We start from the raw sequence: 144,179 nt of genomic DNA on the forward strand, positions 1-144,179 counted from the left end.
TTACAGAACCAATCACATTGAAATTATTTTTTATATTTAGAAAATATACTAAAATCATATACAAGAAACTGTGTTTATGACAAATAGGTTAAAGCAAGGGAAAAGATCAAGTCTTTTACATTATTTCAATATTCAGTGTTTATTGTTCATTGGAGGGTGGTATAGAAAAACTCAGCAAAATAATTATCAGTTTAAATTACCTACTATGACAATTAGTAAGACTAAAGTCTTTACTACCAAGGAGATGTAGAGGATTAAGGTAATTATACTATTTTAAAGGAAAAAATTCACTTTCCCCTCTATTAAATGAATATTCAAGCTAACACTGTTTTGGAATTTTTCCATTTCACTTTTCAGTTCATTGTATTTTCTTCATAGTACTTGTTAGCAATCATTTAATGGAAACTAATACCACTGCTGAGGAATCTGCTCATAATTTTTTTTAGCTCAGTATAAATGTCCAGTAAATTTACATGCAATAATACCTCCTAAAAATCTATTACTTTACAGTAGAGAAACCTGACAAACACTATCTCAGCCAGATGATCAAAGTCAACATCACCAACAGTAAGTCATGATGGTGGTATACACCTCTGACGTCATGTGATTAAATGCCACTTTACTTCTGGGGTCTTCCTTCCCCAAATGGTAACACCTGTCTAATCATGGGGAAAACATCAGACAAATTCCAAATGAGGAACATTTTGCAAAATACTAGGCCACAGTGCTCCTTAAGTCTGTCAAAGTCATCAAAAGCAAGAAAAGTTTGAGAAACTGTCACAGCTAAGAGGGGCCTAAGGACACACGATGACTAAATGTAATGTGGTATCTTGAATGGATCCTGGAACAGAAAAAGGTAAAAACTTAAGGGAATCTGAAGTGTAGACTTAATGCACTGATATTGGTTCATTAGGTGACAGCTATCTCATGGGTGTGCTGCACATGGGACCTCTCTGTACTATCTTTGCAGTTTTTCTGTAAACTTGAAATTATTCAAAAATAAAATGTTCATCCTAAATTTTATGAGCAAATACATTTATTATTTTATTTTCATAGTGAAATTAATTTTAAAATCATACTACTCTAATATTAAAAAATGCTTTCTATTCCATGTTGATATCAATGTTTTCTAATGGCCAATCTCATAACAATTTTAGTTCTACCCCCACCCCCAATATTTATTTGGCAAATTATTTGATATTTATATTCTCCCCATTCTTGTAAATTCCTTTTTTAAACTATGATTTAAACCTATATTATATACACACATACATATCTAACCATATATAGCTCCATGTGTGTGATTTTTTTTCTTAATTGTTGATTCAGAGTGATGTCAGTGAACTGAAAACAGTGATTTTGAATCACATTATTGAACAAAGCATGACATTCATATATTCCTCCATCTGAAAATAATCTTGGTTGTATTTTTTGGATGAATAAACTAAATAATATTTTTAAAGTATGGTTTGAAAAAAAATATGGGAGAAGTGCATTAAAATGGAATTTAATGTATACATTCTTGAAAAATGGGAATTATTGAGCTGGAGAACTTTGTTAAAATAACACTTTATCCATGTTTATTTCATTTCTTTCTTATGATCATCCAATAGAGAATATTCCTCTTATGAAAATGAGGAAACATGCTCAGGATACATGGTTTGCCCGATCACACAGGACAGAAATGTAGCTTGAAATCAAATTTGTAATTAAAGCTTCATATTTGTAAATAAAACTCAACAACTTGTTGTGTGTTGCAAGGATAATATTAAGAATGTTTCAGGGAAGATCTGAAACAAGTTTTTGGCATCAGTTTTATTGATAAATATTTTCAGTTGTAGCAAGTGAGGAATAACTAAAATTTTTACAGATTTAATATTATTTTCTCAGGAGAACTAACATTGTATATTGGTCAGAAATTTATAAAGAACTGAAAAGAGGACATAAATAGAAGCCTTTGCAAAAGTATACTTTGAAAATTAACCCTTATAACTATCAATATAAATACACAGGCCGGAAAATTTTCTGGAAATATCTTGACCACCTTTCACAATAATTTGCCAATGTATGCAGTGCAAAGTTTTCAAAATTCATGTTTCATAGGGTCCTAGTTAAAGGCATTTTTAGATCTAGGAAATTTAGGTGGCACTCAAAAGGTTCTTATTTTATTTTCTGATTGTACATTTTTTCCTCAATGCATCTGATATATTGTATTTTTTGCAAATATAATTTGTCACAATTACAATGACTTATTTTTACAGTATAAGTTAAAAGTGTATAGGAAAATAAATTAAAAACTAAAAATCAGATATTATTTTAAATCAGCTTAAAATGGTGAAAATGTATTTTTGCCCCTAATAAGTAAACATTAGCTACCTATTTCTATAGTCCGTTTGCAAAACTGAATTATTGGGTAAAAATATGATATACATTCCATTCTATAAGTAAGAATCTAGGCAACATTAAAGGATACTTACTATTAAACACCCCATGCACCATGACCAAATATCAGAACTGGTCATCCTATGTACAGATTTTAAGATTAAAAAAAAGATCACATTATGGTCTTGATTTTTGCACTGAATAACATTGACATCAAAATTGTGTTTTGCTATAGTTGTTCGTATGCCAGTGCACCTACTGCGCTTACAGCTGCCTTGTAACACTGTTGGGGTATCTTTATTACCTTTGGGTAACATAACAATTATCTATAGTAAGGAAGAAGTGTCATCCATCCATTATTAGTGTGATCTATGTACAAGATCCACCTCTGGCTTTCCAATTTATTTTTATATATTTATATATAATCTATATCCTCTACTTTTCTTTCCATCATAGGCACTGTAGAAAAAGCATTATTCTCTTTCTGTGTGCATTAGCAGATTCTAACAGTATACAAAGATCTTGGCAATCTGAAACACATGTGTACCTTCTAAAGTGCTAATTTTTCCTCAGGGAGGAATTCACTCACTAGGAAAGTCTAATTCTACCAAAACAAATATTGTGCTCTTGGAATGGTAGCATAGACACCATTTGAGGGCATTTTTTTTGTTTATTATAGCTCTGTAATTAAAGCAAATTTGTAGAGTTGCAAATATACAGACATACTCTTAGATAGAAACTTTAAACCATTTGAAATTAAATGAGAAACCCTCCCCTCCCCCCAAAATAGGAATTTAGCACAGAAATGCTACATAGCATGGTTAGCAACATCTGATGTGTAAAATCTACTCTAGAATCATTCGCAAAACAACTTCCTAATCAGGTTTCAAAAGGATATACTAACTTCAAAATCTGTATTCTACAAATGCCCAGGTTATAGATCAGGACTCTTTATAAAGATCCTTATCTTTTACATTTGGTAAAATATTAAAAGTATTGTCAAACAGACAATTCATCTAAGAACCCAAAGTATCTTATAAAGATAACTTACAACTAGCAGGTCACCATCATATATAGTAACAACAAGAATATAAAGTGTACATTTAAAACATTGATGCATGCAGTATATCATAATATAGTACATATTTTCTAGTCATGTGCACCAATTTATTGTGCTTCAAACACAGCAACAAGTATGATATTATAACATATATGTGTATACATCATAGTAGCATAATAAACTCAATTCTAACAAAAAATTAAATAATTCAGGAACAATAGAACTTCACAATAGAAGTGATGATTCTTTTAGGTTTTTCTTCACTCTTTAGGAAAAAAATATGACTTTTTGTAAACATCTTTATCATTTTTCAACATATTACTGAAAACCATTATTCAAATAGCAAATATCTAATTGACATGGATAAAGTATGTCTAAACACACTAACACTTTCAGACAAAAACAGGCATTTGTTAAAAGAAATTATCATTATAAATATTTTCTATCTTGTATTTTAAGTACATTTTAATAAATAATGTGTTTAAAAGTGCTGAATATGGTAGGATAGTCAGCAACGCCAGTGTAAACAGAACATTTTTGTTTTCTACTCTTCAAACATTTTTTAAAATCCCATTTTGTTAAACACTGCAACAGTTAAAATATTTGCATAGGGAATAGATAATAGCCCTTTTAAACGTATCTCCTGAATCCTATATAAATTAGAAAATTAAATTCACTTAAAAAAACAATTCTTAAAATGTTTTAAGTTTATGGAAAAAGAAACTTACAATGCCAACCTTTCAAGTAAAATAAAATTTAAAAAGAAAACCCAAAGTTGTTTTTTTTTTTAATGTTTAATAAATTAAAAAATGAGAGGTAGTTAAAAATGACAATGAAAACCTATAATTTTAATATCATCCTTAATATAAGGCCAGTATTTTCATTGGATATAAATATTTTTAAAACTTTCATTTTAGGTTACTCAATATTATATTTAATAAGTGTAAGATTAAAAAAATAGCCTCCAGGGTATATTAATATTCAAATGTAATGTCTTGATATAAATATGACTCTGACTTTTTTGTGTTGGTGCACAATAGGATACTGTTTTCTTGAATGTCAAAAGTGCATGCCAATGTCAGGCAAGTATTTTGTCTTAAAGATTTAGTGATACTTTAAAAAATAATATGGCAGCTAGGAGATTTGAGCACTGTACTGCCTTTCAATTATGGATGAGAATTAATAGTTTGGTTTCAACATTTTTAAAATAAGTAATTCTTAAGATACTATGTGAAACAGTTAAGGTCTGAAATAGAGAATTACTAGTATCTTCTTTATAACCCTTATAAAACTTGAGTTGGTTAAAAACTTAGATTTTCACTGGATTTCACTTTCATGGAAACTATGCCACAGGGACAGATGTTTTTCATCAACATTTTTTATGATGCTACATGTAGGCATTCCTTTATTAGAGCCTTTCCTTATATTTCAAAACTAAGTTATCAAGCTTATCATTTTTTTCTTGCTGAAGTACATACATTACACAACTGTTTTAGAACTGGAGAGCCAGCCTTTAATAAATTAATTACAGTATTGGACATGTGATATATACATAGATTCATTTTCTTCTGTTACAATTAAAAACAATATCACTCTTTGATTTGTCATTGAGATAAAAGATCTTCAAATTATTTTGTGCTTTTTTTCTCTTTTCATCTTATTATTTTTTACACAACAAATGCTTCTGTAATAAAAATGCCACAGTTTTGGCAGTGAACAACCAGAGGAATGCCCCATTGGGATTTCCCAACAAACAGAGATAAATAGCTCTTTTTTCATGTACAGATATATTGGCTTCAAAATGAGTGTACTGAGCACAGTATATAGCATGTTGAATACTATTGTTTACAATTTAAAAATTGGCTTTGTCTGTCTTAGATTATATTTAAAAATGCAAACTACAGCCCACTTTTTGGCAATTATTTCTGTGAGACCATATTGCACAAAAGTCCTTAAATACAGATATAAGTTATGTCATTGGATTAAATATTACAACAACTACATGGCAAATGAAGCAGTTTGACTTTGCACATGCAGTCTCTGGAAATACACTAGGAGACTGTTCATAGGACTACAAATACAGTTTGCTTGCAAGTAGTATGAGTGTTGAGTACAACAAACTTAATTTGGCAATTCATTGTTTTATGTGGTATTTTCTCCAAAGTTAACCATGGATAACCTTGATAAAAATGGAGACAAAGACCATATGGTTTTATTTTCACAGTAGCCTGAGGAATGCTAAACTGTAGTTCTCCAGGAACTCCGTGTCTGGTGTTATATGACAACTTTTATTTCCCATCCCAGCCCTCCAAAATGATTTCTTTAAATAAAAATTAAGATTCAGAAGTAGAACTGGCAGTACTTTCAACAAATGACTTATATATTTGAGAGTTCAAAAACCTTGGAAAAGAATCTCTGTGCATTAAGGTATATATCTGAAGTTGGGCATCTTCATACATGTGAGGATTGGGATCCAACAGATTTCTATTGATCACCTCTCTAACTCGAGAATCAAGACTGACCTAAAAAGAAATAAGAGCAATACATTAAATCATATTTTTTCAAATTTTCTCAATTAAATAACTAGAGGTTCATGACACTTCAGAGAAATTCCAGAGTAAATCCAGCTACCTAAATCTTAAGGTTATCTTTTTCAAGGCTACATAACCTTGCATACTGTTCTCCTTCAAAAATTGAACTAAAAAACAAAAAGCAAGCAAACAAACAAACAAAAAAACATCGTTTTTGACAATTTCTATTTATTGTTGGGGTAGCAGAGAATTCCTTCCTACTAGTATGTGACATTGGGGGAGACCCTCTTTATGGAACAAGGTAGATATCTTGCAGAGCATAGTTCTCTGGAAAACATTATTGACATCTGTACCCAATGCTGATAGTTTCATATCCCAAGTTCTACTTTGTCAAGAGTAGAAAACCAGGAATGTGGAAGTTCCTAATAGAGCAGAACCACAACAGATATTCTTTATGCCTTAGGTCTACTTGGCAAGGCCTAGGAAACTATAATACAGTCCTTCCATCAGAATACAAGCAAAGATCTCTGTACTAAACATTGAGCAGAGGCAGCTGCCAATTTCACAGCCACTCATGGTCTCCTTGACAAATCAAAATCCTGAAGTAACCTCAGGGTCTTTAAAATGTCAACTATAAAAATGGGCAGAATTTTCCTTGGTCATATTGGTGGTACCCATCCGGTTTTTTATTCAAACTGACGCTCAGAACTCATCTCCACTCGGTTCCCAGAGGCCACTGGGCGGAGCATTTCTTTTTAACGAGTTTGTTAGGGAATTAGCCTTCAGTACAGGAAAATTCAAGACCAGGTCATGCTCACTGGCTGCCACATGGTTCCAGATGTGAGCTGTAAAAACTGCTATAGCAAACCAGGCTGGATCTGTAAATTTGCCTCTGGAGACAGCCAGCTTATAAGGAAGGCCCTGTGATCCTACAGCGTGCTCTAGTTCGAGACAGTGAGGGTCTTCAGGAGCAGGTACCATCTGATAACTCTTGAAGAAAAAGAGATAACTTCCTCTCTATCCTGATCTCCTTCACTGAAAACAAAAATTTCATATATACACTGTCACCTTAGCATCAGAGTCGGATTCATGAACTACGGAACAAGAGGTTATGAGAATCTAAGATGGAACATTTCTTCCTTTCTTTTTAAAATTTTCTATTTTCCACCCAACAACAGTGTGTAGAGAGAATATTATGCAGATGCTATTAGCTTTCCCCCCCCGCTACTTTTCCATCTTGAGGCAGAATAGTCTATCTGCAGCTACATGGTGGGCTGTGTGAGAAAAAAAATAAAGTCTATTAGAGTGGGAAAGGAAAATGTGTCAAGAGCATGGTTTTTAAACTTATCTGGGCTTCATTTTAAAAGGTTTCTTAACCCAATTATTTCACTTGATTTACTAGCTTCCGAGAAGAGATCCGAACCTGTGATCGGTGTGAAAGGTTCCGTGTCAGCATGGCTTGTGCTGGCCACTGCGCTATACTCTTCTTGGAGATGAACCAGAGCACCAGAGCCCATTCTCCCTTGTCCTGGACCCAAAGCTGTCACCATCCCGTGTTATCTGCCACCATGTACTTGGTGTTGATGGACAACTTTTCCTGACATGGGGCAGAACTGCTTTGTTGTCCTTTCCATGTAACTTAAACGTGGTAATATGAGTAAAGTAATAGTTGAATGTTAAAAAAAAAAAAGATTAAGCAGGATAATTGCTTGAAGTGGAATCTTTGAAAGGAGAAACATAAGTAGGAATTCAGAACACTCATTAATCAATATGATGTTATTTGAAAAATATACAGAAATTTTGTAAGTGATTCTGTGATCGTTTTTCCTCACTAAATGCTAATCCTGTTGGAACTGGTAGAGCATGTTGGTAAGGTAAGTGGAGAAAAATTAATCTCAATAAGTGCATCTTTGGGGAACAGAACTAAGCTCTGCCCTGAAAGGACATGTTAGCAAAACCCTGTAAGAGGCAAACCATCACTGAGTCCTGACTGATTTCCTCAGTCCTTACTGTTTTACAAGTAGTAGGGCACCCTGATCCATAGGCATCTGTCTCATGATGTACTCAAGTTTATACAAATCTTTCATATTTATACCTAAACATTTCATCACAATTATTTTTCACAAGCTTTTTTTGTTCTGGCTTCTTGTCCCATCCACTGTTTCAATTATACCCAGAGTTGGAAACAGTCCAAATCTGGTGTCCCCAGATTTCTGAGCTCTATAGTCCACGTGGAACTGAGTTGATTGATATACCCTTGGGATGGCTATTATGGGAGGATTTATTAGGAAACGGTGATCCAGACTAAATATCTGTGGCCTAGCTAGACCAACTTATATAAAGAACAAAAATGAAACAACTCTTGGCATATACACTGAGTGGCCAGATTATTATGATCTCTGAACACATAATAAGCTGGCCACTCAGTATATATATATATATATATATATATATATATATATATATATATATATGTGTGTGTATGTGTGTGTGTGTGTGTGTGTGTGTGTGTGTGTGTATTTTAGAGGCCCGGTGCATGAATTTGTACATGGGTAGGGGGAGGGCACATGGGCGGTTGGCCGGTCTGCCTGCTGGTCGAACTCCTGGTTGAGGGGACAATTTGCATATTAGCCTTTTATTATATAGGATATACACTGAGTGGCCAGACTATTATGCGTTCAGAGATCACAATAATCTGGCCACTCAGTGTGTCATGAATTGTAAAAAGAAAAGTATTCTGTAATCATATCACTTAGGTTTTATTCTCTGTGTTATTGCCATATGAAGTGATCATCAAGTACAAAGTAATAAAAAGTACAGAAAATTTTCTCAGCTTTGTATTTAAAATATCATTTGTGTTTCTACTTAACAGGAAAATGTTGGCATGGGAATTTAAACTGGTTGATCTTATTCTGTAATGTGGTGTTATAATAAGGTGAAGTATTACCAAATGCACTCCACTGTTTTTATAAATGGTCCTTTTACTTTCAAACTTGAGAACTTTTTGTTGCAATGGAGAAAGAAACGTTAGATTAGTGATAAAGAAAGAAGGTCATTTATTTCTGAAACAATAACATAGTTGAATATAGTATAACAGTTTTTCAGTAGCTGGAATGATATTAGTTATCTTAAGATAGAGAAATAAAATAACTCAACTTGCTAAATAGAGAAAGTAGTACCATTCAATGTTTAGTAATCTACAACAAATGCACATTTGTTATTTCCATATGAAAAGCAAAATATTTAGGAAGATCCAAGATGGCTGTGGTGTAGGTGAAGCTACACTTACCTTCTCTCAGCCAAACTGGAATCACAACTAAAATATAGAGCAATCAACCTGAATAACCAACTGAAGACTAGCTGAAGAGAAGTCTTACGACCAAGGATTTACAGAAGAAGCCACATCAAGACTGGTAGGAAGGGCAGAGAATGAGAAGGGCCGGCTCTGCTCCCATGAGTGGTGGCTGAGCTTCCAGAGGGATATCTCAGCTGCAAAGCTTCCCTCTGAGAAGCATGGGGTCCCCAAACCAAGCTGGGCTCCCCAGTCCAAAGCACCTGAGCAATAAAGCGGTACAACATAATATCTAGTTGTGAAAATGGCAGAGATTTTTTTCTGCCAGGGGAGATGGGAGTCTGCTAGAGACACAGGTGCCCTTTTAAAGAACCAACACACAAAATCTCATTTGTAGCCACTCACACCGGAATTCTACGGAGGGAAGGCAGAGTGGACTGGAGTCGCAAGAGTACAGACTGGGTTTTGTGGCTCTGGGGAGAGAGCTGAAGGGACAGCCACCAGGTTACCTGTGCTGAGTCCCTCTCCCACACCACAGATGCCATCTTTCTTGGGTAGGGCACTCCCCTTCATATGGCATCAGCCTGGGAGAATATAATTGCCCCACTCTCTGAAATTCATGTTGCCCCACACTATGGAGCATGTGCCCTGCTGAGGAGTCAGCTGCCTGGGCCAGGATATACAGGTCTGGGCAAACTCAGGGGGTGTCAGTGATTGAATGATATAGCTTTGGGGTGAGGGTGGGGGTTATTCTTCTCACTTACCCATGAACTACACTAGTACTTCCCCCTCTTGTGAGATCCACTAGACCCACTCCCTGGCCTCCCATTGGACTGCCCTCCCAACTCATGGTGACTCCACCCTGGAGAGGTCTGGGCAAAATCTGGGAAAGGCTGAGTCGTGTGTTTCTGGGAAGGGGCCACAATCCCCATCTCCCTCCATGTCTGACCAGCACCTCTTTCTTATGACAGAAACACTAGCCCCATCCTCCCGATTCCCAGGGGCCCTGCCCTGCTGAGATAAGGTGCCTGGCAGACTCTGGGACAGACCGAGTTGTGTGTCTCTAGGACTGGGGCATTTTTCCCTTGGAAAGGAAGAAGTGAAAACGTCATTATTTGTAGATGACATGATACTGTATGTAGAGAACCCTAAAGATTCTACCCAAAAACTACTAGAACTGGTAAGTTAATTCAGTAAAATAGTAGGTTACAAGATAAATGTCCAGAAATCAGTTGCATTTTTATACATCAATAATAATATATGTCCTTGGGCCAGAGAGACAAGAGAAAAAATAAACAAATGGGACTACATAAACCTAAAACGTTTTGGCACAGCAAAGGAAACTATCAAACAAGATGAAAAGACAGCCTACTAAATGGGAGAACATATTTGTCAGTGATACATCTGATAACAAACAATCCTATTAAAAAATGGGCAAAGGACCTGAATAGACACTTCTCCAAAGTGGCCATACAGATAGCCAATAGACATATGAAGACACACTCAATGTCACTAATCATCAGAGAAATGCAAATTAGAACCACAATGAGATATCACCTCACAACTATCAGAATGGCTATCATTAATAAATCGACAAACAACGTGCATTGGCTAAGATGTGGGGAAAAGGGAACCCTTGTGTACTGTTGGTGGGAATGCATATTGGTGCAGCCTCAAAAAATAAAAAATGGAGCTACCTGACTCAGCAATTCTAATTCTGGGAATATATCCAAAGAAACCTGAAATACTAATCTGAAAGAATACACATACCCCTATGTTCACTGCAGCATTATTTACAACAGCCAAGATTTGGAAGCATCCCAAGTGCCTATCTTTAAAGAACTAGATTAAAAAACTCTACGTAGTACATTTACACAATGGAATACTACTCGGTCATAAAAAATAAAGAAATCTTACCTTTTGACACAGCATGTATGGACCTGAATACCATAATGCTAAGTGAAATAAGCCAGTCAGAGAAAGACAAGTAATATATGATTTCACTTATATGTGGAATGTAATGTACAAAATGAACTAACAAACAAAACAGAAACCTACACATAGATATAAAACAGATTGTCAGCCATCAGAGGGGAGTCAGGGTTTGTGGGGCTGGGTGAAAAAAGGTGAAGGGATTAAGCAAAATAAAAAAAAAATAAAAAAACAACAAACTAGTTGACACAGACAATAACAGTATGGTGATTACTAAAGGGGAAGTGGGGGGTGAGGGGAGGTATGAGATTGTATAGGGGGGATGGATGGTAATGGAAGGAGACTTGGCTTGGGGTGGTGAACACACAATACAATGTACAGATGATGTATGATAGAATTGTACATCTATATAATTTTATTAACTAATGTCACTCCAATAAATTCAATTAAAAAAGCTAAAAATACAAACTCACTGAGATCGGCACCAAGTCTTACACTAAATCCGTACTCACCCCCTCCCAGCTGCAGTATGTGTAAAAGGTGTTCAATAAATACATACAGGATGATGAAAAAATAAAATAAAATATTTACCTTCATATCTGGTTGTTTGTTTGAAAAGGTTGTCGGTCAGTCAAAAGAAGTGTAGAGAGGTCAAATAGCAAGGATAAAGCCCATGGGTCTAACAATCTACAGTTTCATCTTGTGGCATCTGTGCTTCAGACTGTGGAACTTCTCTAACACAAGTTAGTGGGCGTGGCCCCCAGCATGGGTGCTGAGCCATCGTCCCGCTAGGGCTCAGGAACGACTGGATGGCTTACGAGGCCATCGTATGTGGGGTCCAGTGCAGGAGGGACTGAGGAGTCTCCTGTAAAAAACTCATCCTACAGGAACAGAAAGTTAAGTAGCACAGACAGCGCTGCCCTTGGGCCGTGGAAATTCTTTTCTTAGTCCTCAGGGACTGGCATCTAAGTGGCAGAAAGGAGGGGTGCAGTGCAGCCATGACAGAGTTGAAGTGGGACAGGGCACAAGCCAGCACCGACAGGGTTGGCAGGATTTAACTGGCAGTGTTATTAGCAGTGCTGGAAACGTGGGCAGTGTCGAGAGGTGGCAACGGAAGCTCGGAAAAGGCATTGGTGACTTTGTGATGGGCCTCGGTGAACTTGGAAGCTCTCGTTCCCACGGGGAGTAGGGGACAGGCAAGAAGATACGCAAGGGACTTGCACATACAAAAATATCCATTGGCAACACCACCAACTAGCTGGGAGGAAAATGTAATGAAAGCTAAAGGTTCAACATGAAGGTGGAGGGAAGGTGAGGGAGGATGAAGATGAATCTCTCCAGTGTGGGTTGGGAGAATCTGGTTCACACACTGTTCTATACCATGCCCGTTCCTACCAGCTTTCCTACTCCATGGAGGAGAACATTGAGATAGATGAATACTGCCCTGCGGGTGTGGCGCATGGTTGAGCATTGACCTAGGAACCAGGAGGTCACAGTTTGATTCCCGGTCAGGGCACCTGCCCGGGTTGCAGGCTCAGTCCCCAGTGTGGGGCATGCAGGAGGCAGCCGATAAATGATTCTTTCTCATCACTGAGGTTTCTATCTCTCTCTCCCTCTCTCTTCCTCTCTGAAATAAATTTAAAAATATATTTTTTTAAAAAAGATAAATGATTACTGCCAAAAGGGAGCACACTACGTTTTGGTGCTGCCTTTTTGTGCTAGCCATTAAGATGCAATAGACATTTTGACTAATTTTTGGCAGAATTACACTAAAATGATAAATTTTTACTGAAGGTACTTTTTCTTCATAGACACCCCTCATTAAGCAAATTACGTTAATCCTTAGACAATTTTTTTGCATATCATGATTAAGATCCTCCCATTTTTTTGCATTTTATTTTTAATTTTACTGAAGTTGTTTAATTTAGAATTTTTTTTTAAGTAAAATACTGAAAGATTTTTTTCTTTTTTGGTTATATGTCCATATTAAATTTTACTGATTATAGCTTCTGTCCCTGGATATATTCATTTATAAATTTTATACATCTAAAGAATAGCTGGTTCTCCCATCTGTTTTAAGACATTTTTACCATGAGTTCTTTTAGCCATATTTTGTGTCAATTGTTTCTACTGAAAACAATCACAGATTGCAAATACTTGTTGGTATTTAGTTCTTGAAGCACAGATCATTGGTAGGATAAAAGGCAGGAGCCATTTTCTCGCTAGGGTTTAAATGATAGGAGAGTTCACCTTGCTTGTCCAAGTTCAGGCATGCAGTGAAGGTTGCTATTTCTCATTTGGCCTCAAGCTCTAACGTGGGGTTCATAGAAATCTATAGTCATGAAGAAAGTACTAGACAATGGAATAAGTAACCAGCATGTTGTAGTCAGAAGAGCACTGCATTTGGAATCAGAAGACCTTGGGCTTATGTTCTCCCTCCACAAGAATATAATTCTAATGTCCTTGAAGAGTCTGTTTTCCTTTCTTGGGAATAAATTTTCTTTGCTGTAAAATGATGCCATCGGTCCTAGTGGCTAACATATTACTTTGAGACTCATATTGTAATAAAATAGTAAGACCATTGACCGTTTCACCAACTATAAAGTTTAAGCCCAATGTAAGGTACCAATAATAATTGGTCATAAGTATGATGACACTTTTTTGATCAAAACCAATGTATTTAAACTTTGTAACAAGTTGAATTTTATCTAATCGGAGTGACCTTACCTGACTACCCCTATTCTAAAACTACATCATTCGACCTTTACCTCCACCATAATGTTTATCACAATCTTTAGTCACTTGTTTTGTCTGTCTTCCAAAAATGTGCACTCCATAAGGGCTAGGCCAATGGTTTTTGTGTTGTTGTTCGCTATCATATCCCAAACAACTAGCCTACGACCTGGCTCATAAGAAACACTTGATAATATGCATGCCCTTGCTAAGTATTTTTGAATGATAACATGCATGCACAAGGAAATGAATTTAAGAAAATACAGTCAAATGAATCCTGTTTATAAAAACTGATGCAAATTATTGAAAGTGTTAAATTCACATAGTTTTCTTTTAAAAGGAATATACATGTACACACTGAATCCACATGCCTATCACACATGCATTATTTTTAGATAATTCTAGTGTGTAGGTTTATTGCTTTTTTTCCTCCCAGATAGCAATTGGGAATTTAGGATGAAATCAGAAAAAGCAAACAATTCTCATTGCTATTAAAATTGTCATGCAGATAGATTCCGTAGATTTCAGAGCTTTTTCCATACCATCGCTTTATGAAACAAGTAAGCTGAGGCCGCAGAGCACTGAAGTGAGGTGCTTAGTGTCATTGGAGGGTAAGTGGCAGATGACAGCCCTGGTTGAAGACAATGCCATCACTAAGGGAATTTGTAGATATCTGCACACACATCGTTTTCATCAATTCAGATAAAAGTCTTACATTTGTTGCAAGGATTTATAATCATTTCTTCATTCTATAACTCATGCTGTTTATGGCTGGTAACACCTTTACTAGTAAACAGACTTTTTATTAAAGTTCTGTTCTTTGTTGGGTTTGTCTTTTCAATACTTAATAAACGGAAGCTGCCGGTAGCATCTGCTCTGTGCAGCACGGCTGTTATTAGCCCGAAATTCCTCTTTACTGCCCCCATATGTTTTGTTTTTTTCTTTGAGGACATTGCATAAAAAGGAAAATTGAATTTTGAAAGAAATGCTATTTTTAATTTGTTTTTTAAGTATATTTTTTAATTTAAAATGTGGCCCTTCTCCTCTTAAAATGTATGCTATAGCAAGAAATGGTAGTTACATTGCCTCCTGATTGCAAACATCTATTTTATAACATAATGTTTGAGTTATTAAAAATCCATAAACATGTGCTCTTAAAACAAACAATGCAATGCAATTTTCAGCGTACTGGCTCCATGTAGTAAATAAATCATATACATATAAGTAATTTTAAGAATGTAGACTTTCTCTACACTTAACAAAGTGAAACATTATAACTCAACCCAATTAAGATAAAATGAAAGTGTAGTGAAGAAAAATGAAGTTCTGGTTAAGAACGAAATCCTGTCAATTTTTAGTATTTACTCATGACCACTTTATAAAGGGTTCAGATGTTCATGTTCTTTAAAATATTTGGAATAAAGGGAAGCAGTTATAGAATTTCAGAGGTAGAAAGGCCAGATTATCTAGCCCCTCGATGGGAAAAGATCCCGACCCCACCTGGTTTGTAGTAGCTGCTCTGAGTACAGGGTTGCGAGATATTCTGAGGTTGAATCTGGGGACCACAGTAAGGAGGACCAGGATTTATTAACCGTGTCATTCGGGGGAAGAATGGAGTAGCAGTACAAGGGCCTTGCAGCTGCCATTCCGATTTGGTTTACTCCTCTCTCTGCCCCTTTTGAATGCAGTGAACTAATGTATCCGGGTCACACAGGCAGGTGGAAGCAGAGCCAGGACTAGAATCCCATGCACCGGAATACCAGTCCAGCGCTCCTACTACTGGTCAGTCAGGGCTGTCTCGATGCTACGTGTTCTCTCCAGTGTAGGTTAACAAAATGTAAAGGGTGATAACTCAGTATTGCCAGACAATGGGTAATGTGTTGAGGCTGACTAGAAGTTGATGAGTGTTTGCACAGAAAGGTCAGAGAGATGTAAGAGTTTGGAAAGGGCTCTGGGATAGCTACAAAGGGCATGCTATACTGTAAGTGTATCGGTGAGGTAAGCCACTGGACATGGTTCAAGCGTAAATATACTATACTATACCTACACTTTGGCTCAACACATGACTTGTTAACCATTGTCTTTTATAATTGCAAATATCTAATGGTTTTGGTTTATTTGTTTTTGCTGCAAAACAATAATCAAACACAAGAGTGGGCAAAAGTAGGTTTACAATAATTAATAAATTATTAATACAAGAATAAACCCTGTGTTTCCTGTACTCACAACGGTAAACACCCTTTGGACTATCCCTGTATGATTACTATGTTGATAGGAAAGCAATCAACTGGCTAAACAAAGGCCGTTCATACAGTCCAAAACTTAGATTCTATGTTATGTTCTCCACAAGTCAGCATATTTACAAGCAACAGTGATAAAAATTTGAATTTTACCTCTCTCTCTCTGTAGTATTTTCAGGATATTAGAGAGTGAGTATGGCCTAATTACAGGTGTTAAAAAAATAAAGAACATAGATATGACTATTACACTAAATATTAGTCTATTTAATTTAGCAAAGATTGTGTTTGTGATCAGAAAACGTTATTTTAATGACTGTTGTGGGAAACTCAAGTTCAAGTCTAAATTGGGCTAGAACCGTGGTCGGCAAACTGCGGCTCGCGAGCTACATGCGGCTCTTTGGCCTCTTGAATGTGGCTCTTCCACAAAATACCACGGCCTGGGTGAGTCTATTTTGAAGAAGTGGCATTAGAAGAAGTTTAAGTTTAAAAAATTCGGCTCTCAAAAGAAATTTCAATCGTTGTACTGTTGATATTTGGCTCTGTTGACTAATGAGTTTGCCAACCACTGGGTTAGAACAAAACTCCATTATTTTCACAAAGAAAATGAAATTCCTATAGTTTATCTTTCAATAATCAATAACTATGATTTCCCTAAACTATGGCCCAAAGAAGAAGTAATTTTGTGAAAATTAAGTATTTTGCGAAGCTCCATCAGTGATGCATGGAAATTGGGAGCTGAGAGGACAATGGGAAAGTATTTCCCATAAAAAACTAAAAATTAGAAAATGTTGACTAAAGTAAAGGAACTATATATACTTAATACAGAAACTATGTTTTCTTTCTACTAACATTATTTTAAAATGGAATAGTCATCATTTTAAGATGATATCTAGATAGTACAAAGGAATGGACTGATAATCTAGGCAATTATCCTTTTAAGATGACACATATTACATATTTTGGGAAGAGAAATGTACTGGGTAAGACTCTGTAATTATGTATAACTAGAGGCCCAATGCACAAAATTCATGTGTGTGTGTGTGTGTGTGTGTGTGGTGGTGGTGGTGGGGTGGGGGAGGGGGGGCGTGCGTTCCTCAGCCCGGCTTGTGCCCTCTTGTAATCTGAGAACCCTCACTCCTAACTGCCCACCTGCCCGCTCCTTAGCGCTGCCATGGAGGTGGGAGAGGCTCCCGCCACCACCACTGTGCTCACCAGCCGTGAGCTTGGCTTTTGGCTGAGTGGCGCTCCAGCTGTGGGAGTGCACTGATCACCAGGAGGCAGCTCCTGCATTGAGTGTCTGCCGCTGGTGGTCAGTGCATGTCATAGCGACCAGTTGTTCTGGTCGTTCCACCATAACGGTCACTAGGCTTTATTATATAGATTATGGGCAAGAGAAGCATGCCTCTGGGCTCATTTTAATTATTTGATATATTTGCCATGCAATGAAATATTAAATTAAAAATGAGAAAAATGTTAATGTGCTAATAAAATCCAAGCAGTATTGATTAAATGCTAAGGTTCTAGGTAGACCAGAAGCCTGAAGAATGTATTTTTAGGATGCAGAATTATAATGGTGTTAGAACTACAAAGGCACCTGGAATAAATGTATCAAGGCTACAGAAATAATTCTCCCCACCTTGTTGCTATGAATACCTTTCTAATGTAAATACAGGAAATAAAAAAACAAAACAATCTTTTTGTATGCAGTTCAAGGTTTCTCATCTTTAAAAGACAATATGATTGGAGTACTCTGGAATATCAATGACACTTATAATCTAATAAAAAAGTGAATTACGTAGGTATGCCTCATTAGAGGTGAAGTAGTTTATATAGACTTTCAAACATAGAGATTGCTAAAGTAGACACTAATCCATTCTATAGATTTCAAGGTAAGAGTGTAAGGCATCTGAGGCCCCATCAAGTGTTGAAGGATAATCTCTGGGAGCAGAAAAGTACGAGGTCAGGACATTTAAATGCACAGGTAAAAACCAAAGTGGCTTAAGAGGGTGGTGTGGAGAAGACAAGGCATTCTAGGAACCTCTGAGTTCAGATGCAGGAAAGTGCCTCTGGAGCTCAGCACTGGAGGCAGACCATTCACCCCTCCCTCCCCAACAGCTTTGAACTCTAACTGCAGGAACATTTCTCAGGAGCAAATTAATTTTTATAAAGTTAATGAAAAAGTATTCATTTGTTTGCTTGAAATGCTCCTAATTTATTAGGTATATTGTGGCAATGGGAAAAATAGCTTGTACTTTCAATAGCATCAAAACTAGGTAAGTAAAATAATTACCATACCCATCTCTGCTCAAGAATATTAATGGATCACTCTTCAGTTCTGTAAAAATTGTGTCATAAGCATCACCAAACGTGGCATGTTTGTGTGTGTTTTTGAGCCCCTCTACCAGAGGTTTCCAAACTCATCTTTACGTGGAAAACTTGTTAAAAGTGCAGATTCCTGGCTATTTCAAACGTGTCGGATTCAGAAGTCCTGGGTAGGCCTCAAGAATTTGCTTTTCAAACAAATGCTCCCGGTGATTGACAGTTGATGTGGGGATTGCACTTGGAGAAACACTGCCCCAAAGCAAACTCCTTTCCACTTTAGTTCAAGTCATAGCAAGTTGTATTTTCAACAGGCTTCCTAGTGTTAGTTCTGAGAAGCAATGAGACTACCACAGAGTCAGCCAGAGACAAATGATCAAAGCACAGCGAGGAAGTCTAGCTTTCAAATACATATGCAGGGAGATCCTCACAACGGATCCCCGTTTTCTCCCCGGAGAAGCCTCCTTGCCTGCCCACACACACCCCCATGCACTACCCGATTTGGACAGAAGTGCCTTTAGGTTCACCCTGGGTGTTAGGAAACTCAGGTCAATATTTGCCAGTTTTTTACCTCTTTTGGTGATAGTATCGAAATGTAATCGTCATATATCATTCTGGCCTTTTCTTCAATGACTTTTTTGTTCTGCTCTTTCTTTAAGTCTTCACAGGCAAGCCAGAACAGTAGGTTCTCTTCGCTGTATTCTGTTCGGAGGAACTCTCGGAAAAGATTTCTTCCTGCCGGGGCCTTCATCATCTTGTCAAAATTTTGAGACCAGGACAAGACTTCATCTGTAGTGGGGTTTTGGCTGCAGAGAAAGAATGGGCCCATAATCAAAGGTGACTTTGACCCAGATAGGGGGAGAGGAGCAAATAGAACTGCTATTCAATTGCTGCCATCTAGTGGTCATTGCCACTCAGTGTGGTCTTCTCTGGCAAATCAGCCACCAGGACCATGTTAGTTATTTCTGGGTCTTGACAAAAATGAGTGTGACGCACCAGCTGCATGTCAGGAAGCCTAGTGTTCAAATAGCAAGTGACTATACATACTATGCACATGGTCATAGCAGATTCCTAATGGAGATTGCAAATGTTCAAACCTTATTATAGGGTGTCTTCAAAAATGTATACACACTTTGAATGATTATAAAGTCAGTATTTATTAACATACAGTTCATTTTCAATATTTAAAAGAATCAACAGAAATGAATGATTTTTTTTTTTTTTTGGTCAATGCCTGTTTTCAAACTGATGACCACTCTGGTCCAGGCACTGCTGATAACTTGAAGCAATGGAATTGCGAACATCAAGAATCATTTTGTTCAGTATTTGTCAACCATTGCCGGTTTTGTACAGTAAATTATCGTTTATGTATCCCCATAAAAAGTCTAGTGGATACATTTTCTTTGTTTAAAGCTTAGTCTGGCTTAATGCATTATTTCAAATCAGTTAAACCTGAAAAGGAGTGAAAATTAAGTGAGCTATCAGCTATTAACATGTATATACACTTTGAATAATTATAAAGGTAGTGTCTGTACTTCAAGTGCATTTTTGAACTTCCAGTGGCATTTTAGGATAAATTTATTTTGTTAAAAGCTTAGTCTGGCTGAAAAGAAAGAAGTATCAATTGAGTTATCAGCTGTTAAAGTGTGTATACACATTTTTGGGGACACCCTGTATATTGCAAGTTGGTAGAAACAGTCCATACATTCATTGTTTGAAGGGCAAACTGAATTTTTCACTTGCATCTGATGTAGATTTTCATTTTGAAGCCATAAGACACAGTTTCTCTTTTCATTTCTAGTAGCTTTTTTTTTTTTTTCACTTATCACTGGATCTAAAACATACTTTGTGCACTTGTCACATATTTTCCTAAACTTAAATAATTATTCTATTAAATAGAGGCTGGGTCAAAAGTAGGTTTACAGTTGTTCCTATGGAAAATAATACAATCTATAATAATAAAAGCATAATATGCTAATTAGACCAAACAACTGAACGACCTTCCGGATATCATTCCGGACATCCTTCAGGATGAAGCTGTGGTGGCAGGGGCTGAGGCAGAGGCAGTTAGGGGCAATCAGGCAGGCAGCTGAGTCGTTAGGGATGATTAGAGAGGCAGGCAAGTGGTTAGGGGCAATCAGGTAGGCAGGCAGAATGGTTAGGGGTGATCAGGCAGACAGGCGAGTGGTTAGGGGCAATCATGCAGGCAGGCGAGCAGTTAGGGGCATCAGGCAGGCAGAGTGGTTAGGGGCAATCAGGCAGGCAAGCAGAGGCAGTTAGGGGTGATCAGGCAGGCAGGCGAGCAGTTAGGGATGATCAGGCAGGCAGGCAGGCAGGCGAGTGGTTAGGGGAGATCAGGTAGGCAGGCAGATTGGTTAGGGGTGATCAGACAGACAGGCAGGTGAGCGGTTAGGAGCCAGCAGTCCCAGATTGCGAGAGGGTGCAGGTTGGGCTGAGGGACCCTCCCTCCTCCCCTGTGCATGAATTTCATGCACCAGGCCTCTAGTAATCTACATAATAAAAGAGTAACATGCTAATTGACCATACCTTCGCAACGCCCACCAGCCAATCAGGAGCGAGTATGCAAATTAGCACACACAGGTGCCAAGCGGCTGGGGGCAGGGTGGATGCACCACCCCAGCCTCTCCGGGCCTCTGGGCAGTGGGGGAAGGCGGAAAGGCAGCTCTGGCCAGAGCGAAGGCGCTGCCGGCAGCCAGGGGAAGGAAGGCCCATTCTGGCACAAATCTTTGTGCAACGGGCCTCTAGTTAATAAATAATAATACAAGAATAAACTCCATGTTTTTCATACTCACAACTGTAAACCTACTTTTGCCCACCTTGTATTATAAATGCATTGTTACCCATAAATGGAGATATCACAGCAACAGAGCACAGGGCCCTTACAATGACAATGAGAACGTTTTAGAGATCTATATTCAGGTTTTCAGTGAATACTTCCCTGCAGAAACCACCAGTTATTACTCCCTTTGCTTATACATCTAAGAAGTGAAAGAAATGAACTGGAGATTCTTATGGTTAAACTAGAGGCCTGGTGCATGGAATTCATACACTTGGGGGTCCCTCATCCCGGCCTGAGCCCTCGGGGGATGTCTGGGAGCCCATGGGGAGTGGGCTTAAGCCAGCAGTTGGACATCCTTAGCGCTGCTGTGGAAGTAGGAAAGGCTCCTGCCACCACCACTACACTCGCCAGCTGTGAGCCCAGCTTCTGGCTGAGCAGCGCTCCCCCTGTGGGAGCGCATTGATCACCAGGGTGCAGCTCCTGCATTGAGCATCTGCCCCCTGGTGGTTAGTGCACATCATAGCGACTGGTCGTTCCTCCGTTCAGTCAATTTGCATATTAGCCTTTTAGTATATAGGATTGGTCTTGCTTTCTCATTCATTGTTCTATTTAATAAGTTTCCAAAGAAGGTATACATATCTTTTTGAGCAAGTATTTGAAACAGATTTTTGCTATTCAAAACTGTCTGAACTTTCTCATTCATTAAAAAAAATTCAAAAGAAGAAAAATTACTATGAAGCAGCAACATTAAAACCTTCTCATAAGTAGAAAAAGAAAGCACTATAATTTTATGAATATTCTACTTGTGTTTTGATTTAATTCTATAGATTCAGTTCTGCATTCAACTTCTCATTTTGGATAAAATACTTGGATAGAGTCTGTTCTGAAGGACATGGGACCAGATGCCAGCTGGGTGCCCTTCCTGACAGACTTAGGTAATTCCATATCTTGTGTGTGTGTGTGTGTGTGTGTGTGTGTGTGTGTGTGTGTGTGTATTTTACATTCTTCCCACATAAAGAGAACAAGTTAAAGATTCTCAGAAAAGGGACGTCAGAAAATAGGGCAATTTGGGGAGCTAACTCATACAACAATCATTATTTTTGAAAGAGAAAGTCAGGCAATATTTTAGCTGATAGTTTCACATAACTAATAGAAAAGTACATGAAAAGCAATTGCAATCACAAAGTAAGACCTCCCAGCTTGTATATTCATTTCACCAAACCATTTTGAGGAGTAACAGGAAGCGAGAGCTGATACTTAAGCACCGAGTCGAGGTAATCAGTATCTGAATACAAGACACAATTATAATGTGAGTCACTCACCCTTCCTCTAGGACCTGGATACTCTCCATTTTGGTGGTGAGCGTGGGTCTTTCCGCAGTTTCCGCTCTCTCTTCGTTCCTAACAGTGAGGCTGTAATGTAGCATAACACTTTATTTTGTCTAGGGAAAACCAAGTATTGAAAGAAAAGAAAAAAAATTGCAAGAAAATATTTCACGGAAGAATTTTACTTTCGACTATGTGAGACTATTTAGTGTACAAAAAGAGCAATGCCATTTTTAAATGATGGGTAAGCCCCTTTCCACTAAGGGAAAGAGAATCATTATTTAATCAAATTATAAAATAAACCAGAACTAAAAAACGGATACCATTATACATTCTGACTTCATCCTTACATAATTTAAATTACTTGAAATCCCTGACATACCTACATGATTATATGCTTTGATAGTATTTGATACACATTATTATGCCACTCTTCGTAATAACTCCATTTTGAATTTTTGTTAGTGCTATTCATAGTTTGTTTTCCCTTTATTTTCCCCCACTGATAACATCCTTCCTCCATCCACTCAAGTTGGAACTACTGGATTTATATTTGACTCTGTCTTTGCCCTTTCACCCCAGTTAATCAATTCCAATGTCTCCAGAGGTTCTGAATAGGAGATCATTGGATGAGAGGAATCTGTGTCTCTGGACATAAATTTAGGAATTCTATAGGATTACAGGAGCCAGGGCAATCCCATGCACAGTAGTAATTCAGAACAAGACTAAGAATTGTCTGATTCAGGCCCATGGCAACTGAGTAGTGTAGATGCAGACTAGACATAATGAGGGAGATTTGGGACAGAAATGAAGAAGCAGGTGGGGAGGATGACTTGGAAAAGTCAAGCTACTGGATTAGCAAATTAGCAAACTGATCCCTTTATGCAGAAGCTGAGGAGCTTCATGGGAGCCTGTCAGACGACAAAAGAAATTCAGGTAGCATCTCTTTCTTATTCATTCGTTCATTTTTCCAACAAGAAGGAATGGGAACCATGATTTTCTGGTGCCTATTATATGCCAGGCACTGACTTTTTACCCCTTTAATTTTATTATCCCCATTTTATAGATGAGCAGTGAATCAAAGAGCTATGTGTTACGTCGGCCCAAAGTCAGACACTAACTATGGGTATGGTTGGAATTTGAACCTGATTCTGGCAAATGACCTTGCTGATTTTATTGAGTAACTATTATGAACCATGCTTCCTGATAGGCACTGACACAACAAACTACTCACTATGTGAATGAAGAAAAGGGTCACTCAATATGGTTATGGTGGACAGAAGGAGTTTAGTGGGAGAAAGCTTCCAACAAGTAGTTCTTAATCTGCAAAGTTTGGCATTTGGGAAGGGAAGCAGAGACAATGTCCCATGGATTCCTCCTTTCATGATCAGGTGCAGGGGTGAGGGTGGAGAGAATGGAGCAAAGGGAAGAATTTAAGGAAGAGAGGTCCCTCTACAACGGAAGTGAGACCAGCCAAGGACATTTAGTTGAGAAAGTTGACTACTTGGAGAAAAGTGAACCCAATAAGAATTGGAAAGGATTCTTTAGTCAGAACCAGGGCACATCAATGAAAGAACAAAACAAAACAAAAAGTGAATAAACCTAAGTTCTCTTCTAACAATTTCTAGGGAGAGTGGCAGATTTATTGGTGCAGGACCATGGCGAGAAAAGAGTAAACCTTCCCAAACGTGGTGTGGCCCCAAGAATTCTGGGAAGCAGTCATGACAGCTGCTTGTTGCTCAGACACCCAGCAAACGGAGTTGTGCCCTGCGGGAAGGCAGCCATTCCAGAGCCCTCGGGGTAGGAAGCCATGGGGATACAGCAAAGCCGATTCAGAGAGAGCAGCGCATTTGTCTGTGTGCCCGCGTGTGGGGACTGCGAATGTGTTTGCAGATGGAGGTAGCCTAGGAGACCTCAGTCCTCCGTGGTCCTGACACTTAGGTCAGGGCTGTGTTTACAAGAGTCACTGACTTCTCAAAGTGTCTTTGACGACAATGCTTCTCTGGAAATTGATGTCTTTCCAATGCTTATGAAAAAATGGGTGGGAGGAGGTTGGCATTATTCTGTGAAACTTCCTGGGAGAAATTAATGATGCCAAATGTATAAAATATGAAAATGTTTGATACATTCTAGAAAGATCATATTTAAATAGGAAATGAATACTCATTCTGCCAAGCTTTACTGAGCTTATGTGTGTGTGCACACACATAGTAAGGTACTATAAAAAGTAGAGGGGAAAAAGCATGCTTTTGTTGATTAAATAATACATTTAAAAATTATTTTTGTTACATTTCCACACAAGTGCAGTGTGACACACAAATGCAAGAATGCTCCATTTTATGCAACATTTTAAAATCATTTTTTCTCTATGGTGTCTTTGCTGTGGAATATTAAATCTGGAATCCACACACATGATTAACAAGTTTCTGAACATGAATTCTGGCTCTCCTATCTGTTTCCGTGATATTTACAAACACCCCAAATGCCACCATATTAAAGTGATCATTATGAAATATTGGGTTGTGTTTCTATCTTTCATTTCTTACAGATGGTAAAATATGGACACACATGTGTACTAAAGTGACTTAAAATAGACATTTAATAAGTGCTTAACTGCCCACTGTTTGCTCCATTTCTTGATAGAATATTGGACACAAACTTGTCCTGTAGAGAGAAACTGACAAGTGTCCTGTTAATCAACTTGCCAATTCTTGAAAAACCAGTTTCAAAGTTTTATTTGTCAAGAACGACTGATAATGCCATTTTAAGATAAAAAGAAATGGAGAAACTGATAGGAGAGTTGCTACTAGACTGTCATTTATGTCTTGGGAATGACGAATATCTGCCCCCAATTTCACTTAGTCTTGCTCTAAGTAATATAGTGGGTCTTGTTAAGATAAATTTGCTTTAGATCAACATATACATGTTGTATATGCTCGAGAAAAGCTCTAAAAGGAAAACATCAAGTTTAACAGTAATGAGGAGTCCTGTGGAGACTTTTTACTTTTACAGTGTCTGTAACATCTTAAACGAACTTTCTGTTTTCAACAACTAAACCCCTAAATAGAGCAGAATGCATATACAGTGCTCACGGTGGGAGTCTTGATCGAGCTTAAATATTTATGGAAGACGATGACAATAACCTAGGCTACATATGCACAAATAAGCACTTACAATCCCATTAGACATTTTGGAGGATGGTGACTCTGAGAAGGGAGAAATACAGTTGGTATGTTTCTGAAAAATCAGGAGATAATGCCTGCTTTGTGCATGGATGGACTTTTGATTTGTTTTCAGGGAGTTTGGAGAGTGGGGTGAGGAAAACATTGCTGGCTGCCCATTATAGCATTTACCTACTGATTTGTCATCATGTTTACGTGCAGGGCCTATTTTGGAAGAGAAAACAACTGGTTCTTAGAGAGAACCCTTGAAATGGGCAAATAAATGAAGACAGTGCAGTAGCCATGGTAACTCTGGGATAGAGGCTGAGCACAAAACTACATGTTTATACAAAAACTCAACTGAGGAATCAATACGATGCCTAAATTTAATGCACTATGACATGAAGGTTCATGAAGGAACCCCTGTCATTGTTAAGGCATATATTCTAGTAGGCTCACATCATGATCTCAGTGTTTCCTTTTTGATTTAACAGCTTCTGCCTCAAATTTCCCAGTGCAAACACGAGATCAACACCCTTCAGCTTCTGAAAGAGAATCGGTAGGTTATCCTTGAAATGTTGCATTTTCCTCAATCAAAATATCATGGTGAAATAATACAACAGCTTTGTTTAGTGGTTGACAACAATTTATAAATACGTTTGAGACACCTGGTTTATGCAACATTGCCTGGGTTGGAAATTCAAGATCAATGAGGCCATGGCCAGGTAGGTCGGTTTATTAGAGCACCATCCTGATACGCCAAGGTTGAAGGTTCGATCTCTAGTTCGGGCACATAAAAGAAGCAAGCAATGAATGCATAAATAAGTGGAACAACATATTGATGCTTCTTTCTCACTCTCAACTCAATAAAGAAAGATCAATAAGACAGGCTGTGAAATCGAGGAGCTCTAGCAGGTGAGTAAGCATCACGTGGCATTGCACTGAGAGCTAAGATAGAGGTTTGCATGGGGTGTTTTGCAGACACAGGCGCAGTATCTACAATTTTGCATGAGAGAACTGAGAAAAGCTTTCCAGAGGAGGTAATGATTAAACTGGATTGAACAATGAACAGGCGTTTGCCGGATGGAGACTTGGACAAAGGGAGTTCCAAGTAGAGGGGGGGAATGTGTGGAGGCTGGGAGTTGCAAAAAAAAAAGAAAGAAAGAAAAAAAGAAATGTTATAAATGTAGGACAAAATGGAGAGATCAGATGTTTCAGGGTGGAAGCAATAAATTAGAATAGGCAGTGAGGTGTAGCTACGTAATGGGCCAAGAACACAAGGAGGAGACTCCAAATATATACTGAGTGGCCAGATTATTATGATCTCTGAATGCATAATAATCTGGCCACTCAGTGTATGTATATATATATGTTAGAGGCCCAGTGCATGAATTCGTGCATGGGTGGGGTCCGGCCAGCCTGGCCAGGGGGAGGGGACATGAGCGGTTGGCCGGCCTGCCTGCTGGCCGAACTCCATGTCGAGGGGACAATTTGCATATTAGCCTTTTATTATATAGGATATACACTGAGTGGCCAGATTATTATGTGTTCAGAGATCATAATAATCTGGCCACTCAGTGTAGATCATACTTCCCTTAAGATGATTTTGGCTTTCCTTATTTTATTTTCCTCGTTTATAATGGGGACAATAGTAGTGCCTACTACACAAGGCTACAAAGTAAAGACTAAAAACTGTGACAAAAAGGCAAATTATTACACACGCTTAACTGAATGGGAGGGCCAACTGTTTGCATATTAAAATGATAATTCCAATTTTACCAAAGAACTTTTTTTCCTCTAAAGAACTTTTTACCTCAACCTGAGGAAATACTGACACCTTGCCATTATTACACAACACTTCCTCATACATTGCCTTGCTACTTCTTTCTCATAACCGTCCTGTAAGGTAGGCAGGGATTTGTTATTAATCATTCCCATTTTATTTAATAGGAAACAGTCCCCAAGGTTGACGTAGATGCTAGTAATGCCCACACCAACATATGTCAGTGTTAGCATTGGCATACATGTCTTTTGACTTCTTTGTCTCATGCTTATTTTTGCTATGCATTGCTGCTTCCCTTTATAGAAAACATTAACTATGGAATTTCACCTTTTTGGTTATATACAAAAATTGGTTGCTCTGAAATGTTTGGGAAGGTTAAACCTAAGACAAACCAGTGTATTAAGGGCAAATGTCCCCTCTATCAGCATTTTCCCACAGCCATCAGTCTATAGGAGTTATTGCCCAGAGGACCCAATATACAATAGATATTGGAGATGTTTTGTTTGTGTGTTTTTAAAAAATATGTTTTTATTGATTTCAGAGAGGAAGGGAGAGGGAGAGAGAGATAGAAACATCAATGATGAGAGAGAATTATTAATTGGCTGCCTCCTGCACATCCAACACTGGGGATCAAGCCCACAACCAGGGCATATGCCCTTGATGGGAATCAAACCCAGGACCCTTTAGTCCACAGGCCAACGCTCTATCCACTGAGTCAAACCAGCTAGGGCTGTTAGAGAAGGTTTAGACAATTGTCATAAAACAAGTATTTCAATTGGCTTAAGCTTTTGTGTCATAAACTTGAACCTCTCTCAAAATTAAATAATCTGCTATTGAAAAATCTGTCCACTAGATGGCTGTGTTGCCCTTATAAATATAATGTTTTACTTAGAATAAAGTTAAAAAAACATTTCTGGGAGTAATTACCCTTATTTGGGTGTGGGGGGAGGAATCTATTCTTATGTGTGTGGAGTTTTGATAATTATATGTTTTAAAGCATCTGAAAAAAAGTCATTCAATTTTTCTGAGAGTGAAATTATCAAATGAGAAGGAGACAAATTTAATCTTGAGAGGTGTGTATAATAACACCCATTTCCCTTTTTGGTATTTAGAGAATGTTCTGGATACTCCCTGGCCCCAAATCATTTGATTTAGAAGTAATACTTCAGTTTGTTTTATAAAGGCAGGCATAATCCTATTAACATAGTAGTTATTTGTTACAATAATAAATTGTTTTGAATTCTAATGTCTCTTGCTGGGAAACATGGATCTTAGGTCATACATTCTTGGAGCAAATTAATTTGCAAAGGTTAACTACCAACAGGCAGAAAGTATTTGTTTTATTTAAAATGTTTTTGAAAAGCAATTTCAGTTCCAGTTTGGGTTGCATGTAAATGTTTGTGTGTGTTTTGTTTTACTTTTTTATTAACTGCATTGGGGTGACATCCTATCTAATAAAGAGGGAATATGCTAATGGCCCTCACACCATCACAAAGATGGTGGTGCCCACAGCCAATAAGAAGGGAATAAACTAATTGACTGCCCCACCCTCAAATATGGCAGTGTCCACAGCCAATAGGGGATATGCAAATTGACTGCCCCACCCTAAAAATGGTGGTGCCCATAGCCAATAAGGAGGGAATATGCTAATTGACTGCCACACCCTCAAAGATGGTCGTACCCACAGCCAATAAGTAGGGGATATGCTAATTGACTGACCCGCCCTCAAAGATAGTGGTGCCCACAGCCAATAAGGAGGGAATATGCTAATTGACTGCCCCACCCTCAAAGATGGCAGTGCCCACAACCACAAGATGGCAGCGCCAAGTCCCCTCAGCCCTGCCAGGGCGGCAGGTGCACAGCAAGGCCAGAGTCCCCCAGTCTCCTCAGCCCCCCAGCCACCCAGGGCTGGCCCGAGGCGCAGGTAACCAGGGCTGGCTGAGGCTTGTGCTGCCAGCAGCAGAGGTATGATAGGGTGTCACCTTCCCTTGATCACCAGGTCGCCTCCCACCCCTGAGGGCTCCTGGACTGTGAGAGGGGGCAGGCCAGGCTGAAAGACCCCCCATCCAGTGCATGAATTTTCATGCACCGGGCCTCTAGTTGGTTAATAAACTTATGTAGGTTTCAGGTGCATATATTATCTGTATATTGTATTGTGTGTTCACAACCCCAAGTCTAGTCTCCTTCCATCACCATTGATCCTCCTTTCCCTCTGGTAATCACTGTACTGTTGTCCCTTCACCCTTTTCACCCACCACTGCCCGGTCCCCTTTCTCAGCTCTCAGTCTGTTCTCTGTATCTATAAATCTGCTTCTATTTTGCTTATTTTCTTCATTAAATTCCACATATGAGTGAAATCATATGGTATTTGTCTTTCTCTGGCTGGCTGTCCAGGTTGTATATAAATGTTGTTTTTTAAAATTATATATTTTTATTGATTTCAGAGAGGAAGGGAGAATAAGAGATAGAAACATCAATGCTGAGAGAGAATCATCGATTGGCTGCCTCCTGCCCGCCCCCTCCCACTCAGATCCCCCACCTCCCACTGGGGATCAAGCCTGAAACCAAGCATGTGCCCTAAGCAGGAATCAAACCTTGACCTTTTGGTTCATAAGTTGACAGCCAACCACTGAACCACAGGGGCAAGGCTGTATGTAAATGTTAATTTTTGTTTTTTTATGCATAGAAATGGAGAAGAATTCTCTTCATTTTCTCATACTCTCTCTTTGCTACCAAGTTCCTTTTTCTACTTGCTTCTGTTTGAAAAGATGGGTTTCAAACATTCCCTTTTTCTACTGATATTAAATTTTTACTTTAAACCCCAAGCTGTGTATTTCAGGTTCATCGACACATTGATTTGATGCCAACTGCATTTAAGGCTTTTTTCCCCCTTAAAATTAAGAGAATTATAGGACTGATATTTTGATGCACTTCATATAACACACACCAATCATCAGAATCTATTTCAGTTTTCAGGTTGATTGAAATCCTATTTTGAGCTCTTCCTTCCACCCACTGTAATTTTCCCTGTAAGTCATAATTACGTTAGAGGATGCTTTTGTGGGAAAGCAAATATCTTGGATGTGAAAAGGCCAGAGGGACTTCTATTTAGTTAGTAGACACTGTTATTAAAATGGCATGTGCTCATCCAAGTCTTTAAAGGCATCTGTGAAGTTGGAGCTCAAGCTTCTGGTTTTAGTTAACATGTGTCCCTATGATAAGAACCAGAATGAAAACGTTAGGACTGTAGTAGCTGATACTCAGGAAAAAATCTGACAGATGCAAGGGTCACTTCTCCATCCAGCCATTCATTCCTCTCCTGGCATTTTCTAGTTACGGTGAGTGTGAATAAGCATGGGCTTGAGGGCAATGATCCTGGGAAAGGCCCCAGTATCTAATGACCTTACAATGCTCTGGGGATCCTGGGGCTATGTGGTGCCTGCTCTGAGGATGCTGAGTGATACCTGTGCTTGTTGACCTGAGAGTTGGGGACAAAGGGTCAGGGGTACAGAATGCAGAAACAGGTTCTGTTACATTCACTGGCAACATCCTATATAATAAAAGGCTAATATGCAAATCAACTGAACGGCAGAATGACCGGTTGCTATGATGTGCACTGACCACCAGGGATCAGATGCTCAATGCAGGAGCTATCCCCTGGTGGTCAGTGTGCTCCCATAGGGGGAGTACCCCTCAGTCAGAAGCCGGGCTCATGGCTGGTGAGCACAGTGGAGGTAGTGGGCCTAAGCTATCAGTCGGACGTCCTCCAAGGGCTCCTGGACTTCAAGAGGGTGCAGGCTGGGCTGAGGAACCCCTGCCCCTAAGTGCACAAATTTCATGCACTGGGCCTCTAGTATAAATAGAATATGCTAAGCATAGAGTAGTCAAATCCTACAAAGTCTGCTAATTTCCTTCTAGCCTGAGATTTTTGAGGAGGTCAGAAATAATACATATCAATTATGGCATTTTTGGAGCTCTGACAATGTACTGAACCCCAAATTAACTGATGTATATATGCTATTAATCCCATCTGACAGGTAAAGAAACTGAGGTTGAGAGAGGTTGAGGTTTCACAGTGTATATCATGAAACAAGGATACATCTCTGCAATGCCAGTGTCATCCTTATTTCCTACCCCATGCTGCCTCTGGAAATAGGCTTTATATGAGGAAGACATGTTATTAGAATTTGTTCGTCATCTTCAAATATGGCAAGACTACATCTATTTAGAATGGATCACATGGAGTTATTATTCCACTATTAGAAAGTGGGTTGATTAAAATGGTTCTGAACTTTTATATAATCTACTAGAGGCCTGGTGCACAAAATTAGTGTATGGGTAGGGTCCCTAGGCCTGGCCAGTGATCAGGGCCTATCTGTAGGGCAACTGGCAGGGTGATTGGGGAGCCCCTGCTGGCACCCACCTTGACTGGCCTGGTGCCACCCACTCACCAGTCCCACCCCCCGCTGATGTTGCCAGTTGCCTTCCTCTGTGGGATGACTGGCAGGGTGATTGGGGGGCCCCTGCTGACACCCGCCTTGGAGGCAACCAGTGGGGTGATCGGGGGCCCCCGCTGGCACCAGCCTTGGCTGGCTTGGGACCTATGGGCTGGGGGGCAGCTCCTGCATCGAGCGTCTGCCCCCTGGTGGTCAGTGCATGTCATAGTTACTGGTTGTTTTACCGGTTGTTCTGCCATTCAGTCGATTTGCATATTAGGCTTTTATTATATAGGATATTGCTTTATACAAAAAGCAGCAATGGCAGAAACTTGCTCTCTACTTAGGAACCCATGTTCCTGGACATGAGATGTACTTTAATATATAGTAGTATATGGATAGCTTAAACAAAAATATGGCTTTTATAGTACCAGATCTTATAATATTTATCAAACCCAACGAAGCAGAATTATTAAAAAATCAACTCCATATTCAAGAGAAGTGGATTTTATTGTCGTGCTGACAAGAAAACAAATAACTCTTGAGGGACGTCCTAAAATAGCAGGCTTTTTAATGGGTCTACCAGGCTTACACCGTGCAAGAGTGTAAGCTAGGCCTAAAACAAATAATGAAGAGTTTTAGGAGAGGGACACAAGTAAAATGCTAGTGCTCTCTTCAATCAGATATTACAACCATGACATTTTATAGATAGTGAAGGGGTAGCACCATATCATAACCTCATCTTTTGTGTCTTTATTGATTCAGAGAGGCTGTGGGGACATTCTTAAATGCCGTCCAGATAGCTAGTAATTTTGGCCTGGATTTGGAAGGGCTGAACTTCATATTGTTTTAAAAATGGAATAATTTGCTTCAATTAAGTCAAGAAAGGGAACCCCAGCTTCCCTGAAATTGAGCTTTCACCCTGAAAGGTCAGGACGTCCCCGGACCTTTGAGGAGGGGACACTCTTTCTCTGTCGGCAGCTTTTCTCTCTAGACTCTCCCTCCCTATACACATTAAGGAGAAGCTTGATTCTCTCTGAGTTCACTGCTAACCTCCTGTTTGGCCAGATGTTGTCAGTTCTCATCCCAGTGGGCCTCCCTGGTGTATGCACCACATTGGTCCTTCCGGTCTTTGTGAGACTGGACTCCGATGCTGTGCTTGTACCTCTCCAACTGCCTCTCCTCTGAGTTCCATGTTGACAGCGCATCCACTGTTCTCTCTTTAAATGCTGCTATTTCCTGAGGGGTCAGTCCAGATCCACACTGGGCCATCACTCTCATCCCCTGTATACTGCATACCGATGGCGCCAGATGGTTACATCTAATCGAAACTTGCCTGGTGAGCTTCAAATTCATTTCCACAACTAACTCTTGGGTACCTCAAACAGAGCAAGTCCAACACATCCCCTTATGCTAATCAACCTCCTATTCCAGCATTTTCCCATTTGATGTAATCACTGTCGACTGAGCAAGCAATGCGGAGTTATGCTTCCCTCCTCTTTCTCACCTATTGCAAATTCTTGATGGCACACCCTAAGCTTTTCTTGAATCTGTAATCTCTCCACTCCCACTTATATGAAAATATTATGCCATATGTATACTGTAATATTTATAAAACCCAAGTATAATATTTTAATCTATTCTTTTGTTTTCTTCTCATCTATTTTTCCATTGATGATCTAAACACTGTATTATGACACTCAAAAAAAAACAAGCATTTACAGCAAACACAGTCAAGAGTACCAGTTGCCTTAATGGAAAATGGTCAAGGAGTTCTTCTAGTTCTGGCAGTTTCCCAGTAAGTAGCACTCGGGTCATATGTAACACCGACTTGACAGAGGCAGTTTGAATACTATGCTTTTCTAGAGGATGACCTGGGGAGTAATACCCAATATTCATGTCAACATTTCATTACTTATTGAGAATCTGTTACCTATCTCTGTAGAGGCAGGGAGAATCTGGTGAAATCTAAGGAAATACAACAGTATTGTAATAAATTGTAATGAGTGAATTCACAAATTCATGACATACAGAAGGTCTATAGTCCTAATGTCCACTTTTTGGTTTTGTGTACATGGCCTGGGAAACCTGGGTTCATTTTGGTAGATGTCATTGTGTGAGTTATAGGAGCTATTAAGGAAACTTATCTATGCAATGGCGAAATGGCGTTTTGAAATAACTTTGATTGTGTAAGTTACAGAAGCTATTGAGGAGATCTGGCTGGATTAGCTCAGTTGGTTAGAGTGTCATCCTGATATGCCAAGGTTGCAGATTCAATCCCCAGTAGGGCATATACAAGAATCAAGCAATGAATGCATAAATGGAGAGAGGGACAACCTCCATTTACTGAGTCGGGCCTATCCATGATCTGGGAACTCTGGGAACCAATGTGGAACAAGAAATCTCTGTGTCTCTCTCTTTCTTACCCTTGCTCACTCTCTAACAATCAATAAATAAAAATTTATAAAGAAGCTATTAATTAAATTTATCTAGCCTGGCTGGCCTGGGTCAGTGGTTGAGTGTCAACCTCTGAACCAGTAGGTCACGGTTCAATTCCTGGTCAGGGCACATGCCCAGGTTGCAGCCTTGATCCCCAGTGTGGGGTGTGCAGGAGGCAGCCCATCAATGAGTCTCTCTCATCAATGATGTTTCTAACTCTCCCTCTCCATTCCTCTCTAAAATCAATAAAAAATATACTTAAGAAAAGAAAATTTATCTATGCCATGCAAGATAGTTTAAAAACTGTAGGATTTTTTGTAAATGGCATTTACGATGATCTGGTTACAAGTGCTGTGAAGTCCTATGCAGCTAAGTTATGTTCCTATGCGGGACGGATCGGGTCTCTGAGGAGGACAGGTATGGGAAGAGACTCTGTTCACTAGTGCTTTGGATGAAATGACTCATCTTGCCTGTGTGAGCAGATTTATTTCCAGAGGGTGGTTTCTTTACCATGGAGCAGACGTGGATTTGTTTTTCCTTTCAAAAAATATCCTTTGGCTTTTAAAGCATGCATCGTAGTGTTTCCATTGGCAGAGAGCTGAAATGTGACAGCGTCAGAGGATAAAATAGGACCTTATTTTTGCAGATTTGAATTATAGAGGCTGTGGTGATTGTTATAAATGGAGAGAGGGACAACCAAAAGCATGTTTATGAAGAGTTTAACATTTACTGAGTCGGGCCTATCCAAGGTCTGGGAACTCTGGGAACCAATGTGTTGAAAGGGGGATGACTTGAGCTTTCACAGGGATCATTTACTAAACTCAGCCAGTGACCAATTTCTCCTGAGAAGAATGAAGGAGATCTGATTTGGGCCAAATAGCATAGGAAAGGTACATTAGTGCATGCTATTGTGAATTCGATTAGAAAAGTTGTATCTGATTTCAGTCTTGAAGAGTTTGTAAAGGAAGAAGCTTTGGGCATGGTTCAGATCAAATCTGGAAATGAGAAGTTTGGAAGTGTCATCTTCAAGTGGACAAAACAAGGGATGGATATTCAGGGACTTGCATTTCAGTCCCACTTTTCTCACGGACCGGCGTGGGGACAGGAGGCAAGCCGTCCGTTTCCTTCTCTGTGAAGGCAGACACAGTATTTTCCAGCTTTTTAATGAGGGTATTTTTTCTTCCAAACAAAAGCTCATAGCTAAGTCTAATATGTAAAATAGCTACAGACAGAACAATTCCCTTGGAAACTGCATGGGGGGAGCCCGGGACTGTGGTCAGAAGAGGGGTGGGTCTCCCCACCCCCACTCCCCCAGAACTTTCTCCTCACCCCCAGGAAGCAGCATGAGAGTCAGTGGGGACATTTGGGAGAGAGAAATCTCTTGAATTTGAATTTTTTTATTGCTTGATAGGACATCACCAGGAGCCACAAGGAATTAAAACAGGGATGGATTAGCATCTAAAGCATTTATTTGAAAAAAAGAATAGTCTGGATTATTTTAATGTAAACTCTGATGTTAGGAGAGGACCTGGGGACAATTTGGAAATTAGATTTAAGCTCAAAATGCATTTTGAAAGCTCCATCTTTCATCTCCTTCTTGAGGCACTTTTTTTTTTTTTTTTTTTTTTTTTAGGTTTTACATTTTTTTATTTTTTTTCCAAATTTTTTTTATTAAGGTATTATATGTGTACATATTTTACCATTGTTGAGGCACTTTTTTGGTGAGCACACAGCAGTTTCTGATTTGTGAGGTGCTTTCACACGTGTCCTCCATGTGCGACTGTCTGAATGACCTCCCAATTCACACTGTCCCCGTGACGGCAGTTACATGAGGATCCCCACATCCTTCAAAGGTTCCTTTCTCATGAAGAAGGAGAAAAGCATTAACCACCTGAAGAGGGGGGTCACTTTGTTTGAATCCTGATGTAAGAGGAACATTAGGTTTCGACCATGGCGACCTTGAACCTGTAGACAAGTCCTGACTAAACTACCTCTTCTCCTGGTCAGGAAAAGCTTGGTCTACCGTATAGAATTTGCAAATGTAGAGACTTCATTTTATGACCAAGACTCAGGCTCCCATGACCCATGTATGTAACACAGGTGAAATGGTCTACACCTCACTCCCTTGTTTTGTTCTTCCCGAAACAAGGGCTGTGAGAAGAAGGAGACAGAGAGACCGATCTGGCGAAGGAAGTGGCCCCTGGACAGTGGCAGAGAGCAGATCAGCTTAATCAGTCACTGTGACCAAAATCCAAACTTTTTGTAGTTTTGAAGGAAACTGGAAATATTCAGCAGTTATGCACTTACTCTCTGTATATCCCCCGCCCCAAATAAAGTGTGGTGGTAATTTTATAAAGAAAGGGATAACTTTAAACATAGGAGAAGAGTTAACAATGAACTATGAATGAGAAATACAATTTGAGGGAAATGCTGTATTGTTTCAAACGTAACATGTGAGCCTAGGTTGAGGTATTTATATTTATTACTAGATATAGACATTTATTTTCCTAGCACTCTCTTTCCTTAAAAGGAGGAAAAGTCAGCTACATGACAACTGCTTCTATTTACAAATGACAGTTACTCATATTTTGATTTCTAACTTTTTTTTGGTCCCTAAATTACATTTTTTAGTGTTTCTTTTTGTTCTGCTCCTTTGACCTAGCCTGGAAAATTTGAAGAGCGTTTCTTTCTTTCTTGTTCCTTCTCACTCTAATAAGCCTTTACAAGTTTTTTTTTCCCTAAACTCAAAGTACAAAAAATAAAAAATTTTTGAAAATGCATGTGTAAAGGACATTTTCATTTGCAATGAGATAACAGCCATAGTTCAAGACAGTTCAACTTTCATTTTCTTCATCAAGTTGTTTACTGTAGAAATTAGCTCTACTTATCATACACTAGAGGCCTGGTGCATGAATTTGTGTACAGGTGGGGTCCCTTGGCCTGGCCAGCGATTGGGCCGATCAGGCGTTTTGCCCATTCCCGATCGGGGCCAGCTGGCAGGGGTAAGAGGAAAAGGGCCGGTGGGAGATTCTGATTGGGGCAATCGGGGCCAGCTGTGGTGATCGGGGCCAGCCAGGAGGTTGGCTGTGGGAGTGCAATGACCACCAGGGGACAGCTCCTGCATTGAGTGTCTGCCCCTGGAGGTCAGTGTACATCATAGCAATAGGTCAACCAGTCGTTCCGGTCATTGGGTCATAATGGTCGCTTAGACTTTTATATATATAGATAGAAGATTTATAAATGTATAGATTATGCATCTTATAGCCTATGTTCAGGTGCCTATGGTTCATGGCTAACCAACACAGTTCTTGAGAATGATACTCTAGAACTAATAGAACTCACCTAATTCACCATATAGTTTGGAGTCTCCATACATGTCACCATAGAGGTATACAGAGTTAATACAGTTTCCAAAAGCTGCTCTAGATCCATAGTCTTGTGCTCTGTGGCAATCTTATGCTCACAAATTCATGTTGAATATTTTGTTATTTAATGTGCATGTTAAGAATTAATAAAAGCAAGTCTTGCTAAAATATCTGTTTGACAGCAAATGAATATAGTGCAATGAATTTTCAGTACTTGATCTGTTTTGGTGTTGTTGTTTTTTGTTTGTATTTTTTTTTTGTGTGTGTGTGTTTATTGATTTCAGAGAGGAAGGGAGAGAGAGAGAAATAGAAGCATCAATGATAAGAGAGAATTATTGATTGGCTGCCTTATTTATGCCCCCTACTGGGGATCGAGCCCACAACCTGGGCACGTGCCCCTGATTGGAATAGAACCCAGGACCCTTCAGTCCAAAGGCCGACACTCTATCTACTGAGCCAAACCAGCTAGGGCTGTTTTGGTGTTTTAATCCTGAAGCAATTCAGAATTAAATTTGGCAGGTAGATAAAATCATATACTAATTATTGGAACATGGTCTGGTGCAAATGAGAAATAGAAGTAGCATAATTCTCAGCAATGTGTAGCAATGTATTTGAGATGTTTATATAGAATTTAAATAAAACAGCTTTCCTTTCCAATGTATTTTCTGTATTATAACCACAAGCAGATGTTTTTTGTTTTTAAAAATATATGTATTTTATTGATTTTTTACAGAGAGGAAGAGAGAGGAATAGAGAGGTAGAAACATCGATGACAGAGAAACATCGATCAGCAGCCTCCTGCACACCTCCTACTGGGATGTGCCCGCAACCAAGGTACATGCCCTTGACCGGAATCGAACCTAGGACCTTTCAGTCTGCTGGCCGATGCTCTATCCACTTGAGCCAAACCAGTTTGGGCCAAGCTGATGTTTTTAACATACGTTATTTCAAACCAGCTCCTCGTTAAAGAGATTTTATGTTTCCAATATGAAGTGTTCAATAGTCCAGTGAGCTAACTCTTATTAAATGCATGCTTAAATGTGTCAAGCACTGTTCTCAGCTCCTATGTGCTTTATTTCATTTAATGTTTACAGAAACCTTATGAGGTAGGGATTCTTATTACTGTCATTTGACAGATGAGGAATCTGAGGACATTAAGGAACTTGCTGAAGGTCAAGCAGATAGTGATGGATGAGGATGAGTTTTGGACACAGGCAGTTCAAGTTCAGAGCCACCATATTAAGTCTCATTTGCACCAGGCCATAATCTACTGCATTTCATGGGTTAAGACCAGAGGTTGGTGATCTCTTTAGGAGTGATACAGAAATAAAAATTATGTTTTTATTGAAATATTTCTCTCTTCTAGAACTCTATTTCCTCCATCTAAAATAGTCAAGGCTTAAAAATGAAATAAAAGGAATAATTTTTTACTTTCCCTAACAAAGAATCATCATCTGGGCAGCAACTTTGATATATATAAAACCTACTTTAAATCTTCTAAATCACAATATCTGATGGTTTTCTGCAAATGAAGTGTTCTCGATGGTCAGGGCTTGTTCTACACCAAATTTACCACTGCACCGGGACACATTTCATCTTTTACTTTAGCCACAATGCTAGAACATCACGCCATTACATCATAACAATAACCTGAATGGATGCTGGGAACTAGTGGAGATCATACAGGCATTTGGTACTTTCTCTAGGGTTTGAAATAGTTCAGTGCGGGGGGGAGGGGCAGGGGAGGATCCAGAAAACCACCGCTAACCCAGAAGATCCCCTTGTGAGTTGGGTCTTAGAGGAGCTCAAAACCGTTGGTTCTTTGGAAAGTTCCATTAGTCTAACATCTCCTTGAGAAAACGCATCTGCACATATCTTGGGACTCAGGGTCTTAACTGCCTTTTTTATTTGAAGGACCTTTGGGAATTTGGAACTGCAGCAGGTTTTCTGAAGTGCCCAAATCATGGACTAGACGGGACCTTGGGATTCAACTTGTGTAACTCTTCATCATTTTGCCAACAAGGAAGCCAAAGAGCAGAGATTACAACTTTAATGTCACAGAGCCAGTCAGTGATAAAATCGCAATGGAAAGCAGATTCTCTGGCTCTGAGTTCAGAGTTTCTAATTAACCGACTTGGCCTTCATACCCATCATAGCCCCTGGCCTTTAGAGCTGTCAGCACGAGTCTGCAACACGATTCCTTTTACTGCCTTTGTCAGGGCTCTGAGGCTGAGGTGGCCACCCTGACTCAGTTTTCTGACTCTGGGACTGAATGAGCAACACCCTATGAAACAGCGTAAAACTAAAACACATACATCCAATACTACTAGATAGTATCTCAATGTTCTTGCACCTTCTGTTACATTGGAGAACATTGTTTATTGTTAAATAAATATACAACCATAATCTTATTTTCACCCATATCTTTAAGAAACATGGGTGAAGCAAAACATGATATAAGATAATTTTTCATTCTTTACTATTAATTTAAGGATAGATTCTGAGGAAATGCATTCTGCATATAGAAAGGTTAGCATTAAAACAATGATGTTCTCCAGTAACTTTTACTTTTAAAGGAAGAAGACAGTTTGAGATGTTTGTATGACCCTAAGAACTGACATGATGTTCACTCTCACTATGACCGCACTGAGCTAGGGTACCTTACAGATAACGGGACATACCAGGAGCAGCTGCAACAACAGCACCAACAAAAGCAACATGTGTTGTTGGGCCTCTGGTTTCCAGGTGCTTGAGACACGGCAGGTGTTCCCTCATTTTGTGACTGCTGCCTCTTTCGCATTTCAGCTACCGTAGTCCCGGATTGGCTGAAAGAGAGAGAAAACATAAGGTAGGGAGAAAAAAAAATCACAATAAAGATAAGGAAGTAAGGAAGCATAATTTGATTAAAAGGTGGGGGAGGGAAGAAAAAGTGAAAACAAATAGGCCTGGGCTGTCAAGTTAAAATTTCCCCAGAGAAGTTTTTAGGAGGATATCCTAAAAGCTTTTGGGGACAAACTTCTATCATGACCTGCTGCATAAAATCATAGCAACAATATGGCCACATAATCAGAATCAGTTGGAAGGTAAATATAAGGCTTGAAAATGTATTTTTAACTTCCTTCTTTACTCAATGATTACATCTGCTTTCCAGTATGAACACCTTTAAATGATTGTAAGGGGTGTGTATTTCTCATGTCTCCATACCACTGATGTTTACAGTACGGTTAACTGAGCTCCATAAATCACCATTGCAGGTTTTTAACGACATAACATTGTGTGGAAGATCAAGTTTGTTTTAGGTGTTCTCTCACATTTTTTTTTAAACATTCAATCTCCTTTTTGGCACTTCCGGTGCACCTTCCCGGGCTAATCTCGATAATATTGGCAACGCGCCTTATGCTCTGTTACATAACCTTGTTGCAAAGGCATCACCTCCTTCCCCTCCACCACCCAGATCTATTTTCATTTTGTAGAGAATTGTGAAAAGATAAAAAGGGATCCAATCAAGGATAATTACTCTGGTGGAACTTATATTACATATCATGGCAAACAAGAAAACCATTGGGGTACAGAGTACCATACCTGTGACCTTAAATATTAGACCAAGTGAGTTGATTTCTATGTGTAAGCCCAACCCTGATCTGGAACTTAGTTGAGGATAAAAAACAAAATTTTGTTTTAGTACAATAATATCAAATTTACCATGACCTCTTTGGAAAAGAAATTAATTCTACTGAATGGTGTTTTTCAGATATATGCAATGTATGTAAATCACATACATATATGGTCATGTGTATAACTGAGAGCAACACATATGAAAAATGTAAAGCACTTCAGGTTATTTTGGCATTGTGACCTCATGCTTTACACATTATATCTTTTGTTCTAAATGCAATAATAGATACTTTTTAAAACTACTGTATTCTTGAAAACAAGATAGGATCTCTTTAGACCAGAAAACTACAAAATGGTCAGTAAATGGGGGCTAAAGCCACAGACATTTTGCAATTCAGGTGTGGGAACAGAAAGACGCAAAGGCCCCATACTCCAGGGGGTATAAAGTGCTCCACTGTGAGCTCTCCACTGGGAGACCAGATTCCAGGGCACCTGCATAAAGTCAGGGGCTGTGGGTCTGCTACTCATAAAAAGATGCTGAAAACACTATCTATCCCACTCAGTGGTGTCAGGCTGCAGGAGGGAGAGGATGCAGAGAAAGGCATCCAGCGCTGCCCTGGGCTGAGCAGCCCACAGGCTCAGTGACTTGGGTCAGAGACCTGTCCAGAACCACTGATGGATGTGGGGCAGGGATCCTGAGATGCTGATGAAAGAAGGTACCGAGGGACCAGAGGAGACAAGAGAAAAGCATCACATTATGAAGAATGAGTGAGAGTGAGAAATATACCTCTCACTTGATGTGTTTCTTGAAAACAAAAAATCTAAATAACACTGAAAAATAGAGAGGCAACTCAACAACCAGGAGATGGCTACATTCCTGATCAAATACAAAAACAGAATAATCTAAAACTAGTTCAATATGCGTACGTTTAACGTAAACAATGTGATAAAGGAAAGACTATGAGAACATTTGTGCTACTCATGCAAGAGAACAATGAATTATAAAAACAAGTATAGGCAAGCAGGAAAACAAGAAGAGAGAATGAAAAACAAATGTAAAAACAAAAACACATAGTCATCAAAAATATTCGAAGGGAATAATATCTTCCCACAGAGAATAAGAGACGGTGCTGTGCCCAGAATTCAGCGAAAGTTAAAAAGATGAAACTCAAAGGAGACAAGTACAGTGTAGCATTGAAAGGCTCCAATATATGCCCAATAAGATTTTTATCATAAGCAGAAAACTCACGGATTACCAGAGAAGTATTATTTTCAGGGAATTTGGCTGAGAACTTTCCAGAATTGAAAGAAAACACAACGAAACAAAGCCTCACATTAGAAGAGCACACGACACGCTGCCCAGAACCAATAAAATAAAAGTAGAGCCACACTTACATGCATTCTAATAGAACCACAGAACTGTGAGATAAAGGAGTAAGCTGAATTATTACCCCCAGGGCATAGCCTGTACAGACAGTAGCAATACTAGATGCTAGAAAGGTGAAGGAAGGGAGTAGTGCTTTCTATGTGCAGAGGGAAGAAAACCATCACCTACAGTTTTACAGTGAGCTAAACGCAAATTCAAGAGTGAAGATGATTTATGATATATAAACTGATTTATTTCTCAAATCCTTGCTGAAATCTACTTTGGCAACTATCGGTTTTTTCTTGGATCACTTCAAAAATTATATGTGTCTATATATCACTATGCTGTACACCTGAAACTAATCCTATCTAATAAAAGAGTAATATTCAAATTGACCGTATCTCCACTACACCCACAAGCCATGCCCACCAGCCAATCAGGAGCAAGTATGCAAATTAACCCAACCAAGATGGCTGTGGCCACAGAGAGAGCACGAGGCTTGGGTTGCCCCCAGCAATGGAGGAAGCCAAGCTTTCCGCCTGCCCTGGCGGGCTCAGGCCACCACTCAAGGCTACAAAGTTTCAATTATAGAAGATAAATAAATCCCAACAAAAATGGCTGCCGCCACGGAGCAAGCAGGAAGCCCAATATGAAGCAGCAGCAAAAGGTATTGCTCCCACGGAAGTAACAATGACAATTAAATACGATCATAATAGTGATTCAGGTAGATATAATTATCCCTGTGTAACCGAAGTTGCCGTCATATGCAGAAACGAAGATGGAGAACCTCTTTTTGAAAGGGACTTGCTCATTCACTGTAAACCAGATCCCAATCATCCGAATGCCACTAAAATGAAACAAATCAGTATCCAGTTTCCTATATTAGATGCAATGACATACCCTATTCTTTCCACATGGTGAAAAAGGCTGGGGAACAGATATTGCATGAAGACTCAGAGACGACAGTGTAATCTTACCTAATAATAGACAAACATGCAAATTGACCGTACCTCCATTACACCACCAGCCAATCAGGAGTGTTATGCAAATTAACCCAACAAAGATGACAGTTAATTTGCATAGTCAGCCGCCGAGTGATGGGGGAGGGATGCAGGTATTCCACCCCACCCCCGGTCTCTCAGGCCCCTGGCAGCATGGAAAGGAAGGGCCGGAGTGGAAGGAGGCAGCCCTCGGAGCGGAAAGAGGTGCCTCCGGGGCCTGAGCAGAAAGGGGCTGGGCCAGAGTGGAAAGACAGTGCCAGCAGCCAGGGAAAGGAAAGCCCATTCTAGCATGAATCTTCATGCATCGGGCTTTAAGTGCAGGAAAATTAACTCTACAGTATATTGTCGATTCATATTAAAAAATGGAAGCCAATTGGATACATTTCATTAAAGCAAACCAATCTAAGTTGAGAGTTGAAAAATATAGTGGTTTGATGTTTAATTCACATCTAGATCTGAATATCACAATGTACTGATTGGTAAAAGAATACTTCCATTGTCTTTTGAGGGTAGTCCCAGAAATATGCAGCAGCAATATCAGGGTGCTATGGCAATTGTAATGAAGTATGGCAAGTCCGATTTATTTATAACCATGATATGCAACCCAAAGTGGGCAGATATTACAAATAATTTACAACACTGTCAAAAAGTTGAAAACAGACCTGACTTGGTAGCCAGGGTTTTGAATATTAGGCTGAATGCTCTTTTAAATGATATATGTAAATTCAATTTACTTGGCAAAGTTACAGCTAAAATTCATGTCATTGAATTTCAGAAACACGGACTGCCTCACGCTCACATATTATTGATATTAGATAGCGAATCCAAATTACGAATGGAACACGACATTGACCGTATAATTAAGGCAGAATTCTGAATGAAGACCAGTGTCCTTGACTTTTTCAAATTGTAAAATCAAATATGGTACATGGACCATGTGGAATACAAAAATCCAATATTAAATATTAAAATATTTCTTCTCATTATTTTCCTTTCAATGTGCACGAATCCGTGCACCAGGCCACTAGTGTGTGTGTATGTGTGTGTGTGTGTGTGTATATATATATATATATACACATACATATATATACACATATATATATATACACACACATATATATGTGTGTGTGTGTGTGTATATATATATATATATACATATATACACATATATATGTGTGTGTGTGTATATATACATACATATATATGTGTATATACATATATATGTATGTATACATACATATATATGTGTATATATACACATATATGTATATATATACACATATATGTATGTATATGTGTATATATATATACATACATATATATATGTATATATATACTAGTTATATATATATATATATCAAGGTAATACTGGAGAGAGTCGTTCATAATGTTGCCAACAAGTTGGTGTGGTACAATGTTTTCAGGCTGGGATGTTGAAGATTCCCACCAGTGTCTTTTTGCCGAGACATAATTTACTTCTTATTGGGCAGGTTTTTATTTCCATTGGGTGGAATCTTCCTATCTCAGGGATCTACACAAAGGCTTGATGAGTGAAGAAAGAAGACTGATGGCTTGGTTTTTTCATTTCACCATGACATTGCAATTTTTATCACATGTAAAATGAACTGAGTCTCAAATGACTCATAGTACCCACAATCAACTCCCTATCCAACAAACTTCATGATAATTGCAGCCATCTTGTCATGTTTAGTGAAAGCATTCAGTTTTGCCATATATTTGTTGATTTGGAGTTTAGCCCACCGAAAGGTATTTGCTAAATAAGCCAAACCTATGAGGCTCTCATTAGCACTGGGATGGACAGGGAAGCCACTCACCATGTGCAGATATTTATGCCTCGTTGTGATGTATTTTCCCTTTGAACAGAAATAACTCACTGCTCAGTCTTAAATGTCTGATAATTACCCTGCTTTAGCCAAGCCAGCATATGTTTATGCAATGAAGCAAGCTTTCAATGTGACTTCTGGTCTCAAGCATAGTTAGCCAAAAAGAGTTGTGTCCAGACCAGTTTTTGCTTCTTTTTTGGGGGGAAGGGAGGTGGAGTCGGGACATATATTTTAGTGTGCTATTTTCAAAATTGTGATACAGTAGTTCCCGCTTATCTGAAGTTTCACTTTCTACAGTTTCAATTACCCATGGTCAATGGTGGTCTGAAAGTATTAAATGGAAAATTCCAGAAATATACAATTCATTCGTTTTAAATTGTGTATTGTTCTGAGTACCTCACTTCATCTCAGTCCGTAGGCATTGTATCATCTCACATCATCACAAGAAGGGTGAGTCCAGTACAATAAGATATTTTGAGAGAGAGGGAGACTACATCCACATCAATTTTATTTCAGTATATTGTTATAATTGTTCTATCTTATTAATTATTGTTGTTAATCTCTTAATGTTCCTCACTTATGAATTAAACTTCATCACAGGCATATATATAGGAACAAACATAGTATACACAGGGCTTGGTACTACCCACAGTTTCAGGCATCTGCGGGGGATCTTGGGATGTATCCCCTGGATAAGAGGGGACCATTGTACTACCCTTTCAATGCTCATCTTACTTATCATCCTGTCTCTTTCTTCTTTCTTCCCATTTGGGCATTCCTCTCAGTGCTACAGAGCACTGTGCACCCACCACTGTAATTTGCATACAAGCCTGTTTAAATTACTGATCTGGCTCTACAGCAGCGGTTCTCAACCTGTGGGTCGCGACGACCCACAGGTTGAGAACCGCTAGCAGGGTTGCCTAAGACCATCGGAAAACGCAGATATTTACATTACGATTCATTAACAATAGCAAAATTACAGTTATGAAGTAGCAGCAAAAATAATTTTATGGTTGGGGGTCACCACAACATGAGGAACTGTATTAAAGGGTCGTGGCATTAGAAAGGTTGAGAACCACTGCTCTAGAGTCTCGCCCCTTTTGGAGTCCCCAGCACCTGGTGGAGGCACTTCCTCCAGGCAGTCTGCAGGCCCTCCCAGCCTGTGTGGGAGGGTACCTGGCACTGCCCCAGCGTCTCTGACCTGAAATCCATATGGTTCTATAGCTGGGCCACATGTGCTTTTCCTACAAGCCCAGGAGCTCTCTGAGTGCAGAGGCTGAGCCGTCCATCTTAGTATTCTTGGTGCACATGGAGGGGTAATTATGTGTCTCTATTAAGCTCCCGCCAAGAAGTGGAATTTTGTGAGCTGGAGCCAGTCTTTTATGCCACAGAGAACCATTCCTCTATTTTACTCAGAGGAAAGAAGTTAATTTAATGGGGAGAAATGTCTCTCATAAAGTTTATCACTTTTTTCCTTCTGAAAATGTTGGAATCTGCTAATGTTTCTGCATTTTGGAACCTCGTATACACCAGCAGTTATGTAATTGTACACATACATACAAAATTAGTCACTTGGATGTCCATGTCATCAAAACGATATGTGGTAAAAAAAAAAAAAAAAAAAAAAAAAGCACATTACTTCCAGGAACTTCAACGCACGAATGAGCCTGAGAACCAGTGAGCTCAGTCAATATGTGTTAAATGAGTGAAACAAGAGAGATGGAAGGCTTCTTTCTAGCACAGGTTTCCTTACAGACTCCAGATTTGCCCTGAGATAAAGGGGAAGGTCATTCAATTACTTGGCAATTTTAGAAAGTCAAGAAGACTGATACTCATACAGTAGAGCTTGTAGAAATCCAATTTTTACCTGACTTATCCGGGCTTTGCTTTAGTTTAGAAAGGCAGCATTAGCTTAGGGTAAATGTTTCAGAAATTGGACCAAAAAGACCTTACAGTAAGAGCACTCTTTGGCATAAACACTGCATGGGGACAATGAGAGCCCTTAGCATAGCCCCGGGACTTTCCTTGTCCATTCTAAAAAATACCATGATGAACGTGGAGCCATACATGTTTACTTAGGAAAGTACTGACTGCACTTCATCTGTGTGACATATTCATTTTCAGGGTCATCAAACTGCTCTTTCAGAGAGTAGGGATGCTCATGATTTCAATTCACATAAAGATAAGCAAGTTACTATAAGGAAATAAAGAAAAAAAGACTTAAAATGGGAATAGAAAAAAAAAATTAGAAGAGAAAACAAAACCACAATATTTGAGAAAAGGTGTGCCAGAGACCATTTCTCCTAATAATAATTATTCATACATGGATTTAAGGAAGCTACCAAATCAGGGATAATTGCTGTGGAAGTTTCATACAGAAAAATGTTCATATAAATACCTTCAATGGGGATAAAGAGATTAATACTATGTGGAAGCATCCCCAGAAGGAGCTAAAACACAAAACATATCCCATTTATGTCTGTGTTTATTGCACTATCCTTGTATGCTATTCAATCCTTTTCTACAACTAAGCCATGTAGGTCGCCTCCGATTCGCACTTGCCCTTCATGTTACTTTCTGTACGAGGAAGAGCTTCACAGGCCACCTCCTCAGGTATATTCCGCGTCTGAATGAGTTCATTGCCTATTGTTTCCAAAGCTACATTCTGTATAGTTGGTCTTACACCAATAGACATCTAAAAGAGAACATTTAAAGATACAATCACATAACCAGGAACCTTCTTCCAAAGCCCGTGTTCTATTCAAGGTAAAAAATGGTCGAAGAGGATTTATGGGGATGTTTCCCTAGAGCACATTATTATGGCTGTTTCATCAAATTTATTACTTCCCTTCAATCTGCTTTTCAGATAAGTGTTTTCAGCCAACTGGCCCATGTTATAAAGTTAATAGCAGCTCAATCTTTTTCCTTTTTTCATAAATACACCAGACAGTACACAAGCGATGCAGTCCATTCAATCAGCTCTCTTCACTCACACAGTAAAACATATTTCCTCGTTCCAGGAAGAGTGGGAGCTGCTATTAGAAAGGCTGTGGGTGAAGATGAAGGGATAAAGGCTCTACCCAGAAGCCTCTGACACGCTATTCATTTCTCACTAAGTACTATCTGAAACGTAGAAAAGGCTAAGAAGTAAAATGACAGGTTATTGTGTTGTTGTTGTTGTTTTTTTTTTTGGGGGGGGAGTAGGTTAAGGAACCATAATTATTCTCCTCCCTTATGTATGCATGGAAATGCATCTCTATATATAAAAGGCTAATATGCAAAGTGTCCCCTCGAGCGTTTGACCGGGAGACTGGGCGTTCTATTGCTCGCTATGATGTGCGCTGACCACCAGGGGGTGACACAGAACAAAGGAAGGCCCCAGCCAGTAGCCAGCAGCCAGGGAAGGAAGGCCCTGATTAGCCCTCATGGCCGGCCAGGCCTAGGGACCCCATCCATGCACGAATTTTGTGCACTGGGCCTCTAGTTGGTAATATAAGGAATCCTATTGTTTTTGTTTTGTTTTCTTTCAAAGAGTAACTCTTGGGGGAGAAGTGGATATTGTCAGTAATATACAGAACATAATCAAATATAGCAGGCATGATAAATATGTACTCAGAATTCTAGAGTTGTTGTGAGATATTAAATAACTCTCTCCACACACAGATATATATGTACTAGTGGCCCAGTGCATGGATTCATGCACATTGAAAGGAAATTAATTAGAAGAAATATGTTAATATTGCTATTCGCCCTTTCTCTATAATAGAAGTGTCAGAGATGAAAGAAAATTAGTAAAATGTATATGAAAATAATATATAAATTGATTAATAAATAAATAATAACAACATGATATAACAATAAAGACATAATATAAAAACAACAAAAACATGATATAAAAAAACATTGATACAAACAAGCACTGATGAATTCATTAAACTTATTCTAATATCTCCCTGTATACCATATTAACCGTAAAAACAATTTCAGAGTGCTTGACTAATTTCCCTTGTGATGAAGTATTTACAACTTTAACTTTAATGTCACACGCTCTTCAAACTCGAGAGAAAGCGACATATAACTGACTATGTCCAAAAACAGGTTCAGGTAGGAATATTCCTACTTTGCCTAGAGTTTGTCCTTGTGATTTATTAATAGTCATCGCAAATGCTGGCATCACAGGAAACTATCTTTGAATTAATTTAAATAGGAGGCCAGTGTCATATGGGGACAAATATCACGCATATGCGAGTCAACATTTATTTTTAAATTGCCATTGCACATCATATGTACCAGCCGGTTGGTTGGACAGCTGGACAGACATATGGTTGCTCACTTAGCCTTTTATATATATATAGATATACATATATGTATATTTATGGTAATGAATATATAGTTTATATGCATATACATATGTGTTGTATATATGTATACATGTATATGTATACTAGTATATATGTATATATGTATACCCACACATATATACACACACACATACAGAGAGAGAGAGAGAGGAGAGAGAGAGAGAGAGACACTAAGCACAATGATGATCACATAGCAAGTACTCAATGATCATCAGCTATTCTCCTTGTCATCATAATTCCTACTTCATCTATGATACTTTCTGGCCTCACTAATGCTCTGGATGCACTGTTGGTGGTAAAGGACCAGGGTTTGTTTTGTCTTGTGTTTTTTTGTTTTTGTTTTGTTTTAATTTCCAATCAGCCATGGAGCTATACTTCGGTTAAATACAATAAAAATAAATAACAAAATGAAAAGATCCCATGGAATATACAAGACCCAATTAGTTTTTGCTATTAGATTTAATAGACATAAAATTACCGTCAAATTGCTTTAACATTTCTAACTGCTTAGCTTCAATGTCATTACTTACTTTGTCATGGACCAATAACAAAGGCTTTGCCCATCAGCACATGGATCACATGTGATCACACACTGAGTAGCAATGTTCTAATATTCAATGTCTGTACCAAAGGTCGGAAAATGCATTTTATAGTCTAATATAGTAGTTGAGAGTTCAAATTATAGCTCTACCTCTTACACTTTGGGCCAGTTACCAAACCATCTTGAGCCCTAGGTCATGGGATTATAAAATGAAGATAATAGCATTACCCAATTCACCAGGATGTGTGAAGATTAAAGGAAAAGATTCTTGTAATAAGCATAGTGCTGGGAACATGACAACCTCTCAATTTATGTTAATTATCCTTATTTTTATGTGCTTGTCTTTTCTGTACAAGTGTTTGGAAGACAAGGGGACTTACAGAATTATTTGCATCTGCAGCATCTAAGAGAGAGCCCTCTTGTCACTGGCCACCCAGTGAATGCGGATTACATTGATCTGTCATGTGCAGCCAGAAATATTAGTATGCACAGGAGGGTGAAAAAGTGTAAGCAATTCACATGCTGTTGGGAAAATGCCTTGCATCGCTCTGTTCCACGTAATTACCGGGTTTTGTCAATCTCTCCTGATGGTCTAGGCTTCTATACATTTCCAAAGTAACCTGGAATCATTACAGCTAAATTTCTCTATCAGTAGGGAGATTATAAGAGTCAGTACTTATTTAAATACCTGCTGGTGGTTCATTATACCCATAAATTTACAGTACTTTGTTTCCATTAGATATGAACTATGAGAGATTTGATCCAAAGTTAAAAACATATAGGTTGTGACTTATAATTGAAGATTTATGAATATAGAAAATCATCTGACATACATATATTAAGTTCCGACTATGTACAGTTCATAACAGGCCAAAGATAGTGTCTAGACCTAAGAAATAAGATGGAAATGAAACTCAAGAGGTGTGTTAGAATTCAGATGTATTTTAGGAATATTAAGCTGTGTCACATGTCACTCTTGAAATATAATGAGGAGTGTTTTTTTCCAGCATGTAAAAATGACTGTGGAGAAAGTGACCCCAAGAAAAGAGCTGTCCCCACTGGTGACATACATTTACACAGTTTCTTACGTTTCCAGAGCTGAGAGCTGATAGTGTTTTCAGTGGCTTGTTGTACAGTAATTTACTTCTGGCTGCTCACTTACATATAATCAGCACAGCGAAAGTCAGTGTTTCTGAGTTTTAACAGGCAGACAAAATCGATTCAACATGACTAGTATTTCTCCTAATAACACACCCCCTTCATTGTGTTTGGCCCTGCATCCCTTGTTTAAACTTGTCACATAAAACATGTTCTTAAGAGCGCTATTCATTTTCAACAGCTTCCTCACCACAAAACTCCCTGTTAAAAGCAGAATAGATGTCAGAAGGCCTTGCAGCTCTCTAGTTACCATATTGAAAACGACTGTGGAGTGGAGGGAAAAAGGAATGTTTCCTTAATGCTATAATTGGCCAGAAAAGACTGCCTTTCCAGTTACCAGGCATAAAGCTGTTATAAACAGGATACGACTTATTAAAAATTCCTCCTTAGCCTTAGCAAATTAGATGTTGTCAGCAACCCTTAATTTCATCATTAATTGGGTTGGTAACATTTTAGAAAGGATTTTTTGTACTGCCCGGCCGGTGTGGCTCAGTGGTTGAGCATCGAGCCATGAACCAGGAGGTCAGGGATCCATTCTAGGTCAGAGCACATGTCCAGGTTTCCATTCCCAGTAGGGGGCATGCATGAGGCAGCCAATCAATGATTCTCTCTCATCATTGATGTTTCTATCTCTCTCTCCCTCTCCCTTCCTCTAAAAGAAGTGGAAAAAAGAAAGAATTTCTGCACATACAGCAATCCAGTATCAAAGATAGTTTATTGATTGATTGATTGATTGTGGTCCTTTGATATAGCAACCTCAGTTTGGGAAAAGAACCCAAATTCATTCTCTGAGCTCTCCTTTTGAGACACTCTGCTAAGAGAGAAGAAGCTTGGGGAGGCAGAGACCATCCCCTGAACTTGGAATTCAGCATGAAGCCATGAGCTGCCCAGCCTGGATGCTGATCAGAATAGAGAGCAGAATTGGGCTGATTATTTCAACTACATGACTTTACAAAGTAATGAGTGAGCAACAATACAAATAAATGAGTTCATGCATTTTATCCTGTGCTCTCTTTAAAGATTATTTACATGGATCAAATTAAGTAATTTAGCGTTAAATAAATGGAAAATAATTTGATTTATTTTGTAAAATGTCATTCTTACTTGTCTTTCACAGGTAAACCTAGTTCAGTATTGATACTATATACAGAGAAAATGGAAATTTAGTATAGAATAACAAGGAAAGGATTCTTTTGAGTAGTGTTAGAAGAAATAATAGCTATTTAGAGAGAGATTAAAATTAATTAAATCCTCCAAATATATACCAAAATATACTCTAAATATATTCCAGACATAGATGCAAAAATTAAAAATATACAAGTAGTAAAGAAAACACGGGTTGAAGTCTTATAACCCAGGAGAAGGGAAAGTCTTGCAAATGATTATCAAATTCTAGAAAAAAATAAAGACTATTTGCATGGCAGAAAAACACGGAAAACAAACAAAAACACCACCATGCGCACAATCTATAGACTGATGATGACAAAGGGGAGGAATATTTTTAATTTATAGCTTAAAGGGTTAATTTCCACATAAATAAAGAGCTCTTTTAAAAAAGAAGCAAAAACCGAGTAAAATGGGCAAAAGATATACATATATGGTTCACTAAAAAGAAATACATAATTGCACTTTAACATAAGAGAACAAACTTTAACCTTACACTTAGTAAAATACAAATTGTATTACATTGCTATGCTGCTTTCCAAATATCAGATTTATGAATCAAAAGCTAGGCAACATCTGTCAGAAAAGCAATGGAGAAAGAGCTACTTTCTATCTACTATTAGAGGGAAAACAAAATCATTCAGCCCTTATGCAGGGTAATCTGGCCATATCCAACAAAAGTACATATACATTTATACTTTATGTAGCCAATCCCATCTCCAAAAATCTACGGTGAAGATTCCTCTCTATTAAAATGAAACAACGCGTGCATGTTATACATTGCAATGTAATTTAGAGTAAAAAAAGATGGGAAGCAACCAAAATGTCCATGAAGATGGGCCATGGCTGGCAGGATAAACTACGAAACATTCTGTGGATAAAGTGTTAGTCAAATCTTTTCCCTTCTGCACGAGGATTGGCTCACTGTCCAACTACTGTGCTCCTGGCAACCTGATAAAATAGGATTTCAGCCATATCCTGGCAATACTGCCTCTGATGAAAATGACCCGTGGCTGGTAAATTGCATCTAGATTGGTGGCGGGGGAGGGGGGTTGTAAATAAATTATAAATACCTTCACTGAGGATGGTGACTTTTGTAACTAGGCTTCTGCCTTATGGGGACCCTGAAAACTACGCCTATGGAGTTGTTATAAGAGATACTGGCTCCCTGAGAGCCATGGCGCCTCCCCACCCCCTCCCCGCTCCCTCCTCCCACGCCACCTGCTGTGGATCTCATCTCCTTGCCCTGAGGTGTGTCATGTGGGAAAAGGGCTGCTGGACTGCCCTTGAGCCTTCACCGGCTTGGACTGCTCTATGGATTTCTGCTGAGAGGAACACTGGGGCTGCCTTGGGGTTCCTGTCTTTGGGTCTGAATGGTTAGGAAAACTCACCAGAGGGCGCATTTAAAAAACGGAGAACAATGCACCTGTGAAAATAATAACTATCTCTGTGACTGACATAAGATAATTTCTAGCACATCTGTGTTAAATGAGGCGATAAACGGACAGAATCATGTTTTGTGTGGGTGTATAAAAGGAAATAGGATACGTGTGAATGTGATACACACACATACCTACATATACATATTTGCATAAATAGTTATGTACTTTTACCAAAGAGTGACGAGAGGAGGACAAGCCAGGTGTGATCTTGGTTTCCTTAGCGGGTGGGCAGGGATAAAGAAGAGGGAAAAGGGACAATTAGAAGTCAGGTTTTCAGATTATAACTTTTTACATGGTTATGACTTTTGAACCATACATTTTTTTAAATATATATATATATATATTTATTATATTTATATTATTTCAGAGAGGAAGGGAGAGGGAGAGAGAGGTAGAAACATCAATGATGAGAGAGAATCATTGATCAGCTGCCTCCTGCACACCCCCTACTGGGGATCGAGCCTGCAACCCCGGCATGTGCCCTTGACTGGAATTGAACCCAGGACCCTTCAGTCCCCAGGCCGACACTCTATCCACTGAGCCAAACCAGCTAGGGCGATTTCTGTAGTTCTTTACCTGAAAAATAGCCTCCTCTCTAGAAACCTCCCCTACAAATTCCAGTCTCCATCTTCCCCAAGGTAAGCTTGTATCACTAACAGTTTATTTGAATTCTGATGGTGAGAAAACATGTGTTTCATTTACAATGAATATGTCAGGAAGCTAAGAAAGTTAGTTTTCTCCATTAGTTTTTAGGGGATAGGTGATTGCAGTTTCCACCGCAGATTTTACAAAAGTTCTCTTTTGGTAAAACAAAAGCAGCTTAAGGTCTATGCCATAACCAGATTTATGGGAGATAAACATTGTCTTATTTCTTTTAAAATTTTAACAAATGGACCATTTTCTTCAGGCAAGCTTGCAGAAAGAAAAGCCGGCAGAATGGCAAGTCTGTTTTTATGGAAATAAGGCCATTAGTTCATCTTTGATGAACACAGTTCATTAATTCTTGGGCCATACTGGTGGGGAGGAGAGAAGGAGAAACAAACAAGAAACAGAACCAGTAAATATTATTCCAGCCTTAGATCCCGGAATTGAAACGTAAGAACTGCTACAACATGACCTAAATTTAAACTCAAAGAACCATACTGTAACAAAGAAAATCTGATATTGTAAGCTAAAATTACTTATCTTTGTTGATGCTGCAAACCATAAAATGGCATGCTTATCTTGAGGAGAAAATGTTAGTATTACCATGTTAAAATCTGCAACATAGTTTTCCAGATAAAGGGTTTATTTTTATTTTATTTTTACTTTTTAAATATATTTTTACTAATTTCAGAGAGAAAGGGAGAGAGAGAGAGAGAGAGAGAGAGAGAGAGAGAGAGAGAGAGAGAGAGAAAGAGATAGCAACATCAATGGTGAGAGAGAATCATTGATCGGCTACTTCTTGCACAATCTGGGGATCGAACCCACAACCTGGACACACACACACACACACACACACACACACACACACACACACACCAGCCTGGATAAAGCTCCAGAACAGAAGTAGCAGCATTGTTTTCCTACTGCACCCCTGTCGAGCCTTGCTTCTGGATGTTCAGATATAGGTACTGTGTCCATGATCCCCTTAAAAATCTGTGAGCTACCTATAGGCCCTTAACAAATGTATTTTCTGTTTTATACTAGAGTAGATTCTATATCTGACTGACACAGAAATCAAGACAATTACATGGGGGTCAGTGGCAACCAGAGGATGGGCTGTATTAACACAGTCAGAGATGTGGGACTAATGGGCGTAGGGTGAGGTACAAAGGAGAGGTACAGGACAGGAGCCAGCTGGCATAAACAACTCTCAGAAACGTCTGGTTGTGAAAGGGAGAGGAATGATGGAGAAAAGCTGGAAAAGGATGTAGAGTCATGGAGGGAAGTTTTACTTTTAAAGATGAAAGTGATTTAAGGTTCCTGAGAAGACTGGGATGTAAGACAAAGGACAGGTGGCGATCACTTTAGGAGAAGCTGTGCCTCTTTAATGTGATAGAAGGTGATGTAGGTACAGTCCAATGTACAGCTTCCGGAACTCCAGAGTGGCTGGGAATGTTTGTTCTGGAAGAGCTCTAACTGGTGCAAGAAGGAGGAGCTGAAAAAATGCCTAGGGAATTCCAAATGGTGAGTATATAGAAGTTACATGCAGTGAGCTATATAGAAAAAGACTCAAAATCATTGGTGTATTATTTAATTGAATGCATTTATGCGCTATTTTCATTTAGATATGTGAATAATATAACCATGTCATGAAAATTTAGATAACATAGCAAGAAAAAATTCAATGCACAGGCCTGATAATTTCTCAATGCTTTTAAAATTATCGTTTTAAAAAATGTCATGCTCAGTCATTTCTGTAAGGCATTTTTACTAGTGGTGATCCTATATAATAAAAGCCTAATATGCAAATCGACCAAACGGTGGAACAACTGGCAGAACGACCAGTTGCTATGATGCGCACTGACCACCGGGGGTCAGATGCTCAACACAGGAGCTGTCCCCAGCCTGCAGGCCCCAGGCCAGTGAAGGTGGTTGTGAGCAGGGGCCTCCCCCACATCGCCCTGCCTGTCGCCCTGCGGAGCGAGGCGACTGGCAGCGAGAGGTGGGGTGGGGGAGGGGGGCAGGCCAGCAAGCAGGCAGCACCAGGCCAGCCAAGGTGGGTGCCAGTGGGTGCCCCCTGATTGCCCTGCTGGTTGCCGCACAGATCAGCCTGATCACCAGCCAGGTCTAGAGGTCCTACCTATGCACGAATTTCATGCACCAGGCCTCTAATAGGATATACATGCAACTAGTGTAGAACCTACTGTTTGTTACACTTATGATAATTGTGTTTCTATCTTATACAATATTCACAGACATCATTGTAATAGTATAATACTTAATGCCTTAATTTACTTAGCTTTTTCTCTCTTGCTAGCCGTGGCTATACCTAATCTCAATCATTGCACAGATTTGAATTATAGCTCTGGAAAGGACCTCAGGGGTTATCAGGTGTCACATTCTCTTCATACAGAGAAGACCAAGATACAAAGAAGACCAATAATTCCATCAGGATCATACAGCAAATGAGCAGTAGAGGCAAGGCCAGACTCTTCACCCTAACATGGACAAAGGGTAGGTTTGCAGAACTGATTGAGCCTGCACTATTCTAGCTCAGTGCTTCTCAAAGTTCTAGTCTGTAAAAGGCTTCTTGCTGGTCCACACCGAGATGAGGGGTTTGCAGATGAAGCAGGGAAGCAGTGCACTGACTTCTACTCTGTGACTGGTCAGTCACTCTTAGCTCATAGACCAGCTTTAATCCATGGGATAGCCTTTGAGCAGTACAGGTCTAATTGAAGGCAAAATCACTCCCAAAATGTCTGGCTCTCCCTGTACCTACGAGTAAATATGATGTTGGAGTTTCATAGCCACATTTACTTCATTACCCTTACATTTTCTTCATTAACAAAATAATGTAAGTGCCCAAGATACGGACCTTCCAAAAAACAGAGCAAACATACCTGGGCTGCAAGTATAACATGACAAGCTTACTGTGCAGGTTTGCATGACTTTATTTAGAGGGAGTCCCATAGGAAAGTGGAGTGTTGAGGAAGTGGCTGTACTTTTAGCCTGGTCAACTTTTTTGCTTGATAATTTAGCAGAATTCTTAGGTTTGTCTGTGTTTGTCCGAGAGAAATAAACCTTTGAAGGATAATTACATCTCTAGTTATTCCCAGCCTTCAGCTATTCCTAACTAATACTAAACTAATTGGTTCTAGAATTCTTTTATGGATTTAGTCACCAAATGCACCATGGTAATTGTATCCTGTTTTTGTTTTTTGGTCCACAACCTGGAGAAAATGACAATACTAAAGAAAAAAAAGGATGCAGAACGCATGACACCATGATTCACCATACTCAATGTGAATTGATTTTTAGAACAAATGACAAATTTGGGTAGGGTGCTTTAAAAAATGTATTCTATAATTAATAGGCTATGTGAAATTTAATTCTAAGCTTGAGAAAAATTACCATCGAATCACTAGGGTAAAACGATCATTGACTTCATTTCCCACTTTATAAATCAGCCTGCACATCAATTATGCTGAAAAGAAATGACGAATCCTGTTTAGAGATCTCTAGAGGAAGAAGTGATGCCACAATCACTGTAATAGATAACATATTTACAGCTACCCTGAAGGAAACACTAACTCCTACTTGTCCCCTACTGATTGGCTATATTCTTTCAGTTCAGAATGCTTAAGCAGTACTGGCAATATTCAAAACACATGGACTATAGTATTAAATGTTCTAATTGTCGCAAACACACTAACAAGTAGGTACTAGTATTTAACTCCATCCTATAAAGGATTGGAAACTAAATTAAAGGTTAATGATATAACTCGCTCTAGACTAAACATAAAGATGCCAGATATAAGCCCAGAAATCTGTGCTCTTAACCACTAGCTTATGTTTCTCCCCTAGAAACAACGGTATTGGGGTATCAGTGTTCTAAAGTAACGCCCCATCAAGTTGGTTGTTTCGTCAGAGTGCTTCTTGTCTTTACCGACCTCCAACCCCATTTTTCTTCATTCTTCCTTTTAACAAAGAATGTACAATTATACATGGCTTGGGGCAGAACGGGCTTTGGATATCATAAAATTAAAGTGCCACAGTCCACTTAAAAAAAAATGCCTCCAGGCTACAATGTCAAGTGAGACTTGGCAATGCTAGGGGTCAGAACATTGCTCACAAATTATCCCGGTACAATTTAGCTTATGAGTTTTTTGGAATTACACAAAAATCATCTGATGACTCATATAACTTGTACCATAGATGTGTTTTGCTGTTGTACGATTCTTTTAGTCCAAGTACCCTGAGGAACAAAGTGTTAGAGAAGCTGTTATGGTTTTAATTTCCCTCTATGACTTGCTTTCATTTGAAAACCAGAAAAGGAGGGAAAATGGACTGACCAGCTCCTGAAATTATCAGAGCTTCAGAATACTAAATTTTCACTCCCTTTGTATCAGGAGAGAGAATGCTACCTTGATACAAAACAAAAACAAACAAACAAAAATAAGAAGCAAGACCTATTGCAGAGATGGAAAAACAAAAAAACAAAAAACAATGATAGGAAATTCAGAACACTGAATACATTAAGGAAGGCTGGTTCCATGTTACAAGGAACTAGAAGAGTTTCCCTTCATAATTCTTAATTCCTATAGTTCTTTAGGTGTTTTCAATATAGTGGTTACTTGAAAATTACATAAGCAATCCATGGGAGAAGGGTAGAGGTCTCAAAAATTTTCCCCAGCTCTTCCTCTCTCCCTCCCTCTTCCATCTTTCCTTCCTTCCTTCTTTCCTTCCTTCCTTCCTTCCTTCCTTCCTTCCTTCCTTCCTTCCTTCCTTCCTTCTTTCTTCCCCCCTCCTTATTTATACACAGACATATACAGGGGTGAGCAAAAGTAGGTTTACAGTTATGAGTACATGAAACCCAGTTTTTTTTCTTATATTATCTATTAATTATTATATTCTTTGTATTATTTCCATACAACAGCTGTAAGCCTACTTTTGTCAACCCCTATATTTTCATTGGAAGGTTTTTATACCTTCTCCCAAACAGACTACCCAATTTTGTTATAAATGACATCTCTAGCCTATATAATAAAAGGTTAATATGGAAATTGTCTCCTCGGGAGTTAGACCAACTGAGAGTTCGACCAGTTGTTATGATGTGTGCTGACCACCAGGGGGTGGCACAGAATGAAGGAAGGCCCTGGCTGGCAGCCAGCAGCTGGGGAAGGAAGGCCCCGATTGGCCCTGATTGCCGGCCAGGCCTAGGGACCCGATCCATGCACAAATTTCATGCACTGGGCCTCTAGTAAAATATATTTGAATTAGGATGTTCAATTAAAAATTTTTAAATCTTTTTTTTAATTACCTCATTCACAGATGAGTATTACTTTCTGGTTTATGTATGTATAACATAATATAATGATATGTTATTTATAACATAATCTTCATAAATAAAAGAAATAAGATGAGCATTTATCTCTAAAACATAACAATTTTATTAGCAATGAAACACCTCAGATATGTCCATTAAGAGCTTTATATTTGTTTGGTATGTGTTTGTGGAAATTTCAGAAAGAATCATTATAATGTTTTAGAATATTCATATCATTTTTATTCATACATCATGTATATGCTATTTATTTTTGTGTATGGATTCCTACGTTCTCATTAATGTGTCTGTCATGGGGTAGGTGATCAATGAGGTAAATAGCATGATTTATAGTAACTGTCATCTAAGACCTAAGCAGAAAGCCGCATGTATAGTGGGCATTAAGTAAGCATACTGAGTTAATGGTGACAGGGCTGATATTGGAGCACCATGCTCTTGAATTGCTTTCAGTGGAGATCTGCCAACAATTTGGTGAAATATCATTGGACAACTCTTATTTCATGTTGGCATTTTTCCAGGGTGAACAGACTTTGAGGTGACTATTACAATTATTTTTCCCCATTTTTTATTGTGGTAAAATACACTAATATAAAATTTATCATAGTAATTTTAAGTGTACAGTTCAGTGTTATTAAATACATTCATAATGTATTACTCGCATCATAATCCTTTTCCAGAACTTTTTTCATCTTATAAAGCCACAACTCTATGTCCATTAAACTTCACATTCTCTCTCCCCGCTGCCCCTAACAAGCACCATTCTACTTTCTGCTTCTATAATTTTAATTACTAATAATTATCACATTTTTTAGAAAAATAATTTAAATAATTTGGGAAAAAATAAAAATCTAAGGGACATTGGCTGGGGGTGGACAACAGTAATGAAATTCAATTTTGTTCAATCACTCGCAAATTTCTTAGAGATTTTGAGTAGCAGAGAGAGAAAATCATTTTGTTTCATAATGAAACATTCTTATATGAAAAAGTCTGTTGAAAGAAATACAAGGGGGGTGTATCTTGCCCACCATGTGACAGATACTTTTTTAAAAATAGAAGTATCAAAAAGAATGCAGCATGAATGAAACAGGAGATACATTTCTGAAGTAGTCCATTATGTTCACTATTTTAAATATTTCTACTTTGCATTCTAGAAAATGCTGCAATTTAAATAATTTTGAAATTGAATACCAGATGTATTTACTCTAGGAATATCTGTCCACTTAACAGCTGAATCTGTAGTACAGCAGACTTTTAACACTGTTGTACAGAGGTACAGAATTGAATTTCTAAAACTACTGCAAATGAGTCTCTGAAATAAATACTTTAAGAGGAAGAATCTCAAACTGGTTACCAGAATGCCATTCCTCCAACTTTATTAACAGATTATGAAAAAATGATTTAATTACATTTTACTCCTATTTGCCGATTTGTAAAAAGGATGCAGAACTCTCCACATAGGAAGGCACCTGATTATTTAGATTCTGTAAGAAATATGGATAGCTTGGTTTGCAAATAACTACAAACAATACTTAGGATGCAAACTGCTTTCAAAACTTGAATATATCAGCTTCACTTCTCCAAAACGTATAGTTTGTCTTATCGTCATCCTGCTATCAAGGTGTAGACATCGTCTATCTATAAATGTTAAGTCCAAGGAATCTAAGGGAAAAATAAGAGTCTTCATGGAGCTAACAGTCTTGAGAGAAGAAAGAAACATAAATTGATAATTCATCCTGTCACAAGAGTAAGGCTTTGGTGGAGGTATGAACAAAGTCTTCTTGGAATTCAGCCGAGAGGGCTGGATTGGCTTCCCAAAGTAGTGCCATTGCAATAGGGTATTAAAGGTGTGGGAAGGCAAACAGGTGGCCAGGTAGAAGACACAGCCTCTGTAGGGTTAGGAAAGGGCCTAACGCTCTGGGGAAAAGTGACTTCAAAGAGGCTGAAGTCAGGCGCTGCCCTCACTTGCTGTGTAATATAGAAAGGCTATTAGCCTCTCTTGGCTACGTCCTTATTTGGGAAAAGAGGGGAGGATAAGAGGACTACTGGACTGGGAGGATTTTGTGGTGCATGTGCAGTGCTGGCCACGTTTGCTCCCCACTTGAACACTCAATAAGCACGAGCTGCTGCAAACTGGACATCCTGGGTGTCCACGTGGGTTCGTGACCTCATCACATTTAAACGGCTATTTAATCTCATTGGGTTTCCTCGTCCTTGTCTATATCAGGAGGAGGATCAAACCAGGTGATCTTCTCAAGTCTCTTGCAGCTCATAGACTCTTATTGCTGAAAGGCTATTGCCACATACATCCCTACTTCATATTTTTCCCTAAAGCTTGGGAATATTTTTTCTATAAGGAAAATGTCCCATTAAAAAAATTTAGCGTGTTAAATTTGATGAATAAAAGAGTCATAGAACTGGCCTTCGTGTGTTCAGGTTAATTCACTGAACACTGAAAACCCTTGACTTTATCTCAGATAAATTAACTTTTTTTTTTGAAGGACGTCAGAAACATGATAGAAAGTATCTGAAAAACCTGGCCAGAGGTAGAGACTGCCCCTTCTTGATAACAGTGCTTCTTCCTCTAAATATAACATTGGCAAGAGGGGAACTGGCTAGAACCTATTTGTTTTATGGCTGCTTCAACTCAGTCTCTTGTTGGATTGTAACTTAAGAATAAAATGTAATAGCTTAACAGACACTATGACTTATCTGTTCCTTGACAAATTATGGAAAAAGCAGTGAACTACTCAGCTGGTATTTGCGGTTTTTGATAAAAATATGTATTATAATGGCATGAGAGAATGGTCAGATATTTAAGAGCAAAAGCAGGAAAAGAAGCCTTGCGGGTTTAAACGTTCTTTACATACGTTTCTTTTTTAATTCAACAAATGTTTATTGACCAACTATTATGTGCCTAGTAGGGTTTAGACAACAGCAATGCACAGGTGGATTTTAATAAAGATTTATCACCCAGGAGGAGTGAGAAGATACAACAGGGATGAAGGACAATGAATTACCGGAGTTTAGGTCCTTGTGTGGTCCAAAGATTGTAGCAGTGTGGGAAAAGGATGAGTTAATAATATGGGTAAGGTCAGATAATGGGATGCCCAATATGGAAGTTATGGAAGAGTTATAGAATTTCATCAGGTGTCAGTTTAAGGAGGCACGAGAGGGGAATGAATGTCTAGCATAAGATAAAGAACAAGATTAGTGGGAAGGAGGAGGTGAAGGGATGCTAGGATGTATCTCTAGCATCATTAAGAATAGGCATAAGAGTGACAGTGTGCTCAGAGCACAACCTGGCGAGAAATGAGGGAGAGTGACCAGGAGTTAGGTAGATGATAGCAACAATGAGTGGTGTAGGGTTTACATTAGGAGATTTTCAGGGAGGAGAGAGAGAGATTGGTCTGGAAGGGGCAATAGTGAGCAAGAAGGATTGCTAGCAATAATGCCCCAAGGAATAATTATAAGGAGATGAACTGAGGGAGTGAAAGAGGAAGATGGATCAAAAATACCAGAGGGAAGATTCTTGGGGCCACTGTTTGGAACTTCGTATGATTTTGCATGGAATTGTTCATATTCACATCTCTTTGCTTAAGGTGAACGTTGCCAGTGTCATATAATTTATCACTTGGGTGATAAATTATATGACCTTTCTAGACATTATGCAGTGCAGAATGAAAATGAACACACTAGTTGTAAACACGTATACACACACACACACACACACACACACACACACACATACACACACACACAGCAGTTAGTGGAAATAAAAGTGTAATCCCTACACTCCCTTGTACACTTTTTTAAAAAAAATTAATTTCAGAGAGGAAGGGAGAGGGAGAGATAGAAACTTCAATGATGAGAGAGAATCATTGATCAGCTGCCTCTTGCACACCCCCTACTGGGGATTGAGCCCACAACCCGGGCATGTACCCTTGACTGGAATCAAACTCTGGACCCTTCAGTCCGCAGGTTGATGCTCTATCTACTGAGCAAACCGGCTGGGGCCCTCACTCACTTTTTAAATGAAGCCAAGACTTTCATACCTTTCTTTTTCTCTTCTAGCAGAGTTTGTGAAAAGTGACTTTGTCTCCTTTTAAAACATATTTAATATTTATTGATTTAAATTTAGTTACTTTCAGAACTTTTAATCTTTAAAAAAAAGATTGAGTGGAGAAATTTGGACTAAATTTTAAATACCTCTGTGGGAAAAATGAAGTTCGAATAAGTATAATCCTGACTCAATTTGAATTATTTTTCCACCCTGCTATTATTAGAGAAGCATAACTATGAGAAAAACTCCTTTCTAAAATTTATTCATAAATAAAAAAGGATGGCCTGTCCATCCTAGTGGAAGTATGCCTTGTACTAAGTTCCTCTCTTCCTGGAATCCAAGTGACTTTGGATTTCACGAGTAGCTTTGTGAAGAACAAGAAGAAATTGTTGGAGAGGGAAAAAAAGAGGTTCGGCTTTTCAATCAGAAGTACTGCTTTAGAATTCTGTTGGAGCCACTCACTACCTCAGTAACTGTGAGTATATTACCCAAATTCACTACATATCAGTGTCCTTATCTTTATAATTACTACTCCACAAGAGGAATGATACTTCTTAGAGTGGTTGAGAGAATTAAATGAAAAAAATATGTCTGAAAGGACTTATGGTTGCCTCAAACGTAACTTGGCAACTTCACTTTCAGCTTCTTCTCTTTGAATCTATAGTCCTTCAAGTGAATACTAGTTTTAATAATATTTTCAAGCTCCTCCAAGTTTCCAAATCAAAGACTACATTCAGGACATTCTCTTGATGGGGCAGAAAAGTAAATCAACGCATTTTCAATTTGACAAGAATTTTCCCCAAGAAACTAAGACTTGTTGAACCTTAATTAACCTGGTGGATCATTTACCTCATAGCTCTATTCCCTGAGTGTTCTGATTAATCAAAATTTTATGTGAGGGTAATATGACACAACTTACGTATTTAAAGATGAAATGCTTTTATTTATGTACCATACATAGCCACATTCTTCTTGTAGACATTATATATTGTTTGTGTAAGAGGCAATACTAAGCTCCTATTTGTCACAGTTTATTTGTTCTTTCCTCCAAAAACTTATTTCTACTAGATAATTTTTTATATTTGGATGAATTGTTCATCTTGATCTTTCACTAGAATCGTGGGATTAGAATTCAGATAGCAAAAGGAATGGAAATAATAGTTCAAGTATTAATATATGCTGGACATTATTGATAGATGTTTTACTTCATTTATTCCTTATAATTCTATCAGGTAAAGTTGTTGTTTTTTTTTTTTTCATTTTAAAATGAAAACCTGAGCTCCAAAAATTTTAAGCAGCTTTCCCATATTCTAAGCACTGGAATTAAGATTTCAATCTGGTCTTATAGACTTCAACATTTATGCCCATTTTATTACATGCTATTATCCTATTCTATCCAATCCAATCCAATCCAATCCAATCCAATCCTGTCCTATCCTATCCTATCCTACCCTACCCAATCCGTGACTATATTGTATGCGATTGATTTAAAAGTACTGACAGATGTCATTTCCATAAACAGCAAAATTTCTTCATAAAATGGAAATGGAAACTGGTAGGATTTATGTTAGCGGTCAATAGTATGCCACCCTTGGTGAATATTGGTGGTGGGTGGTTATGAAGTGGTTACTACCAGCAAGATATCAAACTCATTCTCTGGCATTCAATTCATCAATACGGTGACTAGCCTTTGTGCTTTGAAGGCATTCTGCTCCTTGAGAGCCTTCTACTAAGACAAGTGATGAGCCTTATCACCCAACTCCTGTAATAAGTCCTAACAGTGGACGCCAGGTGATGTTGTTTGATGGGACACACTGGCCAATCTCACACATCTTCCAAGTGAAGTAAAACTGAAAAGATAATGTGTGTGTATGTACACAAACATATGTGAACACACAGAAAGACTAGTTCCGTAGCTGTTACATCCTAGAGATGTGATTTGGATGATAAAGGAGTACAATGATGAACTATACTGGAACTTTTTGTTTGATATAAATTTATACTTTCCTAGTCAAAGATAATAATGTTTTTTAGTCCCAAACTGAAGTCAGAGACACATCACTCTATAACCTATTTCCATTTTTTTTTTATTTTGGCTGGAAGCACACTCAAATGGAAGCCAGTGATCTCATTTTCTAATGTTCAGATCAAAGGGAAAAAAAGAATCAGAGAATCAGTTGGCATAGGCTCATGAGATAAAAGGGTTTCCTAAGTGTCAATCTGTTAATCAATTCTTCAGAGAAGGGGAAAATGAGGGTAGCTGAATTATACAGGCCTTTCAATTAGATGAACTGAATCATATGTTCCTTACTCTGAGAAATGTAGACATAGAACATAATAGATGTATACGTGCGTCGTAGACTTTGTCCAGAACCCATTAAGCACATAATGAAAAGAGTGGGGAACAGATGACTGAGTGTGCTTAAGACTATCCAGGGAGAGTTCATTGGTCTTCTTTCGCCTGTCTCTCTCCTGTGGCTGTAAACCAGACAAGGTCACAGACAGTGAGGGACCCTCAGTGTTCCTCCAGGCCCTCTGTGCACGTGGCAGAATCTAATCACAGGTGCCAGCAGAGGACTGGCCTACGTGAATGAATCAAAAAGTATTTATTTTCTAAGTATTACTTTCTTTCAAATGCTAATAAGAACTGAGCCCAAAACATTTTGGTGCCCTCTTCAAATAAAAGAAAAGTACAATGCAAACATTAGGCATTCTACTGTCATGGTGTACGTGTCTTGCTTTATGCATTCTATCCTAAAACATTTAATTTTAGCCATGGCCCTGATACTCAGTGGCTGGCACTTGGTTGAATCTCAACTACCAGTTTAATTACTGAGTGAGTAAAATGAATTGTGCAATGAGCTTTCTCTACTGAAAGTCATTATGGAAGCTAAGTACATCCATCTCAGAATTTTTATAGTTCAGTGAACAAAGGATATGGTTAATGAGTGTCGAATTTCTTGCAATAACCCACATAGCATTCTTCAGTTACTTTTTTTCCCCCAATTCTTTTAACCAAAAACCAGAAAACTGTAACAAACCATAAGATGTATAGGAGGCTGTCACATTAGAGTAATGACCTATTGCTAGTTCATAACACTGCATTAGTAGCCTCAGTCTAATAGAAGAGTGTTTAAGGAATAATGGGCTGAAATGTTGCATTTCTTTATGATGGCATCTTTAGTAGTAACTTTTTAATTCCATTTGTGTTCATATTTTATTTTAAAAGGGCCATAATGTATTACCACCCATTGGCGGCAGGCAAGATAGGATGGCTATATTCCCATGCCCTTCCACACAAGGCGGGCTGGAGAACGCTGCTCGGGGCTGTGGGTTTCTGCCACAGCCCACTGGCTCCTCTGGGATGGCAGAGCCACGTGACCTCTTGAGTGCAGCTACTACCCCTTGCTCCTAGCAACTGTGTTCTGCTAAAGTGTGGTTGCTGCGGTTGCCAGGATATTATTCTATTCTTGTCCTCCATGACCACACCAAAGAGAAGAGAAAGTATCAACTAAACTAGAGTGAAGACACAGGGAGGGGGACCCAGAAAAACAGAGTGCCCTCCTCTTTAACAAAGAAATAAACTGAAGAGTGATTTCATGGTTCATGCTTTAACAAAATGTATAACTTTTCTTTGAGGTAAAATCGGAAAAACACGTTTTAAAGACAACCTGCCAAAAAATATGGCTATTAAACTATTAAGGCACAATTCACCACCTTATTATTATTCATTGAAAGTCACTTTTTTTTCCCCCCAGTGGAAGAGAAGAAAATGTCTTAAAATTGTCAGAATGACCTGAGAGATTCTGAACTATAATTACCATCCTGTGTCACATACAAAAGTTGGAAGTAGATACCACATTTCGCTTAACAGAAGACATCATTGATTGTAAAGGGCATACTGATTTCTGAAACGTTAAAAGGTGAAAAATGTGTGTGTCGTGGATTTGTTAAAATAATACACTATATACCTCATTCAGAATTTCGATCAATTCTGAGATAAAATTTGTTCCTTATTTATAGAAAAGGAGGTAAATTAAGTTTCTCAGGGTCATATAGCTAATAAGTAAAGACAGAATGAACTCGAGTATATATTTGCTTGACTATTATGTTCAAACTCTTCATTATGCAATGTTGTTTCTTCAGTTCCTTGTACAGATAAGAAATAAAAATAGGTACCAACTAACATGTTTATAGAACTTTATAGCTGCAGTGTTTGTCATAGTCCTAGTAATCTGCTAGGTATCATCAGCCCTGCTTTTCAAATGAGAAAAACTGGACCCAGGAAGATAGAATGACTCACTCAAGGTCACATAATTAGAAAGTGTCAGAGCCAGGAGTGAAACCAAGATAAATGACTCTTCATGCAAACCATGTTTGACTAAGGTAAGACATTAACCAGCTACCAGGCTTGAAATTAGATCACAGACATAAAGATTATTCAAAGAGAAATATATTGGATATATAAGAAGAGATGTCGCACATGTCAGATGAATTCATTGAGTTATTCAATGAATTATTGAATGGCTACTTTGATGTAGGTTGTTTCAGTACCTGGGATAGAGTAGTGAATAAAAGACAAAAATCACATGGAACTTCTAATTTCTATAGAGAGAAATAAGGTAGGAGAGGGTAGGAAGGGGGAACTTGCAATTTCAAATAGTGGTCAAGGAAGGTGTCCCTGAAAAGGTGTGACATTTGAGCCAAGATAAAGGCAATAAAGAAGTGAGCCTCATGGATGGCTGTGACAAGAACATTCCAGGCAGAAGGAACAAAGGACCCAAATTGGTAATGTTCTGGCCGATTGTAGGAGCAGCTAAGTGGTCAGAGAACTACTGGGGGCAGAGGGTGAAGTGGGTGTGTGGACATATCACACAGGGCCTTATAGGCCAATGTAAAGACTGGGACAGAGAAAAATGTTGACCTTGGGCAGAGTAGCCTCATGGAATTTGGAATCTGGTCAACTTGAATGAACCTGTTCTAGGCATTCCAAGTTTGTCTACATCATCGGTCCAATTTAGTCTTGGGCTACCGGGCAAACAGATGTTACTCTGTGCCTACCTTGTTACTGTTTTATAAAGCATGACCTATCTAGAGAGTGTTGATAGGTTAGCTTCCAGATTAATAGACAGCTAATAAATAAACATGTATTAGAGACCTATAATCAGTGCTGGATATTTTAAGAAAGGCATCCGGACTCACATGCTTGGTCATCTGCCACCACCATTGTGGAGGACAGGTGGAGTGAGAATGAAGTCAAGGAGGCTGTTACAATAATCCATGCAAGATGACGATGGTGAACTGGGAGAGGAGAAATGGAAAAATGGGGTGGAGATAAGAAGTACCCAAGAGGTGGACCAAGCCTAGGTTAGGGAAAGATTAGATGAGCAGGGTGTTAATGAGAGGTGGGTCAAGGTTGACTGCTGGTGGTCCAGCATGGGTGACTGTGTAGATGCCATCCTTCCCTAAGAATGTGGGAAGGAAAGAGGTTTGCTCATGAAGGCAAGAAAACAAGTATCATTGTTCTGATGCCGGCAGTTTCAGTGGAAGGAGGGATCACTAGGAAGTGGCCAGATGAAGATTCTTGAAGGTCTTATGGCTTTAACTTAGACCTCCTAAAAGATGGTCAGGATTTAGAATAGAGAAGGGAAGGAAACACAGACAGCATTCCAGGCAGAAAACAATATGAACAAAAGCAGAGAAGTGGTAGAATAACTACATGGGTCTTTGTAAGCAGGAGAGCAGTGGAAGAAAGGATGAAGAGGATGGTCCTTGGATGCTAAGGAGTCTGCATCTGAAATCCTCCTTTCAAAAAGAGAATTCACTGTTTCAGAAGGCATCTAGGCCCACTGCTGATCAACAACCTTAGGTGACTAGTAGTAGTAGCCATAAATGTCCTTATAGTTTTGCTAGTAATCTTATAATACACTTGGTTGGTGCTGGGCAACTATACAGCTCTAGCCAGAACTCAGCTCTCCTGAATCCCATCTCAAGATTAAACAGACATGTTAGTAGTTTAGTATTCATGACTACTGTGCTATCTTTCTCCAAACACATATTATGGTTATATTTTAAGTGTCAAAAAACAAGTTTAACATTTTATCTAAATTGATTTCCTTTCACCATGAAGCATTTATTGTTCTTTTAATTTGAACTAAATAAATTCTGTAATGAATTTTTCACACTGTTGATATAAAGCAAAATAAACTTTTAGTCTATCCTGTATTTTCTAGCCAATCAGGCACAACAATAATCAAATTTTTAACTCCATCCAAATAATATATAACTTAAAAATTAATATTTAGAAGTCTCAGCTGTAAAAATATCAATTGCTTGGCTTAGTCTGAAATTATTGCCTGTGGTGGTGGGACACTTGTAATGTCTTTTCAAGTCCATCATGGAAAAAGAATACAAACCAGAGCATTAGCTACAGTTATGTATTTTCCTGAAATACATTCACATCTCTCCCCTTCATTTCCCCTTGGCAACAACTGAATCCCTAACAGCTCTGATAATTCATAATTTCTTGCTTCAGTGCCACTCTTAAAAACAAAGCCATCCTGTGCTCCGTATGTGTCATGAGGAACCGAGACAGATCACAGGTAAAGCAGGGGCTCGGCTCACTCCAGATGAGTTCTTCCAGGAAATACTGCTTCTCCTATAATATAATTGGAAACTCTGAGCTCACGTCAGTTACAGGGCAAACTGCTAAACGCCTGTCAAAAACAACAAAACGAGGACCGCGTCCTTCCTTCCTTCCTGGTAATTTTAAGCCGCCTCTGCCTCTTCCCTTTTACAGCTTTCTTCATTTTCATTCATTTCACTGCCGTTCTGGCTCCGCACAGAATACAGCTTCCATACCTAATTTTTTCCAAGGGCTTAGATGCAATAAAACCACTTTCCTATCCGACTGCATTTCAGGAACACACTCCCTTTGGTTTTCCACCTCTGTTAAATTCGATCTCAATTTTCTGTTAATTGTGCTCTAAATTCTCAGAAATGTACCTCAGAGCCTAGATCACGAGGAAGAGGAAGCAAGTTTGGCAGGCAAATGCAGAAAACAGCTAAGGGATGAAGATAAAACAGGCGCGCGTTCCTGGCAAATTACTCGAGGGAAGTCAGATTTCCAGCCTAAGACAAATGAACCCACTTCTCCCTTTTGTGCCCAGAAATTTGGATGCTACCTAGATACATCTTCAATAGCCTGCTTTACAAAGGACCCTAAATGCTGTACAAAGGGATTCCCCCTAGGAGCCAATTTTTTTTAAAAAATCACTGATCAAACATAGATGCTTCATGGAAGGAGGCATTTTTGTTTTGTCCATTAATAAGTCGGAATCTCCCAGAACAGTGCCCAGCACATAGTAGGTGCTTGATAAGTATTTGTTAAAAGAGCAATTTCACTGGATGCACCATACACAAAAAATTTTCTCTCTCAAACAGTGAGCATGAAGCCCTTTAACTTACAACTGTTTTCCAAATCACTTATTCTTCATTCCCAGATCATTGCTATAAAAGCCAAGTACAGTGGAACATTAGAAATAAACAATAAAACATCACATTATGAATTGAGTTTATGCTTTGTGATTTGAAAGATTTGCCATTAAACACTGATTTCTTTCTTTCATTTTTGTTATCTGCACTTCAATTTCCAATTTACCCCCTTATTTTGAATGACAGCTCACTATTCATCCTTCAAATAAGAGAATGAGCATATAAAAATCTACCTTATTTCACCGTGAATTCAAAGATTGCTTTTTCAAGGAGGAGTGAGGCGATTACTTTCCTTTTTAATGCTCACTTCCATTTTCAAACTTGCGTTCTTACCAGGTTGAAACTTTGGTAATTTACTTTTTTGTCCATTACACAAAGGAACACATTAGATAGGACATCCTCTTGTGGCACAATTTAACACAGTATAATCAGGAGAGTCTTTTTTTTTTCCTGGTTTGTTTTAACCACCAAACATAGGCCATTTGACAAGTAATTCAGTTAATATTATGACCAGATCTCCTCATTCAGCATAGAAGAAGAACTAAATTATTTTTAATTTTGTCTTCTTCTAAATGGAAAACAAGTTTTGTCATTTTGGATGGTTCCAGTAAAGTCATTAGAAAAGACCCAATTTGTATATTTCCCCCAAGACATCTCTCTTCTGGCAATGAGTTAAAATGTTAATAATGAGGAGGTGAGGGGGAAAAGGACCCATTATTTTGTGGACTCAGATGGTTTCAAGGTTCCATTAGAGCTTGTGATGCTGAATGGTTCTAAAACGCCTTACCTGTCCATAGCCTTGGGGAAATTCCACTATCTCTGAACTGCTAACTTGTATCCTGAAGTCTGCAGGCAAAGCCCACAATAGGGCCTAATTAATCAAAATTTCTCCCAAGCACCAGGTCCAACCTAAAATAAGTGAATGAATGAATTAATAAAAAATAAATAGCATAGGCTTTTTCCTAATATTTGTTTCAATTTTGATTAAGGAACATGTACAATTTCTCAAGAATGAATACAATTGGTGCTAATTCCACAGCATTTTTCCTGAATCTCTCCATTGATGAGTCTGTTTCCCATTGCCAACAAACTTAGTTTTCCCTAAACCTAAAATAAATGTTTAACAAAAGCTTTTCTTGGCTTTGCTCCCCACCTGAGGCTGCTGTCACCTCTCTTCTGTTGAGTCCTCACCTCCCCATAGTTTGTTCAACAACCAGTCTATACGTACTGGCTCACCTACTCCTGGCTCCAGTCTCAAACCGCTGGTTCGTTTCCTCTCCATCTTGCAGGGTATCCTCTCAGGCACCTCCGCTTTTCTATGGATGTGTTAGTGATTGGATTTAGATTGTAGGCCATTTGGATGCATTTCTTACCACCAACACACAGGCACACTCGCTTGTGCACACACACATTTTAACACAATAGGGGTTCTATTGTTAGCTGCCAGGAGGGATCATAAAAGGACTTGCACCTAGGAGCAAATTCTTCTTCGAATGAGTCCTGCAACATTATTTATGTTAAAATAGCTATTTCCCAACGTTTCATGGGTGATCTGAAACAAAATTTCCAAAAGGAGAGGAAAGGGACTTTGCCACAACGTAGGGCCCTTTCTACTCTTCCCACTTAGGCCCCACCCCTTAGAAACCTGCTCAATGAGTATTCATAAACTTACCATTCCTATTAGTATCCTTGTGAGAGAGAGGGAAAATGTACGGAGAATCTGTGCTCCTCTTCCAAACCCCAATGGTTTTAAATCCCCAGTATGAAATTGTTCATGATCAGAATCTTCAACCTCTGCTCAGTTAACATTTTAGGGAGAACTTAACCCCATCCCCAGCACAACCATGTGTTGAGTTATCACATGGACACTGAGCTGAGCTCTTCCCCATACATAAACTATTCATTCCTTAGACATACTGAGCACCTACTCTGCTCCTGGCATTGTTTGAAGTACTAGCTTACATTCTACTATGTGGGAGGAGGGGCGCTGATAATAAATAAAACAATTTAACAGAGCAGTAAATGCTATGAATGAAATAAAACATTATTGTTAGAGAGTGACACATTGAGGTGGATGGATGAAGAAGGGACAGCATTAGGCAGAGTCCAGAAAAGATCTCTTTGGAGAGGTAACATCTGAACTGAAGCTTGGAAGATGAGAACAATCCGGGGGAAAGTTTTTTAGGCAGAGAAAGCAGCAAGTGCAAAGGACCTGAGGTTGCAAGGTCCTTGGTGTCCTCTCTCCCCTGAGCTCCTGGCGCTACCCTGGAATCTTCTGTCTAGGATGTCCTCCTCTCTCAGGCTGTCTTATAGGCTGAGATTTCAGTCTCAGCAGTATTCAGATGCTCAACTAGTCTGAAATGATCACAGACTTCATTTCAATTCTACGTACTTCATCTTCAGGGGCTTCAGAAAGAAAAAGCAATTCAAAGCAAGAAGCAAGTCTGCGAATTCACAGGATCACTGCTGACCCCATTGTCTAATATGTCACCTTCCTTATCTAAGAATCCATGGGCTACACTCCATAGGATTTAGTGCCAAGAAACAAAAATTCTTCTGAAAACCTGTCTCCTTTCATGAACCAATGAATGGTAAGGAACCTGTCCTGTAACCCTTTTATTCTGGCTGCTGGAACCCCTGAGCTAATAAAATGTAGTGCTCCTGCTACAATAACAATCCCATCCACGGCTTGTGCTGTGTTCAAACCCCGCCCCCACCCCCGCCTCCTCCTTTTATTTCTGTCTGTGGCTTCTTATCTTTATTTTGTTTCATTTTCATTGCCCTGTGTGAAGAGTGCTTTTATTAAGCTGCCCCAACCCTTTGGGAATAGATGATGTGTAAATCATTAATCATGAGTGCTTTCTAGACAATCACAAGGAACTTCCTCATTGCAAAACCCAGCGTGTGGCCTTGGTCCTATTCTCACCCTCTCTGCCACATGGCCAAGCTTAGCTGCTCTCCTGCCTTCAGTCTGTCTCCCCTCTCCAACATCTTCTGGAAAATTGATGTACAGATGAATAAAATGGTTGAAAAACAACCCTTCCTTGGTTTCATGGCAGGCAACAGTATCTCCATGCATATAACGTAGTTTAGTTTCCTTCTTTCCCCACACGCCCAGGATTCTATTCTAGGCCCGCGGTGCTCTCCACACGTCTTCCTTTGGCAATCACCTTCCACTGTCACCTCTCAGGAAAAGATTTTCGGATTTTATTTCCAGCCCCAGCCTGTCTCTGGAGTTTGCATTCCAAAGTCCCTGGAACCGTTTGAAGCTCAGCGTTAGGATGGCGTCTTCAAGTTCTTTACCCTCCGAGTCCTTAAACTCCCCCCAACATCTCTGCCCGGTGCTCGTCCACCAAGCGTTGGACAGCAAATTCACCACTTTTCAAGGCAGACCACCTAGCTAGCCAGCATTGAGGATTAAAAACCTATTTCCAACAGAACGGCAAAATCTATCTCTCTGACATGTGCCCACTGGTTTTAATGCTCTTAAGAGAAAGGATGAGAGCTGAGACACACTAAATGCCAAATGTATGCCAGGGGCATTGCCCATAGGATCTCCTGACAAGCCTGCCATGTAGTTTCATTATTTCCACTAGTGGCCTGGTGCACGAAATTTGTGCATTGGGGGCGGGGAGGAATGTGTCCCTCAGCCCGGCCTGCACCCTCTCCAATCTGGGACCCCTCAGGGGATGTCTGACTGCAGGTTTAAGCCCGATCCCTGTGGCAGATGGACATCCCTCTCCCAATCCAGGACTTCTGGCTTCTAACCGCTCACCTCCTGCCTGCCGGATTGCCCCTAACCACTCTGCCTGCCTGCCTCCTTGCCCCCAACTGTCCTCTCCACCAGCCTGATCACCCCCAAATGCTCCCCCTGCTGGCCTGCTTGTCCCCACCTGCCCTCCCCGCCAGCCTGCTCACCCCCAACTGCCCCTCTGCTGGCCTGCTCACCCCCAACTGTCCCCCTGCCAGCCTGATTGCCCCCAACTGACCCTCACTGATGGCTTGCTTGCCCCCAACTGGCTCCCCCTGCTGGCCTGCTCACCCCCAACTTCCCCCCCCCCCCGCCGGCCTTATCACCCCCCGCCCCCCACCACCACCCTGATCACCCATAACTGCCCTCCCCTCTTGGCCTCTAACCACCTCTACCTTGGCCCCGCCACCATGGCTTTGTCCAGAAGGATGTCCGGAAGGTCTCCCAGTCTAATTAGCATATTACCCTTTTATTAGTATAGATTATATCATTGGGGCAACTTAATATTAGTCTAATTGTTTCACACGGCCCTTCTCCAGGTGGTGAAGCACTCATATTCTTCAGAGGAACTGACTTTATTCCAGGCTCAGAAAGTACACATTCCTCCAATCACTTCTGCTGTGAATTATTGTTTCTTTGTAAGTTTACCATCTGTATTGAAAACCTCTAACCATGGTGTCGAGAAAAAAATAACAAAACACAGTTCAAATTAACATTCCAGTTGTGGTTTGACTGCGCAGAATAGAACTGTCACCGACTTACACTAGATATGGTGTGCTTCTGTTAACAGAACCTAAAACCACACCTGCTGCTTTCTACGAAATCAACTAGGCTTTTGATGGACAGCCTGCTGACCATCTGCTAGAACTCTGATGGAAGGGCAAACTGTTTCCCAGACTGAACTCAGCCTATTTCTTCCCTAACCTCTTCATCAGTTTGGTTCCTCCGGATCTTCACAGCATCTGTAGTAACCAGACATGCAGGCTCAAATGCTCCATGTGAACTTTAGAGGTCCTTTTACATCTTCTAAGTCTCACTGGTGACCAAATCCCGAGGGCTCTGAGTCAAACCAAGTTCTCACAAGGTCATCTTCCCACTGCCTTAGCTTGGACCTTCCCAGTTCAGGCCTGGACAGCCGAAATTCTGTTCCTGTCCCCACCCTGGCCCCCCACTGCACAGAACTGAGAGAGCTCTGGTCTCAGGCTATGATCCCTACCTACATAGCATGCATGGCACTCCATGACTATCAAGGGCAATTCTAGCTATTCACCTTGATGTATATATTAGTGTTAATATTTTCTATCTTTTTATTCATCTGGGTTATTTTTATTATTATTTAAATTTTATCTTTATTGTTGAAAATATTACAGATGTTCCCTTTTTTCCCCATTGATCCCCTCCATCCCGTCCCTCTCCTTCCCCACACTATCATCTATATCATGGATTATGCATATATGCATATACATTCTTTGGTTAATCTCTCCCCACCCACCTCCACACTCCCTACCCCCACCTTCCCTCTGAGAGTCATCTGTCTGTTTCATGCTTCTATGCCTCTGGATCTATTTTGTTCACCTTGTTATTAACGCCCACCAGCACCTGTCTCCTTTCTGGCCTTATCATCCTAGGATTTCCTGGATTTGTTATATATTCCTGGAAAACTACGCCATCAAGTATTGTTTTGAATTTTCTTAGTTCTGTGCCTTTCTTTATTTACATTGTCCTTGAGCCTGGGAGACTTCTTTTTTTTTTTTTTTTTTTTGCCTGTCAAATTTCTCTCTCTCAATAATTTGAGAAAATATCACAAGCTCTATGAAATTTGTGCCAGGCCTGACCATCTAAAACCATTCTGAAGTTCCTGAATTCTCACAGCATTTTATTTTTCTCCTAGAGTAGAATAGTAATAGCAATTTCTATTCGTATTTTCTTTCTTCAATTAGCTTTTAGGTTCCTGAAGCCTTGGCTATCTATGTCTTATTTAATTTTACTCTTCCCAGTTACAGAGTAGGGCTCCAGCGAGTTGCATGAATGATGAAGGAGAAAGTAGGAAACAAAAGAGGTGATGGCGAAAACGTGGAAATCTAATGCAAACACTTGGGAAATCAGACCAACAGGCCATATTTACAGATGCACCAAAAAGGCCACTCCTCCTTCCATTACTTCTGCTTGCCCCTAACTTAATTTTTTAGATTGTACCCTCTGAGCTCTTTTCCCCTGGGTCTAACCAGACTAGAACTCTCCTGGGGCCAGTGGTGAGAGGCCAACATACCAAGAGCCAACCTTGGTTTTGGTTGGAATCAGCAGCTTCACCGAGTAACTAATTTCAGTGACCTTACTGAGCAATAAATCTACCTACCTTCCCTTAAAAAGAATCTCAGTGACAGTTAGCAGACAAGCTTCTTCACATATACATGTCACTCGTTTTTTGTTGTTGTTGATAATCCTCACCCAAGGATGTATTTTTTTCTTTTTTAAGAAAATATTTTCATTGATTTCAGAGAGGAAGGGAGAGTGAGAGTTAGAAACATTCATGATTAGAGAGAATCATTGATTGGCTGCCTCCTGCATGCCCCACTACTGGAGATTGAGCCTGCAACCAGGGCATGTGCCCCAACAGGGAATCAAATCATGACCTCCAGGTTCATAAGTTGATGTTCAATCACTGAGCCACACCTGCTGGGCCAAGGATTTTTTTTTTCCATTGGTTTTTAGACAGAGTGAAAAAGAGGGAGGGAGGAGAAAAGAAGAGAGAGAAACGTTGCACCTGACCAGGGCCGGGGATGGGACCTGCAACCGAGGGCACCCTTTGGTCCGAGGGCCGATGCTCTAACCACCAGCCAGGGCAAAGTCTTAATAAAATAAATAATTTAGACATTTAGTCATTGAACTGCCCCACTGCTCAATAAAACACAGCTTAGCATCTGCATCTATTCAGGGCTGGTAGTTTAAAGCAAAATACAGAGGTCTGTTTACAACACAAAAATCAAATAGATTTTATCTAAGATGAAGTTAGGAGTCATTACACTTTAAAAAATATTTGGAACAGTTGTTTTTTTTTTGTTTGTTTTGTTTTTTTTGTTTAATCAATGTGATTGAATCTTGTTATCACCTACAAGAATTTTTAATTATTTACCATAACCTGTGTCAGGTCAAGGAAAGTGCTTCACATTTTTTGCTTCCTGGAGTTAACATTTATTTAATGAAATTCTACTTCACAAAACACCACTTGCATTACTCAGATGTTCAGTCAATGAAATTACTGAATTAATGGGAAAAAATTACCTTCTTAAGATTAGGTCACATGAATTCCTAAAACTGGAAGTGGTTACATAATACAGCAGAGTTATATAATAATGTATTGAGTGATGCTATACTTTTAGATATAATGAGTTTTAAGCCAATACTCTGGTGTCCTGAGCCCAGCCTTCCTGCATTTTGCTTGACTTTTCCTCATATCACACTGGAACCGCCCCTAAAGGGTGCACCTTCTCCTTCTATACTCTTGGCTGGAATTACTCAGGCATCAGTCCATCGTTTCCTGCTATCAACCCACGAACAACATGGGGACATACACACACACTCAGACATTGACACACAAAATCATCTTTTCAAAATAATAAACTTTGGAGGCAATTCTAGTGTACAAAGATTTTTTCTATCTCTTTGTTTTCAACATTAAAATGATATATAAACATACTCTTCAATTAAACCCACCATTTATTTAAATATCGCTGGGTCATTAGATATTGGGTTTACCAAAGGCAATTTGGTCTAAAATATTTCTTCAGCAAAAATGCAGACTATCGGACATGAGCAGATAAAGAAAACATGGGTTCCAATAGCTTGAATCAAAATTGCCAACATTATTTACTCATATTTTGGAAGAAATATGACAATCAGGCCAGTTTATTTCTGACTACCAGAAGAGAATAAAACAGCAATTCTTCCCTGGCAGATTTAACATTTGAATTCCTGATATGTCTTAAATTTTAGACCAAAAATTATATAACTGTCCTAAAATTATAAAAAATAACACAAACACCTATTTTATGTAAAATGTTAGATGTACAAAAAGAATTGATACTCTCTTCAATTTATCTATGAGAAATAATACACATATTAATAATACTACTACTAGTAAAAAGACAGAAAGGGAAAAATCAAGCATGAAGCTTTCCCCACACAACAGGTAGGAAAAGAATAATACTCCAGTTCACGGTGCAGTATCTAATACTCTGTTAGAGTGTTTAATACTCCAATTCAAAATATAGCATTCAGTTAGTCATAACAATTTGTAAATTATATAGGTCACTATTTTGCTTTATAGCATGTCTGTGCTTTAGTGCCCTCGTAAAAGGTGTTTGTTTTCCTTTGCTGTTATCTAGTGAGTCTTGATCATATTCACCTCACAGGTCACAGGTGAAGTATTGTATGGTAGTGCGGAGTAGAAATAAACTGAGAGGTCAATTGACAGTTTGGCTCAAATAAACTCACAAAAACTCAAAAAAACACAAAAAAATAAAGAGGAAGAAATAAACGGAGAAATAGGTTCATACCTCAAATTAGCAAGTACAGTTATTTCTGAAGAGTCCAGCTAGCGGTTTAATGACAAGCAAGTTAATTTGGTGGCTGAAATGACGGTTAGGCTTACATTCAAGTTAATCCATGATTGCATTTAGCCAAGTTAACTGTATATTCAGCCTTTTGCTAGGAAGGACCGAAGTCTTTACCCTGACTTTATAAGTGTTATCTAATCTTCCTATATCACAATCAATCTGGAGGTTGCTAGAATTAGAGTTCACCCTAGTGATTACAAGTAGATGTGGAAATGGTTTTCTTTCTCTAAAAAAAAAAAAAAAAAAAAAAATCTGTGGAGAGTACTTTGGATTTCTGCTCAGTTTACTATATTATAAAAAGATTATTATCAAAGAAGCAACTGCAATAGTATTGGGAGAAAACTGTAATATTTTTATTGCATGGGAATTGTGGATCCTTAGGAAGGGTTAGGGGTATCTCTTTCTCTTTCCCTTGGTTCACCCATACCCCAACATTTTAATATACCTTAAATTATAATGGTCCCACAGAGCGGGGAAGGCACAGGGCACATAGACACAGTGTATGTATATGTTTTCTTTACGGTGATGAGGGAGCAGTGGGAGGGTTGACAATGAGGGATGTCACAGGTGTTTTGTTGTTTGCCTGTGGTGGTGGTTGCTAGGTCATCCACCAGCAGAGCCACTTCCTGCTTTCCCTTCCCCTTATCTGAGTCTCTGCGTAGCAGCCTTTGTGAGGGGCAAAGACCTCTACACTTGGAGATCAATTCGCCTGAAAATGCTAAATTATAAAGAGATCTTTGCATATTACCCCCAGGGTGTATTTAGTTATGGCTTGTAAAGTTAGAACGACCAGGGCTCACTAGATAAAAGCAAAATAATAGTAAGTTGAAGAAGCCTATATGTGAACGCCTTTGGAAAGAGGCCATATTTAATTAAATTTTGCATGCCAAATTATATCACAGAGCCTGGCACACAGTAGGTGCTCAGAGTTTTTATGAAGGAGTCATGTAACTGGTCGGTTAAACAAGCTGGTCAGAAAAGGATAGCTTGGCAACTTCAACATTAACAAGGGCCATTAGTTAAGACAAATACTAGCAAGACATTAAAATCCCTTCGAGCACATCACCTACATAGTGTTTCTTGGGTTTAATTATTTAATTCCAGTACAATATCTAACAATCTCACAGTGACTGCATATATATGAAGTATTTTTATAGACCAAATTTAATTGAATCCTTCAACATTGTTGAGGTACGTACAGTTTTCCATTTAACAGATGATGATACCAAGGCTCAACAAAGTTAAGGTTATTTGAATCCAAAAATTGGGCTTTTTTTTTTTAACCAAATTTCGTTTTGTGCTTTCAAAGTCCCTTTCTTTCAAGGGCAACTTTCCATAGCCTTTTTCACATTCTCTAAATTAAATCATGTAGAATGCTACTTTTCACCCAGAAGACTTTGGAATAGTTGTTGATCTTGATGAACTGAAGCTCACAAAAGTAGGGGAGTTGAGGGAAACAGGGTGGGGACATGAGGTAGTCTTCCCCAAACCAAAACTGGCTCATAAAATCTCTAGATTAGATAGCCTCTCACAATACACCAAAAACAAGCTCCCACGTCTCATTGAGTCTCAAAATAAATAGGGACAGTGTTGTCAACTTTCACAAAAGATTTTGCACGAAATTTAACCCAATCTGCCATTAGGAAGACCTGAGATAACTGAAGAAGTGAAGTAAACATTTACCTGCTCATTTCATTTATGTCATAATTTCCCTTGGGTTGTGAATGCTTTATTGTAATGCCATGGCTCTTGAATTATAACCTTTGTATTTCAATAGCCAATCAGCAATACTGAGAAAAGCCTGTGACCTAATACAAGGAAGTAAATATTTGCTTTGTGAAACACATTCATTGTCTATAATAAAATTGTGTATTGACACAGCGATATTTTAAAAATCTCAGGCACAAAGTTTACAAAATTTTTAAAGAGATTTTAGGTGTTTATTACTCATGCTAGAATTTCAAGTATGAAGCACTTATATAATTTAATTTAAAAAGCCTGCGCATCTAGCGAACAGCAGAGCAAGAACTCAAATCCAGGTCTATTTGAAACGAGATTTCGAGTTCCACCATGACTCAGGGCTTCTCGTGGAGCCTCCCATTCACTATAAACTCCAGGCTCTTGATTCTGAATCACTGAGGGCTTTACTATATTGGATAAACTGGAACTAGCAATAATTATAAAATGTTACACTTTCTAGGTAGTTTAATATCTAAGGGATTTTAATAATGTTGTCAAGCTAAATATTTAAGCTATTGAAGCCAAATTTGTCCGAAGTCATGGAAATAAAACTGTCAAAACCAGGAGCTTACAAGAGCACTGAGTTATGTGAGGTACTATAGACACCGACCTCATTAAGATACTAGATTAGATTCTTACCTTTTAAGTATTTAAATTTCACAACAGCTTAACATTGGAGATATGATTCTTATCTGACATCGTTTTATAATTAAATGTAATTGGTTTCATTCTGATGAGACATTGCAATTAATGCTCTAAAGGATCTCCATGTACTCCCATGCTGCCTTTCCACTTCATTTATTTCAAGAAAACTCAAAAGGTCTATAACATAGGCCACTGGCAGAAACACTCCATGAAAATCTGGGAACTCCTCATATACCAGCTGTCATAAGTAAGGTGTGAATGTGTGTGCACAGGTGCCCGAGCAGAAAATGACATCCCCCAACCATGAAGCAATTCTGGGCTTCTGAAAGGAACTGTGCACCTGGGAAAGCCCAGGCATCGGGGCAGGTGGCTGTATGCCATAGACACATAGCAGCCCTAACCCCAAGGCTGGTCCATCTCCAGCCTCTGATGATGTTTGCTCTGCTCCATCTGAGCTGGAGTCTGGTTCAGCCACAATGAACTCTGTAGTCTTGGCCACACATATTTTTTGTCATTAAGCATTTCCTTTGTTTTCTTTTGCCTTTTAAAAAATAACTTAGCACTCAAATAAATAAGAAAAATATAGCAGAATACCAATTAAAAATGGGCAAAAGACTTGAACAAGCCATCCTTATAATTTTTTTCTTATAAACAAGTCAAAATTTTAATCAGCATTCTTAGTAACCGAAGAAATAAAATTTTGAAAAGTATAATTTCCACCTATCAAGTTAGCACAGGTATTTTAAAAGATGATATCATGTTGGTAAGTACTAGATGTTCTAAGCATCAGGCCTAAAGCGGGGGAAATGCTATACAGCTATACAAACCAAACCTAAGCATAAGGATGTACATCAGTTAAAACAGCAAAATACTGGAAATAAAATAAAAATTCAAAAATAAAAGAATGGGTAAATAATTAAGTCATCGATAAGATGAATTATGTTGCAGTCACTCAATTGTATAAAAAATACCAGCTTCAAGTTATTGGGAAACACCAGTAAAGTGTTGTTAATTTTTTTAAAAGCAAGTATGACATTCTACAATATGATTCTAACTCTTAAAAAAAAATAAAAAAAGGTCCATTTATGCATAGAATACAAACTGGTGGCAAACTACTAGTATTTTCAATAGCAGTTCTTACGGCATGGGGTTGGGATAATTATAAGTACTCGATCCCTGCTAGACACATGTTAGGAGGTAGATCTTTATCTCTATTGTACATCTGAGGAAACTGAGGCTCACTGGATCTTGGTGACAAAAGTATTAAATGGAGGACCCAGGGCACAATCTAAGGTTAGCTTGACCCAAAGCGTTCATCACATCATGCCTCCCCACAGGTAATTTAAACTCTCAGGTTTATACAATATTTCATTGGTCTAGGGCCGTGGTCGGCATACTGCGGCTCACAAGCCACATGCGGCTCTTTGGCCCCTTGAGTGTGGCTCTTCCACAAAATACCATGGCCTGGGAGAGTCTATTTTGAAGAAGTGGCGTTAGAAGAAGTTTAAGTTTAAAAAATTGGGCTCTCAAAAGAAATTTCAATCGTTGTACTGTTGATATTTGGCTCTGTTGACTGATGAGTTTGCCGACCACTGGTCTAGGGGATTTAAAATCAGCACATATCACTTTTATAATTTGGAAACAAATCAACAATATAAATGTTATACTAAAAATACTATACATATTCACAAAGTGACAATTCTAAAAACTGTTTCCTCAAAAGATGTAGGACTGTGAACATGACCTTTAAGATTTCAAACTACTGTATTTGAGCATTCAAACTACTACTGTATTTGAGCATTCTTAATCCTAAATCTTGGAAAACTTTTGTGAGCCTTGTAAATTGTGCAAAATTTATTCATTTAAGAAATACTTATTGAACACCTGCCTTTTGCTAGGTATCGTGCTAGGTGTTGGCACAATGGAAGAAACAGCTGTCTAAATGACTTTCTCTGAAGGACACTGTGAGGAAAATCTTTGAGGGATGTGTACAGATGGAGAGAGAGAGGGAAGGAGAAAGTATCCATCAACGTAGCCCTAAAAGTTCTAGCTTCCTACATCAAAGGATTGTTTCCGTTTTTAAGCCTTCCACAAGAACTTCTAATATTTCTGAGGCTCCCAGACAGCCCTCTGGAAATGTCATACAATTTTAAACCTGTAAATAAATGCATTCATACCTAAACTGACCAGATAAAATAAATGCTCTTGAATCTCACACAGTGCTATTCTCTTCCGCGGGGACACAGTGGTCCTGGCGCCTGCATTCTGGGTGGTGCAGTATCTTTACCGGACTATCAGGAAAAGGGTTCTCAGCAGAAAGGCAGCTGGGAGGATCCCCTTCCCTCTGGGCTCCATGAGTCTTTGTCCAAGCCCACCTCCTCCTGCTCTAGAAAAGCCCAGGTCTTCCAGCAGATTGACTTCTCATGCGAAGGCCACTGTCTGCAACTGTAGGCTACGAGGTAGATCAACTAGAATATTTATGGATTCAGATTTAGCTTTGGCTGATACTATAAGGTCAAATGAACTCTCCTTGTGAATTCTGTCCCATGGGGACGAAATACCAAGGAAGAGCTGAGGAACTGGAGCCAAAAAGGGTAGAAATTGGCACAACAATTTATGCTCTTTGTTCTGTGAATCAGGTGGTTTGGTAATGTTTCAGACTACAAATTCAAGAAGAAGGATGAGTGGCCATGGTTCTGAGGTTGGGTGTCACTCCGTGGAGATGCGTCTTATTTAGTAAATGATACCATCCAATTACTCTGTAATCACAAACACTTGTCTTTGTTTTCTCCTCTCCGAAAATCACAAATACATGGCCCTCTCATAGTTTCTCTCAACATAGTTTTTAAGACTACAAAAATAGTGAATAAATGGACTCTCCCTCAAGTATGCTAATTACTGTTTTAGTTCAATGCTAACAGAAGCAATAGCTTAATAACAGTAACTTAACTGGAGAAGGTCAAACCTTTCATTTCTTTGAATTAATGAATACAAATCGCCTTTTCATTAGGTTTTAGTGCTATAATGTGTATGTCATGGATAATTGCTACTATTACTACAAAGAACTTTAGAAACACATATTTACTTAGTTTCAGAGTTTTCAGAATTCAGACACATAGTGGCTAGCAGCTATGAAACTAGGAGGAAAACATTATTTTCCAAGAGTAAAAATGGTCTCTCATTTCTCCAATTACATGATTTTCTTCGGAAGAGCTCATCACCCTGCAAAAACCCATATGAATGAATGCCGGAAATGCGGGGGGACACCCAGTCTCAGAAATGCTTATTCTGGTCGGGAACCCCACTATGAGACTCCTCTGCGTTATTTGCGATAGTTACCCCACGATGGGGAAAAAAAAAACTCGCTGGAAAACAATGAAAAGATGAAGACAGCTGTGGGAAGCTTGCAAAGTTCTCTAGACAAGCTTCCCAGTGGCTCTTAAAAGAGGAAGCATTGGTCAAAGGGTCCTGGAGGTTAGGAAAACGATGCCAGGCGCCAGAGGGACTCCAATAGGGCGGGTCCGGGTGCCGCGGGCATCCTTTGGGGCCCGGCGACCCCCGCTCTGCCTGCGGGAGCCCTGCGACCCCGGGGGGTGGCGCGGGCTGCCCGGGACGCGCGGTCAGCAGCCTCCGGTCGCGACCAGCATCTCGGCCACCGCGGTCCCTCCGCCGCCCTCCAGCCCGGCCTCCCTCCGACATCTTCCCCGGAGCCCGGAGGCAGCGAGAAGAGGTGGAAACCGCTCGTGTCTGCGCCCAGCCTCTGCCGCAGACCACGGGGAGCGGAGGGAGAGGGCGGCTGGCGAGGAGGCAGCTCGGAAGCGGGGATCCAGCGACGATGGAAAGGATCACCGTCGCCCACCGCCGGGGCGTCTCGGGGACACCCGCCCGGGCAGCGGCTGGGGGAGGGTGGGCGTTCCTCCTCCCGGCCCCTGGGCGGCTGGGAACCCACCCCTCGCCGAGCCCACAGGCGCTCCTTCCCCATCCACTCGGAGGAGGGGAAGGAACAAAAGAGACCCTGCACCCCCTCCACACATGGGTACCAGAGGCTGGAGGTCGGTGCGTTTTGGCCACCTCCCGGATGCACCTTCCGCACCTGAACAGCGCCTCTCCCCAAAGGTGGAGAGAGGAAAGGAAGAAAGAAAGGAAAAAAGAATACCGCCCGAGGTGGTCGGTCGCTTGGACACTGTTCATTTCACATTCGGTTCTCTAACCAGCAACCGGGAAAATCCCGCAGGACCTCGCGCCCCCCGCCCCCGGCCCGGCCCTCTCGGCCGGGGGCCCGAAGGAGCCCAGCTCCCCGCTAGGGACCCAGCCGAGGGTTCCCGGGGCGGGCAGGACGCTCTCCGGGCCTCCCGCAGCGCCCGGGGGGGCGGCGAGCGAACCACGCGGGATCCAACTTCCCAACCTGCGGCGCGGCCCCGGCTCCTCGGCCGGGCGCCGCGGGCGGCGCGGAGACCCCCGCGCGGCGGCCTCCCCCGCTGGGGCCACGGCACTTGCACTCTCCGCCCCCTCCTGCCTTCATCTCCCTCCCCCACCACCTTTAAAAAAAAAAATGCATCCATTGGTGCAAAGCAGACATTTTGCTGTCATTGACTTCTCAGCGCTTGGCTTCGGGGGGACCCTCTTACCCGGGCGCCTGGGGGTGCGGGCAGCGCGCGGGGAGCTCCGGGGGGGCGCGAGGCTGGGCGGCTCGGTCCTCTAGCGGAGCCCGTTCGCTGCCATCCGTCCAACTTCAGCACCCGGCGGGCGAGGAGAGAGGGAGAAGGCGAGGATGCAGGGGAGGCGGGAGGAGGAGGGAGCGGTGGGCGGGGAGGGAGCGGGAGCCCTTGGCAGCGCGCATGCGTCTCGCGAGCGGGCTCGGCCCCTCGCCGGGCTGGGTCCGTGGGGCCTCTTCTCCCCCCGCCCCCCACCCCCCGCCCCGCCCCTCCCGCGTGGGACCGCGTGAGTCACAGCCCCGCCCCTCCCCGCACGGCCAGGCCCCCGCGCGCTCACCCGGGTCCCGCGCGCACAGAGCGGAGGGTCTCCGGTGGGGCTTGGGCCCCGGGAGACGCCGGTCGGAGCTCCGCGGGAGCCTGGAAGCCCGGGAGTCTTCCTTGATGAGAGGCTCCGGCGCCCAGGCTTCTCCAACTTCAAGTTCACCCGCAGCCCGGGTTCTTCCGTCCTGCGCTTTGGGTGGATGCCGGGAGCCAGCGCGCGTCTTTAAGGGGCAACCCAGCAGCGGGTCCGGGGGGAGGGGTGCGGGGTGCGGTGCGGGGTGGGAGGGGCGTCCAGAACTTGGGAAGTGAAGCACGTCTTGCCTGCCAGAGGCTGGACTTGAGGGAAAGTTCCTGACTTCGTCGACGTCCTCACCCAGAAAGCTGGCATTTCCCCTAAGATTTATTTTCGGGTCCCCTCTGGTCTGGGGCACACGGTAGCCGGAGTTTTGACAGAAGAGGGCCACGAGGCAAGAGTCTTGCATGACTGACAGGTGTTGACGCTTGGGGCCTGGAGCATCCTTCAGGGACAGGGACGGGGACAGCTCAGCCGCTCTCCCGTCTGATAATTGTTCTGTTCACAAGCGGAGCCTCGCTGGGTAGCGAAGGCGCTTTGGATACTTAATGCATCCTGAGCGCTAGATTGCATCTCCCGTGATTAGATTGAAGTGTTTGTGAGGGAGAATGACGGAAGCGGGTGTCTCTCCTCGGATGTGTCATCTGTGGGAAGAGGAGTGAGTTCCTGGCAGGAATGATTAGGCTTTTTTCTTTTTTTCTTTCTTATATCTATTTAAAACCGATCACTCGTAAATATATAGGATTTTCCGTTGCTTGTGCGCTCACGCATTAGAACAGTGTTAGGATTACTTCAGACTCCTTTAGTGAACATCCTTCTGCACCCCTCCTCCCCCCTTACCCCCTTGAGTTCAAAATGTCTCAGGGTTGGCTCCAGGGCCTCCTTTCTCTAGTTACATTATGAGTCCCAGTGCTCTTCAAAGTGTATTTCCTGAGCTGGTGTCGGTCTGGTCTGCCAATGGTTCCTTATTGGTCTGTAATGAGAGAGAAATACAAGAAATGGAGAGTAGAGTTAGAAACGTCTAGAGCGATTTGACATTGCCTGGGCATCGGGGCACATTAGTCCCTTGAACTTTGTACATTTTATTTTGTTTGTAAAATAATTCGTTTTTGTTGGGATTTTACAAAAGTGTTGGTCCATGATGCATTCAAAATAAAAGCCCTTCACCAAAAGCTGTTTTGCAGCACTGAGTTCTACAAAACCCCCAGCTGTATCGCTTCTGTCCTGATCTCTCACAGAACTCTTTTATGTCCTCAATACCTTTGCAACTCTGCTTGAAAGGTAACTATAATAGTTAATATGTAGTGAACAAGTACTGTGTGCTAGGTATTGACATGTTTTGCATAAGCCTTTTTATTTTTGCTGCAAGGTGGATACTATTATTATGTGTAGCAGACAGCTCGGAAGCAGAACTCCAGTTATCCACCTCCTCCAAACCTGTTCCTCTTCAAATTGTTCCACCTGGTTACCCAAGTCAGAAATTTAGGTCACCCTTGTTTTCTCTCTCTCTTTCTTCCTTTTTTTTATTAATTTCTTTTCCAATGACAGTTAACATACAATGTAATATTAACTTGAGGTTTACAACGTAGAAATTCTTAGTTTTCTTCCTTTATTTACCCCCACATCCAATTAATGTTGTCTCCTCCTCCAAAATATATCCCCGATTCTTCTCCTCTTCTCCACTTCTCCTCTCTCCGTTGCTATAACCATGGTCCAAGAGCCTCTGCGCTCTCTCACCTGAACGACCACACAAGCCTTCAGATGGTCTCTCCTCCACAGTCCCAAGCAACACATTCTCTAAACAACAGCTGAGTGATCTTTTAAAAACATAACCAGACCATGTCATGCTTCTGCTTAAAACTCTCCAATGAATTTTCATTGCATTTTACCTATAATCCCGAATTCTAACCACAGCCCAGAAGGCTCTACACAGTCTTGTCCTCGCCTTGTCCACGCTCCCATACACCACAGGTCTGTGTGCTGTGGTCACCTCTGTCTATTTCTCTTACTTTCTTGAATATGTCTAGCTTATACGTGCTGTTCTTTCTGTCTGGAGTCCTCTGTGCTCAGATCTCTCCCTTGTAGGCTCCTTAATATCCTACAGGTCCCTGCTCAGATATCACCCATTCAAGCTTTATTTGTTGTTATTTTTTAAATATATATATATTTTTTATTGATTTCAGAGAAGAAGGGAGAGAGAGAGAGAGAGAGAGAGAGAGAGAAACACCAGTGCTAAGAGAGAATCATTGTTTATTATTTCCTCCTCCCCCCTCTAAAATTAATTGTCTCAAGAGCTTTGCCTGAACTTTTCAGTTTTATCTCTAGTGCCTAGAACAAGATTTGGCATTGGCACATTGTACATACTCAGTAAGTACTTAGCGAGTGAATGAATAAACAACACACTTAGAAAAAGTATTTAGTTTTTCTTCTGATGCTCCTTCATTTTTCTGCCTGTCAGAATCTGCTGTTTCTCAGAAGGGCACAGGTGGCCCCCATTGTTCCTGCTGCCACTCTGTCAAAGAGGGCTCCAGGCAATGCCCACATTCCACCTAGACGCCAGACTGTTGTTCCGAGAACCAACTTCGAAACAAGCATACCTGATAAAAAGCATACTTCCATGAACTTCCCTAAACTGTCATCGTGGCCATTTGGGCAAATTTTTGCACCTATGACAACTTGGCTATTCGGCCAGTAATTTACTTGCTAAAGTCAAATGTAATCTTTTGGGGACTTTCTTTCAGGTTTAAGTCTGTTGTGTAATCCTTGATGTGTCAATCAGAATCTTCAACGGTAGTGTTCTAGGAACTAAACATGTTGCCTGTGATCTGAGTGCCCAACAGCTGTGTGGACCCGCCCACAGCTTTAATGACCTTCACCTCACAGAGGCTGATCACCTACAGCCCTTGTGCATATCTGGTTCTTACAGCGTATCTGCAATACCAAGGGCATCCAATGATGACTACGCCAATAATTCAATTCAATAAACTTCATTAATGTTTACTATATGCCTGGTATTAGGTCTTCAAGCTTTTTGCAAAAAATATAAATGTTATATAAAATTACTACCGATGACTCAGGAGTGGATTTCCGTTCTCGTTGTGCAGAATTTCAGAGCTCACTGGGCTTCTGGTCCTTGAACAGCTGTGTGGTAACTATGAAAAGCAGCATTTCATCACCATCATTTCCATGCCATTATGAACGTGTTTTTCAAGTAAAGAGAATCTGCAGCAGATTTTGGTGTAATGACTTCATAGGAAGGCACATAGGAGAGTTACAGGCAAGCTATTTGCAGACAGAAGATATTGGAAAAGGACAGAGCATCAACATATTTACAGTGCATTTACTCATAATTCGGGATATTTGTCATCATGAGGAGACCTGAATCCACCTCTGTGAGTTTGGTACCCTTGAAAGGTTATTTCAGGAAGATATTATGTAGCATTTTTTTACATTTCATTTCCTTCTTTTCTCATATGCTCACTTTAAAAAACAACAACTGAGCTACCTTTGAAAGCAAAGGGAGAATGAAGAAACTTGTTTGAAACTAGGAACCCCTGACTGCTTCCTCCAAGCAAATTTCTCCAGAGTGAAGCATGAGGGGATAATTAAAATATGGCTGTGTAAACACACTGTTTCTTTACTTTTAGGAATCATGACTTATCATGTTTCTTCAACTGGTTTTAATCAAACCTTAGAGACAGGCTTTTCTCAGGGAACTTATTTAGATGGAGAATGCTTGTGTTTCCTCATCAATATTTGAAGAAGATAAGAGAAAGGAAAGAAAAGGTAACCTGCCTCCAAAATATATAAAATAAGATAAAGAGTTTCATATTTTATATGTACTTTATTTTTTTAATATACTTTTATTGATTTCAGAGAGGAAAGGAAAGGGAGAGATAGAAACATCAATAATGAGAGAGAATCATTGATCAGCTGCCTCCTCTATGGCCCCACACTGGGGATTAAGCCCTCAACCAGGGCATGTGCCCTGGCCAGGAGTCAAACCTGGACCTCCTGGTTCATAGGTCAATGGTCAACTAATGAACCGGCTGGGCTGTACTTTATTTTTAACAAATCATTAGTTATTAATGTTCTCTTAATAGTTTAATTTATCAGCATTGAACTTAAAAAGCTCAATATTATTCTTTTATTGAGAATAAAAGAATAGCTCAACATAATTGGATAAGTTTTATAGAAGTAGATGTAAACAACTTTATGTGATGTTTATTGGTTTCATCCAATTTTGTATATCATACATTCCCACAATGGCTTGACAGTATAGAGTTGGTTTTGAGTCAACCTAAGTAATTTATAAACGTGATTATTAGATGGAACCTGCATATTCACATTTTTTTAACACGTCTGTCACACAATGTTGGACAATAATTCTCTGCTCTGTCTTGAAAAATAACAAAATGTTTACCTTACCCAGGAGAAGGTGATGTTCCATTATTACAGTCCGATTCTTTGTGGATGGAGAAAGTTACAGAATTTAAGGGTCCTGGTTATATTATGTTGAGATTGTTGAAGGTTTGTGGATGATAATAGCTGGATTGTGGAACAGGCGCCTGCCTTATCAGACCTGCTTCCAGGGTCTGATGGAAGGAAGGGTGGAGAGAGGCAGAGGTTTGATTTCACAATAGTTTCTCGCGTCTTCACTATGTTTTGGTTCATGGCAAAGCTAGTTCAGAGTTGTGTAAAGTTAACACAGATCGTTGTGTATGTGCATGTGGAGAGGGATAGTTTGCTAAAGATGTCCAGTATCTAGAAGGGCCCAGCTGACTAATTATTTAGTTCCATATCGAAAGATCCTTACGTTGCAAATCTGGAGATTCATATTCACATTGTGAAAGTGGTGTTAAAGGTTCTTTGGTTTCTTGATTTTCTGTGAACCAGTTTCACATTGTGAATATGTTATAGGCTCACGTAAGTCTTCATATTCAAATTTTAGTAGAATTTACCTAAGGCTGAATTCGAGCTTATTTAAATTTCAGACATTCAGCAGCTTACTTAAACAGCTCTTAGAAAGTGTCTGTCCTGGCAGTGTGGGGAATAACAATGCACTGGAAAATCTTGCTACTATCTTTAAGAATTTATAATCCAAGTGAGATGGGCTTTATATACATGAAAGTAACCAGAAGAAATCAAGGAGAGCACTTGAGACAATGTGGTATTTTCTTTTTTCCCCAGGTGGTAGGCCAGAGAATGATAAAAAAAATAAAATCATTGGTTATATAATCAAAATTCTAAACTGCACAGCATAAAAATTACAAATGATCAAAGTGGCCTTTTGAAGTACACACTGAGAACTTTCTTTGTATTACATGGAACCAGTTTTGAATGGCTTTGCAGATATGTAAAGGGATTCAAGGAAGGAGAGGTTTAGAATATAATATTCAAAAAGGAAGTTATTGTTACAGTTTTACTTGACAGCTACATGGAAGATATTAAGCACCTTCAATATGCAAAGTGTGTGCCGGGCTCTGAGAACGCTGCATAGATGAATCAGAATGTAAGGAATAGTGATGAGTAGCATAGAATCCAGAGAAATCATGCTCAGCTCAGTGGTGATGGATGAGCATGGCCCTCTGACTGATCTGCAAAGAATGGGGCCCATTTGCATATGCTGAGATGTTTGGAGCAGAAATCTCCCTCTATTATCATGATTCTGAGTTGGTTCCATGGGAATGAAAGGATACGTATAGAAAAACTTGATCAGTATGGCTTAGTTATATAAAGTTAAGTTTTAAATGTAGATTGAGGCTACATTGTGGTTGGGGGTACAGTTAAAATCACTGGTATGGCAAATTTGTTTCATCTTCATACCAGCTCTAATAGACTATTAGTAGTGTGTTTAATATGATTCTGAGGCCAAATCTGAGATGAAGCAAGGAAGATTACTGTGATTATCATCAATGTCTGATATGCTATTGGTACATTTGTCTAGTATTTGAAATCTCTATTCTTATAAATTGGAAGTCAAATGATTTGAAAAAGAAAATTCTTCCATATTCAGGACAATTGTTCTTGAAAAACTCTCAGACTGTTATTTTCCCTTTAAAATTGGCATTCTGAGAACAATTAATTCACTTGGTAAATAAACTGGGATAATGGAACTTGATATCTAAAGTTATTTCTAGGGATTTAATAAATGCATTGGCATATTAAAGGCTTTGACTTTGATTTTTAAAAGCCAAAATGCTACTAAATATCTCAGAAGATTCTCTCTTACACACACACACACACCCACATATATATATATACACATACCTACGGTATCAAGACCTCAATTTTATTGATTCTATGATTTCAATTAAAATAAAATTATTAATTTTAGTTAATCATAAAGTCATAATCAGGATCTTCTTCACACAAAAGTGTTATAAGCTTTCTCTTTTTAAATTCATTTGGTGGATGTATGTGGAGTATTTATCATGTGATCATGATTCCAGTGATGGGTAGAAACAAAAATCAAAGTAAGTAGATGAAATATATAGCAAGTTAGATAATTATAAGTGCTACAGTGAAAAAGTAAATCAGGACAAGGGGATAGTATGTATATATGTGAGTTGGAAGGGCTTCTGAAATCATATACAGAGAACCAGAGAAGGCCTCAATGAAAAGCTGATATTTGAGTCAAACTGTGAAGGAGGCAAGAGTCTGAGTTAGTGGTTATTGGGAGAAAGCATTCTAGCAGAGAGCATAGCCAGTGCGAAGTCCCTGAGGTGAGAGGGTGTCAGTCATAGTCACAGAACAGCAATGAACAAATGAGGGAGTTGTGAGATGAGGTTAGACGGAGAAAGAGAAGGTGATTATGTACTACCTTGTCGCTCAGGATGTTGGAGAGTTTTGAATGGAGGGCCAGGGAAGACAAGCCATGGCCTAGGAGATTATTTGCAATGTGTATATAACACAATCCTATAAAGAACTGTTAAATATCAATAAGAAAAAGACAACCGAAGAAAAAAATGGGGCAAAATGAGAATAGGACCACTCTGTGTACGGTGCTGAGGATGGATGAGGGGGGAGGGGGGCGGTGCGGGCTGAGGGGAAGAGCAGAAGCCAGGGGTGTGGCTGGAAGCTTTTGCAGTCAAGTTGGTGAGGGATGATGGTGGCATGGCCCAGCACAGCAGTGGGATTATTAAGGAGCAGTCAGATGCTTGATACAGTTTCAAAGAAGAGTTTACAGGACTTGCTGACTGTTTGGCTCTGTGGCATAAAAGAATTTGAGGAATCAAGGATGACTCCACGGGTTTTGGCCTGATCACAGAAACTTTCCTCTCATAATGATGTGCTTGACTTCCTGCTTCCAGACTCTGCCTATCTCCACAGCTGAGACCAATAAATTACTGTAAACAAGCTTAACCAACAGTCTTTGCAGGGCCTCTTGGTCCAAAGAGCAAGAGGGATTCTAGAAAGAGGCTGTAGAGAGACCTGTCTGCATAGCCTGCTGGCTCTGCATCTATCGGCTTCTCATGCTGGTGCAGCTTTGACCTTGAATCCAGGCTTTGGATCTTGTCCTTCTGCCAGTTTCCTTTGCCCCTGCAAACCTCCATTTGTTCTCTGGGATAAAGTGCCACTCAATGACTCCAGTACTTAAATGGGACGAGGTCCTGTTTTAGTGCTGCACTGCCTGTACCTGCTTCCGAAATCCTTTTTTTTAAAAAAAAAAAAATATATTTATATATATATATATTTATTGATTTCAGAGAGGAAAGGAGAGGGATAGAGAGATAGAAACATCAATGATGAGAGAGAGAGTCATTGATTGGCTGCCTCCTGCATGCCCCTCACGGGGGATCAAGCCCACAACCCAGGCATGTGCCCTTGACTGGAATCGAACCTGGGACCCTTCAGTCCGCAGGCCGACGCTCTATTCACTGAGCCAAACCAGCTAGGGCAACTTCTGAAATCCTTGATGCCAACCACCTGCCTGCCTGGTTGTCCATCTTTTTCCTACTGCCAAGTCCACGGACAGATCTACTGAGCTGCCAGGACATCTCCCTGTTGCCTGTGGTTGGACCTCTAGGATGCTGACAACTTGCCAAACTGGTCTGGAGCTTTGCCCATGACCTGCTGTCAACTGTCACCATCCTCTAGAGCTCTGTACCTTTTCCCATGTGTTCAGTTCTTTCTCGTTCTTAAGATAATTCATTCATTTAAGGATTCGTTCATTCATATCTGCATTAATGCATTCGAGTTAACATTTACTGAGTGAAAACCTTGAGTCATATTTCTGTTAGAGACTAGATAAAAGGGGAATCACAGGGGCAGGCAAAAGTAGGTTTATAGTTGAAAGTACATGAAACAGACTTTATTCTTGTATCATTATTAATTAATGTATTATTTATTTGTATTACAACTGTAAACCTACTTTTGCCCACCCCTGTACTATCCTAGAGGATCTCTTAGGGTCTAGAAGGACAGGGGATCATGAGGGTATGTCAACAATATTTACAGTGAATTGTGACAATTGCTCTCAATCTAGAATCATCTTTTTTTTTTTTTTTTACATGGAGACATTTTGCTGCTCTCATAGGGCATGGTACAGTGTTTTACATCCTCAAATTGGAGTTAATCTGTCCAAGGCCAGAGTTTTGACTCTCCCACTCACTAGCTGAGTGACATTGGCAAGTTAATTTACCTCTAGTACCTTAGTTTCTTTATCTTTGGAATGGGAATGATAAGTGGATGTCTCTTGGGGTTGGGAGGAGTATGTCGGATACGCATGTAAAGTGCTTTATCATTCTTCTGACACATACTAAAGCACAGTAAGTTTGAGCACAACTTCATTTTCTCTTCCTCCTCCTTCCTCTCAGCAGTCTAAATGGGTGTGGCAGGAACACAGGAGAATTCAGGGCTTGAGGAAACCTTCCTTGATCCCTGAGGCCAGGGGTAGGGTCTCCGGCTCTCGGAGCGCTCCCTCTGTGCTAATCTGAGTCATAACATTGCTTAGTCATTGCCTATTGACTTGACCATCTCCCTCAGAAGCCTTTCCCCTTTTGTGGACAGTGACTTTGCATGCTCCCATTTGCACCCTTAGCATCTGGCACAGTGCCGTGTACCAGGAAGTACCAATAAATATTTGCTTAATAGTAAAAAAAAAAAGAAAAGACCCCCAAGGCTTCCCATTGGTGGCCACAATTAAATTAAATGTGAAAGAAGGAATTCATCCCATAAGTGAGAAGTAAGCCTGTTTCAAGCATTAAGGCTAGTGTGAGCAGAGTACCATGACACGAGACCTCGAATGCATTCAGGGAAGCTCAGGTCATGCTGGAGTCATCTATAAACCTGTCTATGACTGCATGAGCTTTTGAATTTCAAAATGAGGGCAGTATCCATGTAGACAAGGACATTGTATGTATAATAACTAGAGTTTGGACCCTTCCTGGGATGCAGAGCACAGAAGGATAGGAAATAGGGTAATCAAGACTTTTCGTGATCTAGTATTTATCTCCATTTTTCAGACATATTTTGAACAATTCATGCCTCAGCAATGCTAAAGTGTGTACATCATCCCCAATGGTGTACTTGCTGTTTGTACACCATGGTGATATTAGAGGGGTGGGTGCCTCTAACGTCATGATGTTTCTGTTTCTTACTTTGTTTCTTTGCTTATGTTGTTCTCATTGTCTGGAATGTCCCCATCCCCTCTTATCACCAATACCCCAGCTGGGCCATCTTCTAGGCTATTATTGATCCTGTGGCTCAAGTGTCACCATCTCCAGAAAATCTTGAGTTCCTTCACTCCCAGCCAGTCATTAAAGTTCACAGTCAATGAGTGCTGGCTATGTGTCAAGCACCCTGGCATTTACTTTGTGCCTATAATTTGATCTAATCCTTACAAACCTATGAAATAGCTACTATTATTATCCCTTTTTAAATTCTTATTATCCTTTTTAATGTGAGCAAAGGGGTACAGTTTTTAAGATTTATTCTATATTTTGTAGACTAGCAAACTACCGCTTACATAAATTATCTAGGGTTAAAGAGTGGCTGAGCTATAGCACTTGATGTGGGAGCTCCAATCCCCACCATCTTTGAACTTGAACATTAAATTTAGCTGCTTAGACAGGGTCATGAGACCCCTTTTATCTACATACTTTTTTTTTTAGCAGTAGCAACTTGGTAGAATATTAAGTTGACACAGTTTTCTTCTTTTCAGTTTATAGTCTTAAAACTTTCTATATCAACCCCCCTTTTCCCACTCCTTGAAAATATATCCTGGGCAGATTCCATGATTATCTGGTCATGTTCCATTATTAAATTTACTCCAGCCCGGTTCAAATTTTTAATTTATTATTTTTTTCAAAACTCCTTTTCTTCCCATTACAGGACAGGCTGATGGCACAAGGGACTTGGAATGGAGATTGGGCACAGCCCGCTCTGTCACTTCCTCCCCCATCTCCCGGAGCTGGGAGCCAGCTCCACTGGGTCAGAGGGCGTCAGGGAGGAGCGATGTAGAGAAAAGGGCAAACATCTCTTTACTTAGCTGGTCTTGGCCACTGCTCCCTCCTTGTTGGCTGCGTGTGCTTTGGAGACGGACACTAATGGGCTGTCATTTTCATCCATGTGGCACCTGTCCAGATGCTGGCTGGCTGTGAGCACATGCGCCGTTTCTTAAGAGGGCCGGGCAGAGCCTCCCACTGTACAGTTCCCTCCTGTATGAGATCCAGCTGCTGGGCTAGCACTTGCAAGCCCCTCTCACACCAGTTCTTGCCACTGGTGGTGCCTCTACAGACTCTTGTGGTTGGAGTCTCCTCACCGAATGGCCAGCCCTCTTGGCTGGGGAGCCAGCAAGTTGGCTCAGACATCGGTAAGTCTCCTGATGTCCGCACAGTCCTGAGGCATTCACACAATTTTGCTGTCTCAGAGGGTAGAGAGAGCAGAAAGGCGTTTTGTCGCCTGGACTCTCTGTGCTGTCATGGAGTTGATGAACAAATCCACAACGTAAGCAGATGTCCATTCAGGCTACGGGAGTCCTGCTCCCATGTAACGTGCAGTCCTTGTCTACTGCTTTTGCCTTTAGAAAGCCCCTATTTAACATAAAATAAATAATTTACAATAGAGCATATATGCACAGTTTAATGAACACTAATACAAAAAACCCAGATACCTGCCATTTTGAGACATTTTGAAACATTGCCCAGTAGTACATCAGAAGCCTCCCAGCATACTCTCAGTGCCATTCTGGATTTTGTGTTAATTCATTCTTATACATTAAAAAGCAATTTTAGTACATGTACATTGTATTTGTTTTCTATTGCTGAGATAATAAATTACCACAAACTTGTGACTTAAAAGAATAGACAGGTATTATCTTATATTTCTCAAGATTTGGAGTTTGACATGAGTCTCGTGAATCTATAAAAGTAGGGCTCGATAGGCTGCATTCTTCTCTGGAGGCTCCAGGGGAGAATCTACTTCCTCACTTTTTCCAGCTTCCAGAGGCTACCCACATTCCCTTTAAAGCCAGAGATGTTGCATCTTTTAGTTCTTTTATGAAATATTTTTTTTATTTATTCTTAATTCTGATATCTATTCACTTCTGAGCTCTTCTACTTTTTAATTCTGCTGTTTGTATCAAAGCCTTGTTTCCTAATGTTGAAAAATTACATTGAAGGTTTCAATGCTCTGTGACCTCATTTTTTTCTGGTGAATTCTCATTGCTTGTCTTAATGTTATTAAGGCCTCATTTATATTTTAATAGTGATTTGTATGGTGATAGAACTTTCTGGGTGTGTGTGACCCATGTTTGAGAAAGGAACCAAATAAGATGAAATTTCCTGGGATATTAGGAGAAATGCAGGCCAGGGTAGCTTCTTTTATATCTGACTTTAAAATTTTATTTCTCTGTTTTTACCAGTAAAGATTCAAAATATGCCCTCTTTATTAGCCACTGTCTGTTTCTTGAAGCTATGTCTGATTTAGAAAGATTGTCTGCCTCTTGTCCCTGAGGTCCACAGGCCTTGCCTTCTAATGTACCTCATACTTCCTGGGGGTTCTTTTCTCTGAGCTCCTCAAAAATTCTCTTTCATTCACACAGTTCCTTCCTTGCTCAATTTGGCTGTTCCCAATAGGAGGAGGCACTGTCCTTCTAGAAGAGGGAAGTAGTTTCTGGATATTTGTGAGATTTTATTAAAGACTAGAACCATCATATCCATTGTAGCTTCCTTCACATCTGGGTCATTTTTGGCACTTATCTGGAACTCTGAGCCTGTGAAGATTTTTGTCTAATTTCATTAATTTATCTGTGGTTTTCTTTTTTTTTTTCTTCCTAGATTTTCTTTCAGGGTAAGTCCTTTTTTTTTTGATGTATATTTACTGGGGACTTTGAAACTGTTTAATTATCTTTCACTTCTTGCTCCCTTGTTGCACAGCTATTGATCTTGGGCATGTCACCAGCACATTCCCATATTCTGGGTGTGTTATCTACATTGTCTTTAGCCATACTGGTTTTCAGGAGACGTTGGGAAATTTAAAACCATTACATTACTGACACAATCATGTTACAGAAATTCTGATGTACATTTTAAGGGAATCACTGTGTTTGCTGTATTGAGATTAGGCTATACTGGTAGGAAAATGAGTAAGGAGGCAGGGAGAGTAATTTTATGGCTATTGCAGTTACTCAAGTGACAAATGATGATCGTTTGGAAGATGACTTCCAAAGTTAGATTCTGAATGTTGTCTGAAGGCAGAGCAATAGATTCACTGATGGATTGGATGTTGGATGTTAAAGAAGAAGAGTAGCCAGAACATTTTGAGGGATGGAGTTGTCATTAACTGGAATATAGAAACTGTAGCGAAACCAGGTTGAGTGTCATATTAGTCAGGTTGGGGTTAGGCTATGCTGTAGTCATAAACCCTGAACTCTCAAGTTCTTGAATAATAAATAAGACGATAGCAAGCAGCCTTCCTTCATCTTGTAGTCTTGCCATCATGAATATTTTGCCTCTACTTTTTGCTATAGCAGGAGGATCATAGAAAATGGCTGTGACTGCTTCTGTTCTCCTCTGTCTCCTGCTCCCCTTCCTCCTTTTTTCTTATCAATCTCTCTTCTTCTTCTATCTCCTCTTCTTCCTCCTTCTCCTCCATTTCATTCTCTTCTTTACCCATCTTCCAATATTTAAAGTTCCAAATAACTGCATAGTAACTTTGAAGTCTACTGTCTAACATAATGAACGTATTCCTGTATAAACCCAAACAAACCTTCCCTCTGAGAGCGATAGCACAAAGTCTCATTCCTTCCTGCATTAATTTCTGCTTTATGTTCATTCTTTCCATTCATAATTCAGCAGCATCCTGATATCCTGTAGTCTTTGTGCTATTATTACCTACACATCCTGTCTAATGTCATTTGTCAAAGTGAAAATGGAAAAGAAAGGGAATCTTATAGAAATAAAAACAGAACAGATCAATGAAAATATGGGTCATTACTATAGTCCGCATTTATAAAGCTGTTCACAAAGTCATATTTGACATATAATAATTTCTTTCCTAACTGTTCATTTCACATTTTCTTTGCTTTTAGCCAATACTTTCACTGGACAGCTTCTTTAGCTGACAAGTAACTTGAAATTTACTCCTGAGAGATTTGAACACTTGACGATCCTACCTGTACTAGCTTGCTGAATTATTTCCTTCTCTTGTGCAAGTGCACGTGGATGCAGTAGCAAGGATGCAGCAGCGACAACACACTCCTCCTTGTCTCCAACCATACATCATCACTCCCACCAGCTCTAAATGGCGAGAATCACTTACCTGAGATGACACAACAATGACTATGGTGCTTGACCTTCTGCCCTCTTGGAGGAGGTCCCATCCCCATTGTCCTTTAGGATCACCCTAAATGGAAAATGTACACCATTAATAATGCAATTTTGTGTGATATCAGGATATCATGAAGAACCACTTGTCAACCAGGCTTGATGTTTTTCCTTCTCAAACAATTAGTATAAGGGAATTCTGCATGCAACCCAGGTGTTTGCTGGGGTAAGTGAGGGGCAGCAGGAATGATCATCCTGGGTATGTGTACCTCCCCCCATGTATGGTGTACTCAGGACCTCCCTAAGCCTGATAATGTCGATACCACCCCCAGTTGGAGATAAAAGTTGGATGGGCATGCCTTCCTTTAGCTGGTAGGTCAGATGACACCCACTTGATAATGTGCTTCTTGGGTCACTTGATTACTTGGTGTTTCATAGTCATGTGTTAAGTCTGTGTGTGACCTTAAGAGCCAGCCCAAAACTGTTTCTCAAAAGGAGAACAGTTACTTGTGGAAGAGGGCATGGTTTTGTCCACAGCTTCTGCTGTGATTTTATGTTGAGGTTTTACCATAGGATGGTAACAGCACTCTGTTTAATCACACAGAATGTGAGCACTGTTGGATCCATGAAAACTGACCACAGAGACAAACAGAAGCTATTTCTTTGGAGTCACAATAAGGTTGTGGATTCCTAGTGAAAATATCAATTTTTCTGACCTGATGTGAAAAAAAAGAGTCTGTGTACACATTTTTAAATTTATATGTGAAAGGGTAGGTTCTTCTCTCCTGGAAGTTGGAGGAGATAGACTAAAATAAATCTTTGAATATTAGGTCTAGGGATGTTTATATGGAATGTCAAATAATAAAAATTAAATAGGATATTGTAAAATATGTAGTTTAGCACATTTATTACCATACATGTTTTTGTATCTAAACTCCATCCCCTCAAATTTAGATATATTTTTGATCAAGATGTTGATGCCATTTTATCAAGAGAAGATAGAAGTATTTGTGTATGATTGAAGCTTAGAAGCACCATTATTTTGATTTTCTTTTACTTATGGCAAAGGAGACCTCCAGGTGATGTACTATGATTGATTAAAAAAAAAAAAATCCAGCCCTAGCTGGTTTGGTTCAGTGGATAGAGCATTGGCCTGCGGACTAAAGGGTCCCAGGTTCGATTCCGGCCAAGGGCACATGCCCGGGTTGTGGGCTCGATCCCCCCCAGTGGGGGATGTGCAGGAGGCAGCCAATTGATGGTTCTCTCTCATCATTGATGTTTCTGTCTCTCTAGCTCTCTCCCTTCCACTCTGAAATCAATAAAAATATATATTTTTTAAAAAATCCAAGCTCTTCTCTTTGCCAGAGAGATGCTTAGATGTTTCACAGTGAGCCGACTCATATGGCGCCACTTTCTCTCAGATATGGTTTTGAAGGATGTGTATGTACTTGTACCCACGTATTTCTCAGGAGTTCTCAGATACCCACTGCACTTTGCTGAGAGCAGAGCCCCTTCATCACTTAGATGTCCTCTTCTTTGCACCTAAGAGGCAGTAAATTAGTGAAGAGTTCTTTCTGGAGGGTTTTCTGCGTTTGCTCCATAGGGCTGGTGGTTCTGCTTAAAGATCGAATTGAGTTGGAACTTCCTTCGTGATAACACCCTTTCCTGAGAATAGGGGTCGATTAGGTACTTCAGTTCTCTTGGTCCATGTAGGTGCACTCTCCTCTCTACTTCATGCACTCAGACCTTAAGAGAGCCCTGAGGGGTGATTGTAGGGTGGCATGGTGTTCCACCATCCAATTGTGGGTTATGTCCCTCAGATTCACGCACAACTGAATCATTTATTTTAAGATCAAAGGCAGACATTGCTCTCAGGTAACATTTTTGTTGGTGTTTATTTTTATTGTTGTTAATGAGACTACGCATGCTATCCAGGAATGCAAAAGTTTACATGCTATCAAGGTGTGTTTTCTCCTCATTGGTAGAAGCCAGTCTACTTGAGACAAAATTACAATGCCTGTCAGTTTTTAACTTTTAGGCGGCCAGCTATTTCTGCCTGTTTTCTGTCTTGGGGAATATCTTGTCAATTACTTGCCCCTATTACTTGAAGAATTGTTAGTAAAGGGCATTGTTGGTGTCTTCTGGACAATAAATGTTCAAAACCTACCAATAATCATCTATGTTTTAAACTGTTATCTTAGCAATTAAAAATCATTCTCCTCTTTGTCAAAGTTAAAACTGTTCAAGAACCCCTCCCCTCTTACTAAACAACTTGTGTGTGAGTGGATGTTTAGGAAACAGAGATTTTCCATTTGTATTTTCAGGATGAGTATCAGTTTAATCCGCCAGAAGGAGGCGGAGGGAAGCACCCACTCCTGTTTTCATACCACAGACGCAGATCCTTTCCCATTTCAGCGTGTCTATTTCAATGCTGTGAGTAGGAGCAGCTTATGGGTGAGCATGGCTCTTGGAAACAGATAAGAGAAAAATCTTACAGATAAATTAGCAATCTCTTCCTTAGTGGACTTCCATTTTAAAAAGAGAAAACAGAAAAGTTTGCATTACTTCTTATTTTAGAACTTTTAATGAAATGCTAATAAGAAATGAGGAATATTTGTTTAATAGTCACTGGCCTATTGAATATAGTTCAGTCGTGGCGTAGACAGATTAGGAAATTAATAAACAAAATGCCAAATTAATATATACTTTGATGAAGAACAAATTATAAAAATAAAAATCCTTTAGAAAGAGATTTATCTTAATATTAGGTACAAATGATATGCATGTCTACACAGAGTACAGAATTTAATACTTTAAAATCACTGGATGCCTAAATTACAGGTTAATTACCAAGTTATAGACATATCAGACTTTTAGAATCACTCCTCTTATGTTTAATTAATTAATGCTTGTGTATAATGTCCAACAACTCTTAAAAACCAAATGCAATGTTTACACTTTGAGTAAAATAAAGTAAGATATGAAAGCAGGCATGAATTAGAAAGAGGACTATGTATAATGACAGGCAAATATTTTTATCTGTACCTGACAAAGTTATGTGGATCAGATGACATTTTTAAGGTATTTAAAGATAAAGCCACATTTTTGGGGGCAAAGAACCTGAATAGACACTTCTCCAAAGAGGACATACAGATCACTAATCATCAGAAAGATGCAAATTAAAGTTACAATGAAATATCACCTCACACCTGCCAGAATGGCTACCATCAATAAATCAACAGACAATGAGTGCTGCCGAGGATGTGGAGAAAAGGGAATCCTAGTGCCCTGCTGATGGCAATGCAGACTGGTGCAGCCACCATGGAAAACAGTATAGATTTTCCTCAAAAAATTATCTGTCCAAGATATGTCTACCATTTTTAAGTAGAGCCACTTTCTTTCAAAAATTCCATTTTCTAGTTCTCAGACATGACACTGAAAAATCAGGTAGACATGCAGGCTACTAGATATCGACTACTAGTATCAACTATGCTTAATTTCTCTTAAACGAACTCCTATTTCCTGGACAAATGATATAAATAGAACAGGACAAGAAAGAGGAAGTTCTTGAATTTTAGAAGTACATCATGTTATCATTCCCAACTTTGTGCATCAACCCAGTATCATAGTACCAAACTTGATTTTAATAAAAATTGGTCAACTTGCACATCCCTGTATGCCTTCTAGAGGAGGGTCTTTAATAAAGCCACTGAAATTTGTCCTTCCCTTCTTGCAACACAATGATTTCTGAGATGATCCACTTGGTTTTTTATGTTTGATATCTTTTATTTTCTCCTTCCAGAGTTTCAGCGGGCCATTTAATTGTGAGATCTGTAAAGAAAGATTGGGATAGGGTTTCCCCATTGCATTTTATTTTATGTTTTTATCCCACATCCATGGACATTTTTCGAGAGCATGGAAGAGAGAGGGAGAGACAGAGAAATATTAACGTGAGAGAAACACATCGATTGGTTGCCTCCTGCAGGAACCCTGACCAGGGCCCTGGAGGGGGAGGAGCCTGTAACCAAGGTACATGCCCTTGACTGGAATTAAAGTCTGGTCCGTAGGCTGACGCTCTATCCACTAGGATGCCATTGTACTTTATGAAAGAAACCAGCCCTTTTTGGTTGCAACATTTAAAAATATATATATATGACATAGCCCTGGCTGGTTTGGCTCAGTGGAGAGAGCATTGGCCTCAGAGACTGAAGGATCCTGGGTTCAATTCTGGTAAAGGCAAGTACTTGGGTTGCGGGCTCAATCCCCATCCCTGGTTGGGCGAGGTGTGTGCAGGAGCAACCAGTCAATGTGTCTCTCTCTGTCTTTCCCCATCCCTTCCACTCTCTCAAAAATCAATGGAAAAATATCCTCGGGTGAGGATTAACTATATATATATGGTATAGCCTTGCCTAATATTTCAGAATCCCATAACTATATGGCACTGACTGTGTTCTCTGTTCTTAGACCTCAGTCCCCCCAAAAGGACTCTGTTGCCTCAGTTTATATTCTTTTCATACCACCCTAAGGAGATGGATTAGGTCTCTGTTCTCAACAAGTATTTTATAAGAGTACTCATGACTTATGGAGATATGGATTATAATTTTTGGATTATTTTTCAAATTAATCAACTACCTTTTGGCTTCACCGATGAAAACATACTGCTAAGAAGGGACAAAGTACTCATTCTCATGACCCAATCCTTGAACAGGTTGCCTTTCACAGGAAACCATGCAACCTAATGTGAAATGAAGGCTGTAGCATGTGTCAGTACTCTCTCTAAGCATGCAGTCAAGTTGAAAAATCCTTTTTGCTTCCTGTCTTATGGAATGAGAGGGGGGAAAAAATCTGCATATCCCTAAATGCATTGGGAATAGCAGTAAAATGACCTCAGCCACGGAGAATATGAAATTGTCCTTGAAAACTGCTGGGGACTGAGGTTCCCCGTGGAACAGCTGGAAGGCAGAGACGAGGAGTCTTTAGTCACTAGGGCTGAAAAATGTTCATGGCTCCATTGTTTTGTGAAGCAAATCTGTACATATTTATAAGAGATGGTTTGGAAATTATAGTAATTTGATACATTGTTGATTTTTGTAAACATCTTCAATTAATATAAATATCTTGTGCTATGTGTTTGCTTTGCTGAAAGGCACTTGTTGAAAATTAAGCACTTAGTCACAGAAACATCTGGGCCAGAGAGCGGATGACTCAGGACAAACTCATCACCATTATTGAAATTGAAAGAGCATGGCTTCCCGACAATGAGTCACGAACATCATATTCTCATACAGGGGGCTCAACCGCTCCTCCACCTGCCCTCACCCACCCTCTGCACCCCCGCCCTCGCCATATTATTTGGATCGATTTGCAGGCTTCACTTGTAGAAAGAAAACATGCCATTTTTATCATGGTGTGTGTTTTTTTTCTGTTTTGTTTTTTTGCTCACATTAATGCTTAATGATTTTATACATAGTAGTAACCACAGAAACATAATTTCCTCTTTATAAATGATACTGATAAAGTCATGAATAATAACATGGGATAGTCATTCAGATTCTGGTTCACCCCAGAAATTCCAGGAAAAATAAAAGAAACAATCAACCATTTTCATTTAAACTAAATCCCGATTTTTAACCTTGCTAGTCTCAACACAAATTAATGGAAAGCTATCACTGCCATATTGGAGCCATAGTTTCCATGATAATGGTTAATATTCAAATAGGATTACATGTGTTCCTTTGGGTTGAGTAAGATAGAGGGTTGTATAAATATGTCTTTTAGAAACTTGCCTTAAATATGTTTTTAATTATATGCTACTCCTGGGCCTGCAGCACTGAGACCACATGTTTAAATCAAAGAGTTTCTAGTGAAAGATTAGAGCACTTATATTCCAAAGAATGCTGGCTTTTTCTTCTTTTCGTTTTAAAGCTTGTCACTATTTGGCACAGACTGAAGCTTTGATGTACATATAAGGCATGGTTTTTACTTTTGTGTCTTAGTTTATGATCTATTTTGTAGATTGAGGATGACATTCTGGGGTTGAAAAATGGTCAAGTTCTTTCTAGAAAGAAAAGAATTCCCCAACCTGGAGCAGCCACTTGAAAATTATTTAATCACCCTTAGAATAAACGTAAAACACTAGATTATTTTCTAAATGGTATTCCCAGAGGTGAGCAGCCAAATTTACACTTGGAGTAACCTCGTCTAGGATTGACATTGCTTCATTATGAGAAATACAAAGTACTACCGAGCTATGACAGTTTCTAGTAACCAATGATTTTGGAGAAACTGGGTAGTGTCCACATATTGCCTGGTGCCAAGAAGGCTGGTTGCTGTATGTCTACAAGATTCAACTGTGTCCGGTTTTAAATATAAAATTAATGAATATGATTTAATGCTGTCTCTGAATGCTAATGAAACAGTGTGGCGTCTATTTTTTTAAATGTAAGAAAAATGAAAATAACAATGTAAAAATAATTTAACCTTTTGACAAGTCTGCTATTGAAAGTATAAAAAATTCACTTTGTCAGAATTTTTAAAATAGCAATGTAGCTAAAAAATTAGACATGAAAGAAATTGCAACTGAATTTTGCACAGGAACATACTTCATTAGCAAACAAAAATGTTATGCACATATAATGATTATAGTAATTAACATTTACTGGGGACTTACTATATATCATTGTTTTAGGGTTTTGTGGGGGGTTTTTTTTGTGTGTTTTTTTTTTTTTTTGCTGGTATAATTTCCTTTCCATTTACTATTAGAATGTAGAGGGTCTGCCTATATTTCTCTTCTGTTCTTCACATTAGAGGATTTATCCAGGGGCTTCCTGGTTCTGACCTGAGGGTGCTCTGGAGCAGCATCTCTGTGATGGGGGCACATGGGTCAAAGGCTTAAAACTTGAGATCTTTCCATCTTGTGTTTCAGTGTCAACTTTTTAAGCTGTTATGGTCTTTGACCAACTGACCGAAATATTGATGAACACTGACATATTCAATAACACCGACCCAGCATAAGAGAGAAGCTGCTGATGAACTCTGGGATTTTAAATTTAGTAGCTATTACTATACATATATGTCATAATGCATTGATGTGTCAAACATTGACTTATTTTTTACTATGTGCCCAACAGTGTGTTAGACAGATGGGATACAAAAAGGAGCATCAACAGACATTGTGTCTGCCATCACCAAGCATAATGTTGGGGGTGGGGAGGATGGAGATTGCAGAGAGAGACATAATTTAAATAACTACACAAACTAATATAAAAGTGCCCCTCTGGTAAGTACCAGAAGGCATCATCACAGTACGGTGAGAAATTTTTTATTTATTTATCTTTATTGTTGAAAGTATTACAGATGTCCCATTTCCCCCCACTGACCCATACACCCCACCCCACTTCCCCAGCACTGTCTGTGTCCAGAGGCTATGCATATATGTATATACATCCTTTGGTTAATCTCTTTCTGCCCACCCACCCACCCTGACCTTTCTTCTGAGATTTAACAGTCTCTTCCATGCTTCTGTGTCTCTGGATCTATTTTGTTCATCAGTTTATTTTGTTTTTTAGATTCCACATGAGTGAGATAATGCGATACTATGAGAATTTTAATCATGGGTTATAACCTAGTTAGCAGGGTGCTTTGAGAAAATGATGTTTGAGCTGGGATCTGAAGGAAGATTGTGCCTTTTTTTTTTTTTTTTTTAGCTGATGATGGTGCCACCCTCTCTTGACCATTATTGTTCTCTGGTGAGCTGAAGACATTCCCTTTGGTACAAGCTTCTAAATGCCATTTTCTCTGATGGAGCCCATGCGTGAGGTCTTTCCATAGGATTCCGAGGGCCTCCTCATGGTCTAGTGGCTTCCCTGCTCTTGCTGCCACCTCTCATGTCCCACCCACACCTTGCTGCTGACTTTTCCTTTCCCAGCAGCCAATCCTCCTGCATGAGGTGCTGGCTTAACAACTCACACTCCAGCAATGTTCATGGAGTTTACTGGACCCATGGGATACTTAGATGTGAATAAATGTGGGAATTCAAAACAAAATACCTGCATCTCTGAATTGATATCCCTTTCCAGTTCTTTTTTTTTTATCTTCACTCAAATATTCACAAGTAGTTTATGAACAAATTGAGAGAGAAAGAGAGAGAGAGAGAGAGAGAGAGAGAGAGAGAGAGAGAGAGAGAGAAGCCACTCTTCAATCTCTTTACCTGACTTTCTGTGGATAATAATGGTATTGGCAGGATGATTGGTGGTTCACAAAACTACAGAACTCTTCTCTAATCATAACTTCTCCTAAATCCTCTTCTTCCTCATAGCATCTGCTTTGTTTTTATTTTATTTTATTTTATTTTATTTTATTTTATTTCAGAGAAGAAGGGGAGGGAGAGAGAGATAGAAACATTGATGATGAGAAAATAAAATCATTGTTCAGTTGCCTCCTGCATGCCCCACACCAGGGATTGAGCCTGCAACCTGGGCATATGCCCTGAGTGGGAATGGAACCGTGACCTCCTGGTTCATAGATTGAAGCTCAACCACTGAGCCATGCCCACCGGGTATAGCATCTGCTTTTATAAACTGGAGGAAGACAGTAGGATCCTGGTTGGAGGCTGGTTTGGATACTTCTTAATAAACCCTGAAGAAGTCTCTGGACCCTGTGGGTTTCCTGGTGTCTTTAGATTATGGATAATTTTTACTTCATGTTCCTAACTTTAGCTCCTGCTTTGATCTACTGCAATAAAAATCATCTTATTTGGATTCCTATATGGCTTGGACTATAATGGTGTTAAAGGAGATGGAGATGATTCACTAGGTGAGAAAAATGCATGATAAAATACACAGTATTTGGTGATAGACAGGATATTGAGGGTGAAGGAAATAGAAGGGAAAAGGATGACTCAGAGTTCTGTTTTATACTAGTACTCCTCAGTGGATGGTGGTACAAGAGAAGACACTTGACGAGGCTCCCCTGTATTTCACCTTGCCCCATGGGAAGAGGAAGCAGAATAATAAAGTGATATGTGTTCATCTTTAGAAGATATTAAGTAGACAGGGCTAGAGCTCAGAGGAGATATCTGGGCCAGAGATTTATACCTGTGAGTCACCTTTCATAGGTGATAATGGAAACCATGAGTATAAATGGTTTTGCCAGAGAGAATTTTTGGTGAGAAAGGTACAGTATAGACAGATGATAGATAGATAGATAGATAGATAGATATATAGATAGATAGATAGATGATAGAGATATATTCACATATATACAGAGGAGGTTTGTAAACATAGACATCTACAAACATTATAATGAGTTTTAATGAAGTTGAAATCGCTGCCATTATGTCATAGTCACACACTTTCACCACTATGTATCTCTATCTTTATATCAAATGTGATATGGTTTGTCCTATAAACTCAAGTAACCCGGTGATAGGCTTACTTGGTTCCCATATAACCAAAATCTGCAAACAACTTCAACTAGATTATTTGCTTTAGAATACAGTGTTCAGACAGTAGAAAGGGAAAGAGGTAGAGAACTAATAATCTTAGAAAACATAGTTGGGTATGGATGGAAATATTAAGGCCCAATAGTCACTCCAGGAGGGAGAAGTCCCATGGCAGAGAGGCTGGGGTTGGGGAGAGGGGCAGGCAGAGGCTATGGTTGCAGCAAGTGAAATTTTGAACAAGATTGGAGACCCTGATGGTGAACTTGGGGAAGTAGATTCATGGATTTGATAGAAGTGGTCCAGAATAGGAATGTTCTAGCTGATAATTTTTTTTTTTGCCATTGCTAGTACACCATTTCCTCCTAAAATAATTTTATTTTTATCAGCGTACATTCTCTGAAAACTCCTCTGAAAGGTGTAAAGGAAAGGTGCAACAGTGAGTAATAATGACAGCAATGCACACAATTAATACTACACATTCACATCTTCTCTTAGACTCAGTACAGGGTTCCCACTCTTGGCACTTATGGGTGGAGGACGAATTCCACCCCCACTCCAGATGCCTGGCAGATGGCTGTGTTTCTCTCATCCTGCTCCATGGGTTGAATCACCTTTGACAGCAGCCAGAGACTCTGGGCAACTTCTGCAGAGAAGCCTCACCTGTGAGCTATTGGGAGGCCTGGTGTTGCTCCTATGCTAAATTTTAAATCCAAAGTGCCAAGCACAGCCAAGTTCTGGGGACTTTATCTTGAAACCTGGCTGCCCAGAGGATGTTTCCTGATGCATTATTATCAATTCTCTCTTACTTTGGGAAACATCTTACTTTCATCAGCATTGTGCTCGAGTCATTGGAGGCTCTAACAGAGCAGTATGTTTTATGAGGAGCACATTTGCACTTTAATTTGAATGTTTAAGTGATTTCAGGAATCCTAGGATATGACTGACTTCCTATTATAGATGTATCTTCCCTGTTCCTTAGTGTTAAAAAGCACTCAAGATTAGAAAATAGTTATTTGCTCCAGTGGTTTTCACACTGTTTTGTTTTTTTATGAAGAAAAGTTTCTGAAAGAGATAAATTAAATGTCTTGCCCAAAATATTCAAACCAATGAGATTTTTTTTTTTTATGAAACAATTTTATTTTGGCACACAATAGTCTCATTAAGAGCAGTTTGTCCTCATAATTTATGGCTTAATTTTGCTGGCCTCCACTTTATTCAGTCATGGGGAAGACTGTGCTATTATAAAGATCCCTTAAATGCCCAACAGGGAGATGTGGGCAGGATGGTGCCAGTGTCCCTGTGGGGTTAGGTTCTCAGGCTTTCCAAGTAGCTTTGCCTGGTGACCAAGAATGGTGTGAATTGTCAAAAATCCTCCTTCACTGCCTTTGCTATGAAGCAGGGTTGCCTGGAACATTTAAAGAAACAATAAACGTAGATTTGGCAAGAGAGACAGAGAGAGGGAAAGACTGACTTATAATTTAAAATGAGGATAAAAGCCAGACTGTGGCAGGGCAGATCATATAGGCAATTGAAAATACCTTGGGATTTACTTTGAGAAGTAAAACCACAGAGAGCAGATAGTTTTGAGCAGAGGGGCGCCATGAGGATTCCGGGTGACAGAGGATTATAGGAAGGTAAGGGGAAAGGAGGGATGCCATGTAGGAGCAATTGCAGTGATCCCAGTGAGAGTGGTTGGGTTGCAGCAGGCAAGAAGTAGTGGAGGCAGTAAGAACTGGGTGGATATTTTATACATTTCAAAGGTAGACCAGACAGAATTTTCTAATAGACTGGATATAGGGTGTGAATAGGAGCAGTCAAGAGCAAATGAAAGGTTTTGATCATTCAAGGGGTGACGTCATGGAGCAGGTTGGATACACAAGTTGAGTTTCCAGGGGGCCAGTGAAAGTTATTGTCATATCCCGCTGTTCATAGGCTATGTCTACTTTGGTAAGTAGCTAAGTTCAACATTACTGAAAGGTTTTTCTACTCTCATTCGCAGAGTAGTATCAACACACCCTTTATTCTGCATTGGTAATATTAATTTAATAGAAAAAGAGAAAATAGTTAATTCTGGGAATGTCGGGTGACAAAGCTAGGAAATGAAATTAACGATGAACATTTAGGAAGGAAGAAAATACATAAGCGTTTGCTGCTGCACACTAAGCTTGGTGCTGGCGTACAGGGGGTCATGCTCACAGTGTTGCCACTAAGTAAACCGTTGTGCTACGGCGTGAAGAGTGCCGTGAGAGGGAGTGACAAAGAGACTGACAAAGAAGAGTACCCACGACAGTCCTATGGAGTCAGAGCAGTGACTGTGCTGAAAGGTGACTGCTAACTAGGCAAAGCATTGGCAAAAAGAGGGAGGGCATTTGAGGTTGTGTGAAAACCATATGCAAAGGCAAGAGATGAAAATATGGCACATTTGGGGAAGCAAAGATAGGTTTGTATGAGTGGGGTATTGCGGTAGGGAGAGGAAGAGAGAAGACTATTCTATGTAAATCAGCACTTCCCACACTGAATTTTGTGAACTATTGTCACCACCACATATATAGAGATGTTTCACAAGAGGCAGAGGTGGCCCTAGCCCAGTGGTCAGCAAACTCATTAGCCAACAGAGCCAAATAGCAACAGTACAACAACTGAAATTTCTTTTGAGAGCCGAAAACTGACTTCTGCGCAAGAGCCATGAAGTTTCAATCGCACTGTACGTGCCCACCCACACATGGTATTTTGTGGAAGAGCCACACTCAAGGGGCCAAAGAGCCGCATGTGGCTTGCGAGCTGCGGTTTGCCGACCACTACCCTAGTCTGTTTGGCTCAGTGGATAGAGTGTCGGCCAATGGACTGAAGGGTCCCCGGTTCAATTCCGGTCAAGGGCACATGCTGGGTTGTGGGTTCGATCCCCAATAAGGGGTGTGCAGAAGGCAGCCGATCAATGATTCTCTCATCATTGATGTTTATATCTCCCTCTCTCTCCCTCTCCCTCGCCCTTCCTCTCTGAAATAAAAAGAGGCAGAGGTGGACACTCAACAAGAGATCAATACCCCCGTGCCTCCCAGTAATGAAACAGTTCTTCCCCTTTAACATCTGTGTTAATAGGTTAGTCCTATTACATAACATAATTTACAAATACTACTTGCAAAAATTTGAAAGTTCCTGCCAATGAGATAAGTAGAAGATTTGAGTTTGGTTAGTAATCTTTAGGTAATTAAAAAAGAAAACAATGTATTATTAAAATATTCTCAAATATTAATTATTGATATCTGAGAACTCATTCTCTGTGGCAGGCGGGGCACTGCCTGTTGCTCACACTGATGCACTGTGAGTGGATTGCAGGAACCTGTATCTTTTGTTCCTATGAGAAGGCAGGTGGGATGTGGGGCAACTCTAGCTACAAACCTCCTGGTCTGTTTCACCCTTGTGGTGTGCAAATACTATCATTTCCTCTGAATATCGTGATATGAAATGGATAGATAGCACTATACCAAGGTGATATTCTTTTTTGAAAATATATTGATTTCAAAGAGGAAGGGAGAGTGAGAGAGCAATAGAAACATCAATGATGAGAGAGAATCATGGATCGGCTGTGTCTTGCATGCCCCACACTGGGGACGGAGCCCCCAAACCCCGGGCATGTTCATAGGTCGAGGCTCAACCACTGAGCCATGCCAGCCAGGATTCTATTTTTTATTTTATTGTCAGTATGTTTCCCCATTGTCTGAGCAGTTTTGATAGACACCGATGTTTCTTCTCCCAGAGAGAGACTGTACCCACTCAATGTAGGAAGCCAGCCTGTACTTCTAAAGCATAAGCACTTCAGCAAACCACTATAAAATAGTCCATTATTAGTGATCCCTGTTTCATGAAGACTTGAGGGAAATTATCACATAATCACCTAATTATCACACAATTATGGAGCATCCGGCACCCAGATAATCTGTGAGGTTGGCACATACATCACCACAGAGGACACACAAATTGGTGTAAAGAGCAGGTTTGAATTCTGGCATTACCACGCACCAACTGTGTGGCCTTTGGGGAGTCACTTAACATCTCTGTGCCTTGGTTCCCTAGTTTGTGAAATGAGCAGTAATCGTCATATGTATCTCATTAGTTGATCAAGGTGAACAATCTCACTAGTTAATTTATTAAAAAAGAACAACCCCGTGTGTTTATTGTGAGGATTAAATGAGTTATTTTCATGTATACATTGGGTTCAGAATAATACTTGCCATGAGGTGAGTGCTATAAAATATTAGCTATTATTTTTATCTTCAGGTAGGTGGAGGGGCAGGGTTGATCAAATATTTCTGCCTGGATAGGGACTCAATGATCCAGGGGATCTGTGGGAAATGATTTCCTGAATCTGAGTTCTGTGGAAGAGGTCTGAGTGATGTCTCACTTCCCCTAATTTTTTTACCACTTTATGAGTCTATAACAGGATCCTCTTCAGGCTTTGAGCAATCAAATACCCTTCAAATACCTTCCTTTCCTGTTTAAGTTAGCCTGAGTTGCTCTCTGCTATTTGTAAACAAAAGCCCTGAAGAGAGTACATCTGCATTTGAATGTTTAAGGAAGCAGTTCAGAGGGATGATGAATCTCGCTCAAGTTTTTGAAGTGAATAGGATAGAAGGAATTCAACTCAAATTATCCTTACTCTAAGATTTCAGTTTCCTATTACATGGTCAATACATTTATTTAATAAATGGTTACATGGTTATTTTTGGTACTGAAAAGGAAGGATTTTTAATTTTTTGAACACCATAAGGCAATTACCGGTTGAATACTAAGATACTTAATGACACTTTATTTTTTGGCACTTTTCATTGGTAAAAGCTCTCTCTGCCTAACATTAGCATGATCTTGATGTCTATGTTTATTAATCTGGAGCACCTGCTGAGTGCAAAGCTGAGTGTAAAACAAATGTTTCAAACTACAGTATAAAGTGTGTGAAGTGTACATTATAGTATCTTACGATACTGATTTAGTTTACCATTAAAAATGAACTATGATTTAAATATTTCACAGTAAGTCCTAGAGAAAATTATTTGTACAGTATAGTATGAACAGAGACACCCTCCAGCGCGTGATGAATGCTATACATCTGATTGCCCAAGTTCCTGGTGATGCGTTATTTCCTTAATCTGAACGACCCAAGTTATTGTGTCAGTTCAGGGACCTCAGGGCATGCCATTATAATTTCTTCAGAATTGTGTGGCGTCTTGCAGAAATGATTTGGTCTATGCCAGCTTCATGCTGTGGTGTTGAAGCTTTGATGATGATTGACGGGGCCATCAAAGCTCATTGGGAACCTAAAATGCCAAATTAAACCATAAACCCTGGGAATAAGTAGGAGTTAGAATTGGACTATGAAGCCAGAAATGGATCTAGAGACAAGCCATGGTTGTATGTGAAGTTAGGAATAAAGGGAGCCATACTCTTAGAGAGAGAGAGAGAGAGAGAGAGAAAATCATAGAGAGAATCATAGAGTGGAGGAGTTGGGGGAGACAGAATAGTAGACAGAGCCAAAAATCATGAGGTATCAGCTTCTTAATGCTTGGATGCCCAGGATGGTGATTCTCCACCCGGGTCATACAGTCTCTACTCTGTGACAATACCTGTGGGATTTTGACAGGGAGTTTTTAAGTGGGTGGATCTGACCTGTTCATGTGCTTAAGGACAGCTTAATCAATCCCATGACACCTGCACTAATTGCGGAACTAAGCCAATAACTTACAGTACGCGACATCTAAACAATGGACATCTAACCAGAAGTCAGAGAAAATAATTCCCTTTGCACTAATGTCCAGCTTTAATTTTCAAAAACTAAAGAAATTTCTGTACAAGATAAGAAAGGAAACAGAAGGCTTGTAAAGAAAATCAGCAGTCTGCTGTATATCCTCCACATCCTCAGGAAATATTAATAGCTTCTATATTTGCTTGTTCTAGTGATTACTCTCATATCACTTGATTTGTTGACATATCTACTTACTTATACATTCAAAATAATAAGATTTAGTTGACACTGCACTCTCTTTTCCATCATCTTACCGTAATTTTTGATATCATTCTTTTGTTAGCTACATGCATGCCTTTAAGTAATGTAGTCTTCCTTATTCCATCAGGTTGAAGCAATATCTCTTGACAGCCCCGATCACCTTGAAAGATGCTGCTGCCAATGCCTCTGCTCTTGTCTTTGCCTCACTTCTCCCCCCCTCCCACCTCAGGTCTGCTCTACCTTTACTTTTATACTCTCAAGGTTATGACCGTCACAGTACATTGTATTCTTCAGCCACAGAAAGATTGTATATGTGTATACAACTTGAATCCAAAAAGTGAAAAATGTGCTAGTGAGTCTTTCCTGTTTGCTCCTTTGGAGGTTTTATTTTATGTTGTTGTTTTCCTTCAGATGGTGATCTTTAGTTGTTTGTTCATGTTTCAGGATTGAGGACTTGGTTGAATGTGAAGGAAGCCAGTCTCCTGTTAGTGTGTGTATCTTTTCCCTGCTAGGTCTTTTCAATGAATAGAAAATACTACTCTGAGCTCTCTGCATGGAAAAGGGCTTATCAGCTGTCCTTACCAACGTGAGAATGAGAAGGACAAAAGCTAGTTTCAGAGTAGGGTACCCAACAATCCAGAATGGAAGTGATTTCTTCTGGAATTCCAGAGCCATCCCATCAGCCTTATATTCCCACAGTAACATGGTAAATTTATTTGGACCTCTCGGGTGTTTGCCAGTATAAACTTGGAAAATGAAGGGAATTTCACACTTAAGATATTCGGTCTTCATAGAAACAGAGTAGAAAAGTGGTTGCCAGGAGAAGAGTGGCAACAGAAATAAGGAGAGGCTGGTAAAGGGTATAAATGTTTAGTTATAGGCCGGATCAGTTCTGAGGACCAAATGTGAAACATGGTAGCCATAGCTGATAACACTGTATGGCATAATTAAAATCTGCTATCAGAGTAGAACTTAAATATTCTCACCAAAAAAGAAAAGTTAAATATGAGAGGTGGCAGATGTGTTCATTGACTCCATGGGGAGGGGATCCTTTCACAATGTGTACATATATGAAACCATCATCTTGTACACTTTATTTTTTAAAATATTTGTATTGATTTCAGAGGGGAAGGGAGAGGGAGAGAGAGATAGAAGCATCAATGATGGGAGAGAATCATTGATCAGCTGCCTTCTGCACACCCCACACTGGGGATCAAGCCCGAAACCCAGGCATGTGCTCTGACCAGAAATAGAACCATGACCTCCTGGTTCATAGGTTGACCCTCAACCACTGAGCTACGCCAGCCGGGCCATGTTGTACACTTTAAATATCTTACAGTTTTATTTGACAACTACACTGTAATAAAACTGGAAAAATGTATTATTTCTGAAGGTATTTCCAAATCATACTCCATTCTCTGTCTTGTTCTCACCAATCTGACTGGATTCTCACTCTCCTTTGCTGTCATCCTCCTCCGCATATTTTGCACTGTTTTTAATCTGTCAAAGGACTTCCACTCTGTTTCTGTCTAACAGATATTTGTTAAAAATCTCTTATCTTTGTATGAGCCATTTTCTCTGATGTAATGCAGTTATTTATATAGTATCATTTCACTGGGGATATTGGAAGGGGTGGAGATAAACACTGGCTCTAGGTCTGCATACTTGAATCAGAAAACCAACAATAGCTTTTTGATACCTCTTTGGAAAGATCTCACAAACTTACCTCAAATTAAAAAAAATAAGTTAATATCTAAATAATACATTGAAATATGCATAAAGCTACTTACATTTTTAATATTATTCATCAGGACATAGAACAAGATCTGATATAATGGAGCCATCAGTTTTCTCTGTCAAGTAAATCCCCGAACGTTTCCTGGGAGATCAGAGTAAGAGACATTTCGATCCTATAGTAAAGTCTGGTATTTCCCATGGGATAAACCCGGGGTTATTTTTGTTGGCTTAATAGTGTTTGTTTATGGGGAGGTGGGGATAACTGAGACAGCCTCAAAGAAAATTTTCAAAATTTCAAAGAAAATATTTCACTGGAAATCATTAAGACTCAGCTTCTTCTGATTCCCTGCTGTCTGGTTTTGAGATGTCAACATGCCTCAGAGAGGAGGCATGTGACCATGAACTGAGAATAGAGCCAAGGCCATCATTTCAGTTTACATGGTGAAGAGGAGGGAGACAGGGGGGCCAGGCTTCAGCAGCAACAGGTTTAACATAAGCATGAGATCAGAATGTCTAAGAAATGGACATTAAGGAAGGATTCTTAGGTGCAAAAAAAAAAAAGATGCAAGGGTTAGGTATATAGGAATTTTTTAATAATCTATCTGCAGATTTCATGTTTCCAGTGATGTGGAGGTTTGAATCAAAAACGGAAAGTTATTCCTTGAGTGCTGACTTGTTAATTCACTTAATCATTCATTTATTTATTCATTCCACAGATATTTATTGAGCAAGCATTAAGCTACTTACTATGAGAATCCAGGGGATCCCGTGGGGAAAATTCACACTTAGTTTATACTCCTAGAGTGTTTAAGATCTAATGTGGATCCAAACTATTGAAAAGACAATAGTCTTTCCCAAGATCTAGCTAGAGCCAAAGCACATCATGGTAATTCAACAGATTTTGCCATGACTAATGTGTCCTTCCATGTTAATTAAAGTTCAGTAATTTATGAAAGTTTTCAGATACAAATATTGGCATTCATAGAGTAAACACATTCATATGAGCATGGGCAGTCTTAACCATCAGTTGAAAATTGCCTTTGTAACATACTATTCTCAGCAATATTCTGGTACAAATGATGTGGGTTCTCCAAGTTTTGCAAAGAGAAAGTTCAAGTTAATTTTCTGAAGCCTTAATGGTACAAAGAAGTTTTGATGGGGCACATAAACTTGATTTCATTTCCAGCTGGGAAAATAGAAACATGGCTAGGGGTTCACTGAGGTCAGATTCCAGAATCGATGTGTTGGATTTTGATCAACACTTGTATCCCCCTTCTCCCTCCTGATCACCACCCGAATGTCTGCCTGGAGACAAGGGGTTGATCAGGTACGTGGGAGCGTTGGTGTAGTCATTCCGTCTGCCCTTAGAAATCAACTTGAGAAAAAGTTTGATGGAAAGGAATGAACTGAGCATGCATTTAACAAGCTAAAACGACATCAAAGGGGCAGAAAGAAACCACTTGAAAATAAAAATGTTGTTTTGATTGAAACTGGGCAAAAAGCCAAAGGTACTGGAAGGAAACTCTTAAACATACTGAAGTGTTTCTGGATCAAACACTCCATAAATCTAGGGTAAAATGTGAAATTTTTGTAGTAAATTGTGAGGCTGCATCAAAATGGGTTTCTTGCTGAACTTCAGAGTTGAGCTGTCTTCATGAAATTTCTTTCTTTCTACTGAAAGAAGAGGTATAGATACATGTTTTCATGTAAGATGGATTTATCATATTTTGGACATGTATAAGAATTTCTCATCAGGAATTCTGAAACATTACAGGCTTGTGTTTTCACAAATTTCTTTGATTACAAAGAAGTCATTTCATAGATTTCACAGAAATCCTTTTTAAAACAACTAAACATTCTTAGTAGATAACAATATATCTAAATATAGAAATGATTCATAAAAAATGCCAGCTATATGACATTCTTAAAAAAAATAATCCAATAATACCTCAGTTGACAGAGGTAATTATAGTCAGAAGCTGAAGAGATGAAAAATAAAAATAAGTAAATCGTAATATTAAATGGAATGATGAGGAATATGGCAATGGAATAAAGTAAACATATTCTCTATACAATATTAAAACAAAGACATTTAAGATATTAAATTATTTTATAATATATGTAACATTAAAAATCACATAATGGCAATTGCTATGTAATCCCTAGGATTATATTAATAAAGACCAATATATAAATGAGAAAAACTTTAAAAATTGAAAGTTTAACACTAGTAATATGGAGTATATGTCTTCTAAAACACTGCAGATTATATCAGTAAAATAAAACATTTTAGAAATTCCACATAGTAAAAGAAACAAACAAACAAACAAAACACAAAGGAAGCAGCAAGAACATAAAACAAGGTAAAAGAAGCCAAACACAGGTGATATAACTGAGCTGAGGATAAAGATTTGTGCGCTGTTTGAGAGAAACCAGCTATCATAAGCAACATCATTAAATGACACCTACTCTAGATATTCTGTGGCAATTTTTAAAGTCACAAAGGTGAAGAAAAAACTCTGAGAGCATATACAACCAACTCAAAAGGGCTATTTAAAGATGAAGCTCTTGGGTGAAGTCCAGCAAAAAAACAAATTTACTGAAAGTATCATATAAAAACATGCAAAAAGGTTGCAAGTAGAAGAGCAGGCAGTTTTATTAAGCAAATGGAAGATTTAGGATAGAAGAATCAGATATGTAGAATTCCAGGTAAAAGCGTTAAGTAGCTGGAAAGCATTAAATGGGGCAAAGAAAATTAAATTCTTTAATGTGAAATAAAAGTGTAAAGGAATAACAGATTTTAGTCAATTATTATGTAATCTTGCAGTGGGCAGTGCTCTGTAAGCTGATCACAAAGCAAAACCTTAAGGGGAAAACAGATTGATCTTTTTTTCTTTTCTTTTCTTTTTTATTGATTAAAGTATTACATATGTCTCCCCTCCCCCCCCCCACCCTATTGACTTCTCCCCGGTGCTCCCACCCCCCAGCACATGCCCTCAGCCCCCTACTGTCTGTGTCCATTCGTTATGCTTATATGCATGCATACAAGACCTTTGGTTGATCTCTTATCTCTCCTCCCCTGCTCTCCCTCTGAGGTTTGACGGTCTGTTTGATGCTTCTCTGTCTCTGGCTCTACTTTTGCTCATCAGTTATATTTATCTTTCTCCAACTGGCTTATTTTGCTTAGCATAATGCTCTCCATGTCCATCTATGCTGTTGCAAATGGTAAGAATTCCTTCTTTTTTACAGCAGTGTAGTATTCCATTGTGTAGATGTACCATAGTTTTTTAATCCACTCATCTGCTTATGGGCACTTAGGCTGTTTCCAAATGTTAGCTATTGTAAATTGTTCTAAAGGACTTAAACGTAAGATGGGAAACCATAAAAATCTTAGAGGAGTGCTAACCGGTTTGGCTCAGTGGATAGAGCATTGGCCTGTGGACTAAAGAGTCCCCGGTTCGATTCCAGTAAAGGGCATGTACCTTGGTTGCGGGCACATCCTCAGTTGGGGGTGTGCAGGAGGCAGCTGATCGATGTTTCTCTCCCATCGATGTTTCTCTCTCATCGATGTTTCTAACTCTCTATCCTTATCCCTTCCTCTCCGTAAAAAATCAATAAACTATCTTTTAAAAAAAAAACCTTATAGGAATTCACAGGCAGCAAAATATCAGACATATGTCATAGCAATATCTTTACCGATACAGTTCCTAGGACAATGGTAACTAAGGAGAAAATAAACAAATGGGACTACATCAAAATAAAGAGCTTCTGCACAGCAAAAGAATCCAGCAACAAAACAACAAGAGAGCCCACTGCATGGGAGAACATATTTGCCAATGTTCCATCTGATAAGGCTTTAATCTCCAAAATTTACAGGGAACTCATACAACTTAACAAAAGGAAGATAAACAACCCAATCCAAAAATGGGCAAAGGACCTCAATAGACACTTTTTGAAAGAGGACATTCAGAAAGCCAAGAGACATATGAAAACATGCTCAAAGTCATTAATCATCTGAGAGATGCAAATCAAAATGATTTGACCCAGTAATCCCACTTGTAGAAATATATCCCAAGAAATCAGAAACACCAATCAGAAAGGCTACATGCACCCCTCTGTTCATAGCAAACAGATTGATCTTTAAGGTTCAAAATTTCACCCTTCTACAATATCTTTTAAAAAGGACAGATCAACAATATAATGAAAAGGCAGTAAGTAGCAAATCTGGGGAAATGTTTGCAATGTTTATGACAGACAAGTGAAGAAAGATTTTAATTTTAAAACACCTCTTAAAATACTAAAAGTAATTGTACAAACTCAATAGAAAAATGAGTACATCACAAAATGAGGCCAAAAATAAGAGAAATGGGATTAGCGAATACACACGAAAAGGTAAAAAGGTTAACCCAATTAGAGATCAAAGAAATGCAAAATAAAATGACAACAAATTTCAGTGTTCGCCTGCTAAATTTATGAGTAGTCTTTTCTTGTCATTTTGTTTAAAAAATAGTAATGGCATCTTTGAGTTTGCAGGTAATTGAAAATTCTCATACATTGTTCACAGGCATATAAATTAGCAATTTTTCTTAGAGGCATTTGCGTAACTTGTATCAAAAACCTTAAAATATTCATCTTCTTTGACTCAGTAATTTAACTTTCCAGAATTTATTCTGGAGGAAAAAACATGCATTCACACAATGTGTTCATAAGGGAGTTCAGCACAGATGTATTTGTGCTAGAAAGATGTTTCCTTTCTGTTGTATTTGACTAAAGACAAATCTTAAAGTAGAATATTTAGCAATCATTAAAATTTATGTTTCTGAAATACATGTAATGACAGATAATTCCCATTGTATAATATTAAATGAAAAGAGTAAATTAATACATTTTTATTATCCAAATTCTATATTAAATTATATTTATGAAAAGAAAAGTGAATAAAAAGAAATATAAAACATAACTGATGTTTCTGGTGAAAGAATTATGAGTGGTTTTTTTATTGGTTTATATATTTTAAAAATTAACTGTAATAAAAAAATCAATTTTATAATAAAATGTGATTTAAAAATACCAAATGCTGAAAGAAATATAATTTGAGATTTTTTTTCCTCAGCTTGAGTAATTTCAAAGTTATTTCTGATTCCCCAGGTAGAATTATCGATCCTTCCCTTATGTCACCCAGAAAAAAAGTATGTTTTCAAAATATGTATTTGTTGACATATCTGTCTCTATGTCTTGGACTATTAGCCACTCAATTGGAGGTGTCCAATTTTAGTAATATTAGAAACAAAAAAGACTCAGTAGTAAGGTATTTTCCAAATATTGATAATGTTTATTAAATATTTGTTGAGTTGAATAAATTTATTCCACTTTTATTATGAAGAAGGAAATTTCTAGAAAGAGTAAGTGGTTTATAAAATTATCTAATAATAAAAAACACTTTGAATGTAGGTGTTTTAATTTTGTATATTTTTAATTTGATAACTTAAATATTCGTGCATTTAAAAAATTTGGTCTGACCTTGTTTTATCTTCTTTTATGTTTCTTTAGCCATTTACATATTTCTAACTAACCTATAGAGAATCTTCTTGTAATATACACATTGTAATAATTAGAGAATTTGGAATAAATGTCTAACTTTAAAAATACTGTTGTTACTTATTTAAAAGCCCATCATGCTTAACTTGAGTGGGGACTGTTCTGACAGGAACTATAATGAATTTTCACAAATTAAAATGTCTAAAGTCAGTACATTTTCCTAATTTTCATATATATTGCATTTCTCCTTTGCCTTGAGAAGTTATATATAATTTTTTTCTCCTTTTGAAATTCTAAATGAGAAAAATAATAACAGAAACCAGATGAATAACATTATGGTGCCCTTGAGATGCAGGTGGCACATAGAACAGGTACGCCCAGGGCGAAGTGCTAAATATAAGCTGGATAAAAATTACCTGAAGGGACTTTGCAGCTATAATTACTGAATATCTACATGAGGAATCTTGTGTTTATCATTTTCCTACTGCCAATCGAATGATATTTTAAAGCCTCTTTCGTACTCTATTGCTAGATGGAGGTTTAAAATCTAACTGAGCGGGGTAAACAAAGAGAAAATAACTTTTTGATTTAAAAATAACTGAATATGTGATGATCACATGGTTTATGCTTATTTTTCTGGAGTAATTATTAGTAGTATTTCATTTCATTCTCCTACTGTTGAAGAAAGTTTTTATCATCACCCTAACTATAAGGTATATTAAAAATAACAAATGACTAATAGATGTGTGTGACCCTGAAGGACTTAAGACCTGAGAATTTTCCACTGTGGTCTCCCAACGATCTTGCCCCTGGCAGCTGCTCCTCCAACTCTCACACATGACACAATCCACAACTATTCCTCTTCACCCTTCAGATAAAATCCAGGCTGTGCAAACAATGGCTGCTAATCCACATGAAAAATCCCTCTCTTCCCATTTCCGGAACTAGCTGAACTTTGACTGACCTTCTTCCTCCAGCTACAGCCCCTCAAACATTCCAACCCTCCCCCAGTTTAGAATGCTCCTTCACCCTTCAGAGCCTTCTCATGCTGGGCATTTTTGGAATAAAATCTTATCCTAGTGGTACTCTGGTTTATTTTCTTCCCCAAGTAGGAAATACGCCTGGAATTCAGAGGTAGGAGAGAGTATTTCTTCTACCTGTGTGGTCAGTGGAGATGAATGGAGTGGGGGAAATATTTGAACTGAGCCTAAATGGGTGAATTGTGTGCAGGTTAAAGGATAGATTTTATATAGTATTTATATCTCATAATCAGCAATGAGTTTCACCCTGAAATTATTGTAATTAAATTATTGTAATTATTGGCTAATTAAATTTGAATACTTGATACAAATTGGGCAGTTTATTCAGTAGAAATTTGGAACACTCAGTAAGAGTCTTTGCAGGTCTCTAGCTATAAAACTTTGAAATCATTTGAGTTATTAGAAACAAATAATGAAAATTTTTCTGCCATATAACAGTGTTAAAGGGAGCTGAATTCCATGAAATCAATTCAAACATAATCAAAACATAAACCATATGACAGATGAATCACACTTATGAATAAATGCAAAAGTATTAAATGTTAGTAAATCCAGCCAAGCATTATAAGAATAACTCAACACTTCTAATGAATTTTTCAATAATTCCTCACTAGAAAGCTTATTAACATAGTTAATCACATTCATATCCAAAGGAAAGGGATTTTGATCATCTTGATAAATACTAAGTTGTATTAAATACAACTGAATTCTGTATTAGCAAAAAAACTTTATTATTTTAACTGAGAAATTTTTCACATTATGAGAAATAGCTATCTTGTGCAGAGAACAGACTGATAATTATCAGAGCATAAGGGGTTGGGGGAGCTGGGTAAAAAAGATGAAGGTATGAAAAAGTACAAATTGGTAGTTACAAAATAGTCATGGAGATGTAAAGTATAGCATAGGGAATCCTACATAATAAAAGGCTAATATGCAAATCGACCAAGTGGGGGAACGACCGGTCGTTATGACCCGCACTGACCACCAGGGGGCAGACGCTCAACACAGGAGCTGCCCCCTGGTGGTCAGTGCGCTCCCACAGGGGGAGCACCGCTCAGCCAGAAGCTGGCCAGCTCAGCGTCGGCTCTCCAGCCTACATGGCAGTGCTAAGGATGTCCCACTGCCGGCTTAGGCCCACTCCCCACAGCCATCAGTGGGACATCCCCTGAGAGCTCCCGGACTGTGAGAGGGCATAGGCTGGGCTGAGGGACCCCCACCCAAGTGCACTCATTTTGTTCACAGGGCCTCTAGTGTAGGCAATAATAATATTGGGGGAACACTTTGCAAGGTATATGATTGTCTAACCACACTGATGTACACCAGAAACTAAATACAAAATAATATTGAATGTAAAGTGTAATTTAAAATGAAATTTAAAAAGTAAAGACAAAAAAAGAAATAGCTATCTTGAACTAATAGGTACTTATATTTAATGTTGAAAAATTAGGAGCATTTACATTTAATTCTGGAACATGAAATGTTTTACAACTTATAGCCCATTGAATTAGACAAGGAAATAAAACAAAAGAAGTAATAGAAAAGATGAGAATGAGTATTGTCATTTTCCAGATAACATAATTTTATAGATGGAAAGTACAAAATAGCCAAATCAAAAAATATGTTTGATTAAAAAAGAAATATGTAAATAAAAATGGTCAATATTAAATAGTTAGAAAGTGAAATGAAAAGAGAGATAGCACCCACAATAAGATCTACTTTATAAACTTTCTAGGAATAAAAAATATTTGTACTAGGTTAAATTTTTGTCTAGCTTATATTAAACTACTTTATAGAACTTTAATCATTGGACATAGATTGTGGTAGTCTGATTTCATTAATGACTTTGTATTTTTCTCTATAATTTAATAGTAGTCTTCCTTCCTGATTCTTAGCTAAGCTGTGTGTCTTGCTTTGACCACTAGGAGGTTCACCAATGTGAAACAAGCACAGACTTGAGAGGATCTAACATATTAGGACTTCCTCTTGCTCTCTTGTTTCTCTGTGATTAGCATGAACACATACTTGGCCAAGCATAAGGGATATGAGAGACATATGCGTGTGAGAGACAATTGGAAGAGATCTCAATTTTCCCAACCAAAACTATGCTAGATTATTCTTGAGCCACCTGACTACAAATATGTGAGAGTGTCCAACGAAGATCCTAGAGTCTTCCACCCGTTCTAAAGCTGTGGATTGAGCTCAGCCATCACCAGAAAGCAACCTAGCCTACCTGACGACTTGTGAGCAATGATAAGTTCTTAGTGTTATCAAACACTGAGTTTGGGGGTATTTTCTGATATATAGCAAGGGCAACTTTAAACATGGATAAATAGATTAGAAAAGATACAGCTTTAGGTCTCTGGGGGAAAAGATTGATTATTTAGTATGTGATAACTGCTTTATGATGTTGAGAATAAACAGGCAAGTCAATCAATTAAGTTAGAAGTGCATCTTGCATCTTAAACCATATTAAATTTTAGATGAATCAAAGGTGTTGGAAATATGGAGAGCAATCTTAGTAAGCATGACCTTACAGTCATATAATAAAAAAGTAGATTATATAATACAATAATGAAAAAGATCATATTGGGTTAAGTAATGAAATAAGAAATCTTTTACTCCACAAAATTCTCCTTAGGGAAAATATTTACCCTTGTTTTGAAGGATTATTTGAAGGACTTCCTCCATTGATATCAGCAAACAGGGTGCCGAGGTTGGAGGAAATTGAATTGCATTAATTTGTGTAGCTTAGAAGATTATACAACAAATGTTAACTAATTACTAGTATTTCTGGATGATGGAATTAAGAGTTTATTTTTCTTTGCATCTCTGTTATTTCTGAATTGTTTTATAAGAGACATGCTTTGCTTTTTGTCACATCCTCTAGTTCTTTACATAACACTTTCATTGTGATGTTTTGGGGGAAGAGACTGGCTGATTGTTGATTTCTAATTTATCTAACTTCGTATGGGCTCAGAGGACAGTCTATAGGATAATAATTATTGAGTCTTTTTGAGACATTATTTATTAGTAGCCTTGCATGTAGAAGATTTGAAATGCTTTCATTTTGGGGGAATATGGTATAAGAAGCTCTCTACTATTAGACCAATGGATATTGGTTATTAATTATTAATTCTGTTATTTAAATCTTCTTTACTCTCACTACTTTTGTCTGTTGGCTCCATCAGTTTCTGAGAGCCATGTGCTCTGTTAATGATTGCAGCGCTGTCAAACTCTCATTGAAGTTCCATCAGTTTTAGCTGTGTTTTAGGGTATATACATCCAGGTAATTGTTACATAGTCAACTTTATCACAAACTATGCAACGCTCCTCTTTCCTTAATCTTCACAACCTACTTCCTCATTCTCAGATGATTTTTATAACATTTTATTTATATCAGATGACATGCAAAATATGTCCTACAGTAACTAGCAAACATGTGTAGAAGGCCAGAAGAAAAACAGATTTATGAAAGAGGTTGTTAGGGATGGCAAAGAGAGGCAGAGAGAAGAAATAGAAGAAGCCAACAAATTAGCTCCTGAAAGCATTCGGATCATTCCCATTGCTAAGGAAACCACTTCACAATTTCCTGTCTCTGTCTCAGCTCTGAACAGCTGCTTTGCTTATATTTGGCTTCACAGAAGGACTTTAATTGCGAGGTGAAGAAGAGCCAGAGTGCCAGTGTTAGAGTGGAAAGAAGAATTATGGCGATGCAAAGGAACATCAAAACAAATGATTTAGGATAATTGGTAAAGCCTATGCTTTTAAAATGGAGGTCATGGCTCACCCCTTTCTCTCTAAAGGTATCCTAATGGTGGTGGCAAAGTTATTTAAGGTGACCACTTAAAACTGGGCTTGTTAAATTTTCTCTGGGTGAAAAAAAAAATTTAATGAATACTATTAATCCGTTTTCCTTCACTAGAATGGTCAAATTGATATAGTTAACCTTCTTTCCCTTCTGTTATATGTTTTACTAAAAGAAGTCAAAATGAATGAACTGCCTCTCTAAACGAATGGGAGGAATCATCAACGTTTGCCCATAGCTAGAGTTTTGCTAACTCTACAAGAATGTAGTTTCATCTTGGGCTGGGTCACATGGAGTTCTAGCAAACGAACCTTTTCCTGCATTCTCCATTTTCATTTTTCTCTTTGCCTGAACCCGTCACTTTCCTTCTCCCCTCCTGCTTCCAACATTACTGGTGAAGTATTAGCTTCTCTTTTTCATCCTATTTTTTTGCCAAAAAATTAATTTTGTTTCTTTTAAAATAATTTTTAAAAGAAAGTTTGAGGTTGTTCTAGAAATTAATGATTCTAAGCTACTTAAAGCTCTTTTTGTACATACATAATACTAGGCTAAAAAAACCCAATACCACACCTAGAATTATTCTGTTTTATTTAGTAGAAACTCAAGATAATCCAGAGGAAACAGCCACCTCATAACACGTTCAACAACAACCTTAAAAGGGGTCTAGATCAGTAGCATCCACTATAATTTCTTCCATGATAAAAATGTTCACTTACAGTCCTATCCAATCTGAGACCTACTAGCCTTTGGTTGCTATTAAGCGCTTGAAATGTGGCTGGTGGGACTTAAGAACTGACTTCAAAATTTTATGTCATTTTAACTAATTGAAACTTAAATAATTACATGTAAGTAGTAGCTACTGTATTGGACAGTGTGATTCTAGATGGCCCTCACTGGCATTATTTTATTCATTCCTATTCCAAAATATTTCTAGCTATCATGCCACTTTTCACCCATTGAGGGCAAGAGATGCGGAAGAATCCCTTGGATTTAAAATATATTTAAGGGCTGACAAAAATTCTGAATGCATTTGGAAAGGGATGTGGGTTAGTGCTGTGCACATACCTAACTTTTGATAGTAATTTAGGTTAACAGGTTAATGGTTGGAACAGTTTTTACAACATAAAAGAGATGAGGTTACCATTTACTTAAACCAAGACCTTTACAACTAATACTTTCTGACAGCTTCACTGGCTTTTCCATTGCTCAAGTTTGTCTTTGTCTCTGTTACCTGTACAAACCCCAACCTTCAGGAAAGGGACAGATACAGTGTAAGGAACAGCGAGGTGCTAGAACATGCGGGAAATCACATACTCTAGAAAAACATGGCTCTCTCCTATCACTTCAAGAGCTTCTGACATCTCACTCTGTGGCAATCTCTGCTCACATCCAGGCAGTGGCTGTGTCGACTTCACCTGGGCTTATCCTCACCTGCTCCTCCCTCTCTAGATCTCCATATGATCATGAGTTGGTCCTCTTCACGCCACGAAAAACTGATATTCGCATCAATGTTCTCCTGGTGGAATGGTCTTATTGTTTCGTTCCTTATAAAAGAACAAAATGTTCTTGGGTTGTAAACTTCTAGGGCAAAGATTATGCTCACCTAACTGGTTAAATTCAATGTCAACTTTGGCATCAAAAAGTTTGAACACTAGCCCTAACCTGTTTGGCTCAGTGGATAGAGCGAAGGCCTGTGGACTGAAGGGTCCCAGGTTCGATTCTGGTCAAGGGCATGTACCTTGGTTTCGGGCACATCCCCAATAAGGGGTGTGCAGGAGGCAGCTGATCGATGTTTCTCTCTCATTGATGTTTCTAACTCTCTATCCTTCTCCCTTCCTCTCTGTAAAAAAATCAATAAAATGTATATATTTTTAAAAGTTTGAACACTAAAAAAATTCACTTTTCTTGCTGCTGCTGGAAGAGAGTGGAGCTTTAAGCTGCAGTAGAAGGAATCTCTCTTCCTTTAAAAATGACATGCATTACATGGTCGTGTCTAACACAGGTTGGGAAAAGTTGAAATATTTTGCAGATTCAGAGTGAGGCAAATGAAGCAAGGGATCTGGAGGTTAGCAATGCCCACAGCTGCTTCTGCAAACGTGCTGAGCCTGGAAAAGCAGATATCAGAGAGTGGGGCTCCTGCCTTGTTTTCCATGAAGTTTATTTCCCTGCTAAGCAACCCTAAAACATCTAATATCCCTAATCAGAACTCACTGATTCACCATGGGATATTCCTGTTTGGTTCATTTTTAGGGTACATTATAAAACTAACACTATGTGTTGTGTCTTTTAACTTGTGAAAATGAGCCAGGGGTGAAAAATAAAAACGGAACTAAAGTGCTTTTACAATAACTCATATTAACTTTTTTGTATTTAGTAAATCACTCTAGGCTTTTCCCCCCACCTACCCCCATCTTCTCTGTTTTGAAATGCCCTAACTTTCCCATTAACAATCCTGAGATTTGAAGGTGTCTGCCTCAGATATGAGTGTACCTGAGCTTTGGAAATGAGCTGTTGGGATTAATAGAAGAAGTGGAAATAAATGTTAATTGCTACTCCATTCAAGAATTCTGAGGGTAATTAATGTCTTTTTCATAAGAAACATGAGATCAATTCATTTTGTTTAAGATCTGAAGAGGCTGTCATATTATTCTTTGACCTGTTCTGTCCATGTAATTAAGGGTAATTGACCTTCACAACTCAGCGTTTGTGGAAGAAAAAGACAATACCCTGAGTTTTATTTAAAAGCCAAAAGGTTTAACACAAATCTTATAGTAAAGAAAATGTATAGTTTTGATAATTACTGTAGAGAAAAAAATCATAAAATACTGTTAAATCCAGCTTTCAATTTTGCATTATTGCCTATATACATATAAATATGTGTATACATAAATACACTCACATACATCTATAATAATAAAAGTGTAATATGCTAATTAGACCAGATGACCTTCTGGATGAAGCAGGGGCTGCAAGGGAAGCCCGGGTCCCGGGTGTTTGCTGGCAGCTGGTGGGAAGCCCAGGTCCCAGGTGCCAGAGGGAAGCCGATGCCAGCAGCCAGGGGAAGGAAGGCCCACTCTTGAATGAATTTCTTGCACGAATTTCTAGTATATCTATAAAAGTTTACTAGAGCTGCCATAATTAGCTATCAGAGATGGGGTGGCTTACACAATGGAAGTTTATTGTCTCTGGAGTTCTGGGGGTTAGAAGTCTGAGATCAAGGTGTTGGTGGGTTGGTATTTTCTGGAGTCATGAGGCTTATAAATTGCCACCTTCTTCCTGTGTCTTCACAGGGTTTCCCTCTGTGGATGTCCTAATCTCATCTCCTCATAAGACATCAGTCATAATGGATTAGGTCCCAAACTAATGACCGAATTTTAACTTAATTATCTCTTTAGAAACCCTATTCCCAAATATAGTCACATCCTGATGTACTGGGGGGTTAGGATGCCAGCATATTAATTTTGGGGGCAACAATTCAGTTCATAACATACATTTCCTTAAAACTCATTTAGCTTGAATTGTTTTTACTTTCTTAAGAATTTACTTATTTTTTAAAGTAATATGCAATATAAATAAATGGGGCAACATTTTAAAAGGCACAAAATATTTAGTCTCTGTTTTTCATCGACAATCATTACTCATTTATTTTCCAGAGAGATATTTTATATATTTATATGAATGGCTATATGTTGTATATGTGTGCATGTGTGTATATGTATGTACATGTGTGTATAATGAAATGAAAACAAGTAGAATGCAGAGCAGTGTGCATAGTATGCTTCCATTTGTATCTGAAAAATGTAATACACACAGATACGTGTATAGCTGTATGTGCATACATATATTATTTTGCCCTGGTTTTATTATTTTAAAAATATTTAAATGACACATTTGAGATTTATTTCTGGGCAGCGAGATTAACCCTATGACACTGGGGAGCAGTGGGGTGGCAGAGTCCCACTGTTTGAGCACAATCCAGGTAAAGTCCACCTCTGCCCATCCCAGCTGTGTCTCTAAGGAGTTGGGTGAGACTGTGCTCACCTACGCTCACTTCTGCTCACACCCCATGGTGCTTGTAGCTCCTGTCCCAGCCCCTCTCTTGACACCATTGATAAATAAGATCAGGAATTTTGTTATTGTAGCTTTATAATATATTTCAGTAAGTGCTAGAGTTGGTACTTCTTTTTCAGATTCTCCTTCCTAGTTTTGCTTATTTTCTTGTATAGTTCCAAGAACATGTTCCAAGTTGCAAGAACGTTGTTATTTTTGAAACTGTGTCTGCTTTATAGACTACTTTAGGTGTTTATTCTCTCTGGAGATGAGGCGGCTTACAGAGTTGGGACTGACTCTTGTTAGGAGAAAAATAGGAAGGAGAGACTGGAGCTGGGGCTGCCTTGGCCAGATAGTGAATTAAAGAGGTCTGTGTCTGTGTTTGGAGACATTTGTACTGCTGTAGATAACAGCGCAAAGATATGGGTGTCTGGGGACCAGATGGGGATGCCGTGAAAGGGAGATAGCACGAGGCTATCTTAAAATGGATCTAACTGAACAGGGCTGTTTGGAGAAGAGATGCGACCACAAGGAAGGGCTGGTGGTCACCAGAGCCCGACTCCCGAGGAAGTGGGCACACATCGCCAGACAGAGGTGAGGTATTGCCCACATCGAGGCGATGCTGTAATGGAAGCTTTCAGTTTCCTCATTCCAAGTCCATGGTCATTTCCTCAGTCTCAGCTGGTATGTGCTCTACTGTTTGCTTTGGGAGAACTGGGGTTTTAGGGCAAAATGGTTCAGTCTTATAGCATTTGTAGAATTATATTCAGGGGGGTGGCCCTCTTAAGTCACTCTTACAGGGATATTCTTGCAAGTTCATAGGAACCCCCCCTCCTCCCCCCGGTGGAATCTTTGGTCTGATGCCCCACTGCTTCCGGCCAGCAGGCAGACACCCGTTTGGCCATTTGGCATGGTGAAGTTGAGATACAGATGAAGGGATAAGGACAGTGAGCAAGTGTCTCTCCATCCACTAGTGCTGTCATAGTCTAGGCGTTGCCAGCTTTATGTTGTAAACTTGGAAACACTGATAATTGTGATGTCCAAATCTTTATCTTTAAAACTTGACTGATTTAGCAATTAGTAGGAATTCCGCTTAAACTATGTGGATTTGTAACATTTCAAAATCTTTCCATAAAATTAGAAAACATTGACACCAAAACCTAGCAAAATGTAATATAAAGAAAACTGTCGTCCAGTTCAATTACATATTGGTAAACATAATGCATCAACATATTGGAAGGATACTTATAGCATGAATACATTCATTATAAAACTGGCAAGGTAGTGCAACATTAACAACTCAATGAATAAATTTCATATTAGATGTAACTAGGAAAACCAGGGATATAAAAATTAAAATTTATCAAAGTCGGGATTCTTTGTGACATGCTTATTCATACTTTATTCTAGATTGTATATCTACCTATCATTCACCTAAATTCATACTTGTTTTGTAGTGCACTGAATGGACTAAACCCAAAGAGAGAAACTCATTTTGCCTTCAAACCAACACGTCCTATCACATCTTCCTTCCTCACCCTTTAATATCTCAGGCAGATCCATCCACTTTTCAGTATTAAGGATTTTATCAAGTTTTCACGTGAAAGTTCAGTCTCATGTTCAGTGTAAAACTTACCCTTTCCAGCTCAGGCCAAACAGTCATTAGGGGAGCTGTACCAGAGAAGGGTGGGGAGAAAGTTGGCTTCTTCCACCCTTTCTCACTCTTCCCTTCTCCTTGCCCATGGCTTTGATGCTTCTGAATTTCCCTTTCTTTGCTGAGCAACACCAGTTTCCAAAAGCTAGGATGTGAAAGTTGAGCTTTCATAAAAACTTTTCTCAAGTTGATTTCGGTGCCCTGGCATGGGACTTGCTTTCCAGCAGCTCGGCAAGCATGGCAGCCAAGAGCGAGGAGCCAGGCTCCCCCTCCCGCGGAGAACTTCATCTCGGGGACTAGATCTCTTGCATTGTCAAGGCTTTGGAGCTCGCTGGGAGGAGTGGGTGACACTCCTCCTCTTATGGTCAGACACAGGCCCACCACCTGCTATCACCACAGTTTCATTTGTCTAAATAAAGCCCAATCTTCTGCTGAGATGGGCTAGACAGGATGCCAACCAGTTGCCATTGCTGGGCAATCCCTGGGGAGAGACGTCTGGCAGCTTCTTGGCTGTTCTCTTTAGAATGCAGGGTTCTTATCTATTGGTCTCTGTTTTGAGGTTTTAGCCAAAACTCTATGAACAAGAAAAGTCTCATTCTATATTCTGGTGCAAGTGTGTGAGAGTGTGTGTGTGTTTTCCAGGGTTTTCTAGCTTTATTTAAGCAGCTTTATTTTGCTCCTTTTCAAACCTGATCTGAGTTTTTTTCTAGACCACGAATAAAATCTTGCGCGTGAGGTCTCCTGGTTTTTTCAATCACTTTGAGATGTGTTTTACGGAGTTTAATAATTAGATAATTCTTATAATATCACAGTTATAAGAGTATTCCACTAAAAGCTTCCTGTACCCACAGCATGAGGGTGTTCAGAGCTCATAATTCATGCCATGCAAGACGGTGGGGTGTCAGACTCCCCGATCGCTGACCTTTCTCCCCACTTTGGGAAAGCAGGTGGTCTTAGCCAAGAGGGTAAGTGGTGGCATGGTAGGTAATGATCCTTGAGAGACCCCTCAGAAAGGCAGTTCACTAACATGGAGGAACCTAGCCCTGAGATGATGTGGGATGGGCTGCCAGAGCCTGGAGCCTGGGGTCAAGTCACAGGAGAACAGCTCACACAGGGAACTGTATGGACAGAGACAACCCAGCGGGGTTTGCAAGGACTGAAATTCAGTGGTAGCTCATTAACAAAAAACTGCTTTTAACTGCCATGCATTTGGAAGTTAAGAATTGGAACCAATTGTGGCTGAAGAAATAATTTCAGAATTTAGAAAATATTTTGAACAAAATGATAGAATAAATATTCCATACCAAAGCTTACAGATGCATCTAAAACAAAACTTACATGAAAAGTTATAATCTTGAATATTTATTTTAGAAAAGTCTTAAGGACACAATAAATGCAAAGACACAATCATTATAACGTTACAATGGAGAGAATCAAAAATGGCAGAAGAATCTTTTAAAGAAAAATAATTTGACAAACTTTGACAAGATTAATAAAGATAACAATAAAGAAGAAGTAATTGTGTTATTTCTTAAAGGAATGATAAAAGGGCCATAGTTTAGATGGAATATATATTAAAAGATAACGTAGGATGCAATAATAGCTTTATTTCTGAAATCTGAAAACTGAGGGGAAGTGGACATATTTCTGGAAAAATACTACCAAACTGAATCAGGAGAAAAAAGAAAGCTGAATTGTCTTATCTCATTAAAGAAACTAAGTTATTAGCTGAAATCTTTGCATTTGTGTAAGTCTGTGTGTGTGCATTTGAACATGGAAAGAAGTATTCCATTTGTTGCCCTTGGTTAGCTGAGGAGGCTAAGACTTGAAGGGACTTCTAGCTGATTCTTCTCTCACTGAGTCATTCGAACCACCACCTTTCCTCCTCTGGATATAAATCATTCCAGAATGCATATTCATGTCTGATTTATAATATTCCAGCTTAGACTCCTCTGTACCCATCATACTATTTTTACAGTCTGGAGTCAGAAACTACTAATATATTTTAACCTCAATATTCCTTCTTACCTTCTTTCCTAACATAGCTTCAATGATAAAATGAAACTGTCCCAGCAAATAACGCATTTTTTCTGCTTTTCCTTGCAGCTACATGTAGCCTGTGAACTAAGTTTCAGGTCAACGAGAGAAAGGTAAAAGGGTGCCATCGGAGTGATAGCTTCCCACCTTCCCCTCCGCTCTGTGGCCTTGAACCCCTGGAGGTCTGCGAGGACCACTCCTGAAGTAACTGTGGAACAAACAACACCACGGCATTGCCTCCTTTCTTACATAGGAGAGAAACAAATATCTTTTGAAAGCCAGTATTATTCTCTTAAAAAACACTTTTGATATGTATAACCACACCTAACCCCGCACAAGGCCCCGGCAGAGACCATGTCACAGTTCTCCCGGTAGAACAAGCCACATACTGTTCTCCAGTCCCTGGCATTTATTTGGCTTTGTTGTTGTTTATTTGTTTTTAATTTTTATTGAATTTATTGGGGTGGCATTGGTTCACAAAGTTATGTAACTCTGTAATACATCATCTAGATATTGTTATTTTTAACTTTATTTTTATTGTTGACCCTATTAGAGATGTGTCCATTCTCCCCTCCTTTGCTCACCTCCCTCTCACCTTCGCCCCACCTTCCCTCTGGCCAGCACCCCACTGTTGTCAGTGTTTGGGGTTATGCACATATGTTCTTTGGCTAATCCCTTCACCTTCTTTCAACTATATCTTGTATTGTCTGTTCACCACCCCACCACCCCCCACCAAGTCAAGGTGGGAATACAAATTGGTGCAGCCACTGTGGAAAGCAGCATGGCATTATCTCAAAAAAAAATGAAAACTGGAACCGCCCTGAGGCATTTACATTGGAGTTTAGCACCCCCGCTGGGGTGCCTGCCCTGTCACAGCTGGCTTTTTCTAGGGCAGACCTTCACAGGACAGGCCACCTCGAGGGCTCAGAATCCAGAAACGACCTTTTATCTGATTGTGAGATTTTTCATCTATTTAAAGTCTCTGTGATAGGATTTCACTTGGTGCCAAAGTCCTTCTGTCTCTACTCTGCCATTATTTCCCAAGAAAGTTTCCATTTTCTGGTTACAAGAGCTTGTCTTAGGGGGTCCAGGCTGGGAGGCCCCAGTCAAAGCCACGTCCACGAGGCTGTGCTGCATGGAGCGAGGCTGAGGGCTGTACCAGCCCCGGTAGGTCTGGCATACAGAGGTAAGAAATTGGGTGTCCACTTAAGATTCTAGCTCCTGGTCAGCATTCACTAGGAAATTTAAAACATTTTCTCAATTTAGTCAACTGGCACATTGCACAGATCTGGTGTTCTGCCTGGAACATCCAGTACCAAACCACGCGTTCCCCCCAAATTGAAATTCCACTCTCAGTGTGGTCTCCAGGCGATCCCTTTCCCTTTCTGGCGGTGGTCCAAACACCGCCCCTGCTCATGCTGGGCCCAGATCCTCCCTCCAGTCCTCTCTCCAGAATCTAGGAGACTGAGTGAAAATGCACGGTGATGATTTACATCTAAAATCCAGCTGGCTTCAAATCCCTTTTTTCCCCTCCTATTAGCACCATCAAATGTAACACTTTAAAACATTGACCTGGGTGACTCACCCCACAATTGAAAGAAGAATGTCCTGGAAAGCAAGAGTAATTCCAAAATAATATGTAAAGGGAACACTCGGTCCTCAACAAGACTTGCCATCCCCTTTGTTTCTTCTCCCAGTTACCTTGCACCAAAGCTACCCTGATGTCAGCATAACCCACTCCCATGCTTCTCTGCCATCGTCACCTATGTGCACCTCACAGTTTCCGGGGACCCTCTTGCCTTCCTCCAGTTCTCCCTCACAAGAGCCAAAACACCTGGTCCTCTAAGAAAGGCTCCCTCAAAGAATAGAGGGGTTTGAAAAAAGACCAAAATGGGGCCAAGCAGAGAATTCTTTTTGAGGGTAGGGAAAAAGATGGCTGGGAACATTCATCAGTTAATCATTTTTATCCCGACACAGAGCCAATTCAATGTTTCTTTTTCTGTTAGGCTGAGGGTCTGTTTAGTTGATCGATCTTGAAGTCTGTGCATCGGAAGGCACTAGCAGGTCCCTTGGTCATCTCACTATCTATGATTGCTGTTTACTTAAACTACAGACACCGTGCTGCTATACACCAGAGCCAGTAAAACCTTTTCTCCCGCAAAGAAGCTGGGGGTCAAGGCCATAGAGCTGTAGGTGTGAATTACGGGAGTCCACCTTCAATATCTGTTTGATCATGGATTCTAAAAGCTGACGTCCTACTGATACAATGCAGGTTTTGACTGAAGTGTCAGAACAAAGTACTTTACCTCCGAAATAAAATCAGTGGATAGAAAGGGATAGGACAGGACAATTTGTGGAGGAGGTGCATTCTTGTTTTTTTCTTTTTTCTTTTACATGCCTTTTTTTTTTGGAATGAAAAGAAAGACTATTTCTGACTTCAGGAATCATGATCGTGATCAGAAGATCAAATACTAGAAGCTGCCAGATCCCTTTTTAGTCCCGCAGTTTCACACTCAATGAAGATCGCCCAGTGCTGGAAGGTCATTAGAACCGGTGCGCCCGCCAGGCTTCCAGCTCATGGGGGAGAGGCCTCTGAAAGCAATCCGATGTGCAGCAAAAGGAACCACAGCGAATTCATGGAACTTGCATTCAAAAGTATATATATATTTTAATTGGTTTCTAGAGAGAGAGGAAGGAAGAGGGAGAGAGAGAGAGAAAAAAGACATTGATGTGAGAGCCAAACATCAATCGGCTGCCTCTTGCACGTCCCCTGCTGGGGATCAAGCTCCAACCCGGGCATGTGCCCTGACTGGGAATCAAAGCAGCATCCTTGTCTCAGACTTCTTCCATAAAAGTGAACTCTACATGGCTAAAAAGAGTTCATATTAATATATAGCCAAATTAATCCCCTTCCTCTTCAAATTCTTTTTTGTTGAAGATATGCTCATCTTGTATATTTTCTTAGTCCTTGAATGTCTGCTATTGTTATTTGTTTTAAAGGAATTACTAAAAGATATTAGCAGCAGATGTGCTTAAACTAAATGAGTTAAATCAAAATTACTAAGCAATGGGGAAACCATGATATAAATGTCCTGAAAGCCAGTATGGAAATTTGCATATATGGCTTCAAATTCATTTAAAGAACAAATAAATGATTTTTAAAAATAAAAAAAAATCATGTAAGATACATTTAAAAATAAAGCCTATATCCATAACCCTACTTTTTCAGATAATAAGTACTAATATAATTAATGCAAATATTTATCTATTGACTGTCTATTAAAATCTACGTATTTAAGCTGTGCTGAGAGAATACCATGTGCCAAGTGCATCTAAAGCATTGAACCGATCTCCCAATGTGTAGAGAGTTCTCAAGACATTTTGTTTACACCCCAGCTTATTTGGAAAAGGAATTTTTTTGAATTTATGTAGAAGTAATTTTTAGTGCTGTTAATATATGGTCATAAATTGAAAGAAAGATAATCCAAATGAATGTGATTTCATCTAATTTTTGAGATTCCAAAGCCAAATATGTAGCAGAAAAATATGTGAAGAACTGACTTTCATTCCTTTAGTGTTGATTTTAATAACAGGAGTTTATGGAGTAAAGATATTAACAAAAATGCAAGTAAAAGTTGATATTCATTCCAGCTACTTTATTTTTTATCATTTAATCATCTGCTATTTATCATCCAAAGTTATGTCACATTCTTTGTCTCCTCGCTTTTTTTTTGGTCTTTTTGTGTTACTACCATTAAAGATATTTACTGTACTTACAGTGGACTAGAAAAACAATAGATAAATACTTTTGATCAATCTGCAGGGTTTAACAGAAAGTCCCTGGGGACAGTCCCAAGCAGGGAAGTTGTCATTTTAAAAATGGTATTCTGACTGCTATGTGGGTCAGAAAGCAGGTGAGCCTTTAGGCAGACCCTGCAATCCCAAGGAGAGAGATGATGGCGTCAGCACAGTGGTGAGGTCACGTGAGATACACTCAGCTATCTCCTTTGTCAGCAGTAAGTATATAATCATATTCAAAGGAATACCTTTAAGTTATATTCTAGCTTAGAGGAAGGAGCCAAGAATGATAGACATTTTGAAGACATCACAGAAAAATAGTACATTCCAAATCTAGATCGTTTCCATCTACACTATTCTTGTATATTATAAATATTTTAAACTAACATTTTTATTTCCATTCAAATATTATCCCTCAAGCTGGGATGTTGCCTTCACTGAAGAGAGTCACAGTGTGTCTCATGTAAACACAGAGAACAACGGGGCAAAAATGAAATGTGAAAAAATGTTAAGATTAAAGAGAAACTATTCTGTTTTCCACTTGTTCTTTCCCCCCCACATTTCTTTGTTAAACCCTTTGAAAATGCTCACTGACTGATAAGATAATGTGATTTCACTTACTTTTATGTTGCCACAATCTTTATCAAGAAGCATATACTCATTTCATTTTTAGGTACACTAAATATTATCCCTAAGTAAACTGAATTGAGCAAACAGAGTCTCTGACTGCGTGATGTAATAACTGAAATAGTACTAAGTAGTTCGGTTCGGGTGTACTGTGGGCAGGCACGTCCTTGATCAGGACCAGAACCTTGGCCATGACAGAGCCTTTTCCTCTTCCTAGGCGTCTATCCTTGTCTTAAACACCTAAAATGTGGTCAAAATGAGTGTCAAGGTCAGTTGTTTATACAAGTAGCCACAAAGTTCTACTTACAATCTGTGCATGTCTATGAAAAAAGACAAGCAAGGTGCTTCTGAGGGGCTAGTGGGCCAGGGCCAGGCATTCATACGGATAGTGGAAGTTCCTACATTTTTTGTTAGGAGGAAGGGACATGAAATGACTGAGCTCTGGAACCTCCTTCCGCATCGTGGTTCCACGATCTATTGTTTTTCTCTTCATATTTTAATTTCAATTTTTGGAAAGTTTTCATTGAATTTATTGGGGGGACATTGGTTAATAAAATCATGTAGGTTTCAGGTGTACAAGTCTACAATACATCATCTGTTTATTGTATTGTACTCACCATCCCACATTAAGTCTCCTTCGATCACCATTTATTTATCTTTACCCTCTTCTACCTAACCCTATCCCCTATCCCCCCCCCCTCCCCCCCCCCCCCAGGCCTGGAAATCATCATACTGTTGTCTGTGTTTATAAGGTGTTTTTGTGTTTGTTTTCCTTAATCTGTTCACCTTTTTTAGCAGCCCCCTACCCAATCTCCTCTGAAAACTGTCAGTCTGTTCTCTATATCTATGAGTTTGTTTCTATTTTATTTACTTGCTTATTTTTTTCACTAGATTTCACATATAAGTGAGATCATAAGATATTTATCTTTCTTTGACTGGCTTATTTTACTTAGCATAATATTCTCCAGGTCCATCCATGCTGTCACAAAAGGTAAGGTTTCCTTCTCTGTTAGGGCTGAGTAGTATTCATATTGTAGATGTACCACAGCTTTTTTATCCACTCATCTACTGTTGGGCACTTGGGCTGCTTCCAAATCTTGGCTAATGTAAATAATGCTGCCATAAACATAGCTACTTTAAAGTGCTGGATTTATCTATATTTACTTATAACATGAGTTTTAATAATTTTTATAAATAAACATTGTACTGGTTGGGCTTATATACACTTTGCCTTTAGTCTTATAGAATTTACTCTCTAATTTGTGTTTTTTAATTTTATTTCTAGGTTATTATCTATGTTTCAAACAAAAAGTACAGTGAACTAAAACAAATTATTGGACAGATTTGTTTTAAATTCAACAACACAAATGTCAAAACTGTCACAAAACAAACAAACAAAAACCCCAAAATTAAAACATTAAGACAATAATAATAAGCCTAAATCAAGTATTTTTCTTTTGGAAGGAGTTAGAAGTGAAATCATTCAGACAGATGTGAATTCCTTTTTTCAAGTTTGGGAATGAAGCAGTCTTGCTCCAAGTAGAGGAATGTTAGTATCCCCTCAAAGCATTTTCTCAACACCCCCTGATTTACTTTGATGGACAGATCATTCCCAAGCAAAATATTTCTAGCACCAGGGACAAGTATGGGCTCTGCTGGGCTGTTTGGTTACAGCGTCACAGGCTGCTGCTGTAGGTGACACGTGTCTGCCTGCTGCCAGTGTCCTGTCCAGCTGAGGGTCTTGCTATATTTTCTGAGGCTGAGAAAGAGAGCCTTGCACAGTATTGCAATTGGCTGGGGTTGAGAGCCCCGAATGTGGAAGCTCCTTGCTGCAGGCATGAATGCAGGCTCCGGGAGATATCTTTGACAAAGAAAGATTTTGGAAAATATACCTATCAAACTCCTTTTTGAAAGATGATGGTTTACTGAAGCTGTTTCGTGACACATGTTTCGTGAATTACGGGCTTTATAGATTATCTGAGTTTTGCTGCATCAATAGACGGACCATTAACCAGGCCCACCGTTAGCAGAGCGCTTTACATATCCTAGCAGGCACTTGAAGGGATTTATTTATTTTCTTCTACGGGGAACTGAATAAATCTTGTGATAAATGCAACAAAGGTATTGCTAAAAATGCATATGTGTGTGGAACTTTTACAAAGGACTGTGAACCGACTGGATATGTCGAAAAGAAAATTGATTTTGAAACCTGCTCTGCCATGACTAGAGATAAAAGATCTTTTTTATTATACTGTTGGCTTTTAAATTATGCTTCCTGATGCATCCGACAGTTGCAACAAGTTTCTAAAAATGCTCAAGCTACTGCAGCAAGGTTACCACCCAGCATGGTTACCACCCAGCATGGTTACCACCCCGCATGGTTACCACCCAGCATGGTTACCACCCCGCATGGTTACCACCCAGCATGGTTACCACCCCGCATGGTTACCACCCCACATGGTTACCACCCCACATGGTTACCACCCCAGCATGGTCACCACCCCGCATGGTTACCACCCAGCATGGTTACCACTCCACATGGTTACCTCCCCAGTATGGTTACCTCCCCAGCATGGTCACCACCCAGCATGGTTACCACCCCACATGGTTACCTCCCAAGTATGATTACCACCCTGCATGGTTATCACCCAGCATGGTTACCACCCCGCATGGTTACCACCCCAGCATGGTTACCACCCCGCATGGTTACCACCCCAGCATGGTTACCACCCCGCATGGTTACCACCCCAGCATGGTTACCACCCAGCATGGTTACCACCCCGCATGGTTACCACCCCAGCATGGTTACCACCCAGCATGGTTACCACCAGCATGGTTACCTCTTCAGCATGGTTACCACCAGCATGGTTACCACCAGCATGGTTACCTCTTCAGCATGGTTACCACCCCAGCAAGGCTACCAAGTTCTCACTTTGTCACTGAGAAGCGGTCCCTTCCTGTCAGGGTCGCAGGCAGTTCCAGGCTCAGCCACACACAAGGGTAGAATCAACCTCTAATTCGCGGCCATGTAGACTCAGTCCTAACTTTAA

The 144,179-nt window shown here is 39.4% G+C and overlaps 1 protein-coding gene across 1 annotated transcript; it reads right to left on the reverse strand.

Moving 5' to 3' along the window:
* Positions 1–5,112: 5,112 nt before the first annotated feature.
* On the reverse strand, positions 5,113–72,663 carry RGS17 (regulator of G protein signaling 17). The gene is made up of 5 exons (XM_008154678.3): positions 72,621–72,663; positions 40,480–40,623; positions 22,612–22,701; positions 19,061–19,295; positions 5,113–5,964 (listed from the first exon to the last, which is right to left on the reverse strand). The coding sequence occupies exons 1-5, from the start codon at positions 72,626–72,628 to the stop codon at positions 5,776–5,778; spliced, it is 666 nt and encodes a 221-aa protein (XP_008152900.2). The 5' UTR covers positions 72,629–72,663; the 3' UTR covers positions 5,113–5,775.
* Between the last annotated feature and the right edge of the window lie 71,516 nt (positions 72,664–144,179).

This window comes from Eptesicus fuscus, chromosome 10 (assembly GCF_027574615.1).
Source record: "Eptesicus fuscus isolate TK198812 chromosome 10, DD_ASM_mEF_20220401, whole genome shotgun sequence".
Taxonomy (NCBI): Eukaryota; Metazoa; Chordata; class Mammalia; order Chiroptera; family Vespertilionidae; genus Eptesicus; species Eptesicus fuscus.

What these genes read in the sequence shown, in the direction of transcription:
- RGS17 (XM_008154678.3), bottom strand. An exon ending in TGTTGTTGCAGCTGCTCCTG is followed by an intron (nt 22,702 to 40,479) that starts GTATGTCCCGTT and finishes GCTACATTACAG; the next exon opens with CCTCACTGTTAGGAACGAAG. An exon ending in ATCCAGGTCCTAGAGGAAGG is followed by an intron (nt 19,296 to 22,611) that starts GTGAGTGACTCA and finishes CTTTCTCTGCAG; the next exon opens with CCAAAACCCCACTACAGATG.